We start from the raw sequence: 113,471 nt of genomic DNA, 5'->3' as shown, positions 1-113,471 counted from the left end.
GAGTGGCTATAAAGTACTTAGAAGAGACGAGCTGGCTTCAGGGCGGATGGGACAGGGACAGGGCTGTGACCAGGGGCAACCCAAGGGCCGCAGGTGTGAAGGCAGCTGGCTTGCTGGGCAGCCTCTCAGATGTTCCCCGCTGCCTTGGTGATGCTGTTTGGGGCGGGGCTGAGCTGGATGCCACTGCGGCGTCTGTCTCTCCCCAAGCACCTGCGTAGGTCTCAGGGGATAATGGTTTAAAGTGTGACCCTCCCTATGGGTACTCAAATGCCCCAAGGGATGAATCTCTGACAGGGGGATTCCAGGAGGTGTGAGAAAGGTGGAAAGAAAGCTACTGCCTCTTCTGCCTGCCTCTCAAATCCATCCATGTGAGCTGCCACCAGCCTAGTCCAGGGCCAAGGGCACTCAGGCTGTCCCACTTGTTCCAACTCTGAGCCACTTGTCCCCTTTGAGGCTCAGTCTCTTCGTCTGTAAATTGGGGTGAAAGGTGTGGGCGAGGGGAAGCTGTCTTACCTTGAAGCTTCCTTCTAGCTGAACCAGTCTGTTCTGTGGTCTCTGGAAGGATTGGAATGGGGTCCCCACTCACTCGGCTAAGATGACCCAGAAAATCTGCCATTGCAATTTTCCTCCTCGATCCCCACCTAAATTTTAAATGCCTGGGGGAGTTACTAATTAGATAAACCTCATGTGACATGATTGGTAGCCCACTCTGCAGCAGGCAACCCATGCCTCATTCATTCTGATAAACTCATTGAGCTCCTGCTGTGTGCACGGCATTGTTCAAAGTAGACATTTGGATTGGAGGGAGTTGGTATTGCTTGGGTCAGGGCTTGGTGTTCGTCAACCCCAGTGTTTGAGAGGGTGCCCCTGGCAAAGGGTCCAGTGACTCTTGTAAAAGTAGGTGCAGGAGAGCGCCAGATGCAGCAGTCAGAGCAACCAGCCAGGAGCTAAGTCAGCAAATGAAGTCTGTTGCTTGTGATTTATGCAAATATGAAACTAACAATGAAACCCATTACCGCTAGGATCCCAACTCAGATGCTGACGCTGATGTGAGAAGGAGAGGGGGGCAGACAATAGCAACAGTATAGAAGACGATGCCAGCAAAGTGCAGTGAGCACTTAGTAGGTGCAGGCACTGTTCTAAGATCCCCACGTAAGTTATCTCTTTCAATTTTCACGCCACTTATGGTTATTGTCTCATTTTATGTATGAGGAAGCAGAGGCACAATAAGGTCCAATAACTTGTAACTCAAGGTCATGTGTCTTATAATAAGAGTCAGAGTCAGGACTTGAACCCAGGCTGCTGACCTCAGTACCTGTGTTTTTAACCCATACGGTGGAGACAGTTGAGAGTGGTGGGGTCTGTGTCGTACTGAAATTGCTCAGGGCAGCCACCGCTGATGGCTGCCATGTTGGGAGGTCGATCAGATCTTCGAAACATTTAAGGGAAGCTGGAAATTCAGCTTTTTATGTGTAGTGTCCTGATTTTTAAATATCGATAACTAACTTAAAGAAAAATTTGAAACACAAACAGGCTAAGCAAAATGTGTCTGCGTAGGAGGAAGAAAGGAAAGCCATCCTCTGGGATTTATTGCAAAAGGTCGCTTCCCCCTGACCTCGACTGGGCTGGGCACTTCATCCTCCCGCCCCTGTGCTCTGAGCCGCTCTGTGCGCCTTTGCCGGCCCTGATCCTCAAAGTCCCATCCATCACGCATCCCAGCACCTGCCACAGGATGTTCATTGAGTGAACGTGTAGACTGTGAAGGGGTGAGGGGAGGGAGGCAAGAAGAAAGGAAGGGAGGGAGGGGCAGTTACATAGAGGTTCCAAGAACTTGGACTTGCATAGAAATCAGAAACCAATGTGGATAGCTAAAGGGACAGAGCCCACAGGCATTAGGACCTCACACAGCCCCACCAGCACGAACAGCTGCCCTGATGACACAGAGTATCAGGAGAAGAGAGGCACCACCCAAGGCCAGAGCCAGTGCTGGGGCTGCCTCTGAAGGGCAGCAGGAAAGGGGCTCCTTGGAGAGCAAGGTCCGGACCCTCAAACTCAACTGCTTGTAGGGAGGAGCTCCGGCTGCAACAACATTTGAGGCAAAAAAAAAAAAAAAAAAAAATATATATATATATACACACACAGAAAAATATATACATAGAAATATATAGAGAATTATATATACATATATTTTATATATATATATATATATATATATATATAATTGGAATTCTGTGTGCCTTGGAACTTTTTGTTAATTCTCCACCTAAGGACATGCAGGTTCAGTAATGATACAGCCCTTCGACTTTATTTTTTATTTATTTTTTATTTTTTATTTTTTTTAATTTTTTTCTGCGGTACGCGGGCCCTCTGGTTGCGGAGCACAGGCTCCGGACGCGCAGGCCCAGCGGCCATGGCTCACGGGCCCAGCCGCTCCGCGGCACGCGGGATCCTCCCGGACCGGGGCACGAACCCGTGTCCCCTGCATCGGCAGGCGGGCTCTCAACCACTGCGCCACCAGGGAAGCCCCTTCGACTTTATTTTTAAACGCTTAGTTTTGGACAGAATGCAGGAAGGAGCACAGGACTGGGGACCTGGTGATTTGGGTTCCAGCCCCACCCCTGCCGCAGCCTTGCCACATGACCTTGGGTAATTCCCCACAACCTCCTGCCTGGAACCCCTCCCGCGGGGAACCCACGGCAGAGGAGGCCCGGCTGAATGACACATGAAGAGTTTCCATTCTCGGTCCCCAGCGGCCTGGCTTGAGGCAGCGCCTCTCAAACCTCAAACCCCTGATCAGAAGCCACCTCCCTGACTGCCCGCTGGGAAAGCAGCGAGAGGGCAGGCCAGGGGCCTGTGAGTTCTCCCCCAGCAGACAGAGCCCAGAGGCCAGGGCCCAGGAGGGCTGGGCGGGCCAGGAGGGGAGGGGTGGCAAGGAGGGAGGGACACACACCCAGAGGGGATGACATCAGAGGGTTCTGAAGGCGGGGGGTCCTGGCTGTGTGACCAAGAGCAAATGACAATTGCTTTCTGAGCCCCTTTCTCACCCGTAAAATGGGACCAATTTTCTTATTAGGGGACGAGGCCAGCCCTGTGTCTGGTTAGCAGTAGCATAAAGTCACAGAGTCTTAGCCTCTGTAAGGGTCCCGGAGGCCCTTAGGACCTTGAATCCTTCTGCAGGTGAGGGAACTCAGGCCACCGAGGCGGTGACTCCTGAGAGGTCTCCCATTTGAATCGATGGTAGCCCATCCTGGTGGATTTTCCTTCCTTGAAGCACTAAGGACCTGCCTCTGAAGGGCAGCTAAGTCTACCGAGGACCCTGTCCTCCGTCTGCTGCTGTGATGACAGAGTGTTTCCTGTGTGTCCCACTGTCTGTGTCCCCCGGGCTGGGCTGCATCCCTCAAGGGCAGACACTGAGCCTTGCTTGGTTCCATGGCCTTGGGGTCCACACAGGCCGGCACCGTGTAGGTGCTTGACACCTGTTTAAAGAAGGAGGAAGCGAGTGGACAGAAGTGACAGAGTGTCCCTGGAGGGACCTGCCAGGGCGGCCTCTGAAGGCTTGGTGAAGACAATGGGCAAGGTGGGTGCAGCTCATGGGGTTTCCTTTCCTCCCAGCCACACGAAGTCTCCAGAGGTCGCACCTGTGTCTGTGTAGGAGAAGGGTGAGGAGGGCAGGAGCTCAGGTGTAGAGAGAGAATAGGCTTCGGAAGTGACTTGAGGACTCAGGGTGACTCGGACCTTTGGAACAGCAGCCCACAGCATCGTCACTAAGCAGCTGGCTCCCACCCTCTCATCCTGTCTGTAACAGGCTGAGCTGTGTCCCCCAAAAGATATGTGGGAATCCCAAGCCCCAGTAGCTCTGGATGTGACCGTATTCGGATATAAGCATCTTTGTGACTAGATGAGGTCACTAGCGTGTGCCCTGATCCAATATGACCGGTGTCCTTGCAGGAGGAGAAGAGACACTGAGAAAGACACACAGGGAGAAACCCATGCAGTAAAGGAGGCAGAGGTTGAAGTTACGTGGCCACAACCCAAAGCAACAGCAAGGAGGCCAGCAGCCACCACAGCTGGAAGAGGCAGGAAGGGTCCTCCCTTAGAGCCTTGGGAGAGAGCGTGTTCCTGCCAGCACCTTGATGGACTTGTAGCCTCCAGCACCGTGAGAGAATGAATTTCTGTTGTTTTCAGCCACCCCGTTGATGGTACCGTGTTAGGACAGTCTTAGGTAACAACTACTCCGCCTTGGGGCCTAGAAGAGCTTCGTTTTCCCAGACACTGTCTAGACGGCGTCTGGCAGGGGCACCCCGAGTCCTCCCCTCACCCCTCACCGCAGCCCCAGGGCTGTGAGCCCTGTGCTTCCTCAGAGGGTTTCAGAGGAGTCTCAGCTGGCTGAGAACCTTCTCCAGGGCTGGACCAGAAGGCGAGCTCTCCCGCTGTCCCCCAGCCTGATCCCCCTGGAACAGTACCCTCACCCCTGTGCTGGATTGAACAGTGTCCCCAGAACCCATGTCCACCGGGAACCTGTGAACATGACCTTGTTTGGACACACGGTCTTTGCAGATGTAAGCCAGTGAAGATGAGGTCATCCTGGATTAGAGGGGGCCCTAAATCCTCTATGACTGGAGTCCATATCTGAAGAGGGAAATTTGGACCCAGAGACACAGACACACAGGAAAGCGGCCACATGACAATAAAGGCAGAGATTGGAAGGATGCTTCTCCAAGCCAAGAAACGCCAAGGATTGCTGGCAACAACCAGAAGCTAGGAAGAGGCAAGGGAGGATTCTTTCTTCCTTCAGAGAGAGAATGGACAGACATTTGATTTTGGCCTCCCCTCCTGAATTGTGAGAGAAGAGATTCCTTTTGTTTTAGACCACCCAGTTTACGGTAATTTGTTATGGCAGCCTAGGAAACCGATACACTTCCCATCAAAAAGACCAGCTCCACCCGCCCTGGGCGGTGCATCCTGGGGCAAGCCAACCTCTCCTCTCAGAACTTTGGTCTCTTCTTCTGCTGAGTGGAGACACATAGTCCCACTCCCAAGCCTGAACCTGAGGCATCACTGTGAAGGGCCCAACTGGGGGCCCAGAGCTCAAAATACTGTGTTATCAGCGGAGTAGACAGGAACTGTTGTTTGTTCACTCAACAAATGTTTGTTTGTCCTGTGTGCTAGGCAGTGTTCTAGGCTGGGATCCAGCAGGGGACCAGACAGACAAACTCTTTGTCTTCACGGGCCTCACAGTCTAGGGGTGGAGAGAGCAGGGGGAGATAATTTCAGGGACACGCTGTGACACGAGCTGCATCTGGGCTGTTGGAGTTCTCTCTGCGGGGCTTTCCTGAGTTCAGACAAGGTCAGCTTCCCCAGCCTCCTCCACCATGACTGAGCTCAAGACAGTGCTAAAAATTCAGATGTTTGTCTCTTCAGCCTCTTTGGTGGCCAGCTGTGAGCACTTGGTGTGTTCACACAGCACAGAGGTGCCGTGGTATTTGCCCAGCACCTTGTGTTAGTTTGCCTGGGATGTGTAACAAAACACCCAAACCAGGCAGGTTTTTTAGCCTCGTGGCATGCGGGATCTTAGTTCCCCAACCAGGTATCGAACCCATGCCCCCGGCAATGGAAGCACGGAATCCTAACCACTGGACCGCCAGGAAGTTCCCAAAACTGAGCAGCTTAAACACTGGCAATGTAAAGTCTCACGGTTCTGGAGATGAGAAGTCCAAGTTCAGGGCAGTTCGCAGGGTTGGTTCTTTCTGGGGGCTGTGAGGAAGAACCCATTCCACGGCTCTTCCCTACTTTCTGCTAGTTTGCTAGCGATCTTTGGCTCGCCTTGGCCGGTAGAAACATCATCCTGATCTCTGCCCTCATGTTCACGTGGAATTCTCTGTGTGTGTGTGTCTGTCTCCAAATTTCCCCTTTTCATAAGGGCATGAATCATATTGCATTAGGGACCCACCCTTCTCCAGTGTGACCTCATCTTAACTAATTACATCTGTGACAACCCTATTTGTAAATAAGGTCATATCCAGAGGTACTGGGGCTTCCATATATGAATTGTGGGGGGGGGGAGGTCAACACATCACAAGCATCTTCTCTGGACTACCAGGAAGGCAGGCAACGCACATCCCTCTGGGAGGCACCCATCCTGCTGGGAGGCACCCAGGGCTGAGGTCAGGGTTGTGACTTGCCACCCCCTGGCCTCCCTCTTGGAGTGTCAACTCATCTTCAGAATGTCTTATGAAGGGGATGCTAATGTCCAACTGTCTTCTTTTCCAACCGAGGACTTTTACATAACGTCCAGCTCTGTTGAGCAGATGTCAGACGTGTCTCATTCATGTCCCCGCCCCCAGTACCCAGCACAGCCTGACGCTTTGTAAGTGCTTAATGCATTTGCGTGATTAATAAACCAGGAGTCGTGGGTTCAGATTTCACCAGGGCCTCCTCAGTTTCTGCAAATTGGGGCTAAAAATGGTATCGACAAAAGGATGGTTGTGAGAAGTAAACGATATAATGCAAGAAGTGCTGGGCACAACGCCTGGCCCATAGTGAGCCCTCGTCACAGCATCAGCCAGGACCTGGAGGGTGAGGGAGGGTGTAGCTGCCTGCCCCTGCCCCTGACTCTACCCTAAACCTGGATTGAAAGAAAGGCAGCTAATGTTTTTTAAGGGCCTCCTGCATGCCAGGCACAGCGTCTGCCATTCACATCCCAGCTTTATCATCCCGGTTCCACAGGTGACAAGACGGCAGCTTGGGGAGGTGATGTGTCTTGCCAGGTCACAGCAGGTGGAAGAACTGAGATTCGGGCCAGGTCCTCTGCTCTCCAGCCCCCAGCTGGACCTTTGTCGCCCTGCACATGCTTAAGCCTGTCTCTCCCTGTCCTGCTGGGTCAGCCTGCTGTGCCCCGTGGCCTCCAAGCCTCACCGGCCAGGCCTCCAGGTGGTTCCTCTGTCCCTGCAGACCAAGAGGACCCAGTGTTAGTGTGAAATGCAGATTCCCAGGGAGCAGAAAGGCCTTCATCCCGTTTGTGACCGTGTCCCGCTGCCTCAGGGACAAGAGTCTCCAGGCCATATGGTTGCCCCATTGACAGAGGGCAGCCTGTCTCAGTGGCAGTCTCCACCTACGGCTCTCTGAGCAACTGGGGAGTTGGCACCCTTGCCCCTGCTTTCAAATGCCTCCCTTAACCCTTTGCTGTCCCCCCCATGCCAGCCCTCCCCCCCAGGCTGTGGCCAATCGATGGCTTGGCGGCAGATAAGTACAGAGGACGTGATTGCACAAGATCTTCTGCTTTTCAAAGACTGTCCAGCTACCAGCCTGCCTGGTCCGGGGGCCTGGGCCGCTTTGGAAGGGGACAGAGGCAAGGCTTGTGGGTGTCTCTACCTGCCCCCCAATGCTCCTTGCTCCCATTCTAAGCACCCGTCCCTTGGAACGTTTGCAGGGGGGCGGGGCCAGGGCCTGAGAGGTGGGGAGACTGGAGGGAGTAGGGAAAATTGTCCAGGGCGGGGGCAAGGCTGGGGTCCGTGATCTCAGGTCAGGGTTAGGCCCTGGGCACGGCTGAGGGGTAGGGGAAGAGAGGGAAGGTGTTCCCCCCCCAGAATCTCTAAGGTGTTCCCCACCCAGCCCCTCAGTGTGCCCCCTGCCTGAGCCTGAGCCCAGCCATTCCCCCTGCCTGGAGGTGGCCATCAGTCTGTACACACCCAGAAAACCCTGGTTCTCAACACGTGCTTTGGAGCACGGTCACGTCTAAACCCGCCATCTCTGCTGCAACTCCGTTCAATACCACACGTGTGATCCCAGCGTTCTGTTTTGGTCAAATGTGATATTTTTAAAAACTTTATTGAAGTATCCAATGTTCTTGTAGTCACATTAAAAAGCGTAAAAATAAGCCGATGAAATGAATTTCAATAATATATTTTATTAACCCTATACAGCTAACGCGTTATCATTTCAACATGTGATCAACATAAAAAATGCTCCTTGAGCTTATATTACATTCTTTGCACTCAGTCTTCGAAACTTGGTATATATCTTGCCCGTGTGGCACGTCTCAGTTCAGACTGGCCGCATCCCAGGGGCTCAAGAGCTGCATGTGGCCAGAGGCCACCAAAATGGACAGCACAGCTCTCCAGAATCAGGTAGAAATTCAACTAATTTCCAGCTAAACAGAAAATAGCACCAACGCCACCCCAACTCCATTTTTCTCCCCTCCCGTCCCCAGAGCACAGGGGCCCAGCCTCCTTGTCTCTCTCGGAGCCACTGGCTCCTCTGCTGTCACCTGTCCAGGTAAGGAGACCCGCGTGAGCCCCTGCCCACCCTGCACGGGCCCCCGCACAGCCCCCAGTCCTTGGTCACCCCACCTCATGCTCTAGGGGACCAGGAGCTGTAACCAGGCAGGAATGTCACCAGGCAACAGGCCTCGGGGGAGAGCTCAGATCTCCTGCACCTGCCTGCCAGCCTCCAGGGTGCCCACGGGGCGGGGCGAGGCGGGGCGGGGTACTGCTTGCCTCCTGCCTCCGGCCTGTTTACGTGCTCAGTCACAGTGCTGTCCCCAGCCCAACAGGAGGCCCGTGGAGCCTGGGGCCACAGGCCACAGGGGACAAGGGCCAGACACCCCGGCCATGGCTGTGGGCCATTGATCCAGCCCAGGCTGGCTGGGTAGGGGGTGGGGAGACCTTGGTCTGGACAAACAGAGGCTCTGAGGTCTGCGTGCGGCAGGCCCGGCACCCACCTGCCACTCCCAAAGGTAAGCGGGGACCTCCAGGCCAGGGGACCAGGATCTATGAATGACCCGGTGACAGCGTCTACCCGGAGAGCCAGGCCTGGCTCCCTGGGGCTTAAGCCAACTGCCCTGCTCCGAGGCCTCGTCTGCTGGGCCTCACGGGCCAGAGAGTGACCCAGCGAGCAGAAGGCGAGGGGTCCACAGAGCTGGGGTCGGAGGCCAGGTGTATGGACAGGCGCGGGGCAGTGGAGGGGCTGCAGGTTCCGGGGGCTGGGACGCCTGGGGCTCAGCTGGAGCTGGTGGACTCTGGGGCAGGGACGGGGCAGGGGAGAGGCCTGGTCTGCCAATCTGAGCACCCCACCCTGATTCTGGGCTGGACAAGCTGCCCCCTTCGTACGCAGGTACCCCACCTGGGCTTTCCGGTATGGGAGACAGGCCCAGAGCCCCCCGACACTGCACTATACAGGGGGCAGGCTCAGAGTTGAATGTGGCCGTGTGTGTGTGTGCGTGTGTGTGTGTGTGCGCGTGTGTGTGTGTGAGCAAGCGTGCATCTAGCAGTTTGTATGTCACAGATAGCTGCGCGTGTACTTCAGCGTGTTTTCATCTGTGTACATCTGTGTGTGAGTTTATGAGTTTGTGTATGGAAGGGACTTTCACCCACTCCCCCCACGCCTGGGGACTCAGCGTCAGAGCAGCTCATGGCCCGAATGGCCTCCCCGGTAGGTCCTAGATAAGAATCCCAGCTCTACCTCTCTCTGCTCTGCTCTACCCTGGCCGAGTGACCTCGAGTCCGTCCTTTTCTCTCTCTGTACCTCAGTTTCCCCAGCCATTAAGTAGAGACAGCAAGGCTGCTGGAGGTTGAAATGGAATTCAGCTGCGGCGACAGCCAGCACAGGCTGGCACGCGGGAGGAGGAACGGCTCTGCCCCAGTGAGCTCAGCCTCCTGTGGGCAGACCGAGGACCCGCCAATGGTCAGAAGGGCAGGAGGGGCTGAGGAGCAGGTGCCAGGCTGGGGTCCAGGTTCTTGGATCAGGCGAGAAACCTCAGGCCTCTGTGGAAATTGGGGGTACACCCAGTCCCTCCCTCCAGGCACTCACCTTCAGGGGGACACGGGGGACAGAAAGAATACCCCCAAGATGAGCTGTGCATTGATGGGGGTGGCCCAGGATGCTTCAGAGGAGCAGCCACCCCTCCAGAGGCACTCTGGGAGGGCTGCCAGGAGGAGGTGAGAGCTGAGCTGAGGTGTGAAGGGGCCAGGTCAGGAGGTGGGCAGCCCAGGTAGAAGGAAGAAAGCAGGTGGTAAGCAAGAACTTTCAGGGTTCAAGAAACAATCGTGTGATGCTCTTCACCCAGCGCAGGCTAAGAACCCTAGATCTGTTAAAGGTTTCTACCATCTTTATTTTTAGAATCAATCACCGAGAAGTCCAATGTCGCTGGGGTGCAGCAAGGGAAGAGCGGGAAAGGGGAGAAGGAGGCAGAAGAAGTTGGCCAGGCCACACGTGCACCCAGCACCCTGGCCCAGCAGGAAGGAACCGCTCTCTGCTCTCAGTGCAGGGCACACAGGGCAAACAGAGTAAAGCCCCTGCTCTGGTGCAGATTCCAGCCTGGGAGGACACAGACCAAGGACACAGAAGCATATCCTGCTGTGTTAGTCTTGAAAAGAGCGATAAAGAAAAATGTAGCAGAGAGAGGGCAGTGGTCAGGGCAGGTCTCACTGAAGAGGTAACATTTGAGCAAAGACTTGAAGGAGGTAAAGGAGCAGGTCATGAGGCAAGACTGAAGGAAAAGCATTTCTGGCAGAGGGAACAGCAAGTGCCAAGGCCCTGAGGCGACCTGTACTCCATCTGTTGAAGGTCAGGAGCTGGGTGTGGCTACAGTAGAAGGAGGGAGAGGACAGAAAGGCGCACAAGCGCCATATCACGGAGTCTCTGGTGGGCTGTGACGAGGGCTTTGGGCTCTGTTCTAGGTGGGGCTTGTGAGCAGGGCACGTGGTGAAGACCCCTCTGGTGGTCATGTGGGAATTGGCTAGTGAGGGTGGCCGGACCACTGGCTAGTGTAGGAGTCGCGGCGACCTGGATGATGGTGGGAGCCACTGAGGTGTCAAGAAGAGGTTGGGTTCTGGGGTTAGTTGGAAGGTAGAGGCACAGGCTCTTCTGGTGACTAGATCCTCAAAACAATGGGGGAACCATTATATAATAAGAATAAAAGACAGGCGCTTGGGGTCATCTTCACAGCTGTCAGTTGTCACAACTGTCCACTTCCTGCTGGGCTGTCAGCCCCAAGAGGATGGGAACGAGGTCTCTTATATTCACCAGTGTGACCCCCGTGCCCAGCACAGAGCCTGGCCCCAAGCAGGTGCTCAATAAATATGGAGGGGTCTGGGACCCCAGAGACCAGCACCGTCTTCCATGCCCTTGCCCCTAAGGCAGTAAGATGTAGGAGAGAGCACTGCACTGGGAGTCTGGAGCCCTGGGGGCTCTACTCACCCATTCTTTCTTTTTTATATTTTCTAATTGTATTTTTTTCAATTTTAATTCAGTTTTTAAAGGTTGCTTTCTACTCATCCACCCTTTCCCGGAGGATTTGTTCAGGTGGCAGACCCTGTGCTGGGTTCTATGGGGATCCAGAGGTGAATAAGACACAGGCCCGCCTTTTTTGTGGGGGAGAGAAACGAAGCCAAAAGCCAGTCAGATTGTTGATCTGACCAAGGGCTGCCTAGGGGAGGAGGTGGCTTACTCTCCAGGGCCCAGAGCCCATCGCTGGGCAGGTGGCCTTGGAGCTGGCCTTTAAGGGTCCCACCATCCTTTAGGCAGAGTGTGTGTCTGTACAAAGGAGCATCTTGTGGACCTGCAGGGTGATGTGCGTGACGGAAGGTAGGGCTGCAGGGACGAGGGCAGCAGCCTGGCCATGGAGGGTCTTGGGTGCCACGGTGAGGGGTTTGGAGGTGGCTGGGAACCTTGAGGGGATTCTGAGCAGGTGAATGGCTGGAGGTGGGCAGGGAGAGCTCTCTCCTGACAATGTGGAGGAGGGACTGGAGGAGGAGCTGTGAGGCAGGAAAGCAGTTGGGAGGCTGCCCCAGGAGTCCAGGTGGGAGGCAATGGGAACCCCTGGTGTATGGCCCCCCCCACCAATTTGGGCTGTGTCTAATCTTGGGTTTTCTCAAAATGGGGTCTTCTGTGATACTCAAAGTTCTCCCAGATGGATGTGAGAGCCATTTATGAGGGAGGCAAAATCCATGGAGTGAAAGCCTGGCTTGGGGAATGGGGAGAGGAAGGGTGAGGCGTACTGAGCATCCTACCTGGGACTGCTCCCCTAAGTGCCTCCTCTAATGGACCTATGACCTTCTCTGAGCCTCAGTTTCCCCTCGTACCCTGTGAGGCAGTAGAGCAGAGTGGTCAAGGTGTTACCCTGGAGACAAACCGCTTGTGTTTGCAGCCTGGCTCTGCCGCTAACCAACTGTGGGATCTCGGCCAAGTTGCTCAATCTCTCTGTGCCTCAACTTTCTCATCTGTAAAATGGGGATAATGAGAGAACCTATTCCCCCCCCCCACAGGTCTGTGGAAGGCTTACATGAGACAGTGCGTATAAAGAACGGGAAACAATTCAAATAAATGTCAGCTGTGATCGCCTCTGTGCTCCCTGAGTCCCCAGTATTTCCTTGGTGATCCAGACTTGGAGTAAAATGGGGATGTGCCTCTCTGGCAGAGGGAGTGGACCTGGGGCTGAGAGAGGGCAGAAGCTGGCCCGTCACTGGGCTCTCCCGGCTCTAGCCACCCACTCAGCTCACGGGGGACAGCCAGTTTCACCAGGGGTGCCCTGGACACTCCGGGTAGTGGGCGGGGATGGAGGGGCTGCCCCACCCAATGCAGGACCTTTCCCATCCGTGGCCCTGGCCCCGTGAAAGCCAGCAGGGCCTGATACAGATGTCCAGATGTCCTCTGGTTGGGGTGGAGGGGAGTCCTATACCCAGGTGAGAATCACCTGCGGTCACCTCCTTTCCTTGCATCCATGGGGGCCACTCAGGAGATCCCTGTGGCTGGAGCCAGAGATCCTTGACTGAGAACCTTTGAGCATCACAAAAGATCCCTGTTTTCAGAATCCCTCTGTGTGAAAATCCAAGACCCAAAGCAAAGGACACCCCGCCCACCCACCCACGCACACCTGGGGACGTATTTTAAAGCCGCAGTGGCCTTTTGGGATGTGGTAAGAGGAGGCTAATTTCCTACTTGCTCTGCTGGTGGGTGGGCAAGTGAAGGACCTTCTCTGGACTGTGGGAAAACCTGCCAGAGAAGGCAGATAGCACTCAGAAGTTTGCCTGGGGGTCTAGAGACACAGCCACAGGTCTGGGGCACTGACCAGGGTGGCATTCAGGTATTATTTCATCATGGTTTGTTAATTAGCAGCTCATTTACAGGAAGTAGCCCAGAGTAGTGGAAAGAGCAGGGAGTCAGACACCTGGGCTCGACCCCCACTTCCCTGCTGTGTGATCTTTGGCGAGTGGCTTAGCCTCTCTGGGCTTCAGTTTTTCCATCTGCAAAATGGGCTGGTTGTCAATGCCAGACATTCAAATCACATTGGGAAAATGAGGCTAGGAAACCCCTGGACTGAGTTATTGCTGAAACATTCTGGGTCTTAGTTTCCTCATCTGTCCTATGGGTGCAGAACCTTGAAAGCCTTTTGGAGGTTAAGCAAGATAATATATGTAAAGTGTCTACACAGACTGGGCTGAGGAAGAGCATGGGGACCATGGTCCCCCCCATCCTGGTGACCAGAGGATTAAATGGGGTGATATCCGTAAAATGTCTTGCACAAACACTAAATGAATATTAGTTTTTGTCTCCTTCTCCTTCCTCTGCCCCTAAGAGACTTTGGGGCAGTGGGGAGAAAAGAGGGGCGGCGCTCCTTGGAAGGCAGTCCCTGGCTCGGCACAGAGCCAGCTCAGGGCTTCTGGGGGAGGGTGAAGTGAATGGATTGAATCGATGTTGTGGAAGCTTTGCTATTGAGAAACAGGAGGAAGGAAAAAACATCCCCCGAATGGGAGGGAAGCTGAGGGCAAGAGGAGCTGGTTTACAGAAACTTGTACTCCATGTATGCACCCCAGTTCCATCTGCGGGTACCTTGGGGGGTGGGGCTCAGGCAGTGAAACCTCCATCTCTCCTCTGACCGCAGATGCAAAGGTAGGGATTCTGGAGCCAGACCAGGTCCAGCTGGTCGCCTGGGCGAGTTGCTCTGAGACGTGCTTCGCTCCTCTGTGAGCTGGCTCAGTGCTCACTTTCAATTACTGCTAGCTGGCGTTATTCTCCTCCTCCCCCAAAAGGCAGGGATGCCGTCTTACTTCTGTGCAAGGTTGGTGTTCAGTAAAGATTCCCTTGCAAATGCCAGGCTTTTTCCAACCCTGGTCTGTTTCCTTGCCAGGATGCCCATGGCCAAGGCCCCCCAAGCAGCTGGCGGGCAGGGCGATGGAGGTGATGGAGAAGAGGCAGAGCCGGAGGGGATGTTTAAGGCCCCCGAGGACTCCAAGAGAAAAGTCCGCGACTACCTCCGCCTGGCTCCCCTGTGGCTGGCCCTGGTTGTGTTGGCATCAGTGGGGGTCCTGCTCTGGTATCTCCTAGGTAACTGCGGGGCCCTTGGGAGAGGTACCTGGGGAGGACTTGGCGTGGTCGAGGGGGCACAGCAGGGCAGATCAGGATTCCAGGCTCAGCAATGCCTAGAAACCACTGTGCGACCTTGGACATGCGCTTCTCTCTGATTCTCCGTTCCTGTCCCATGAGATGGGAGTGCAAGTTCCGTGCTGGGGCCTAGTGCCCGCAGTTCCCAGCAGCTGCGGAAGGAGGGCTCTCCCAGTGCCCAGTTCTCGTAAAGTGACAAGCTGAAGGGGTGTAAACATTGCCTCACCTTGCCTGCAGCCCTCCTGGGTTGCCCCTGGGGCTTGGAGCCACCTGGCTCAGCTGGAGGAGGCCCAGTGGTGCTGGTGGTGCCTGGCACCAATGAGTGCGTCTGCTCACTGGAGCCCGATCTGGGAGCTCTTCTAGGATGGGGACCATAGCTCTATCATCTTGGGGTCTCCAGGGCCCAGCATGAGTGGGAATGAAGGGGAGGGGGGCACAGAACTCAGGTGTCCAGGGGGGTGTCCATGCACGTAGATGGCTTTATACCCCAGCATGGGCACATGTGGAATTCAACCCAGAGGGAATGTGGGTGCGGGTGGGGGGAGGGAAAGAATGCCCAGAGCAGGTAGCTCAGGCATCTCCCATGTCCTGAATTTTGGCCCCTCCCTCTCTGGTATCACAGCCCTCTCAGTCAGTCCCCTGGAACCCCGGGAGCAACTGGCCCATGCTCTGGGTCCATTCGTCCATCCTTCTATTCATTCATTCAGTACTGAGGACCTCCTATATGCCAGCTCTGTGCCAGGCTGTAGAGATAGTTCTGTTCTCACCATAAAGCTTGGCATGTGCTAGGACAGAGAAAGCAGAGGGGGCCCCGGTGGAACCCTAGCAGGGACAGCCCACCTTGCCCAAGTGATCAGAGACCTCCCATTAAGCACTCTGCAAAAGTTAGATCATTTTCTTACTGACCGCATCTCCTGGTGGAACTTCAGGTCCACTGAAAGGAATGGGGACCCATTTTGGAGCAGCCACTGGGGAGATCAGCCTCGGCCCAGCTCTAAAGGGGGTCGAGGTGGGGGCGTATTCTGGAACCCCCGGGTTGAAGCTGTTAGGAAGCCTGGGTCTGATGAGGACCCACCTGCCGTGATGCCGGATGGATTGTGATTCTGTTCAGAGCCGAGCAACGCAGGCCGGGAGTGGAAGCTGTGTGCATTTCACCACCGGCAGGAAGCCGGCGCCCCAGATAACACGGGGCTGCTGAGGCCTCCTTAGGCTGTGGGATAATTAGTCTTAAGGGGAAACCATCGAGAGTCAGGCTGGAGGGCCAGGAGCTCACCTGCCAATTGTCTTTCTTCTCAGAGTCTGATTTCTCCTGACTACACTCCTAGAGTGAATCACCCCGCTGGGGGTGGGTGCTCTGTGGGGCTGAGGACCCAGGGGGTGCGTGCCCCAAAGCCTCCACTGAGGGAAGCCAACCCCTTCCCCAGAGGGATGAGGACAGAGGAGGCACTTTCGGAGATATGTGAACGATTCCTCCCGTGCTGGGCCAGGCTGTGCTCTGGGTACCGGGCACTGGACGAGGAGATGAGTCAGAGACACGCCGTGTCTGGTCTGGAAGGGGAGCTGGACGAGAGGCCTATTGCACTGGAACAGGATTTGCATTTGTCCCATTGGCAGCACGTGACCGGGCGCCTCCGTGCCTCCTCCTTGACACGTTATCCTTACTTGGCTTCCAGGGCGCCCACACTTTCTTTTCCCTCAGCTCATGGTGACTTCTCCTCCTCCTCCTCTCTGCTCCCCCCCAACCCCGACATTCCCTTATGCCCTGAAGATTCCCAAATTTTCATTTCCAGTCTGGGCCTCTCCCTTGAGCGCTACTGTATCACCGGGGCCTGCCCCTCCTCCAGGATGTCTAAGTGCATCTCAGACCCCACTGACAGTTAACTCTCTTGTGAATTGTCAGTCTACCTTTTGAGTATATTTTAAAGGGGCTTTCATATATATATATATATTTTTTGCGGTACGCGGGCCTCTCACTGTTGTGGCCTCTCCCGTTGCGGAGCACAGGCTCTGGACGCACAGGCTCAGCAGCCATGGCTCACGGGCCCAGCCGCTCCACGGCATGTGGGATCTTCCCGGACCGGGGCACGAACCCGTGTCCCCTGCATCGGCAGGCGGACTCCCAACCACTGCGCCACCAGGGAAGCCCCGGGGCTTTCATTTTTAATTGATGTTTACCAGTTGTTAATATAAAATGATATTGAACTATTGATTTTCCATGTTTCAGAGGCAATGTGTGTTTATATATGAGATTTTTGGAAGTTCGAGATGTTGAGAAAATGGTATATAACTTTAGGGTATCATCAATAGCGACCTAAGAGGGCTTCCCTGGTGGCGCAGTGGTTGAGAGTCCGCCCGCCGATGAAGGGGACGCAAGTTCGTGCCCCGGTCCAGGAAGATCCCACGTGCTGGGAGCGGCTGGGCCCATGAGCCATGGCTGCTAGGCCTGCACGTCTGGAGCCTGTGCTCCGCAACGGGAGAGGCCACAGCAGTGAGAGGCCCGCGTACCGCAAAAAATAAATAAATAAATAAAAATAGTGACCTAAGAAAATCCTTTAAAATTGAAAAAGAAATGGAGAGAACATCCCAGATGGTGGCCATTCCATCCTTCCCGTTGCTCCCCTAACTGCTCTCTTTCTTTTACTCCCCAGCCCCAATTTGCCACCAGCAAACCTGGTCCTCTCTAACCCCAAAACATACCCTGACTCCAATCACTTCTCTCCCTCTTCACTGCGCAGCCTGGTCCAGTCTCCCCTGGACCACTTTCACTTGACGGCTGCAGGAGCCTCCTGTAGTTCTCTCTGCTTCTGCCTTTGCCTCCTTAGAGCCTGTTCTCAACACAAAGGCAGAGGGATATTTTTACAAAGCAAATCAAATCATCTAACTTCTCTGCTTAGAGCCTCCCAGGGCTCCTGTCTCACTCAGAGCAAAAATCAAAGTCCTTCCAGGGTTGCAAGGCCCTACATGACCTCCCCCTCCCCCATGTCATCTCCTCCTGCTCTCCCCTAGCTCACTCCTTGCTGTTCCTCAAACATCCAGACAAGCTCCTGCCTCAGGGCCTTTGCACTTGCCGGTCTGCTGCCTGAAATGCTCGTCCCATAGATTAACATCCACATGGCTGATACCATCTCCCTCTTCTCTGGCCTCCAAGTTGCAGCCCACACCAGCCCTTGATTTCCACACCACTTACACCTCTAACGTGTTATGTCCTATGTTTGTTGTTTATTGTCTGTCTTTCTTGTTAGACTACAAGCTCTGAAGGACAGGTTTGTTTTTTCTTGATTATTTTGTTCATTGTTATACTGGTATATTCCCAAGTGCTCTAGGCCAGTCCCTAAACATAGCAGGTTCTCAATAAATATTTATTGAATGAATGAATAAATGACTGAATAGGGGTATAAACCCTGGGCTGTGGATCTATTGTCTTCACATCAGCCAAAACAATCTTTGCAAAACGGAAATCTGATGACGTCATCCCTGATTTTAAACCTTTCGTGGTTTCCCTTGCTCATTAGGGAAAGACCAAAATCTTGCCCTGCTGATGTCTCAATCTCTTATTATACCTCCGCCTATCTGACTGCTCCAGCCAAACAGGCTTTTGGCCCTGGTCCTTGCCATGATCCCTCTGTCGCAGGGCCTTTGCACGTGCTATTCCTGCTGCCCTGAAGGTACTTCCCTCTTTCCCCTCTTCCCAGTTTACTCTCCACTCCTCCCATCTCAGATGGAGGGTCACCCTGGCCCAGGTTTTCTTTGCCATGTCCCCCCCTCAATAGCAACTTGTGCTTCTTCAAGACGCTGCTGGCATATGAATCCCACAGGTTGTATGGTTACTGGGGGAACATCTGTCTTACCCACTACTGTCAGCTCCACACAGGGAGACCCGTCTGTCTTGGTTTATTAGTGTACCCCACATAGTAGGTGCAACCTGGACAACCCGCTGGACAACACAGAGGTGCTAAACCAAGGACTTGACCTACTGGGCCCATGTGGGTTTCTTGGCATCTATGTCCTGGACTGATCACCGTGTCAGCTTCTGCCTGGGAGCCTCTGGGACACCATTCACCAGTTGGCCTCTCTCCTCCCTGGCGTAGTGGGACCAGTCTGTCACTACACAAACTCTGAATGACAATGACAAAGATGATGATGGTGGTGGTGGTGCCTTGGAGACCTAAGATGCTGGAGGCTGAGCTGGGGGTTCAGGGTGGCAGAAGAAGGTGTGGGGGACACAGGAGCCGTCCCCATCTGTTCCCTTGGTTAACTTTGCTGGTTTCTTCCTGGGTAGGGCACAAGGCAGAGATGACGGTCAGCCAGGTGTACTCAGGCAGCCTCCGCGTGCTCAATCGCCACTTCTCCCAGGACCTTGCCCGCCGGGAGTCCAGTGCCTTCCGCAGTGAAACCACCAAAGCTCAGATGATGGTAGGAAGGATTGCGGGGATGGGAGGGAAGGATGGTGGGGACAGGAAGAGAGAGGGGAGGGGCCTGATCACGTCAAGCCAGTGGGTTAGTCCATCCAACACACTTACTGGGATCAGAGCCCTGTTCCAGGCACAATGGAAACGAGGTGGTGTAGGGTGGTGGGAAAGGTAGCGGGCTCTGGGGTCAAATGCACTTGGACTAAATCCTGATTGTGCCACTTAGTAGAAGCATGACCTTAGGAAATTAGGGCAGTGCAGGGATGCTGCCCGGACCCACCCACACACCCTCTGTTGCCGGGCAATGGCTTACTTCACTGGGGATGGTCTCCCATGGCCAGCACCTGCCACTCTTAGGTCGCAGGACAGCACCCTGAAGGGCGGGCCGGAAGTGCTGAGGAGTTATTCCCAGCAGCGACCCTCAGACGTGAGAGATGGAGAAGGTGGATAAATACCCCGGCTCCCTTGACCCTTGGTGGGAGCAGTTCTGAAGATGCCCCCGCAGTCTCTCAGAGGTCCCTGTTGGATGGCACCTCAGTTGCCACAGCTCTGGCCGGCACCTTCACAGCCGTGAACGGCTGCCTCCCTGCCCATCTGTCTTCCCCACCGGTGTTCCTTGGAATCACCTCCAAATAAACCGCCTGCCTCAGGACCCGCTTCTGGGAGACCCACCCAAGGCTCTCTTTCCTTTCGTGTAAAGTGGAGTGATAATAACAGTGCCTGTCTGTAGGGTTGTCGTGGGGTTGAAATGAGAGAGGAGAGCGTGGACGTTACCTCTACGCCGTTCAGAGTGCTTTAAGAACCCACAGTCCTGCCTTTCCACCCTGCCAGTGGCACTGCCACTGAACACGTGCAAAGACCAGCCAGCTCAGCTCCGTGGCTGGTGGCTGGGGCTGAGGAGGGGACTCGGGAGCCTAGTGGGGCTTCTCAGAGTCGAGGAGTGACTTTTGATGAGGGGGAGAGGCCACTGGTGGTCTGACTGAGGTCAGAGCTGGTAGACGTGGAGGTGTCAGGGGCAGTGCCCAGGTGTAGGGGGAGGGGTAAAAAGATGGAATGAGGTTTGCTTCCTGGCATGGCCACTGCCCACCGTGTGACCATGGGCAAGCCTCTCTACCCCATAGGCTCCTCTGTCAAGCAGGGCTGTTGGGAGGGGCAAAGGGCATCTCAGGGCAGGAGGGGATTTCTACAGAGGGTCACCAGGGGGCTCTGCTTTTTTCCCCTCCTTTTAGCTCAAGGAGCTCATTGCCAGCACCTGCCTGGGTACTTACTACAACTCTAGCTCCGTCTACTCCTTTGGGTGAGTCGCCTGGGCCCCACGACCGGCCCCTGCTAGAACTTTAGACTCAAAGAATGAAAGACACTGTAGGCTTCTGAGGCAATGGCTTCATGTTTTAAAATGGGGAAACTGAGGCACGGAGAGGAAACTTGGCTTCCTGCATGTGACCTCCCTTCACCCAGCTTGGCTTTCTCATCTGGAGAATAGGCACAATGGTGTGGTAGGGATTACCCTAGACAGTGGCCGTGGCGCCCTTAGCAACGGCCTGATGGGTATCAGGTGAGGACATGGAGGAGTGGTAGGCAGCTGTCCCATTCACTTATGACAGGGTCCGTGGCACACAACCTAACCTCTCGTGCCTCAGTTTTCTCATCTGTGAAATGGGGCTGTTGAGAGCCCCTCCCTCAGAGGTTGTTAGGAGACTTCCAAGTGATAGTGGAGAGCAGACCCTGACAAGTAGTAAGCGCTCAATGCGCATGAGCCGCAGTTGGTGTCCTCCCCCAGCTCCCATCAGGAGCAGGGTGCTGGGCGGGGCCCAAAGTCCAGGCTCCGCCCCCAGCCCCTCTCGCTGCTGCCACATCAGGGAGGGACCGCTCACCTGCTTCTTCTGGTTCATCCTCCAAATCCCCGAGCACCGCCGGCCGATGCTGAACCCCGAGGTGGTGCGGGCCCTGCTGGTGGAGGAGCTGCTGTCCACGGCCAACAGCTCGGCCCCTGTTCCCTACAGGGCCGAGTATGAGGTGGACCCCGAGGGCCTGGTGATCCTGGGTCAGTACTGGGGACAGGGAACGTGGGACGGTCTGGCAAGGCCTGGGAAGGCTGCTGCCAGGGCTGGGATGCTCTCGGGGATGGGCCCCCCACTGAGTGGCCAGGAGCCAGGACTGAGGGGCGGGGGCATGGGGGAGGATGGGCAGTCAGGGTCAATGTCAGACAGGCTGGCTCTGATAGTCTCTTCTATTTTTACTTTGTATTTCATTTTATTTATTTATTTTTGATCTGTTTATTTGTTCGTTTCCTTTTAACAGAAGCCAGTGTGAAAGACATAGTTGCACTGAATTCCACGCTGGGTACGCGACTTTGGTTTTTCCTCCCCACTTTCCTTTTGAGTTGGTGTTTTCCTTGGTTTGGTTGAGTGTCAGGGGTCCACATGGCTTCTATGGGTGCAGGAGGCATGGTCTGGGGTTACCCAGGGGGCACCACGGTGGCCTCAGTGATGGGTCCTGAGCGAGACTGGGGGCTTGTGGGGGGAGGGGAGGAGGTGTTGTGCACATGTGAACACGTGTGTGTGTGTGCGTGTGTCTCTTGTACAAAAGTGTGTGTGTGTTGTGTGTGTGGGGGGTGAGCGAGTAGCAGATTTATTTGCACATCAATGTGACCCTACTTTTCTATCATGGAATTCCATTTGCCCACAATCTACCATTTCCACTGATGGTAGAAAATAATCTTGCCAATTCGAGGTATATCAATCACTTTGGCTTTAAAACTTGGTCTTTGGGAGATATTTCTGTCACATTCAAGGATACTCCCTCCAACTTTTCCTTCCCTTTCTCAGCCAGCCAGGCTAATCTGTCCTCTCCTCCCACCCCACCCCATGCCCTATTGCTAGAGTCACCTTGCTTTTCTCCAAGGGGCTCCAGTCTTCCCACTGAACCCTGGGAAGCAAAGCACCAGCAGGGCCACCATGCTGCACAACGCCAGGGAGCACTGCCCACATTATGGTCTGTGTGACTGGAGACTCCTGCACTTGTGCAGTGCATCACCTAGGCTACTGTACCCTGTGGCTCTGAGCATGAGTTCCAAAATTCCCAGATTCTTCCTAGACTACCTAGGGAGGCAGAGTTGAAATCCTGGTTATACCTTTTCTGACCTTCCTCTCCTGCCATGTGGCTGGTCACATGCTTATTTCCTTGGTGAATGGAGGTGGTGGAGTCAAAGGACAATTTTCAAATACTGAAAATCATGATTCTCATACAAAGATATGAGCATATGTCAAAGATTTATTTAACTCACCGATGAAGGGACCAGTAGGATGTTCCCTCCTTGTGTCCAAAGGAGAGCACGAGAAACAGATCTTGTGCTTATCTGTCATCTGTCTATCATCTAACACTGCATTGGTGCACATGTTGCTCTGACCCTTGGTCTGGAATGGGCCTTTCCATTGCCCTTGGTTGTGCCGGGTGTCCACGTGTCCCCAAGTTTCTGGCAGCTGCTTTATCATGATCCTTATTTAGTTCAGTGCATGTCCAGAGCCCCTGCCCTCCTGGAGTGCAATGCCTAATGGGGCGAGGGTGACAATTCAAGTCCTTTAAACGGGCTTTTGGGGCAGTTTATCCATGCCAGGCCCCATGCCTGCTCTGAAGACACCAGCTGACCGTGTCCTCACCCCTGCCCTCGGAGGAGCTCTGAGCCCCATGAGGGAGACACACACATAAACAGAATCTCACATCACCTAGTGCCAGGGCTAGAATAGAGGTCCTGGAGGCAGCGCAGAAAGGGAATCGTTCTGCCCTGGGGACAGAGGTGGACCCTGGGGGCTGTGAGCCAAAGCAGAGGAAGGGATGTGCTTCTAGAGGGAGGAAGGAGTTGCTCCTGACCGGGGGGTCCTGGAAGGCTTCATGGAGGAGGGGGCAACAGACTCAGGATTGGGGGGTAGGTAGGAATCTGTCAGGTCCAGCGGGGAAGGGGCCAGGTGAGGAGAACACAGAAGGCCGTTTCATTTACTTTCGCCCAGGCTCCCCAAAGATGTTTCTGATTATCAACAGAGACCAGCACATCCCTCTCTACTTAATTTGCTTCACAAAAAAAGTAATTATTAAAATGGCAAAAGCAAAGCATCACCTTGGAGCAAGATTTAAAGAATATAAACGCCTAGGAACAGCCAGGTACCTTTCCCCAGGGGTCCTGACCCTTCCCCTTGCAGATGTCAGAGCTCTCTCCCTGGGGAGGTCGGCTCCCCAGCTGGAGTCAGGATGGCCAGGGAAGAGGGCGTTGAGCAGGAGGCAGCAGTATCAGAGCAAAGCCTGTTCACTCACCTCCATTCCCTTCCTGGTCCTCAGAACCACACAGAGAAGGAGGTGGGGCAGGGGTTAGTACTTTGTCCATTTGACGGAACTCAGGGTGGCTGAGTGACTGGCCCAGAGTCACGCAGCCGATAAGAGGTGGTGCCGGGACGACCACCCAGCGTCTGGACTCCCCGCATACCAGGCTGCCTCCCACATCCGGGGCTTACTCCCGAATCCTTACTGCTTCCTGGCAGAGCACCCATCCTCCCTGCTTCACAGGCTCATCATGATGACGTTTAAACGACATACTTATGGCAGCATACTAGCTTGAGCTCACTTCCTCTACCCGGGCTGCCTCCCAGCCCCACTGGAACACACTCCCTTCTCTCCACCTGAAATGAAGCCCTCAGCCCGCTCCCTTTATTGCTTGGCCATTCCACTGGTCTCCCGGCCTCCTCAGCTTTGCTCCCAGTAGCCAGAGGAGTCTGTGATCCAAGCCCGACCGTGTCCCAGCCCTGCCTAACCTTCCATGGCTCCCACGGCCGCAGGAGGAAAAGGCTTCTCTCCTGGGCGTGATCTGGGTCCTGCCTCCCTCCTCCCACTTGCCCTCCTGACTCAAAGTCCCCTGTCCGCGCTGGCCTGCGGCCCTTTCCTTACTCTGTGACCTCCCAGGACTTCCCTGGGAGCCCTCACTTCTGAGCTATTCCGCCCAGTGCCTGCATCTTTCCCTGCTGCTCTCCTTGCTCCCGGAAAGTGACGGGACCTTTCTCTGGCACTCGCCTGGCATGGCGAGCTCAGTGAGTGCTAAGGGAACGAATGAATGAACCAATGAATGAGTGCATGGTTGAGGAGGCTGGGGATGGAGCAGTAGGGAAACAGAAAGCTGGGATATAGCATATCTGGGCTGACCCCCATCCAGCTACTCTCCCTGCCCCACCCCTGCTTGGGTGAGGACCTGACAGGGCTGGGCCCACCGCGGGTCTCTCCTCCCAGCTAACAGGGGTCAGGGGGCCTGTCCCTCTCCCCACTCCAGGCTGCTACCGCTACAGCTACGTGGGCCAGGGCCAGGTCCTCCGGCTGAAGGGTCCCGACCCCCTGGCCTCCAGCTGCCTGTGGCACCTGCAGGGCCCCGAGGATCTCATGCTCAAACTCCGGCTGGAGTGGATGCTGGCTGACTGCCGGGACCGGCTGGCCATGTATGATGTGGCTGGGCCCCTCGAGAGGAGGCTTATCACCTCGTGAGTCCCTGGGAGGGCAGTGGGGGGAAGGTTGGGAAGGGGGTGACGGTGTGGGGTCAAAGCCACATCCAGTGTTCTGAGACAAGGGGCTGTGTGACCCCAGGCCCTGGTATTTGGTATCCGGGAGACAGTGAGGCCAGCCCAGAGGGAGATGGTGAGAGGAGACTGGAAAAGGCTATGTGCTGTGAGCAATCCCCTTCCCCTCCCCCAGCCTCAGTTTCCCCATTTGTAACAAAACAGGTGTACTAGATGACCCCTAAGGTCAGCTCTGGGAGGCGACGTGATCTTGTTAGAATGCTCCAGAGTCTGGCAGCCCCAGACTTCCAACCATACTCTACTGCTTTCTAGCAGTGTGCTGTAAGCCAAGTTACTTTGCCTCTCTGCGCCTCAGTTTCCTCACCTGTAAAATGTGTGCACAGCCATGCCTACCTTGCAGGGTTATTGTGAGGATTTAAATCAGACCTGCTGGGCCAGGCTCCTCACACATAGTAATGCTGTCCATTATTACTGTACATTAAATGTATCCGTTAAACATCCAGTAGCTATCCATTACTACTATCATTATATATAGTCGAGTTGGGGCTGAGTAACGAAGGGCATGGAATGCCAGGAGCTATCTGAACTTTAATACTTGCTAAGTGAGGAACTAACAGAAAGTTCTTGAGCAGAGGAGAAGGGCTTTAGGATATGACATGGAATGCAGGAGGCGGGCAGGTGGTGGGCTGTGGGGAGACCATGAAGGGGCTGGAAATGGCCTTGGCCTCCAGGAGCCTGATCACCCCCCCACTGGGTGGGAGAGGGGAGTAGGTCTGTAGGAGGTCAGGGGACACCCTGGGGCACCCGGCTGCTGCATCCTCTGTCTTTCTCAGGCACCCAGCTTCCAGCTTTCGGGATGGGGGTGGGACCTGCATGTTCAAGATCAAGGGCAGTCCTGAAGGGCGAGCTGGGTGAAGGTTCTCCCCGGCCCCCTCCCCCGGGGCCTCTCTCACTCTCCAGGGTCTGAGGCTGGCTCTCATCTGCAGCCCTCCCCCCGCCCCCCCACAGCCCTGCCACGTGCTGACCGCAATCTGGCGTGTGCGTGGGCTGGGTTCCTGGAGGGCTCTGGGGAGCCCAGAGAAGCCAGACGCAGCTCATTTCCAGGACTGATGAGGGTGGGAACGCTTCAGCGCTTCCCCTGGGGCTTCTCCAAGCGCCCCCCGCAGCCTGCTGTTGCAGAGGGGACCTGACTGCCGGCTCAGCTCTGTCCCTACTCACAGTGGCACCAAGTGGCTCACTCCGTCTCAGACCCTTGGAGAAGGTGTAAAATGATGGGTCAGACAAGACTGGGGAGGTCCTCAGACTTGCACCCCAGACCATGAAGGGGGGACTTTGGTGGTAATGGGGAGACGCGGGGGCGGGGTTGGAGGGCGGGGGGAGCTGGTGGGACCTCCACCAACTTTCACCTCGTTTTAGTTACAACAAGGGCTCAGCTGCTAAGTAAATAAAAGAAATCCCCAATATTAAAAGAAACCGTTAAAGGCGACCTCAGGTCCCTCTTAATCCGAATATCTTACCTCCCACCTCCTGGAGGAGAGGAGCAGTGGAGGCGGGGAGGGCCTGGTACCGCCGGGTGGACCCCTCCGCCCGGCCCCCGCAGTGAGATCAAGCCAGCGGAGTGGGGACCAGTGCCTGGGCAGGCGGAGGCCAGGGGAAATGCCCCTTCCCAGGACCCTGGGGCACCAGGACCCTCCTGGGGAAATTCCTGGGATTGCTCAGTCTTCCCTCCACAGTGGCCAGCGTTGCCAGGGCTGCTGTGGGTGGTGTTTTTGAGGCTGTGCTTGGATTTCTCGCACTTCCCTGGGTGCCTGCAGCCCCCCCACGTGGCCGCCCACTCCCATCAGTCAAGGCCAGAGCTCCAGGGCTGGCGCCGGCCAGGCAGTACCCCGCAGCTGGATGCTGGCGTGCCCCCTCCGGGGGAAGCAGGGTTATTAGCTTTCTGGGAATTGGTCTACCGATTAGCAAGGGCTCCAGAGAATTCTGTCGGAGGCAAGGGGAAGTTTGGCAGATGTTGGCAAAGAGTGAGGGAGAGGGAAGCCGGGAGCACTCCACCTGAGATGGGCCGACCATGCGCATGGACACAGCAGGGGCGCCAGACGCCGTCACAGGCAATGCCTAGCGTGGGTCTGTCTCTGCTGTGGACCCAGGGTGGGGCCTTGGCACGTTCGTGAGCCTGGGTTTCCCCACCTGGAAACCAAGCGGTTGACCTTGACAATCTCTGAAAAGCCTTTTCAGGGCTGACATTCCTCTAAGAGTCTAGAATTCTAAGATACTGCTATTTCCTCTGTGCCTCCCCCATGGCAGGTTCTGGGTAGAATCCTGGGGTGCCCAAGGGATCACCAGACCGCACACCTGTCTTCTCTCTGTTCCAGCCCAGAACAGGGCCAGGGGTCAGGTGTGGCCAGCCAGCGGGTATAGTGCCAGTCTGGTCTGCCTGCTGGGCACTCAGGGGTCACAGGGATTCTGAGGGGGTGGAGGGGCGCTATGGGCCTGGAATGAGCCATCACAGTCGAATTGTAAGCTCCAGAAGTCTGGGTAACCTTTTGGCTTCTCTCCCCTGAGGAGCTGGCCTGACCCTTACAGGGCCTCCAGTCAGCCCCCTGGGCCAGTGACGGTCAGACACCTGCCTGAGGACACACAGCAGACTAGCCGAAGACCCAGATGTATAGGCTGCCAATCCCTCCTCCTCTGCTCCTCCCGGAAACCCGCTGCCCTCCCTGATGCCCGTCTCAGACCCTGCCTCCCCCGTCGCCACCTTTCTCTGTCCCACCAGGGTCTATGGCTGCAGTCGCCAGGAGCCCGTGGTGGAGGTCCTGGCATCGGGCGCCATCATGGCGGTGGTCTGGAAGAAGGGCCTGCACAGCTACTATGACCCCTTCGTGCTCTCCGTGCAGCCCGTGGCCTTCCAAGGTGAGGGGTCAGGGGTCCCTAGGGGATGGGAGGGGCACAGTGGCAGAAGGCAGGGGTGCTCCTCGGGCTTGCCTTCACCTTCTTTGCTCTGGTTGGGGATGGGATGGGGGAGGGAAGGTTCTGGAAGTGCCTCTGCTCTCCAACCTCACCCCCACCCCTGGACCCCCTTTATCTCTCTCTATTCTCGCTCCATTTCCCCCACCTTCTCCCTCACCCCCTCCCCTGCCCCTCTCTCCCTCCCTCCCTCATCTCCCCCTCATTCTCTCTCCTGCCCTCTTTCTGACTCTTTCTTTCCTGAGGTTACTGTCTGTCTGCCCTCCTCTCTCTGTCCTCCCCTGCCCCCTCTTCCCTCTGCACCCACCCTGGCTGAGCCTGGAGCGTGGGGTCCACCAGACAACCCTCTCACACCAAAGGCCAACCACACAGTCGTCCCTGGAGATGGCTCAGGGGAGGGCGATTCACAGCATTCCTTGGGAAAGGGTCCCCCAGGCTGCCCCACTGAGACTCCCCCACTCTCCTCCTGCTTCAGATTCCCCCTCCTCCACCCCCTTTCTCAGGAAGAGCACGTCCCACCCTTCACACCCGATGGCTGGCTGTCCTGGGCTGTCCTGGGCTCAGTGGAAGGGAGGGTTGTAAACAGGAACTACACAAAGAGCCTCTCCCCGCCTCTGCCGTCAGTCTGCCTCTTCCCACCGGCTTTCCCCTCCATCCCCTGGTGTCCACCCCACTGGTCTCCTGCTGGTGGCCCAGGTCCACAGGTGACCCCTGGGAGTCCCTGGAGCTAAAGAGGTGCCATTGCTGCCCATTCTCATGGACGTCTCTGACATAGCTCTACGGGGAGGGAATGGGGGCTTTAGGGCCCCTGACTTCCATGGAAGGTGTTGTGCTAGCTGGGAACACACCTGCTGCCCATGCCTCACCCTCTCACTGTGTGACGTCAGCCAAGTGGCTCCTCTTCCCCAAACCTCATGTTTGAAAAGGGGAACGATTCTCCCTCCCCAACCCCCGTAACTGTGAGGCTGGCGCAGCAGTGAGCACATTCAGTAAACCGTGAAGGGTTGCACAGCTGATGTCAGCAGCGAACATTTATTGAGCACTTACTACATACCACGTCTGTTTAATCCACTCCACTGCCCTATGAGGTATGTACTGTTATTGTCCCTGTTTCACAGATGAGGAAACTGAGGCCCAAGGTCACACATTCACACTCAGTCATCAGGCTGTACTGTTTAGTGGCAGTAGGGGGCATGGGTTTCAGCTGCCCCCCACCTGCTGGCAGGTGCAGCGGGGTGGGTCCAAGGCACCCTGTGTAACTTCTGTTCTCCGGGCCAAGCCTGTGAGGTGAATCTGACCCTGGAAGGCCGGCTGGAGCTGCAGGGCGTCCTCAGCACGCCATACTTCCCCAGCTACTACTCACCCAGCACCCACTGCTCCTGGCACCTCACGGTGAGCCCACCTACCCTCTGCCCAGAGCACCCTATAGACCTCCGGGGATCCCAGCTGGGAGGGGAGCACTGTCCTGCCTCTGCTGAAGCACCCACAGGCTGAGCTCTGGGTACAAATCCTTCCAGGGCGGGTGGGATGGCTCTGTTGCCATGGCGACGCCTGTTTGCTGAGTGACTGACAGACCTCAGCCCCAGCTGGCACTCTGTGTTGGCAGGCCCCTTCCCCGCTTTGTTGCCCTGGGAGGTGGGACCCCCGCCTGGCCGCAGCCCACGGGCCGCCTGGTGACTGGCTCCTCTGTCCCAGGTGCCCTCCCTGGACTACGGCTTGGCCCTCTGGTTTGACGCTTACACTCTGCGGAGGCAGAAATACGACACGCCGTGCACCCAAGGCCAGTGGACCATCCAGAACCGGAGGTACCCGCCCGGAACCCCCTTCCCGTCCCTGCAGGTAACCCCCTCGGGAGCCCAGGTCTGGGACCTCAGAGGGGCATCATGCCTGTTGCCTCACCCTTGATCCAGTCCCTGTCCCGGCCCCCAGCCCAGGCCTCAGCCTCCCCTCCTGCCACCCAGAAGTCTCAGACACACATTTGTCATCAGCCACCTTGGATGTTGGTCCTAGTTAGAGTGAAATGGTTTCATTTCCTTGGGTGCTGTCACCCCAAATCCTTAAGTGAGGTGATGCAGAGCCACAGGACCCAGCAGTGCTAGGGTGCCTTTCCCTAAACCCACACAAGTGCAAATGGAGACACCTCTTGCCTTATCCCGCTCCCTGCTGTTGGCCACATTCAAGCGGCTTCCCGGCTGTGAAGCTGCAGAGCCAGCGCCCATGCTGCTCTTGCTAACCCGACCGCTTCCCAGGGCCACCCTGAGTCACCCGTGCCCCCTGTGGGGCGCCAGCCCTTGCTCTCTGTCCTGCCCTTGGACCCCCGGTGTCAAAGTTCCTGAGGAAGAATTGAGTCCCTTGGGGAGGTGGGCAGGACACAGCGTGGCCAGGCCACCCTCTGGTCGGCGTGCTGCAGTTTGATCAGTCGGATGAAGGCTGGGAAATGCCCACTGCGGCTGGCACCCTGTGGGCCACTGTTGGTCCTGAGAGCTGCAAGGGAAGCAGGGAATGGAGGCAGTGCAGACGCGCTTTCCCTGGTCTGGGGAGTGAAGGAGAGAACTAGGGCATTCAAGGGAGGGGATATTTACAATGGGAGGGGCTCTGTGTCTAAATGCTGTGCCGGAGCGTCCCTTAGAGGCAGGGAGGATGGGTCAGGCACAGGGGATAACGAGGCAGGAGGGGAGTGGGGGGCATGGAGGGAAAGCAGAAGGACACCCTCCCATGGCTCCATTTTTGCAGGGGAGACAGAGGCTTGGGGAGAGAGAAGGGATCTCAAAGTAGCCTTGCAGATCTGGGGAGACCCCTCCCCACCTGCGGTCCAGAGATACTGAAGAGAAGATTCTACATCTAGTAGCAGATTGGGCCTCTGCTTGCCTTCCAACCCTGAGCTCCTAGGGGTCTAACGGAGGCTGGGATTCTAGTATGCAAGGTTCTTGATTTCTTGGTTTCACAGATTTTGAGTACCCAAGATTCCAGTACACTAAAATTGGAAAGTTCTAGGACTTTGGAATTCTTGGATTCTGGGGTTGGTGTCCACATTCACCAATGCTTGTATTTTTTTTTTTATATGTACATTTATTTATTTATTTTTTATTTTTGGCTGCGTTGCGTCTTTGTTGCTGCACGCGGGCTTTTCTGTAGTTGCAGCGAGCGGGGGCTACTCTTCGTTGCAGTGCACAGGCGTCTCATTGGGTGGCTTCTCTTGTTGCGGAGCATGGACTCTAGGTGCGTGGGCTTCAGTAGTTGTGGCACTCGGGCTCAGTAGTTGTGGCACACGGGCTTAGTTGCTCCGTGGCATGTGGAATCTTCCCGGAGCAGGGCTTGAACCCGTGTCCCCTGCATTGGCAGGCGGATTCTTAACCACTGCGCCACCAGGGAAGTCCAACGCTTGTATTTTGCTTATCGGTTGATCCTTTTGAAAAGCATCAGCCAGACAAAAGGGGACAGGGATTGGTGATGCTCGTTGACTCGTCATCATCCTTTCCAGGGATTTTGCAATTTATCAGGGACCATGATTAAAAGGAAAAGGAAGACATGCCGAGGGTGTGAGTTCAGGCCTGTGCTGTTTGGGGATGATGTCAGGTGGTGTGACTCCGGTCCAGTGTTTTTTGGAGAGCAGAAGTGTTTTTTGGAGAGCAGAAGGCATCTTGTCCCACGGGTCCCAGCATGTGGGTGGCATTTCTGGGCTTGGCGCCCTTGATCCTCTGTGGTGCTCCCTCAGGGCCCCTCCCCACCTGCCTGGGGGCTTCCCAGACTGAGGATGGCTGGGCTCACCCCCCAGTGTCAGGAGCCCAGAGTGACCCTGAGAGTGGTCCTTGATTCACAGTTCTCCACATGATGATAACGTTTTTTCCCGCCACCCTCTCAACCCCAGAGCTGAATCTGATATCTCGGCGAGGGGCTAGGAAGGGGCGAGAAGGGCCTGGGTCTGATGCTCCCACACTTAGCCCCCAGCGCCATGGCTCTTCCATTAGCCGGGAGACAGGCCCTGGCACCAGGCGCCCCATTCCACCTGCTTGGTGCTCAGCACAGGGCATCAGTTCATGGCCCGACAGCCTGTGATGTCAGAGGCATCATCATTCCATTTCCCAGAGAAGGGAATCGAGGCTCAGTGGGATTAAGTAGTACCCAGATGGGTCCACAGTCAGGGCCTCTCTCCCATGCCCACCACTAGCCATGAACAGCAGGACACACGGTGGTCCACAACGTGCTCCCCCTGCAGGGCCTTCTTCCTGCCTCCCTGACGTAGCCAGGAGGGTCAGGCAAAGGTGTGGGCGCTGGGTGCTGGGACTTCATGAGCTACCCTTGGGTTTCAAGTGTGGACCACAGATGGGGAGAGTCTTCATCAGAAGGAATGATAGTGCAATGGTGAAATTTCAGGCACTGTGACAGAGTCTATCGGGGTTGGAGCGGTCTCACCCTCCCCACTGTCTCAAAGCACCGTTGAGCTATAGAAAGTGGGCTGGGCTGACCATCGAGCCCTACCCTCACCCATTGTACAGGTGGGAAAACTGAGGTCTAGGGAGGACTAAAGACTTGGCTTCTTGTCCTTGTCTTTTTGCACTTTTGAAGTGGTGGCGAGGGACCAGGGTGCAGCTGGGTTGTGGGTGGGGTGGGAGGGTGAGGCTTGACAAGACCTGGCACTCCCACCCCCTCCTCTCTCTTCCCAAGCCTCCCCCACCTGCTGGGGGGTTGAAGATGTGCTTGGGGTAGTCTGGTTACCTGGTTTCTGCATGTAACTCTGGGTACACCCCCTTCCTCATCTGTAAAACAAGGGGGTTAAGCCTGCCCAGGGTCCAGGGCCCCAACTTTTTATTATTTACCCATCAGAAAGATGTCTTCCAATAAGTTGTGTTTATTAGCTCCTAATGAAACGTCATTCCAAGTTGGGCTGGAGAGGTGGAAAGAGCTTAGCTGTTGAAATGAGACACAGCAGTGTTCAAACCCTGGCTCCTCTCCTTCCATTCAGCAAGGACTCACCCCTCCCAGCCTCAGGTAACTCATCTGAAAAGTGGGCATGCAGCAGGTCCCCATCCAGGGAGGAGTAAGTGAGATCGTGGGTGGAGGACGCTGGCTCCTGCAGGCCGGGATGGGCAGGAGCTCCAGAAGGCACTGGCCATGAATTCGTAACTGGCTCTGGGCTCTGCACCAGGCAGGCCCAGAGCTCAGGTGCCGTTTCCGTCACCCTCAGCAACTGGTGAGGAAGCAGGCCCCGCGCTGCCTCCTTCATAGACCAATGAGGGACTGAGGCACAGACATTCACACAAAGTCACCCAGCTCGTAACTAGAGAAACCAGAGTTGAGCTAGGCAGCGTGATCCAGAGCGTGTGTGGCGGCGTGCGGGCCTGTGTGCGCACATCCATGCACGTACGCGTGCTCATCTGTGCGCTCACACTCAAGCAGAATCTTCCTGCAGAGCCTCCGAGCAGCTGTGCCAGCCGTTCCCTCCCTTGGCCGAGCCATCCCGACTAACGCACTGGCATCCTGCTGAGGGGACGGACAGCTTCTGGGGCTCTCCTCTCGTCAGCTCCGAGAGCAGCCTGGGAAGTCCCATCCCTGACTTCTCAGACCTTTGTTAAGGGTCCGGGGTCCCGCGGTGGAGACTCGTGACCCCCTGCCCCCAGGCTCCTGCCCGTGTCTGAGGGTGGAAGGGAAGGCAGAGGTGTACCTCCAGACTGTAAGCACCGGACAGACCATTTCCTCTAGTTCTGATCTTTTTTGATAACCAGCAGCCTATGTAGTTGCTGGGAAATTCTCTGAATAAGCATTTGTTGGAAAATCTGCTTGTGTGGGTGGCAAAGACACAAGAGGTCTGGGGAAGGGTGTAGATTTCGAGGCACAGGATTTGTAGGGAGGGGGAGGCACAGTCCTGGGGCCCAGCATGGCCACTGACGAGGAGCGACAGAGGGTGGGTGTGGGGAGAGGGTGTCTCACCCCTCAGGTGCCAGCACAGTGATGAGGAGAGGCTGGGGCGGGTTCCCCCACGGGCGGGGCATCCTTGGGCACTGTCACCTCACTCCCCTGAGCCCTTTCTGCCTTCCCCCTACCTCCCTGTTTTCTACCCAGTTTCTCCCCAGCAGAGGCCTCAGGCCCTTTGAGTGGCCTGGGGGCGGGGCAGGGAGCTGACCTCGTGAAATCCGGCTACCATTTCCACTTCACCGATGGGGACAGGCAGAGCCCCTGGCTCCTCAGGCCTGCTGGAGCCCCTCAGGCCCGGCCTGGCTATGGGGCGGCCCTTCTGCTCCTTTGATCCCCTGGGCGGCCACAGAGGCTCCTCGGGCACTGCCGGGTGCTGGCGATGAGGAAGAAGGAGCTCCAGCTGCTGCCCTTGGTGAGCTCACAGCCCGACGATAGCAGCTGGTTTTCAAAGAAATCATTTCTCACGCATGCCATAAAACACCCTACAAGGGAGCTATCACCCCATCTTACAGACATGAAAATGGGAGCTTGCTGAGGTTGAGCCGGATGCCCAAGGTCACACAGCTGGTTCACGTGGCAGAGCCCAGCCTCAGCCTCAGCTCTGCAGCTTCAGGTCCACCACTCTGGCCACCAAGTGAGACTGGTGTCCTCCCTTTTTTTAGTGCTTGTCTTTGCTGACTGTCTTTCCCATTTAACCTGTCTTTAGGGAAGGAAATGCATGTATGTGTGTATCCATCCATCTATCCTTCCATCCATCCTTCCATCCTTCCTTCCTTCCATCCATCCATCCATCCATCCGTCCATCCATCCACCAATTCTTTCTTCCTTCCATCCATTTACCCATCCATCAATACACCAACCCACCCTTCCTTCCTTCTGTCCATCCATCCATCCATCTACCATCCAATCTTTCTTGAACTCCTCCCTGTGTAGAGTTGCTGACATGCAAGGTTGACCGGATCCCTGCTTACTGTCTAGGTGAGGCAAGAAGGAAAATTCTCCAAATCCAGAAAAGTGAGAAAGCGCAAGGCAGCCCCGGTGCAAAAATGTGCTTTCAGACCCCCAGCACTTTGTAGCTGAGAAGAGATGTGGACTCCACAGCTTTCAGACTTCTGGTGCTCCTTGGACAGGGTTTGGGGGAGGGGGCAGCATTTGGTGGATGGGGAGGGATTGGAGAGCCAGAGGACGCAAACCCTCACGCAGAAGGCACTTCAGCGAGAACCAGAAATGATGATGTGCAAAGGGGCCAGGCCAGTGCGTGCGTAGTTCCTTGAGGCAGGCTGCGTGGGGGAGAGGGAGGGAGGGAGGAACCTGGTTAGCTGGGCCACACGTGCCCTGCCTAATTTGGGCAGCCTCTGATCACTTCCAGCCAGTGTTTCTAGGGCTTATTTTTCAGAAGCAAGAATCTAAGATGTTCTGTGAAATTAGCTGGCAACTACATTTGAAAAGAAGTTTTTACTACTGCACAGGCTAAACAGATCATCCTCAAGCTGGGTGATTCAGCCTGAGCTGCCAGATTACAGCCTCTTTTCTGGCTCCTGCTAATGAAGAGCCTCGCCCCAGAGATTCTGCCACCTCCTGTCTGCCCCAGGCCTCCAGGCTGAGAACTGAATGCTGCCCAGGCTGAGCAGTTCCTGAGTACCAGGCTGAGCCACAGGCTGATCCTGGAATCCTCTCTTGGATGCCAGTAGAGGAATGTCCTATCGGCTGACGCTGGTGTCTTAGAGCCTCTGGCCAAGGCTTGAGGTGACCGTGCAGCCCTCAAATTCTTATAAACTGAAACATTCCACTGCCCTCCAACCCGGCTCTGGTTCCTTCCCTGTCTCTCCACAGTCTCCCGTGACTGTCTGGGGACAGTGCCCCAGGCCCCTGAACCTTATTCAGGAATGCACCTGATTCCTCATTTCCCCCTGCCTGGTATTTCCCAGCCCCCAGATCCCCTGTCCACGCTCCAGGGCAATTCTCTGGGGATAGTAATCCATGATAGCATTTGTTTATCTACTTTAAAAACAAACCACAACGCCCCCTTGCTTCCTTAGTTTTAAAAGGACAAGGACGAGGCTTGTTCAGGAGCGCCCCCTGGTGGCACCTCATCCCGCTCTGGTCCCCCTGGGCTGCAGAGCAGTGGTTCTCAAAATTTTCCATCTCAGAACCCCTCTATACTCTTTAATTATGGAGCACCCCAGAGAGTTTTATGCCTTGTATAAAAACTATATTTTTAACCTATATTTACAGTATTAGAAATGAAAACCGAGAACATTTTAAAATATTTATCAGTTCATTTAAAATAATAAGAAACCCATTACATTTTAACATAAAGGACATATTTTATGAAAAATTAATTATATTTCCCAAAATAAAAACATTTGGCGAGGAGTAATATCACCGTTTTACATGTTTGCAACTTTCTTTAATAATTGGGTTAGTAGACCATAAATGAATCCCCACACCTGCTTCCACATTCAATGGGTTACACGTCACATAGGCTCTGGAAAATTCCACTCTACCTTGTGTGAGAAGAAAGTGAAAAAGGAAAATGATACCTGAGAATTATTATAAAAATAATTTTTACTCTGGACCCCAAGTGGTCCCCAGACCATACTTTGAGAACTCTTTATTGGTATGGGGGCAAGAATATCACTACAGGCAAACAGTATATGGGGAAACTAAACCTTAGGCCAGGTCTGAGGGGAGTCATGGGGAACGTGAGGGCTCAGCCCCTAGAGCTCATGTGGCAGTGACGGTCAGGGTGCACCTCCCCACAGTGCAGGCTGGGTGGGGCCTCCTGGGTCCTGAGGAGGCTGGCTTCTCGTCCACCTCAGCACTTCCCTTCCTGAGCCTTATCTGGAGAGCGGGATGAGAACAATCCCTCCTCACAGGGTGGAGTTGCTGTGAGGACCTCAAAATCCCCATGCAACGGGGCCTCCAACTATTACTGAACTATTAAATGCTTGCCATGTTCTGGAAGTTCTGAGGAAGCCTCTGGCCTCTGGCTCTGTGGGCTGCTGCATCTGCTGTGGGATGTTCCCATCATGCTTTGGGGCACTCCCACTTGCTCTCTTGACTTCCTCCTACCTTCTCTGCTGGGGGCATTTTCACCTCTGTCTGCAGACCTTTCCACCCGTGATCTGGGTGTTTCCCTCACCTGTAAAGGCATTCCTGTTTGCTCTGTGAGGATACTCCCTTCCCTGTGGGAGGCATTCCTAGGAGTTGATGGGGCCAACCCATCTGTTCTGTTGAGGGTGTCCCGCCTGGGAAGGCAGGGAACCCCAGGCTGCTCTCTGAGGAGGGTCCCGCTGCTTGGGGGGCGTGGCTGCGCCTGCTCCATGAAAGCATGGCCTCTTGCTCTGTAAGGCCAGGTGTGACCAGGCACCGTGTGGGATGAGCGCCGTGCCCCTCACCCTGGAGTCGGGAGGATTCTTACCTGCTCTCTGCGGGGAATTCCACCTGCTCTGTGGGAACGAGAGCATGATCGATGGGGACGGGGGTGTCCGACAGGGATGTGAGTGTGCTCCCACAGCTGGGGGGTGGTCCCACCCGAGTGTGGCCACTCACGGAGAAGGTGCTGCCCATCAGCATGGCACTGCTGATCGTGGGAGCGGGACTGGTGCCTCCCTCATGCCCAGAGGGTCACAGGGAAGCCACCAGGGCTGTGGAGGCTTCTCAGTGGGAGGGAAAGGCCTGAATGGGGAGCGAGGCTGCCTTCTCAGCCCACACCGAGCACAGGAGGAACGTCCCTTCCAGTCTATGGAGTGTAGACCAGTCAAGGACTGTTGCTTCCACTGACACATTGGAGACTTTTGTCAGATGTCAGGTCAACAGACATGATAATTTCCCTTGTTTTACAAGGGAGGAAAGTGAGGCTCAGAGAGGGACTCTGACTTGCTAGACTCTTACAGCTCCTAGGTGACTGGAACTAGAGTCCAGACGTTAACTTTTATCCTGCAGGCAATGGGGAGCCATTGAAGGTTTTTGAGCAGGGGAGTGACATAGCCAGGCTGCTTTCTAGATGACTCTGGGGGTGAGTGGCCACCCAAGGGAGAAATCAAGACAGAGGAGGTGGGGGTGGGCTGGGGTTGTGGCTCCCCCTTCCTTTCCGACTGCCCTGTCCTTGCCCTGTCTGTACACGGGGACCCAGGCTGTCCCTTACCTTGGACCAGACCGTGTGGCCCTGAGTCTGTCTCTGGTCACCCCCAGGCTGTGTGGCCTGCGCACCCTGCAGCCCTACGCCGAGAGGATCCCTGTGGTGGCCACTGCTGGCATCACCATCAACTTCACGTCCCAGATCTCCCTCACCGGGCCCGGCGTGCAGGTGCACTACGGCTTGTACAACCAGTCAGATCGTGAGTGTGGGCAGGCTGGGGATTGGGGCGGGGACCCCCTAAGCCCCCGCGGCTTCTCTCTGCCTCTGAGCTGTCCCTGGAAGCGCCAAGAGGCTGGTCAAAAGGAGTGTGTGTGTGTGTGTGTGTGTGCGCACACATGTGTGCACGAACATATGCAGCTTTGTGTGTGCTCACGTGTGCAAGGCAGTCATACGTGTTCATGAGGTATATACACTCATACCTACCCGAGTGTGTGCTGTGTGCATGTGCCCGGACATGTATGTCCACATGGACCGTGTACACAGGCGTGTGGGTACACAGGTGAGCACACGGGTTCCTCGTGTCTGCACGTGTTTTCATGCTGACGCGTGTCCTAATGGCTCCTTCCCTGTCCAGCCTGCCCTGGAGAGTTCCTCTGCTCTGTGAATGGACTCTGTGTGCCTGCCTGCGACGGGGTCAAAGACTGCCCCAACGGCCTGGATGAGAGAAACTGTGGTGAGCTGCCCGCCCACCCCGTCGCTCCTCTCTCCTCACCTCTGTGCTGGGCTGAGCCCACCCTTTCGAAACCCGCCCCCCACAGGCAGCTCCCATTAGCAGCATCCAGGAAGTAGGGCTCCCTCGCGGTGCTGAGGTGGCACGGTGGAAGCGGAGTGAGGGCCACCCAGTGGGGCAGTGACAGGGACAAGCTGGGACCCAGGTGTCCTGACTCCCAGCTCAGGGCTTCTCCCCACCAGGCCATCACCCCCAGCCTTCTGCCAGGACAGCCGTCCAAGAAGGAACAGAGCAGGCGAGGGAGGGTAGGACCAGAAGGGGGAAGGCTATCAAGAAGAGCCCAGCAGACCCAGGTTGTCCAAGGAGAGGATCCTTTATCTGCCTCCTCTGAGTGGGGTCCTCCACTGCAGGGGTTCAGACTGGAGCTGCCAACTCTTCCTGAGTTTGTGCTCACCACTGCCCAGCCCTGGCAGAAGGGGCTCAGGGTCCTGATGGCCCCCGAGCCAGGGCTCCCTCGGATCAATACCTCTGCCTCTGAATCCTGGCTTCTGGCTCCCAGAGTCACCATCAGTACAGCCTGTTCCAGTCTGATCTCCCCAGACCACCTGCATCCCATCAAAGTTTTACATATGTGGGGAGAGAAGCAGGAGGGAAGGGAGGTGTGCCTGCCTCTGCGCCGATCCTCTGATCCTGCTCGTGAAGGTGCCTCCTATTTGGAACCAGAACATCTGGCGTCAAGTTCTGGCTCAGCCAGGTGACCTTGGAAAAGTCACTTCATTTCTGTTTCCACCGATGAAATGGAGTATCTCACGGGGTTGCTGTGACACTCAGGCGTAAAGTAGCTGAGAAAGAGATTTGTGATCATGACGTGCGGTACAATGCACAGTCACAGGCAGTGCAAAGTCCCAGCCTGGTGCCTCTGGCTTCCTCCCACCTGTCCCCTCCCTGTGTCCTCATACAGTTTGCAGAGCCACATTCCAGTGCCAAGAGGACAGCACATGCATCTCACTGTCCAGGGTCTGTGACCGGCAGCCTGACTGTCTCAATGGGAGTGATGAAGAGCTGTGCCAGGAAGGTAGGGTGGGGTACGACCAGGTATCTAGAGGGAAACCGAAGAATGGGCTCAGCCAGATAGCCCAGCCCTTCTGCATGCTTCTTCCTCAAAGCTTTCTGCCCTCTTGTCCAAATGCTTCCCAACCCATTTATAAGTATGCCTGTATGGCCGTCCGTCCGTCCGTCCATCCATCCATCCATCCATCCATCTTCTGGTCTCCCCAACCATCTTGTCTGTCCATTGATTCATACATCCACTCACTCACTCATCCATCGGCCTGTCCAACCACCTATCTCCCTATCCACTAAGCCAACAATCTACTCACTTACTGGTTTACCCAACTGCCTCTGCGTATGTCCGCTGCTCCATCCTCCATCCATGCATCCATGGATCTCTCTAACTACGGGTTTGTAGTTTATTTATCCATCCAAATAACTGCTTGTCAGTCTTCTTACCAGACCATCAAGTCACCCATTTGTTGGTCTGCCCAGTCTCCTGAGTCTCCAGTGTTTTATCCATTCGTCCATCCATCCATCCATCTGCCCAGCCAACCTTCACTCACAGACTACCCAGTGATATGCGAGGCAGAGTTGAGAAATGGGAATAAAAGACACCAAAGTGGTCCCTGCCCTCTGGGGATTATCTGATAGTAGAAAAAAAAAAAAAATGATGGGTGACTCTCTCTGGCCCAGACCTTCTGGACATCATGTCCAGTATATGACATATGAAGACTGGAGGATGAGGAGATCAGGCTGAGAAAGCTTCCTGGAAGAGGCAGGCTTTGAATTGGGCCTTGAAGAGAGGTAAAATTTAAGTAGCGAAGGAAAGGAGAGCAGGCGAAGACTGTGGAGGAGGAAGCTGTTCATGGTGAAGGCAGTGAGGTGCAGCTGTGTGGCTGGGTGGGGCAGGGCCCGGAGGGCTGCCAGGCTGGGAGGGGAGCTCAGTCTGATGCGAGAGGCAGAGCCGCACTCTTGGGAGCCTCACTGGGCTGAAAGTGGAGGCACGGGTCTGCCTTCAGGTACCATACCTGGAGGGAGGCATAATCTTACGGTCAGGAGCCCCGTCTGAGAGGGGAGACACTGCTTTCTCTTAACAGACCAGCGTGTGGGGTGTGGAGAGGACATGGCCTTTAGGGGACCTTAAAGGAGCCTCAGGGAACCCTTTAGTGGGGTCAAGAGACCCCTCCCCGGTCGCCTCCTGGCCTCTTCCAGGCTCTGTCTTCCCTGGCCTTGTTTTGGAGGCTCCTTTGGGCTCAGGGACCCACCCTCTAAGCCCTGCCCCCACCCCCTCTATTCCAGGGGTGCCTTGCGGGACTTTCACTTTCCAGTGTGAGGACCGCAGTTGTGTGAAGAAGCCCAACCCACAGTGCGACGGGCACCCCGACTGCAAGGACGGCTCGGACGAGCAGTACTGTGGTGAGCCCTGGGGGCTCCGACAGGCTGGGCTGGGCAGCATGCCCCTCCACCTGCTGGGCCGTCCAGCGTGGGAGTGAGGGAGGTACGCCCCCTGCGGAGCTGGAGGGAGAGCTCATCGTCTGTCCATCTGTCTCTTTCTACCCCGCCTCTGCCCCCTGGTGTGGGTCCTGCCCACCTCTCTCCCTCCCTCGCCCCTTCATTCTCTTTCCCTGTCCCCTTCGTGTCGTTCCTCTGCTCGCCCTTCATGCCTCCCCCTTCTCTTTTTCTCTGTGTCTGTTTCTCTGCGGCCGCTCGCCCTCTGTCCATCCCTGCCCCTCCTCCACCCCTAGACTGTGGCCTCCAGGGCCCCTCGGGCCGCATCGTGGGCGGGGTCGAGTCCTCGGAGGGTGAGTGGCCCTGGCAGGCCAGCCTCCAGGTTCGGGGCCGACACATCTGTGGGGGGGCCCTCATCGCTGACCGCTGGGTCATCACAGCTGCCCACTGCTTCCAGGAGGACAGGTGAGGGGGACGGCACGGGGATGTGGGCCGCGAGAGGTGGGGTAGGGAAGGTTGTAACGGGGTACGGTGTGTCTGAAACCTAAGCAGACAGAGGGGAGGGCGGTGGGAAGCCCCTCAGACTGGCTGTTCCGACACTTGGGTTCAGCCCTGGCTCCACCGCGAGCACGCTCTGTGCCCCTGGAGAGGCTGCTTGACCTCTCTGTGCTCTACTTTTGGTATCTTGCTTTCAGCTGGGTCAGTGATTCATTTATTTACTCATTCATCCATTCAACGATATTCGTTGTGCTCCTACTATGTGCCAGGGGCTGTGCTAGACACTGGGGGACAGCAGAAAACAGAACTGCCTGACCTGGTCATAGGCCATAAACCCCCTCCTCCAGGCATGCCTGTCTGTGACCTGGGGCGGGAGAGGTGGGGCAGAGAAGCCCACAAGAAGGGACATCTCACCCTGCCCCACAGACATCTTCCTCATCTCCGTGGTGGGCTGACAGCACCCACTCTCCACCCCTAGCCTGATGTCTGGTGTCCCAGACCCGCCCCCCAGCACGGCCAGTTCTGGACTCTGTCCCCACACCTTCTCCTCTGTCCTGGGTCTACACAGTCCTTGCCAAAGGCCTGGAGCCACCAGGGCACCCCATCCCCTCACACTCAGCGAGGCAGCAAGCCCTCTCAGTGGTCTGGAGAATCTTCAGCCACTGCCTGTCCACGCTGCCGCCACCATTACCCCTGGATCACCCCGGCAGCCCAGAGCCCAGTTCCCTTTTGCATCCTCTGCCCAGGTGCCCGGGTGCCCTTCTGGGTGCGGTCTGACTACCCAGCTTCTTTCACTTCATCCCTGGCTCCCCACTGCCCACAAGGTAGAGAAAGACCTGGATGCTGACCCGGCCTCCAGGGGTCTGCACAGCCCAGTCCCTGCCAATTCCTCCACACTCAACTCCCTCCCCCTCCTCCTGAGGACCAGCAAGTTTCAGGGCGTTCCCAGCTGCCCCATCTATAAAGCGCACAGAAAAAAAGGAGAGAATGATCTGCCAATGCCTGGCACTGTGCTAATTTTTTTACATACACAGTCTTATTGAATTCCCTCAGGAACATATGAGTAGATGATGCTATTCCCATTTTGCAGATGGGGTGACTGAGGCCTAGAGAGGTGCACACACACCTCGGGAGGGATGACGCTGGACCTGGAACCCAGGCAGGAGGGCTCCAGGGCCAACACTGAACACCGTACCACCAGCTGCCTGGCCTTCCAGAGCAGGGCGGGGATGGGTTGGAGGCTGGTGTCCCGGGGGGGAAGCTGGCTACCCTAGGGATCTGGGATGGGATCGGGGAGGCGGCCGCTGAGCGAGTCCCCCTCTCTGCCCTCAGCATGGCGTCCCCGGCGCTGTGGACCGTGTTCCTGGGCAAAGTGTGGCAGAGCGCTCGCTGGCCGGGTGAGGTGTCCTTCAAGGTGAGCCGCCTGCTCCTGCACCCGTACCATGAGGAGGACAGCCACGACTATGACGTGGCCCTGCTGCAGCTCGACCACCCCGTGGTGCGCTCGGCCTCCGTGCACCCCGTCTGCCTGCCCGCGCGCTCCCACTTCTTCGAGCCGGGCCTGCACTGCTGGATCACGGGCTGGGGTGCCCTGCGCGAGGGTGGTGAGCTGGACTGCGGGCAGGGGAGATGGGATGGGTCCCCCTCATGCAGCTTCTGAGCCTGGAGGTGAACTGGCAGGGGGCTCTGGGGCTCCCCTCCAGAGGCCCGCTAGTCCTGGGATTAAATTGGGCTGGATTTCATGGAAAAAAACCTTTAACTATGGCCGTGGGCCTCTCCCCTTCCCTTCCTGCCAGAAGGGCATTTAAGGAGAACCAAGGTCATGGAAGGATATCCTAGGGGATAAGTGTGGAGTGATGGGGCAGGTCAGGGACCCCACAGCCCGTGGGCAAGCTCCAACCCTCTGCTCCTTGGACAGCGGGGGGTGGGGGTGTATGTGTCTGTGTTGGGGGGAGGCTCTTAATTATTAACACTTACCACATGGAGGTTAGATTTTAGGGGAACATGATTTCATTTAATCCATCCAATAACCCTAGCTATTGGTTATCACGGACCCCATCTTAAGGATGGGGAAACGGAAGCTCAGAGACATTTAGCTGTGACTCAAAGTCACACAGCCAGAGAGGGTTGGAGCAGAGACTAGAACCCAGGACTATCTGACCCCAGAGCCCCTGCTGTTTGGATGCTGCCTCTCAGAAACATGAGTTTCTCCCCTTCCCTCCTACACTGACCGGAGCTGGCCATCCCTAGAGGCCAGCTCTCAGTTCTGTACATAACTACAGCCACGCCCTGCACCCTTCGCGGTGGGGGCTTTAAAAATGTGTGCTGTGCTTTACAATCTGGAGGTGGGCAGGACTGAGGGGTAATTTAAAGACGGAGAAACCGAGGCTCAGGTGAAAAGTGACATGTCCAAGAGGGCGACAGTGAATAGTGTAGAACAAGGATTGGTCCGCTTCCTCATTCATTCATTCAGTGACACATTTATGAGCACCTGCTATATGCCAGGCATCGAGTTGGACAAAGGGAATATAAAGACAAACAGGAAACATGCTTTGGGGAGCTGACACGGATGGGGAGGTACGGGGGGCAGTGGCAGCCCAGAGGAAGGGTGGGCTGAGCTCAGGCTTGGAGGATAGGTCAGCAGTGTCCCAGCGAAGGGGAAAGGCATTTCTGATAAGAGCACAGGTGGCAACCCAGGGAGCCCTGAGAACACCCAGCACCAGAGGGGAGCCGGTGGATCTGGGTGTGGATCCGGAGCCAGGAGTCCTCCTCCTGACCTGCTCGAAGCATCAGGGCTTTGAGAAAAAGCACAGATGTCTGGGCCCAGCCCAGCCGAACAGACCGGATCTCCGGGTGGAACTAGGCACAGTGTTGATTGAAGCTCCTCGGGAGAAGTGCTGGCTGGACAGTGGGGAGACGCCGACGAGTTTTAGGGGGGAGTGAAGGGGTGAGATGTGTGTTCTGGAAAAATCTCCCAGGGCTGTCACAGAGCAGAGGGGAGGCAGCCAAGAAGCCTCAAGCAGGAGGGGTGGTGGGGGGAGGACCTAAGGAGGACCCTAGTCCAGATAGGCCCTGGGCAGGGTCGGGGTGGGGTCTGTCACCATAAGCTTCTTGGAGAAGGAGCCAGAACAGAGTGATGGAGACGTGGAGGGCGGGGATGGGAGGGTGGGCAGAGCAGGAGCGAGGAAGGGGGCTCCTGAGATGCAAGAGGAAGAGCCACGGGAAGAGTGGGGGCCCCGGGCACCTCAGATCTTCTCGCCTCTGCCCCCGACCCCGCCGGGCAGGCCCCACCAGCAACGGCCTGCAGAAGGTGGACGTGCAGCTGATCCCGCAGGACTTGTGCAGCGAGGCCTACCGCTACCAGGTGACCCCCCGCATGCTGTGCGCCGGCTACCGCAGGGGCAAGAAGGATGCCTGCCAGGTGACTCCTGCGGGATGGGCCAGATCGGGGAAAGAGGGCGCTGCTCATGTCACCCAGGGCCTGCTGCAGCCTCACGGCAAGGTGGGCTTGGCTGTCCCCACCTTATGGATGAGGAAACTGAGGCTCGGGAGGTTGAGAGACTTGCTCCAGGTTGCAGGCCCCAGATCAGAAGAGACCCCAGGGGGGCAGGGCTGAGGCCCAAGCCCAGCTCTGCTCCTTGCCCTCCGCGAGGCGCTTTGCCCAAGTGAGGCAGCAGAGAGGACTAGAGCCCACAGAAGGCAGGCGGGGCTGGGCAGGGCGTGGGGACACACATCCACGCTTCCGCGAAAGCCAGGCCCTGCTGGAGACCAGGCTGAGCTGGTTTGGGCCGCCTCCATCTATCAGAGGCTTCCAAAGGGGACGTGTCACTCAGAACATCCCCAGCAGTCGGGACCCTTGCCTGGAAGGGGATGTCTCTACCCTGACGTGGCCCTGTCTCTTCCCCTCTTACAGGGTGACTCGGGCGGCCCGCTGGTGTGCAAGGAGCCCAGTGGCCGCTGGTTCCTGGCGGGGCTGGTCAGCTGGGGCCTGGGCTGTGGCCGGCCCAACTACTTTGGCGTCTACACCCGCATCACAGGTGTGATTGGCTGGATCCAGCAGGTGCTGACTTGAGAAGCTGCCCCCGCAGAGCAAGGGCCCCCACCTCTTGGACTCAGAGAGCCCAGGGCGCCCACCAGGCAGGGGAGCAAGTATTCTGCCGGTGGCAGGGCCCCGTGGGGACAGGAGGTGGTGTCTCTCCTCTCCCGCAACCTGTTGCCTGACATCTGCCCCAGTGAGGACACAAGGAGGGAGAAGGGCCATCAGCTGGTGGTCGAGACTTCCCCTGAGGGCCTGGGATGGTCACCAGGCCCGGCTGGGGGGGGGTCACGTCCAGCCTGTCCCCTCCTGATTCTCTCTCCTCCTTCCCCTTCCTCCGCTGCTGACTTTGGTGGGCAAGGGTCGAGCAGCAGTCATGTGGCTGCCGGGCCCCCCGCCTGCCCCCGCCCCAGCGCAGAAGCTGCTGGGCCGGCATCCTCTCCAGACAGCAGATTCCAGCCTTTGAAGCCCTTGGCCTAACTTGAGGGGTGGGGGAGGAAGGTGCCTCCGCAGGAAGGGCCCTCAGAGCCCTAGAGACAGCCAAGTGGGCCAGCCGCCACTGCAGGCCAAAGGGTGGGGAGCCCCAGGTCCAGGGTCCTCCCACGCCTACCTGTTCCTCGGGCCTTCACTGCCCACTCTCACCTGGAGGTGAGCTCAGCTGCCCTGTGGAATAAAGCTGTCTGACCCGAGGTCCTGTTCTGGGGATTGAATGGGGCCCCGGGCACCAATCTCATGCCTTTGACTGAGCAGCCCCTGTTATCTGCTCAGCCTGTTGGCTAAGCGTCCAGGAGACCAAGGGGTGGGGGCGGTCAGTGGGGGCAGCGGTGGCCTCCAGGGCAGCTGCCTAGGTCCTGGGAGCAACCCCAGGAAGGCAATGGTTTGGTGCCCCTCAGGTCAGAGTGAGGGCTGGGACAAGTGATGCGCTCCTTCTGGAAGCTTGGAAGGAAGCTGAGGGGCAGAGAGTCTCATGATCGCACCAGGGAGGGGTCAGGAGTGGAGCCTGGAGCGGAAGCCCCATCTCCTGATTCCCAGGCTACCACTTCCCCTCTGGCACGGCACTGCCTCTGCATTCTGAGTCATTTATTCAGTGAGCAGCTCACAGGCTCCTACCACGTGCCAAGGGCCGCACTGGGGTCACAGAGCTGCACAGAACTTGGCTCCTCACCTCGGGAGGGGTGGGGATGCTGATCCAGGGTGAAGGGGCTTTGGGGTAGCCTGCAACTCGGGAAGGCTGCCTGGAGGAGACTTGGGGTTCAAATGTGGCCAAGGTGGGGAAGAGCATTCCAGGCAGGGGAACAGCATGTGCAAAGGCAACAGTCCCCAAAGTCAGTGGCCTGTTAGGGAACAGTAAGTTGTTTTTAGTTGGAACAGAGGTTGGCAGGGGTGGTGGTGGGGTGGGCGGTAGGGCTAAAAAGGAATGCATGGGGAGGGGCAAACTGAGATTAGATGGCAAAGAGCTTGGAGTAGAGCTATGAATTGACCCTGGGCGCTCTGGGGAGCCGTGGAAGGCTCTAGAGCAGGGAAGTGACTGACACAGTATGGATTCCCAGTTTAGAACCACCACCGGCACCAGTCTGGAGGAAGTGGGAGGCAGGGAGGCCGGTAAGGAGGCCACTGCGGAATTCCAGGGAGAAGAGGATGGGGCCTGGACCGAGCAGGGCAAGGGGGATGGACATAGGGTTGAAGGACCCTTACTGTCCTCCAGGTGCCCCAGTGGATGGGGTGACGTGAGGGAGGAGTCACCCAGGACCACTCCCACCCAGGGCACCTGGGGAGGGAAAAGCTCTGGGAAGGTGTCATGAACTTGGGATGCTTCTGGGAGGGAGATGTCCAGGAGGCAGGCGGAGCTTGAGAGAGGTTTGAAGGAGGGATTTTAGAGCTGCCCTGCAAGGAAGGTGGTCCGGGGAAGACGGAGGAGGTGGGGGAGACACAGACTGCAGACGTGCGGGTCCGGAGTAGGAGGCTGAGGGGAACTGAGGGGTATGGAGTCTTAGCAGCCAGGGCTGTGGCCTGAGTGGGAGTGGTCAGGGAGGCGTACAGGGCCAGGCCCTGGTGGAGGTGAGGAACGGGGGTGTCAAGGGCGGACAAGTCTTTCTTGGAGCCTAGCTGGGAGGAGAAGGAAGCGGGGGAGCCTAGTGTCGAGAGGGTTTTCAAAGGTAGACAGGGAACAGCCATCGCATCCACGTGTGGAGAGCCCTCCACCCGCTGGGTCCTGCCTGTGGAGATGGCGCAGACGCTATGGGGGGACACCTTTGGGGTGGGGGCAGGACTACCCCGGGTGGCCTCTCAGGGATCTCAGAGGGGGAGCAGAACACTGCTGGAGGGTGCTTTGCTAAAGTGCAAATTCATGGCCTCACCCCAGCCTTAATTAGTAGGAATTAGGGGGTAGGGGGTAATCTGTCCTTTTAACAAGGCTCCTGGTGACTCTTTTGCAAGCAAAGCTGGACACAAAAAGCGAGGTCAACTTCAGAGAGCCGAGTGGCCCCAGGGAGAGTGGTGAGGTCCCCCCAGCCTGCTGAGCGGGCTGGGGAGGCTTCGGTCAAGGGGAGCACTGCTTTGCAGAGATGTCCCCCGGCAGCGCTGAACTGCTGGGGGGCGGGGCTGGGGAGCCAGGCAGACACTCAGTAGGACCCGGGAGGTGAAGGAACTGGCCAGGCAGGGTGGGGGTCCCGTCAGACTCTGAGAGAAGATGGAGGGGAGACTGGGGGTTGTATTTCCTAGGACTTGGGGCAGAGGGTGGAGGTGACCAGAAGCTATCACAGCAGGAAGCAGAGGGGACGTCCTGCTAGGTTAGGAGGGAGCTGAGGTGGCAGGGTGAAGCCAGAAAGGAGAGCACCTTACCTGAATGGCGAGGTGAGACTGGGAATTGGGACGTAGGGAGCCAGGCTTGGGAGGACCTGGTATTCTGATTCCCAGAGGCCCAATTCCCTACCTCTCAGCACCCCAGCTAATCTAGGTCTGCCTGGAGGCCAGAAGAGACCTGCGTGACTCCAGGGGGCGGGGCCTTAGAAGTCACCTGGTCCACCCCGTCACTTTACTGTTGAGGAAACTGAGGCCCAGAGAGGGGATGGTACTTTCCAAAGTTCACCCAGCAAGGCAGAGCTGGTACCCTCGGTGTCCGGCCACGGGACAGAGGATGCAACCGTGATGCGCATCCCCCCAGCACACACGGGAGAGTGACAACAGGGCGGGGTCCCTGGGCTTTATGAAAAAGCCCCATTACCTTGGGTTGTCTACACCACCTTAAGTTTAGCCCCTGTCCCCAAACGTGGCCCAGAGAAAGAGAGGGAGACAGCCGGGCTGGCTGCTTCTTCAGGTTTTATTACACGGTGGTGTTGGACACCGCTGGGAAGCAAGTATCCAGCTGGGGAGGCCATAAACGCAGGAGAGGCCCCTTGCTCAGCCCCTGCCACCCCAGACTCTCCCTTGGGCAGAGGGAGGAGTGTCCCCCTTTCCCTTGTCACCAGCTCCTGAGTGGCCCCGCTGCCCCTGCTGAACCAATGCCTCCCTTCCTCCTGGCCAGGGCACTGTGCGACCAGCAGTACAGACAGCAGGGGCACGGGGAGCAGGCAAGGTGAAGGCCGAGTCACCCATCCCCTCCTTCAACAGCGCTAACGCCACGCCCTTCATCGCCCACCAGTCCCTCAATCTCCATCCTGGGTCAGGCAGGTCCGAGTCTGCGCCTTGTGCCCTCCCTGAGGGCTTTCGGGGACCTTTGCTCCTCTCGGTAAAATCACAGCAAACCTGAGGTAGGTAGGGCAGGAAGTGAACCCATGTGACAGACAGGGAGACTAAAGGAGGTGATGTGACTGGGCTGTGGGGGGAGCGCATCTGCCATGCAGCTGGGGGACCTGAGGGAGGGGACGTAGGGGCCTGGAAGACACAGCTGGACAGTGCCACACTTTGACCACCGGCAGGCGGCTCTGCCCAGGGGTCCCAGGGCCCGCATCAGGCCTTGCGAGGTCCCAGTGGGCCCCCACCCGGCCCCCGGAGGCAGGGGTAAATCACAGCCCCGCAGGTGTAGACAGAGGTGACAGCGGGGAGAGCTCTTCCTCCGCCTCAGGCTGGGGGCCCACCCCGCGGTACAAAAATAAAGGATTTCAGAACGGAACCCCAAGTCCCTGGAGGCGATCTGGGGCCTCACATCCGGGTGCCTCTGGCTTGTAACAGCTAGAAAATAAGAGGGGGCAGGGGGACGGGGTGGGGAGTGGCCAGAACACCGGGAGGAGGGTGAGAGGGTGAGGCCGGTGAGGAAGGGGTAGTGCAGGGCCAGGAGCAGGGCGGAGAGGAGATTGGAATGGAGGGAGGGAGGGGTGGGGAGAGAGGGAGAGAGAAAGAGTCAGGTGAGTCACGAGGTCCTTTCTGGGAGGAAGGAGGGGGGCTGAGGCCCAGAAAAAGTGTATTCAGAGCTGAGCAGGAGGGGAAGCGGGGAGAGGACCCAGCTCGCCCATCCAGGGGCCCCATGCCCCACCTTGGGCCGGGGGATGGCTGCCTAGGAGGCCACATTCTGCCAAGGCTCTGGCCAGGGGGTCGAGGCCCAGAGGCTGGTCACCACTGTCTCAGGCAGAAGGTCACAGAGAGCAGCTGTCTGTCCCCATTTTTGAGGCAACTGTGGCCCAGAGAAGGACAGTGACTTGCCCAAGGTCAGACAGCAGGCAGATAAGACTGAGTGGGGGCTTGTGGGCACCTGGCCAGGGCTTTTTCTGCCACAGCCCAATCCTCAGCCAGCTCCGGCTGACTCCTCCTAGGCCAAGGGAATCCAAGTGTGGCCTGTCCTTCCCACCCCTGCAGAAATAGGGAACCCAGTGCCTCGAGGCTGTGATGCAGAAGCTCCCGCGTGTGCAGGGATGAGGTCAGGGCACCTGGCTTCTGCTTCCCTTCCCTCCTTCCCAGTGTGGCTCTGATGCTGCTGGGCAGGTGGGAAAGAATTTCCTCCCCCTTTTGTCTCATCTCAGAGCCTCATCCCCAAGGCCAAGATAGGCTGAGAGACTTGGGGGAGGGGAGAAAATCAGCCGGAAGTTCGGCTCAAGTCCAAAAAAACAAGAGATGAGCACCCTCCTGGCTTCCGCCCCTGCCTCCAGCTCTGCCAAGCTACAAACCAGGCGTGGCAGCTCTGGGGGCGGGCGAGGGGCCCAGGAGAAGCCCTCACCGCAAGCGCAGCCTCAGGTCTGAGGGGGCGCAGACGGGAACCTGCAAGGAGGAAACGTGAGGAGGTGAGGCGCTGCAGCAGGGTGGCCCGGCCTCAGATGTGCCCGGCGGGGTCGGCGGGCACCAAGGAGGTGCAGCTGTGCCCCTCTGCCCCGGGCCCAGAGGCGGGAGGTGCCAGAAGGGGTGCGGGAGGCGGCAGGCGGGATGCTCTGGGATGCGGTGCCGGGGCACCTGGGTGGAGGGCACAGGAGGCTGGGACCACAGCAGCCCCGGGATGGAGGTGTGAGCAGGCAGAGAGAAAACCCGGACAGGGGCAGAGAGGGAAGAGGCAGGGTGCAGATGAGATCCAGGAGGAAGAAGAGGTGGATGGAGATGAGGCAGGACCTCCGGCGGGAAGCGGAGGAGGAGGAGGCGGTGGTGAGAGGGAGGAAAGGTTAGCGGGATCCTGAGATGACTGGGCTGCAAAGAGAAAGTGAGAGAAGGGATGGTTATGCAGGTGAGGCACCAGGCACGTGGCTGAGCTAACCCTGGAGGGCCCGCCCCCCGGCCGTCCCGGGACCCCAGGCTCCACAGCGGGCTCCAGCGGGGAGCCGGCGGGAGGCACGGCCTTTGTTAGCGATCGTTCTCCTCGGGGGTTGGCTGCACCTTTCTGCTGCGTATCTGCCTCCACCTCCACCTGCACCTGTGCCACCTCCACCTCCTGCCGCTGCCGCTCCTCCAGCTGCTCCTCCGCGCGCTGTGGACCAGCCGGCAGACCCAGGGAAGAAAGAGCGCAGAGCTAACGAGGGGGCCGGGGCCCGCTGGTGGCTGTCCCCGCAGGCCCCCATCTCAGCGTGACGGGGACGGGCGAGGGGCACCTCCCGGGGAGGGGAGTGCTACAGCCACAGAAGCCGGGGCATCTTGTCGGATCCCCGGGGAAGCCTGCGAGGGGCCTGGGGGAACCAGCAGAGGGTGGGGTCCTGCTGAGGATGCTCACGGATGCGCCTGGCTGCTGGGACGTGGAGCAAGGCTGGGGGAGGGGTGTCAGAGGAAGGGGGTGGGTGTGTGGCCAGGGCAGCCTTGAGGGCTGCCTGGGAAGGCCTCGTTTTAGGAGGACCGACCCAGAGCAGAAATGAGGCCAGGGGAGGCCCAGGCAGATCTCAGATGTCAGCACCAGGCTCTCGCACCCCAGGTCCTGAGGTCTCTCCCAGAGACGCAGGAGCAGCCAGCTCACCTTGCACCCTTGCAAGGCCGTGCCGGCCGCTGGCCCCCATGGGGCTGGGGTGGGCAGGGGAAGTCACAGCCCAGGGAGGCAGACGGCCAGACGGGAAGCGGAGTTCCTAAGTCTCCAGCACATAGGGACAGGCTCCTAGAAGGAACGGTCTCCCTTCTTCCCAGCCTGCCTAGCTGCCTGCCCCACTGGTCCTACCAAAGGCCCCTCAGGCTTCCGATCAGCTCTGCGTCCAGGGTGGCAGGACCTCCGATTAGCCCCCTCCCCGCCAGCCAGCTGATGCTGCCTCACAGGCCAGGGTGGAAACACAGGGCCGGACCCCAAGGGCTCCAGACCCCTCTGCTGCTGTGTCCTAGGAGGGAGCCTGCGGGAGGGGCAGGATTAACGGATTCGGCTTCCCTGCCCCAGCCCAGGCCCCTGGGAAATAAATTACCCCTTTGGATCCCAGAAGTTGCAAGCTGGTGGTCCACCCCTCTCACTCCTCTGAGAACACAACCAAGGTGCCCAGAGGGGGCGGGACTTGTCCAAGGACACGCAGAGCGCTCACACCACGCCCAGACCCCTAGTCCAGTGCACTCCCCCTTGTGCTACGCTGCCCCGTGGCCACCATGCGACCACCATCCAAGTGGCATCTAAGTCCACCCTCGCCGTGCCCTGGGGATAATCTCATCTCGTTGTCCCCCAAGTCTGGGCCTGGGTAACTGGCGTGAGCAGGCAGGACGGTGGGTGGCATGGGATGGATGGCATCGGCTGTGAGCAGGGGGTCAGGCGTGTGCAGCGGGAGGGAAAAAGAAGCTCGGATGGCTAGGTGGAGGGCGGCGAGGGGAGGGAGGAAAGGCAGGGAGGCCGAGGTCGGGGCAGGGCAGGGGCTGGGGCAGAGGGCTCACCTTGGTTTTGCGGCTGGACTCGGAGCTCAGTCCGTGCGGGGAGCTGTAGAGCTCCTTGGACACCACGCACAGGAACTCTGCCTGGTCCTCGCTGCCATAGTTGTAGGAGGAGCCGATGCTCACCAGCTGGAGGGGCGGAGCATGGGGAGAAAACGACAGGATGGGGTTGAGGGGACGGGGTGGGCGGACACCGGCACTTGTCAACTGTGCCCTGACCTTGCTGTTCCATTCAGGCCCATCCCTGGGTTTCCAGAGGACACCTCTGGTGCAAAGTCAGAGTCCTCTCCCCCTCCACCCCCACCTATGGCTCTGGGCTATTTCCAGGGCCAGCCCCCCGACGTGGCTTGGCTGGACCTGATCCTTAGAGGAGGGGGGTTATCACTGCTGTTCCTCCCCCATATCTAGCAGGCAACGTCCTAAAAGCAGGCAGAGGCCTGTAATGGGCAGGCTGTCTCCCTCTGTCCCAGATGTGGCTGAGGCAGCCCCAGAACCAGGCTGCAGGATGGGGTTGACATGACCTGGTGGAGCTCCATAGAATATTCTGTTCACTGTTGGAAGGAGAGGTAGAACAGGTCGCCCGTTCCTTACGCCAGCGGTCCCTGACATGCCCGCTCAGCCTTTGAGAGCCCATGCAGTTGCCAAAGACTCCCTTAGGCTTTCAAGAGTGGCCCCACCTTTGTTCTGGGGTCCCTAAAATAACCACACCTGCAGGGCCCCTTCTGACTGATAAAGGTCCTGCACGTGATGGGTCTCATTCGGCCCCCAGGAACCCTCATCCTGCAGAGAGGAAAAATCAGCCTCTTCATCAGATGAGGTCTGGAGAGGTGGTGAAGTCCCACAGCCAGGAAGAATCTGAATGTGAATGTGGATTCAAATTCAGGATTTGAATCTGGGACCCCGAGTCCTCTCAGGGGTCCTATGGACTTAAATGGTTCTAATAATTCACAGGGTGCTAGCTAGCTCCAACGTTTAGAGGCCTACTCTGGGCTAGGGACTTTATCCATGGTCTTTCTATGGAGGTCTTTCAACATTCCTGCAAAGGAAGTACTACTGGTCCATGTCACAGATTAGGAAACTGAGGCCCAGAGAGATACGCCTTGCTCAAGTTCACACAGCATGTCAGTGGCGAGGTCTAGATATGAATCCAGGCTTCCGGCTCCTGGACTGGACTAGTTCCTCCATCCTGCCCGGCCATCCTGGGAAGCCTGGCCTTCTTCAACCTCCAGGTGCAAGGGAGCTTGTAAGGATAAAGGGTAACCCAACCCTTCCCCTTCTCTAAGGGCAAATTTGACCTTGGGTTAACTTGTTGGCTCTGATCCTCTGGAAACCTCAGAGAGGTGTGACGTCAGCTGCATTACTAGGGCAACACCGTTTATGATAAAAATCTCTCCTGCTGGTAAACTGCATAGGTACTGGGAGGAAGTACAGGTCACCATAAATACCTCATGGGAAGCTGCTGCCCTGGGCTGCCCTGAATGTGGCAACGCTTGGAACTGGGCATGTCCCTTGCGGGGACCTGGAATCTATGCCTATGGAATTGTTACACAAGGTGTGGCCCCAAGGGGACCTCTGCTCTCCTATGTGGATCTTGTCTCCTCGCACCAGAGCTGTCGCTTGGGGGCCAGAGACTCACACACTATGGTGTAGACCACTACCTGGTTGCTGGGAGGACTCCCATTAAAGATGATTCCCGGGAGCTGCCCTGCGGCCATCGGGGCTTCCCTCCTCTCTCCTTCCTGGTCAGTCTGCTGCCAAGTGTGGCCTTTCTTAATCTTGTTTAGTCTGTCTTAAGACCCCGGGTGGGGGCTGAATTGGGCACCCCAAGGCTGGGGCTGCGGGAAGGGAGGGGCCTGCTTTGCCTGGGGGTGTGGCCCAGCCCACCTGCTCGAAGCGCCAGCCGTCGGACATGGTGGAGACCATCTGCGTGAGCTCCTCCTCCTGGCACTGCAGCACGCGGTACACGTGCTTGGGTGGGACCTGCAGGCAGAGGGGGGACGTGGAGGGCACCTGTGGGAGTGCCAGGCACCCCGGGGGCGGGAAGAGCACCTGTCCTCCCCCCACCATCTACCCCTAAGAAGGACAGAAGTGGGGGAGGGGAGATGGGAGCCATGTTCTGAGTACCTACTATGTGCCAGGCACTCGACGTGCATGTTCTCACTTAATCCCTCCAAAAACCCTAGGAGTTATGGGATGTTCATGGAAGTTCAGAGAGGGTCAGTTACTTGCCCAAGGTCACCCAGCTAGAGAGTAGCAGAGCCAGAATTGGAACACAGGTGATACAAGTGGGAAAGGAGGAGGGGCTTAGGGGACATCCTGGGGCACTAATTGAGGCAGGTCCTCCAGGGGACGCGGGGCACCCTCTCTTCAATCTCCTGGGGCTGGGAGACGGTGCCTCACTACCCATTTCCCACCCTCCACGTCTCCCCCAAGGTGGGCAGAGAATCTCTCCAGCTCCTCCTACAGCCTGGCCACTTAGGCCTAGGGTCCAAGCTCAGAAACTCCAGCTCCAGAAGCTTGTGCCGTGACCTCCAGGGGACCACCTGAGCCCATGAAGTGGACGATGTAATAATCCCACATTGCCTCCCACAGGGCCCCCTGTACCTCCACAGTGACCCCATTTTGCCTGGGAGGAAGGGAAGGGTGGGCAGTTCTCAGCACCTCTACATTCCACAAGAGGAAATCAAGGTCCAGAGAGGGGTGTGATTGGCTCAAGGTCACACAGCAAACAGAGCCGAGGCAGGGAAAGAACCCCAAGTCCGTCTCCCAGTCTGGGGCTTTGCTGAACGGTTTGGGAGCTGGACAACCACTCCTCCCCTTATAGGAGAGCTTGGCCTCCCCAAGGAAAACTGGCTCTGCCTCTCCCAACCTTCCTCCTGACCCCCCTCCCCCGTCCCCGCCACCCCCTGCCCTGGCCAGGGATGCCGCCCCGCTGCCCTGCAGCCCCCCGACCTGTGTGACGGTATAATCCTTCTCCTCCATCCGGTCTTTGATGATCCGGATCAGCGGGCCGATGTTGTAGAACTCCGCTTCCTCCAGGACCCCTGGCACAGACAGAGCAGCACCCCACCCCCGTCACTCCCACCGCCCCCGTGCCCCGTTCTCACCTTGTCCCCTCCACCTCCACCCCCTGCTCCAGTCACACAAAGGTGATGAGCCTCTGAGTTGGGGTCAGGCAAGAGGGAACACTTCCTTCCTTGGGTCCCACACTCACTGTAGTAGGGGTGAGAGGCTGCCATTCAGTGGCACTATATCCCTGCTGTGCTGAGCACGGTGACCCAGGGATGGTTGGCAGCCCTCTAGTCTGGGGCTATCCAGAGGCAGTGGACCCGTTGGGACTGGACCCTATGCCACAGTGAGAAGGGGCTTGGGTGGCTCCCGATTACATGTTCCCATTTATGAAGCATACACTAAGTGCCAGGCACCGTGCCAGGTATGTCACACTCTTCACTGCAGTTAATTCTCAGCACAAGAAGTAGGTACTTTCCTCACCCCCACTGAACAAACGGGGAAACCGAGGACCAGGCAAAGCAGCAGCTGTGCAAGGCCACACACCTGGCGCTCGGCAGAGCTGGGATTCACACTCAAGTTCCTCTGCCTTCTAAATGCATAATCTTTGTGCACGTGCATCTCCCCAATCACTACACTTCACAGTTTGCAAAGCCCCTCCTGTGCTCACCACAAGCCCCAGGGTCGTGGAGGAAGCAGGCATTATTGTCCCCATACAGTTAAGGAGACTGAGAGTCCTAGAGACTGAGCGAGTGCCCTCTCCAGTGAACGGGACAACCCTCGGCCTTAGGACTCCCCTAAGCTCCTGCGGGGCAGAGACACTTCCTGTCCTTTCCATGACTGGACTCTGGGCTCCCCGGGGACAGGGCCCATGTCTGATGTCCCCGGCGCCCACACCCACCTAATACAGAGGACACAGTGAGCGAGTGCTACTGCCAGGATGCCCCCCGTGGAGCCCTGCAGAGGACAGACAACTAACTCTGCATCACGGGTCCGCAGTGCCTGGCACTGTGCTAAGTGACGCACTTGCATTAGCTCCTTTTATCCTCACAGCAGCTCAGCAAGGTGGGTGCTATTGTCACCTCATTCCGCAGATGCAGGCATGGAGGCACAGAGGGATAAGTGACTTTCCAGGTGTCACACAACTAGTCAGTTTCCTCCTGGATCCCCTGGCCTCTTGGATCGGGGCTCTAGCCCTGTGTAAAGGTGCTGGGAGTGTCAGGGCTTGACAGACCCAGAACCTGTAAACAGGTGTTGGCCGTGACGCTGGAGTGTTTACCTCCCCTCCCCATGGGACCTACTCCTGGGCCCAGGCCACGCCCATGGTACCTGCTGCCCCAGGGGCTGCCGGGAAAGCTGTAGGGCTCCGCAGAGCCGATGCCTACAGCGGGCTCTGATTTTGAAGCTGTGGCCTTCTGGGGAGCCACCTGGCTTCTAAATCACTGTGTCCCACAGGGGTCAGGAGGGAAGACCGTGGGCCCGAGTGAGGAGGGAGGGGCTGTGCTAGACACCTCCAGGGTACAAGCCCCGGGACTCATGACATCTGGTTTTCCCAGAACATGTCCCTAATGCAGATCGCCGCCCCTCCTTTATATACACAAGTGGAGACTCAGAAAGGAGAAGTGACATGTCCAAGCTGGCCTAGCTGGGTCAGGTGACCCAGAGCCACACCCTGTGCCCTAAGGAAAAGTGGACTTGGCACCCCTTGCTCCTGGCAGGGGCTCTGCCAACAAGCCTTTCTCCCAGGCAGGCATCCGGTCTTTCTCCCCACTGTCTGTTGGGCCCAGAAGTGGGCATCTACAGGGCCTCAGCCAGCCAGGCCTGGGAGGGACCAAAGCCCTGCTGGAGAGCAGGCTCCGCCCACCCCTGCCTTCACCCACAACTGTGCTGCAGGGGCTGCCGGATCTGGGCGAGGAGTCACCCACTCGACACACCTGCGGACCCACGTGAGCCCTCACCACGCATCTGAGGTACCCCATCACCCAGACAAAGAGAGCCACACCTCTCCCCATGGCCATCTCCACCCACAACTGGCTTCCCAGAAGGCCAGGGGAAAGGGCATCCCTGCCCAGCCTCACTGGCTCCCTCTATCCTCTGCTTCCGTGTTTCTGTCACCTCCCCAGCAGCACCCAGTGGAAGCATGGGCCAGTCACCTTGGCACAGTCCCTAGGCTCAGCCTGGACACAGGCTTTGGGAGTCAGTCCTGTCAGGAATGAGAAGAAGCAGGAAACATGGAAGAAAGCAGATGTCCCCTGAGGACAGACAAAATGGCTTTGCGCCTCCACAGGAGGCCCTGGCAGACTGCAGAGGGCAGGGCTAGGGTATGGGCCCTGGCCTCCCCGGGACCAACTCACCCTCCTCAGCCATGTCCTTGTCCAGCACCAGCTTGCCATGCCGGAGGAAGTTGAGGATGGGCCCGAAGTAGGTGGGGTCACGGTCAATGAGGTAGGCCCCCGTCTCATCCTACAAAGGTGAGGGGCACAGGCAGTGAGAGAAGAGTGAGCCCCGCTCCCCTGCCTGACCTCTCACTTCAGTCCCAGTAAAGGATCAGCGGGAGGGCAGGAGGGGGCGGAGTGTCTGCTCTTCCCCAGAACAGAGTGTCCTGATGGAGTAAAAAGGCTTTGGGGTCAGATACACCTAGGTTCAAATCCTGCCCCGGCCTTTTCCTGACTGTGTGACCTTGGGCCAGTGATTTGGCCTCTCGGAGCCACCCTCTTCTTTCCCATAACTGGAGAGCATTGTGAGCATCCAGTGAGGTCTGAGTGGCACCTGACCCAGCATAGGGCTCAGGGATTGTCCCTCTTAGAGGTTATTCCCTGAAGCCAGCCCTACACTGTCTCCACCAGATCCCCTGGCATTCTGGGGATGTTTACAAGTTTCCAAAAGAGCCACTATCTCATTGGATACCCTCAGCCTGCAGGGAGGCAGAGCAGGCATCAATACAAGTCTACAGAGAGGAAACAGAGACATCACCAGGTGAGGGGACTTGCCCAAGGTCACAGCATCAGAGGGTCAGGAAACAGCAGAGAGGGGGCCTTAGAGGTCATCGCCAGGCCAGCCCTCTGGGGTTACAGACACGAGGCTGAGCAGGATAGGGTTTGACCCAAGGTCATGCAGGAGGTTTGCAGCAGAGCTGAGAGGGGAACCCAGAAATGGTGCCCCAGGCCAGCGCTCCTACCTGATGAAGCCCAGCTGAGAAGGCACCCCGGGATTTCTCCACCCAGCTCCCTGTACCCCAAGGCTACCCATACCCCAAAGGGCGGGGAGGCGGGGAAAAGCAGACTCAGTAACTCCTTCCGTGGTGCAGGAGTCCAGTTTGGGCAGAAGAGAATGCCCTAGGTGTCTGTCTCTTCCCACAGCCCCAAAGGAGGGGGAGAGTCCCCATCCATCAGCCTCCTGGCTTGGGAGCCCAGATCAGCGCTCAAAAACTCCAAATGGGCGCAGCCCGGCGTTGTCCTGTTGCCACGGCAATGGGCACATCCCTCACTCTCCGATCCATTTCCTTCTCCCCTCCTCCGGCCAGTTCTTCCCGCCTCCAGCTCTTCGGAAATAAACCCAGCCGGGTTTCCAGCCCCGCGGGCGGGCCAGGCTGGACAACCAGATTCCGGCGAGCTAAGGATCCCCGACCGCCGCCCACCCCGCGGGCCTCACCCGGTCAGACTGCAGCTCTTCCCCCTGGCACAGGCGGCTGAGGAAGGACTTCTGCTCGCGGCACAGCGTTTGCCGGGTGGTCAGGAACACCGTGCCCCCCACGTTGAGCCTCACCCACTTGCTCCAGCCGCCCGCCCCCGCCGGCGGCGCTGCCTCCCGGGCCTCCATCCTCATCGCTCTTCCCAGCGTCTGCATCCTGCCTGCAAGGCGGCTGGAGGCGGGCATGTACCGCGCGCCGGGCATGCCGGGAGTTGTAGTCCGTGCCGCCCCGCGTGAGTGTGGCCAGGGGTGAGGGTCAGCCGACGCCCTCTATCCCGCCTTCTCCAGCCCCGCCCTACTCTGCCCTTCCTGGGAGGCCTACAAATGGGAGTTTCGTAAAGAAGTTCTTTGGCCAAGTTACTCTGTGTTTGGGAAGGTCAAGTTCGAGGTCACTGGGAAAATAGTGATACCCCAAATCAGCGATCCTCCCATTTGGTCTCCACATTGTTTTCCCTTTGTCCAGTTTGGGTTATCAAACAGATGACAGGAAAAGGAACTTCTCCCTCCCCAAATTCCTATAGCATTTACCTGTATCTGTTTTCTAATATACTTTCATTCGGCCTTTGGGGGTGGGGGTGTGAGGAGAGCTGGGTTCTTTCCCCACATAAATTCTTTCAGGACCCCACAGTCGGGCTTAAAAGTTGGCTCAGCACCTTCTATATTCCAGATGCTTTATGCATCTATTATATTGGGTTGGCCAAACAGTTCGTTCGGGTTTTTCTGTAACGTCTTACGGAAAACCCAAACGAACTGTTTGGCCAAGCCAATATTATTCACTGATGCTCTTAGCAGCACTGTGAGGTCGCTGTTACCGTATCCACTTTACAGATGAGGACGCAGAAGTGAAGTGACCTGCTGGACTCACACAGCTGGTGAGGGGCAGGCTGGCATGAACCCAGGTGGGTTCCAAGTGCATTTCCACCACCAAGGCCCCTTTCTTGCTCCTTGGGAAAGATTTCTTGGGAGGAAGAGTCAGGAGGGTGCTGGATGAATGTTTGGAGAACTGGGTTTTCATCCTGGCTTTTGTAGGGTGAAGTGCTGGGAGAGGTCTCAGTTTACCCATCTGTAACTCAGGAGGGGGAAGAGGGATTGGTTCTGCGGGTGCCCTTCTGAGCCAGATAACTCAGAGGTGGGACTGCTATTGCAGGCCCTGCAGGATGTGGGAAGGGAGCAGCTCCTCATGTGGTTTGGGACCAGGGAGGGACAAGGGCTGAAGGGAAGCTGTCCTCCTTAACCTCCTTTCCTTCTCACTATTTCGGTCCTGGTCCTGGATTAAGGGGGGAGGGTCTGAGGCTCCCCTCAGCGGTTTCAGTGTCACACACTGGGCAGCCTGGCCCTGCATGGCAGTGGCGGGGTTGGGGGGGGCGGGTTCTGTTACCCCTCGGGCTCTGCTTTCTCCGTAAACCTTTCCCCTCGGCAGGGAATGGGTCACAGCTGCTAGACTTCTGCTCCTGGGGACTCGTGTTCTCTTAAACACAAATCCAATTTCCTCCCTGGACCTCGGCTTTCTCTTTTGCAAAGTGGGAATTAGAATAGTTGCTAGTGGAGAACATTGTTGTTAAGATTAAATTATGTCGGTAAAACACCTGGCGTAGCCCATGGCTTTTAGTATGCTGAATAAATGAATGAGTGAATGAATGAAATGGGTTATAGGATATGAACTGGCCTTGGAAGGTCAGCGGGACTCCTGGCACTTGGTGAGTCCTCAAGCACCGTCAGCTGAAACAAAACCAGAGCAGGGAATATTTCTTTTCCACTTAAGGGGTGTAGGCAGGGAATGATGTGCTCAGATATGTAACTTGGATCACTCTGGGGGCTGCAGAGGGGATGGTTCGAAGCCCCAAGAGACCAGCCAGGAGGCCACCTGGGTGAGAAATGGGGAAGCCCCAACCAAGGTGCTGTCAACTGGGCCAGACAGGAGTGGGCGGCTTCAGTGGATACTTGGGAGGCGGAAGTGAAGGTTGAAGGGACTGGGAAGGAGGGAGGAGGAGGAAGGAGGAGGGGCCACACGGACAGCCCTGGCTTCTGGCTTGAACTAACAGTGTTTCCCTGAAGCAGGAGAGGCAGATATGGGGAGTGATCAGCGTTGAGGAGGTCGGTTTGGAGCCTGTATTTGCAGTGCCTGTGGGCCAAGCAAAAACTGTCCTTGCAGGTGTGATACTCAGGAAAGCAGCATGGACTGGAGAGGACAGGTGGGGCTGGCCCCAGCCTAGGGTGGGGAGGAACCTAGGAAGGCCCTCTCGGTGGGTGGCTCCAGTGGATGAAGAGGATGGGGCAAAGTCTGGAGAGCAAGGAACAAGAGCCATACCCCAGAGACCAAGAGGGGGCCGGTTTGAATGAACAAGTTCATATGAGGAGTGAAAGTTGAGAAGGCGGAAGTGTAGCATCATGGAGCCGCAGGAACCCAGGGTTTGCCTGACCCAGCCCGTTGCTGCAGATGTGACAAAGCCGGGGCCGGGAGGCATAGAAAACTTGCACGGCGTTACTCAGCGGATGTGGAGCAGACCCCAGGTTTCTCGGGCCAGCCCTCACCCCCCTGGGGCTGCCTCTCCTGGCGAGGAGCGTGGACCACGCAGCACACTTGGACAGCATGGAGCTTTTAAGCTAGGGAGGCATGTCATCCGTGTGGCACTTGGGGAAGTTTAATCTGGCGTTGGTGCACAGTCGGGTTGGGGCAAGAACCTGGGGCCGGGAGGGAGAAATGGGGGTGACCTGCCCAGAGCCCCCTCCTCCTCCCTGCTCATATCCTGTTTTCTTGTGTTTCCCCCACTGCACAGTGATCATTCTGAGGACAGACACGATCCCTGGGCTGCTGTATCACAGGTGTCACTGGTTCTGGCTTAGGAGGGGCGAATGGAACAAAAACTCCCCAATGCTGGGAGTGTTTTTAGGACAGGGATCGGTCTTCTTCCTTCACACTGGCTTCCGCTGTATTTTATTTCACTGCTTCAGTGCTTCCTATGTGCCAGATGCTATTCTAAGCGCATCACCCCATGTAACAGGTGTGCTCAGGGAGACAGGTGATAGCAGGAGCTACCCTTTACTCATCTAACATGCCAGAGACCGTGTCCCAGGCATTCTGTAACAGCAACAGCAGCTGTCACCGATGGAGGGTTTACTCTGGACCAGGCCAAGCCCATGCATAATTCTCACAACAGCCCCATGCAATTGATCCTATTCCCACCTCCATCTTATGGAAGATGAGATTGAGGCTCCAAGACCATGGGCCTCCCTAAGTGTTGCTGGGAATGGCTACCAAGGGCAGAGCCGGCCTCTGAGCCTGTCTCATTGACTCTAAAGTCCAAGACAACATGGAGTCTCGATGCACCCTTGCACAGGCGTTCTTAACCTCGCCAGGTACAGATGAGGAAACTGCACTCACATGGGTGGTCCAGTGCAGACCCGCTTAGCCCAGTGCCAGGGCTCATCACCATCGTGGGCTGGGGTCCTGAAAGTGTCGGGGAGGCTAGGCCAGCACTTTTGGTCCCAGAGTGGAGGGAAAGGCTTTTGATGATCCAGTCTTACCCACTTCCTTCCTCAGAACCCCCCAGCTATCCCTAGACACCAGCATCCCCTCAGTAAGCATCTGAACTCTTCCCATCTGAAGAAACACCCTCCCTCCCACCAATCATCTTTCAGTGCCATGACTGTCTGTTGAGCACCGACTAGATGACAGACATCGAAACACAGAGATGAAGGCGCCAGAGGCCGTCCCTGCCCTAGACGGGGCTTCGGTTTGGGGGAGGAGAGTCTGAGAGGTTTTGACAAAACATGGAATCCCAGACTGTTCTGCTTGTAATCACAGACTGGTACTCTTCATAGTTTTATGCATGTATTCTCCATTTAGAGGATAAAACCAAACATCCCTTAGAAACTTTCTCTGGAGATTGGTTACCCTGGAGGACAGCCGAACTTCAAATGCCGGCTGGTTGCACTGCCCCCTGCTGTCCCCTTCTGGGAAGAGCAGCTCTCGGGTGTTTTTTTAACATGGCTCTGAAGAGGGCTTGAAAGTGAGACGGGACAGAGAGGTGATTAAGGGGCACAAAGCTCCCAGGTAAGGATGCCAGCCCAGGCTTTGCAGCTTGCTAGCTGGGTGATCTTGGGAAAGTTACTTAACCTCTCTGAACCTCAGCTCCCCATATCTCAATTGGGAATAATAGTACCTGGCTCATGCAGTTGTTGTGAGGATTCAATCAGCTAACACGTGAAGCCACATGACGAGCACTCAGCACACTGTCGGGGCAAAGCCTCAGTGAATCCTGGCTTTCGTGAAGCCAATCCTGCCACTCCGTCTATGGTCGTTTGGGCCAAAGATCAGAGACTGAGCCAAAGGCTGCCCCTTAAGACCCGTTTCCCATCGGCCAGGGATGAACCAACCCAACAAACACTTCCTTGCTGGGGTCGGAGGGAGAGGCAGAGAGAAAGGCCACCCCGAATGACCCAGTTTCCAGAGCAGAGCGGCTGCCATTTCCTCACGCTAAACCCCCAAGACCTAAACGGACATGGGAAACTCTCTACTGCCAGATAGAGCTGAAGGAACAGAAAATGCATGCTGAAGTTCTCACCTGAGCACATCACGGTGTCCTATTTTGAACCTTCTCATCTTCTAATCAGCGTCCCCCACATCTGAGGGTTTTGTTCACATCTGCTGTCAGTTCCACGACTAAGATGTCATTCGTCCCTGCTGGGTTTTTTGGATTCGGTACTCCTCTTCCCCACGTTCAGAATGTCAGAACATTCTGATTAGTCTCAACTTTTCCTTTTTTGTGTGTGGTTTTTCTTTTAAATCAAATCCACTCCTATCCCTGCCTTGGCTGACAGTTCTGCCTCTTATCTTGGAGTGGAGGTTGTTGGTTCTGAGTCGGCACCTTTTCAGGTCACCTGAGCAGAAGAACAAGCATATAGGGAGTGTGTCCTGACCAGCCAGAAGTACTCAAACATGCTTTCAGAGGCCCGTGGTCCAGAGTTTGCATCTCTGCTCCATGGTTCCCTGGCTGTAAGACCTCGCTAATTAGTTATGTAACCTCTTCAACGCTCACTTTACACCATTTGCAATATTTACATCATAACATTATTCATACTTCTTAGTGTTATTACATGCAGTAAATGTTAGCTATTATGACTGAGCACCTACTATGTGCCACACCTGGGCTAGAAGTATTCCAGCCCAGATGGGTATTATTATACCCATTTTACAGACGGGGCTCAGAGATAACTGGTCCACAAACTTGAATATCTATAAGATAACAAGTATGCTACAATGCATTTACCTGGAACTTCCTCTAATTTGTCAACAAATATTCACAGAGCCTGCCCCAAGCGCTCGATTTTAGCGTTTCCAAAATGAAGATGCGGACCCTACTCCCCTTGAAGAGCCCCTACTGTGGGCCTGTAATGTCTGCAGACTCCAGGGGGCGCCATTCGCATCGCGGAAGGGCAGCCAAGGGTCTGGAAGGAGGTGTGCCTTTCTCCAGTTTGCACAAAAGTGCAGCTGAGTTTGAACGTGCCGCTTTCCCAGCCCGGGGCCCGGCTGGATGCCTTCAGCCTGCGCGCTGCTCTCTTCCACCAGCAGGCGGGGCCTCAGTGGGCTCCCGGCCGGTCTTGACCCTGCGGGACTGTGGCCGGCGATTCGGCTTCACCGGCAGGGGGCGCACCAGTCTGCCCGGGTCCTTGGGGGCCCTAGCACTGTTACTATTATTCTGTATTTTGATGCTGAAAGTCTAAGAGTTGGTCAATAGGAACTCGTCTAAGCTGGCTCCTGTATCCTTTTTTAAAAATACTTTCTTAAATAAAGTGCTTCACCTTTTTAAAAAATTGTGGTAAAATACACTTAACATAAAACTGACCATTGAAGTGGTCCAGATTATGCCACTGTGGCAGAAAAATTATTTTGAGCTGAAGGCATTTGAGAGTAGGCTTTTTTCCTGAACTACTTTATCAGCCTTAAAAGCAGAGACTCCCCAAAATCTCAAAAGAACTTGTTGTAAATCCCCTCTCCAGGAGCAACCAGGGAAAATTGACTCTTATCCTTGGAGACTGCAAGTCCAAACCACCCCTAAACAGACATTGTCTCAAAACTAAGGACCCATTTATCTTTCCTAAAAGTAATTTGTTTTCCCTTCCCTTTCCCTTACTAAAATAGTATTTAAGCCCCAAATTCCCTCCTTGAGTCATACTTCTTTGTGAACTCCCAGATGTACGTCTGTGATTAAAATCTGTCTTCTTTCAGGAATTCCCTGGTCCAGAGGTTAGGATTTGGCACTATCACTGCCAAATCACTGGGTTCGATCCCTGGTCTGGGAAGTAAGATCCTGCAAACCACAAAGCAAAAAAAAAAGAAAGCAAAAAAACAACTAAAACTCTCTTCTCTTCTCTCTGTCTTGGCCCCTAAAACACAAACCTGAGAGGGTAGAGGACGAGTTTTTCCTTGGTACCATCTTCACCATTTTGAAGGGTATAGTTCAGTGGCATTAAGTATATCCACATTATAGCCATATCATCACCACCATCCCTTTTCATCTTGAAAAACTTAAATCTGTATCCATTAAACTAGTGGTTCCCAATCTTTTTGGCACCAGGGACTGGTTTCCTGGAAGACAATTTTGCCACTGACAGGGTGGGGTGGGGTTGGTGGGTTGGTTCAGGCGGTGACTTGAGCGACGGGGAGCGACGGGGAGCGACGGGGAGAGGCAGATGAAGCTTCACTGGCCCGTCCACCGCTCACCTCCTGCTGTGCTGCCCAGTTCCTAACTGCGGCCCAGGGGTTGGCAACTCCTGCACTAAACAATAACTTCCCCTCCCCCCTTTTCTGTATCCTTTTGACACCTGCCCTTCACTTTTGCTGTGCCGGAACTTCCTTAGCTTCTGGCACAGCAAAATGATCCAGGCTCACATTGGACTTTCCCCACCCCAGCACCTCCCGTTCCTTTCGATGCTAACAGTATTTAGAGCCAAGGTAAGTACTAGCTAGGCTCTTTGCTTCCAGGCCCTCTCATGGAATAGTTCCAGTTAGGAAACATGTGCGCATGCGTGCACGCGTGCACACATCTATTCGTATCTCTATCTCAGAAATCCTGAGTTCACACTGATACCTCCAATTCCAATCCGGCACCACGGATTTCATTCTAGCCTTCAGCCTTTCCACATTTGTTTTCCTCTCTCCAATACGGAAAATGTCAGTTCCCCGTATCTGCAATATATTTACTTATTTGCTCAGTTGTAATAGTTTCATAACTGGTAACCCATAACGCTGTGAAAAACAAACTTACTAACAAGAGTTCAATATTTATTTTCAGGTTTTTTTTTTCTCCTGTCTTTTGACTGAGAGGATATATATATTCGAAATAGCCAAAATACCACATTCAGGGAATTCCCTGACGGTCCAGTGGTTAGGTTTTGGTGCTTTCACTGCAGTGGCTCGTGTTCAATCCCTGGTCGGGGAACTAAGGTCCCACAAGCTGTGTGGCACGGCCGGAAAAAAAAAAAAAGCCATGTTCAAGAGTTACTTGGATGGGTGGGGGGAGTTACTGGGTTAGCTCTCTTCCCTTATTCAGTGTGGTTATATTATCCATTTGAAGTAGAGGTAGGTTTACTTGTTCTATTGGTATTAACATTTTATTCCACCCATACTTGTTAATCTAATAAATTTTTGAGTGAGCAAGACATAACATAGTTCTTAAGGTCAAAACAATGCAAGAGGGCTTCCCTGGTGGCGCAGTGGTTGAGAGTCCGCCTGCCGATGCAGGGGACACGGGTTCGTGCCCCGGTCCGGGAAGATCCCACATGCCGCAGAGCGGCTGGGCCCATGAGCCATGGCCTCTAAGCCTGCGCGTCCGGAGCCTGTGCTCCACAACGGGAGAGGCCACAACAGTGAGAGGCCCGCGTACAGCAAAAAAAAAAAAAAAAAAAATGCAAGAAATCATATACAGAAAAGTAGAAGGTGTCCCCCCCATCTGTGCCACACTGTTCCCACCCATCCCCATAGGTAGTCAGTCTCATTAAATAAAGTTTCTGGTTTATTCTTCCTGTATTCTTTTTGCAGGAATTACAGATACACGCATATTTTCTTATTGCCCCTTCTTTCTTACACAAAAAGTAGCATCTTTTCCACTGCCGTTTTGCACTTAACAATACAGCCTAGAAATCAGGCCACATCATTTTGTAGAGATCTTCCTCACTCTTCTCACATCTGTACAGCTCTCCATTGTGTGGATGTACCAGAGTTTATTCAACCATTCTCCTACACACGTATATTTAGGTTGTTTCCAATATTTTACAATGACAAATACTGTACTGCTGTAACAAGTAACCCAATTATGCATAAGTGTTTTCCTATTGTTGGAGGTGTATCTTCAGGGAAAATTCCTGGAAGTGGGATGGCTGGTTCACAAGGTAAAGGCATATGCAGTTTCATTTAGTACCTATGTGATTTTTCAAGCCTTTCATGGTTCAGAAATGGGGAAAAGCTGCAAGAGGCAGGAGTGAGAGGGAGTGGAGGCTGACAGGGGAAGAGGGTGAGAACAAAGAGTGGACAGGAACCAGCCTCCCTACGGGGCTGCACCATTGCACTGGCTCCCAGAAGCCTCCCTGGTACCCAGCTCACTAGGAACTTCTGGAAGCCCCTCCCACCTCATTCTGGGCCACAAAATTCTGCAGTTTATCACATGCTTGCACCTAATTATTGTGCATGGTTTTTAGCACTTAGTGATTGCCTCCATCCTTGCATTCTTCTCTGCCAACTGCTACTATGTTCTTTAAAGAGAGGAAGTACATCTTTAAAAAAAAAATTATTTATTTGGCTGTGCCGGGTCTTAGTTACAGCACGCGAGATCCTCTTTGTGGTCTGCGGGATATTTAGTTGCGGCATGAGGGCTCTTAGTTGTGGCATGCAGGATCTAGTCCCCCGACCAGGGATCGAACCTGGTCCCCCTGCATTGGGAGCGTGGAGTCTTAACCACTGGAGTTATTTGGCTGTGCCGTGTCTTAGTTACAGCACGTGAGATCTTCATTGTGGTCTGTGGGATCTTTACTTGCGGCACGAGGGCTCTTAGTTGTGGCATGCAGGATCTAGTCCCCTGACCAGGGATCGAACCTGGTCCCCCTGCATTGAGAGCACGGAGTCTTAACCACTGGACTGCCAGGGAAGTACATCTTTTATAGAGTCCTGGAGAAACATATCAGAGTGCACATGTAGCCTGGCAAGCCAGTTAGGCTCTGGTTCCATTATTCCTCACCTGTGAGCAGAGGTGTGAGCATGTGTGCATGTGTGAGTGCGCTTGTACGGGGCTTCTGAAACCCCCCACCCAGACAGAACCCCCACTCCCGCATCTAGGACCCCCTCCCCAGTTCTGTCTCACAATGATGAAATCATTCCATCCAGAATTCCAATCCCAGCCCTACCCTTCCTGGGACCTCAGGCGAGTCACCTGACCTCTCTAAGCCACCATCTTCCTTACCTGTAAAGTAGGGGATATAATAACACCCATTTCTCGGGGTTGTTGGATTAAGTGGGTACAAAACACTTAGCATCCTCCCTGGACATGGAAAGTGCTAGGTAAAGAGGGATTATTAGGGTCTTTCTTAGCCTGGCTGGGATATTTATGTATATGTCAAACAGGGACTTCCCTGGAGGTCCGGTGGTTAAGACTCTGTGCTTCCACTGCAGGGGGCACAGGGAACTAAGATCCCACATGCCACACGGCGAGGCCAAAATATAAATAAATGAATATGTATACGTCAAACATCTGTGAAGCCCTGACCTGTCACTGTGCTGGGCCAGGAAGAGAACCATGAATAAAATATGTTACTCTCAAGGCATCCAGGCCAGCACAGGGAGGCAGGAGCGACCTGAGTAGGACAGAATCTTAGTAATGAATAATGCATGTATGTAGGGCTTACTGTTCAGGCTCTGTTCTCGGTGCTTGTATGAATCTGATCCTGTAAGGTGGGTACTGGATTATTCCATTACAGATGAGGAAATCAAAGCACACTCACAGCCAGGGAGCTGGAGGTCCAGATGCCTCCAGAGGCTGTGCTTTAAACCCTATCCCCTGCTGCTTCTCTACATGGAGCGAGGGGGAACGGTCCAGGGGATTCAGAAAGGGGCTACTGGCCTGTGCAGAGCTTCTTCTCAGACCCAGAACCACCGGCTCCACCCTCTCCTGTTCCATTTCATCTCTGATACCCCTCGCCACACCTGCCATGGTCTGTCTGTCCGCCTCTCTCCACTAGGACAATTCCCCCTCTCAGAGTCTGTCTTTATCCTCCATGCCCCAGATCCTGGTACAGGGCCTGCCCCTGAGGGTGTGTGCTGGAATTAACAATTGGACAGGTTGCATCTATGTGTCTTGGGCACGGGGCCGGGGGGCAGGGTGGCGGTGACTCGGACCAAGGCAGTGGGAATAGAGGTGGAAAACACGGGCCTGGGTGTTGATTGGCTGTGGGGAAGGGAGGCCAAATCCGGAGAACTGGCTGCCGGGTCTGGACACAGGTGACCCCTGTGTGGTGGCCATGCACACTGAGACAGGGGACATGGATAGAGGACCAGGGTGAGGGGCCCAGCAGGCTGCTGGAAGCCCTGGTTCAACACAGTGGTTTAAGGCCTAGAATAGGGGGCATTATACCGGGGGAGTGGACCCACCTAGAAGCAGGTGGAGACTCTGCAGAACACAGATAGTAACTGGGAAGGACAGTTGGCAAGGATGATTTGGAGTTGCAAGGATTCGAGGACTGGAAAGTCACAGCAATGGGGGCCATTTAGCTTAGGGGCAAACTGCGGCCACAATAAAGTGATGAAACAGAGCTACAGAGAGTTTGGGTAACCTCAGTACACTGTGTCCCACCCTCTGTTAAATTGGGGGTGCTTAAAATTATAAAGCTTCAGTTAACCTGAAAATTTCATCTTCTCCCGAATGACTCATTCTCCATGTGTTAAGGATAATAAGCTCCATGCTGCTTATATAATGACTAGCTGGGGTTATTTCCAGTAGGGATGACCTACAATAGAAAACGCCTTAGAGCTTTCCCTTATCTGACATCACACCCACCCTGGGTGTGACAGGGCAGTTTGCTCCCATTTTCCAGATGAGATGACTGAGGCCCCGACCAGAAGGGGGCCTCGAGCAGTGCCAGGACCAAATAAGCGCATCGCTCTGTTGTTCAGCCCACGGTGTGGGGTGGGGGCTTCTTCGGGCCATGATCCCTGGAGGCAACGAGCCAGGGAGTGGACACAATCCAGTGCAGCTGGTGAGACAAGGCTGGCAATCTTCCAACTGTTCCTGACACAGAGCGGGTGCTCAGCAAATATTTGCCAAGTAGACAAAAATTTCATCATCCCCGTTGTCCGATGTTGCAAGTTCCTGCCTGGAACACATGGGGCGGGTGGGACAGGTGCTGGCAGAGGCCTGGACTCTGCAGGGAGTGGTTAATTAATTATTCTGGGAGTTCAGACATGCAGGAGGCAGGGCAGGGCTCAGGGTGGCCCTGGGTCTTTCCTAGCCAACTCCTGCAAAGTTAAACCAAGCACAGCTCCGAGAAACCTAGAAAGGCACGTCTCCATCTCCCTTCTCCCGCTTCTGAACCTGTCCAGATCCATGGAGAACCTTCCCAGGAGGAAAAAGCCCCAGCTCAGATCAGCCAGGGTTCCTCGCTAGCGGGGTAGGGATGGTGGGTCTGGGGAGCGGGGTGGGAGCCTAACCAAATCTCCGTGCTTAAATCTCATGACTCAGCTCAAGGTGTCTCCTTGTGGAGGCTGGGAGACACTTGGCCACCTTCCATGAGCTTGCCATGTGTGTTTCCAAACCCTGAGTTCCACTCCCTTCTCCCTTTGATCCTGAAATTGGGAAAACCAACTCAGGTTTTCCTAACCCACTGGAGAGGCTCCTACTCTGAGAATTCTAACTCCAGTTAGGCTCCTCTCTCAAAATAGCTGTGTGCCCTTAGGCAAGTCACTCAACATCTCTGAGTCTGTTGTAAAATAGATCATTTCACTATTTCTCTCTAAAAATATACCACGGGCCAGTTTCTCCTTCCTGGCTGGGAGGCTTTTCCAGGGCAGGGACACAATTCTCATACTCACGTTTCCCGCCCTGCCCTCCGACCGCCCCCCGCCCCCACAATGCTGGAGGTACAGGAGGCACTGAATATGCTGAATAAGTAAAAGTCCTTTAAAAAATAACAAGAACACTTGATATTGACTCTTTGCCTGCCACCAAGATAAACAGTTTCTATGGATTCTCTCACTGAACCCCCATACTGCTCAAGGAAGGTACGATTACTCCCATTTTAAAGATGAAGAAACTGAGGCTCAAAGAGGCTCAGCCATGTGTCCAAAGTCTGGCAGCCTTGCATGGGGCAACAGAGCCAGAAGCCAGATCAGAGCCTCACACGTGTTTGCTGACTAACCAAGCTCCCTGAAGAGGCAGACATTTCCAGCAGAGAAAATGAGGTCTGTCTGAAACCAGTGCGAAAGGAAGGAAGTTTCTAAACTGTTAAATTCAGCCCCCAGGGGAAGGGGTTTATGATGGGCAGACAGGGGTCCCCTCCATGTGGGGATCCCTGTCTGCATTGGTCCTGACTGCTGTGGTCAAGTGTGGCCACTGCTCCTACAGCATTGGTGCTTATCTGGGGGGTGATTTTTGCCTCTCGGGGGATATCTGGTCATATCTGGAGACATTTTTGGTTCTCACAACTGGTTGGTGCTGCTGGCATCTAGTGGGTAGAGGCCAGAAACGCTGCTAAACATCCTCCAATGCACAGGACAGTACCTACAACAACAAAGAATGATCCAGTCCAAATGTCAGTCATCCTGAGTTTGAGAAACCCTGAGCTGGAAAGATGGGACTCAGCACGGGGCTCTTGGCCAAGTCCTTGTCTGAAGTCCCTTCTTCTGAAGTACGTATTGTTCCCATTTTATAGATAAGAAAGCTGAGGCTCAGAGAGGTGGGGCCAGCTTTAGACCTCTTATTCAGAAAACCAGGATTCTGTCCTGTTGGTCCCCCACAGATCCTGTGGTCTTGGGAGACACAACTCAGCCTCAGAGGAAATGTGTTGGGGACTGTAGGTGAGAAAGAGTAAATTCTGAGAAATCTGGGTCTGGTTCCAGCTCTGTTGTGAACCCATCACGTGACCTTGGGTAAGTCACTGCCCCCTCTGGTTTTTTTTCCTTCTAGGGTTCCCCCCAGTGCTGGCTGACACCTGGCCCTTTGCTACCAAGAGGGGTCCCGGGAGCTGGAAGATGGGGAGGGGTAACCCAGAACCCAGGTTCTGACAGGGGGAGCCTGGGGCCTTCTCAGACACCCATGTCTACCTCTGCACAAAGACAAACGCAGAGGGGGAACAGAGCCCCTACTGGGGAAGCCTTGGGGGAAGGGTTCTCCTTGAGCAGAAAGGATCAAACCCCCAGACTGCCCACCCCCGTGGAGCTCCCAGAGCTTAGCCTCCAAGTGTGACTCTCAGAGTCGAGAGCTTGATTCTCCTCCGATTTGGCTAAACTCTGCCCTTCTCCAGAACATCCTGGCTGGGCTGACACAGTACTCCACAGCGTGGGATAGCTTCCCATTGAGTTCTGGAACCATCTCTGTCTTGAAATGAGATGTATGGCTTACCTGCAGGGGGTGTTTGGGTGTGATTCCAGACAGAGCACAGCAGATGCACCTTAAATAGCCCAGAAGCCAGAAGGGAGACCCCAGCCATAGAAGTAGAAGACAGTTCACTGGGAGACATTCAGTCACAGGACTGGAAGGGCTCTGGGACCTCAGCACCGCTCAGAAGGCAGGGACAGCGTCCTCAAGACCCTCCAGCTCCACGAAGCTCCCTCGCTGGGCATGTTGGAGCCACTGGCCAAAGAGCCGAGGAAAGCTGAGGCAGCCTCAGTTAGAAGGATTTAGCACTTGACTGTTTTATTTCCTCAATAGAGGGGAGGTGGGGCTCCAGCTCAGCACCACGTGGGCAGCTCCCCTCCCCCTGTTCCCGCCACCACCTTCTCTGCTGCCTCCACTGAGAGCCCACGAGGCAGCGGAATTGCTGGCCTCTGGGATGTCACCCTATGCGCCACCTGGGTTGGAGGAAGAAACCCTATACTGGTCAAAGCAGAGTCAGAACCACCAGGCTGGGCACTGCTGGTGGCTGGGTGTCACCCGAGCTTCCTGTGTCCCGCCAAGCCTCAGTGGGTCTTCCCCCGGCCCTCGGAGATGACATCCTCGGGCTGGGCGCGCATGTACCACTCCACCCAGGAGCCGTCATAGAGGGGCACATCGGGCTTGCCGCAGAGGTAGGCCCCCAGGGCCACGTGACAGGCTGTGACACCGGAACCGCACGTGGCCACCAGGGGCTGGGACAGGTCCACCTTCTTGTCCTGGAAGAGGCGGCGGATCTCCTCGGGGCTCTTCTCCAAGCCCTCCTTGGTCATGAATTCCGTGAAGGGGATGTTGATAGTGCCAGGGATGTGGCCGGGTTCGATGCCTGCAGCGGGAGCGCGAGATGCAGGGAACAAATACAAGGGCAGTATGAATGGCCCCTGCAGTACTGAGAGCCTTCCATGCAGCCACGGCGCTAAACCCTCTGTAAGCATCGTCTCATACAGTCCTCACAGCCAGGAAGCCCGGGCACTGTTTACAGGAATCCCCGTTCTACAGGCGGAGATGCTGAAGTTCGCAACTGTCCAAAGTCACGCATCTAGCAGACTGCTGCCTGGAATTTGAACCCAGGCCTCAGCTCTGAACCCAGGGTGGCTACTGTCAGAGGAGGGCTGTCCCCATACCTCGAACCCCACCAAGCAAGGGAACCTCCCTGCCGGACCGATGTGGCAAATTAGAGGCGCGCTTGGCCAGGTCTGAGGCTGTGGAGTGGGGACGATGGGGACGGTGATATTCTCCACTGATTTAGATGGAGCCTGTACACAAATCAGCTCAGCCACCCTGACAACAGGCCTGCTGGGTGTTTACTGTTAGCTCCCGTTTTACGAATGAGCAAGCCTGCTTGAGGTAAGCATTAAGCACCCCTGTAAAGAGCCACAGCCAGGGAAGCACATGTTAATTTTATCACTTCCCGTTTCTTGAGTGCATCCTGTGTGTGCAAACACGGAACTAAGTGCTTTACACACTTGCTCTCATTTGACCCTCACTTCATCCTTTAAGCTCTGTGTTCTGCCCTGACTGACATGCAGAAGCTGCAGTTCCAAGATTAGGTGACCTGCCAGACGTCACACAGCCGGTGCGACCTGCGGCAGGGTTCTGAAGCCAGGTCTGGCTCTGGTTCGCTGCCCTATGCTGCTCCACCACCCCCCCAGCCCCACCCCCACCCAGGGGGCTGAGCTGAAGTGCCCCACAGGTTCAAGGCGGCATCCCCATTAGGCTGAACCGTCTTAAACTGCCACCGATGTAGGTTCAAAAATGGTTGGCTGGCATAGCACAGGGAGATCAGCTCGGTGCTTTGTGACCGCCTGGAGGGGTGGGATAGGGAGGGTGGGAGGGAGGGAGATGCAAGAGGGAAGAGATATGGGGATATATGTATACATATAGCTGATTCACTTTGTTATAAAGCAGAAACTAACACACCATTGTAAAGCAATTATGCTCCAATAAAGATGTTAAAAAATAAAAAATGGTTGGCTATCAGCAGTTTCCTGCAGTTTGACCTTATGTCAACAGCTCTGCAGGGTTCCGTGTAGCAGGGACCTTGTGAATTCACCAGATCTCTCTGGGGTATCGACTCCGTCCAGCTACTGGGTTAGTCTTTAGGATGCGCTGGGAGCATGGTGGCCCTCAGGTCACCCCAAACAGTGCTAGGACAGGGTGAACCCAAGCTACTCTAGAAACAAAACAGAAGCTCCATCCAATCCTGATGCAGGGGAATGGGGGATGCCCTTCAGGGAGAGCTTCCCAGAGGAAATGGCAAGATCCTTGCACCCGCCTCGAAGCGGACACGAGACAAATGGCTGGGGGATTACTGGCTGTTCACTGCAGGTAAAGGTACTGGAGTTCAATGCCTGGCTGCTTCCTGAGATCTGGGGCAAGGCAGCCATTCTAAGGTTCCATTTCCCCTTCGGTATGATAACAGTACCCATCTAAAAAGCTCACACCAAAGGGGTCACTGACCCACCTGCGTTGTGGGGACCCCTCCCCACCTCTGCTCCTTGCCCGGGGAACCCAGCCCATGGGCAGAAGGCCCTGCCCCAACCCAGGCGGGCAGCCACACTCTATTCATTTCCGCTCCAACCTGGGGCAGCTACCTCTCTCTCTACTTAGCGCCGCTCTATCCTGCCCTCTGCACGACTCTGGTCCCTCTGAGGGCCTTTCACTCTCCACCCCAGACTCCTCTTCCCCGGCTTCATCCTCCTCAGAGATGGTCCTACACCTGATCAAGCCCCCTCTCTTTGGGGCTCTTCCTCAACTGCGCCTGCCCACCCCTCCTATTTGGCAGTGACCCCTACAACCACAGTACTGGGGTGGGCTGTTTGGGTTCTCACACTTATACTGGGCCCCCTGGGTTCCCGACTAGTTTGGGGTGGAGGTGGAACAAGTATTATTGCCCCTACTTTAGAATAACGCCAGTGAGGCGACTAGAAAGCAATTCTCGGCCCCCACCCCACGCGGTGGCCTTTAAAGGCAAGGGCGAGGCGAGGGCAGTGCTCAAGGTGCGCCTGACCCCGCACCCCAGGGACCTCCCGGGCCCCTCGCACATCGGGGTTACCTTCTCGGGGCTCGGGCTCGGTGCCCCGGAAGCGGCCAGCGGCGCGGGCGTCCACCACCTGGAAGCGCCGGGATTCGAGGTTCTCCTTGATGTCCTCGTACGTCTTGACGTAGGCGGGGTCCAGCACCGCGTGGAACTCTGAGGGCTCTGGGCGGCTCTTGCCCGCACTCAGCGGGAGGCCCTGAAGCAACCAGTTGCGGAGGCCGCCGTCGAGAACCGACACGGTGCGGTGGCCGAAGGCGCGGAACATCCACCAGACACGCGGCGCCGAGTAGAGGCCCTGATCGCTGGCGTCGTAGACCACGACGTGGGTAGAGGCGCTCACGCCCAGGCGGCCCGCGTACTCGGCAAAGTGCGCAGCCCTGGGCAGCATGTGGTCGTAGGGCGACGTGCGGTCGCTGCACTGGTCGATGTCAAAGAAGGCGGAGCCCGGGATGTGGCGCTCCTCGAACTCGCGGTGCGCGTCACGGCCCAGCTTGGGCAGGTACCAGGAGGCGTCGAGTAGCTGCAGGGGCTGCCCGGCCCGCGGGGCCCGGAGCGCTTCGGCCACCCACTGCGCCGACACGAGCGCGCGGAAGAGCTGCTGCGAGGCCATGGCGGCGGCGACACTGGGGCTGCAGGTCTGGCCGACAAGGAGGATGTCAGGAGGGAATCGAGGAAGAGGCCGGCCGGGCCGGGGGTGGGAAACGCCTGTGTCGTTGGGGCTGGGGCGGGGCTGCGGCCAGGGCCGGAAGGGGCGGTGGAGCCCAGGGAGGTCAGAGTCCAGGGAATGCGGAAAACCAGCGGTGGTGAACCCAGAGGCAGACGTCGGTCACCGGGACCTCCCCTCTGTTTTCCTGCCAAGCCTTGGATATATACACAGTGACCGAATGACCGTGACCCCTTGGCGGGGGCCCTCACCGGTGCTTGCTGCGGGGTGGGTAGGGAGAGGGCCCAAGCAGGGGAAGGCCCCACTGGCACTTTAAGGCAAGTAGGGGCAAAGTCCCTCCCTAAGACGTAGCTCAGCTTTGCTTGCAATCAGCCAAGGTCCCTGGTGGAATTCACTCATTCATCAATCATTTATATAAACGGCCTCAGAGGACTAGCAGCTGGAATTGACTGAGTCCTCCCCATGTGCCCGTTAATTCTCACACCACTGCAGGACACAGGAGAGGCTCTCAATTATTTGCTGCATGAGTAGCCTCAAGAAGGTAGCTTTTCTCCTCACTGTTTCACAGAGGGGACACTGAAGTTCACAGAAGTGCACTAACTGGACCAAGGTCAACAGCTAAGAAGTAGTGGTGGTGCCAGGCTTCACACCAGGCAGTCCAGCAAGGTCAGATTTTGCCCCTGGAGTTTCCTCTCTGGAAATAGTGACTTAGGGCCTCACTCCCTCCCGGCTCCTCCTCTCCCTTGCGGGCCAGTAGCTCAGAGTACAGCAGTTCACCAGCGCACCATGACAAGTCAACTCACGGCCTTCCAGGGCAGAGGTGCTCCAGGGATGCTCCAAACGTGCAAAGCGCCTAGGCAAGCACCTTCCCCCACCCCCCGCCCCCCCACCCCCGCCACCATCCGCCCTGTCCAGTAGGTGCCTTTGGGCAGGGTAGAGAAAGGTGCCCCTTCAGCCAGGCAGAGGCAGAGCCTCACCAGGGTATGGGGCTGGGTGAGTGGAGTGTGAGCTGCAGGTCAGCTCCACTCACCCTCCAGCTATGCACCCCCTGTGCAGGGCGCAACCTTGCATTCGTACCAGGCAGCCCTGGCGCCAAGGGGAAGGGGGTGGGTAGAGAACGGAGCGTGTTGTGGAGTGCCCCTGCGGGCCATATACTAATGAGCACCACAGCCTTCAGTAGTGACTGTGGGGTTGCCTGTTTCTGAATAAGACCACTGGTGGCTAGAGATATGCCTTGCCCTCGGTCACAGAGCTGGTCAGGGGCAGCCTCAGGATTTGCAGCCGGGTTGCAACTTCTCAGGCTAGACTTATTCCCCAGCCCCAGGTCAATGACGACCAGGGCCTAAGGAGTCCACAGCGGATTACCTGGTGCCCAGCGCCCTCCTGCAGTCTCACTGCAGCCTGGCTTTTTGGAACCATGTTTTCCACGTGGCCAGGCCCTATGCTGGACACTAAGAAACTCTTGACTTTGTCCGGCCCTGGGAGTTAAGGCAGCCACAGGCCTGCTCAAGAGACAACATAATTGCAGGATTTCTGGAATTCAGTGGGAGCACAGGGGGGCCGCTAGCTCAGCCTGGGGTGGGAAGGCTGGGGAAGGTGGGAGGAGGGGAAGTCCAAACTGATTTGCTGCGCTCAAACTGGAAACCACAGTTTGACCTTCAGGGTGAGGCTGCCAAAGAGGCTTTGGCTAAGGAGCGATCCCAGTGCAGTGCCTGTGGATTCCGCCACAGCTAGATAATTTTGGGGGATACAGCGGGCCCCCACTTGAAGACCCCATTGTGAACCACAGCGGCCCCTGCCCCCTCCCCATTCTTGGGGCTCCTTGGTGTTTTCCCCAAGGATCCGTTTAGAGTGGAAAGAACCCTGATTTTGGAGCCAGAGCCCCTCCAAATCAGTGCAAATCCACTCCCCTGCTTAACTAGGAGTGTGAAAGCGGGCATGTGAGGGTCCTTGCGCCATTTCCATTTCTTAGAGTGGAGCTTCCAACCTTCACCTCTTACAGTGAGGTTAAATAATGAACGTTGAGGCGCCACCATAATGCCCTGCACATGGCTGGTTTTAATCATCATTAAAAACAGCTTCGGGCTTCCCTGGTGGCGCAGTGGTTGAGAGTCCGCCTGCCGATGCAGGGGACACGGGTTCGTGCCCCGGTCCGGGAAGATCCCACATGCGTGGAGCGGCTGGGCCCGTGAGCCATGGCCGCTAAGCCTGCACATCCCGAGCCTGTGCTCCGCAATGGGAGAGGCCACAACAGTGAGAGGCCCGCGTACCGCAAAAAAAAATCCCATTACTTCTTCAAAGTTACTTCATAGGTGGCTCATCCTGCCACACAGACACACACACACACACACACACACACACACACACACACACACACACACACGCTGCCCCCTATGCTGGATTGGCAGTTCTCAGAAAGGACCGTGGGAGGTAGAGGAGGCTCCGGAAGAGCAGGCTGTGTGTGTCACTGAAGGGTGTGGACCAGGTCCCCAGGCCCTCTCCGGGAGTCGAGGACCCCAAGACAAACAGGACAGCCCCAGGCCCGTCTCCAGAGTGTACACAACTGTGCTGGGGAAGGGTGAGTCCCAGGCTGCCATCTGGGGTGGGCCCTGGAATAAGAGGGCTCCAGTCAGACTGGGCATTCTGCAAGGCCTTCCCCAGTCTCGCCCTTCCTGGCACCCTCTCTCCCTTGACTGCAAAGCACAAAGCTCAGAGGACTCCCTGGGTAAATGCTTATCAAAGTATGAATTTTTGCAACTTTCGGTGAGAATATAATTGTTTCAGAATAAAAAGAATTTTTTAAAGGGGGATGAGAGGAGCATTCCAGGCATGTATAACAGCATATGTAAAAGCTGAGTAGGGGCAATGGTGTCCCCACCAGCTCCCAAGAACCAGTTGTTAGATTTGCAGGAATTAGGCCAACTAGTTGTTAAACACAGCCACCGTTAAAAATTAAATTATATACATTCACAATGAAATAGGTTAAATTAAGGACAAAGGCAGCGTTTTAAAAGTATGTGGCTTCAGGGATGAGCAAGGTAAACAAAAGTAGCCCCTGCCAGGTGGGTTTCCCATCGGGCTTAAACAGCCTGGCCTCACTGCCACCGCAGGCCGCTAGGCAACTCGCTGGGCCTCTCTTTCTGGTCTTTAAATAAGTTTCTTGCCTACTCCGTAGGGTTGTTGTGGGAAGTGACACCCGTGGGAGTACCCAGTAAAGTGCCTCGCCAAGCAGGCCTTGACAAATGTTAGCTCCATTTCACTCTAGCAAGTTCTTTGCCAGTTTGTCCTCCTGGAGCCTCTGGGTCAGCTGGCCTCCCTGGCTTCTCCGTCAGGCTTTATGAGTCCTCCTCCCTCCTACCCTCTCCGCTAGCACCAGGTGATCCCGCCCCCCCCCCGTCCCCCTCCCCCTGCCACTCACCCCGACCCCACCCTGCGGGCCGCCCCCAGCTGCCGCGGACAGCCAACGTTAGAGTGAAGCCAGGGGCGTGCCTTCCCTCCGAGACTGCGGCCCCTTGCTCAGCTCAGGCCCCGCGGGGGAGCCCTGAGCCGCGCACCCGGACGATCGACCTCCCCCTAAAGAAAGGCAAGTGCAGCGCCGCAGCAGTTACCCCAGTCTCGGGCTCCCGGCTTCCGGGTTCGGCCATGGCCCAGCGCAGAGCGCCCCCTCCCCGCGCTCTCAGCTGTCCCCCGCTCCCGCCACCAACCTGCGGCCGGCCAAAGGGAGGAGACTCCGGCACAGCCCACCCCGAGGCCACTCGGAACCCTCAGATGCTGGCGCCTTCCACTGGCCAGGCCGTGGGAGGGGGGGTGCCGCGCCGCCCAGCCCCGCTCCGCACCGCCCCTGCGCCGCCCGGCGCCCCCGGCGCATCCTCGGGGGCCCGAGAGGCGGCACGAGCCCGGGGGGTGGCCGGGGGCGGGCGCGGCGCGGCGTCGGGGGCGCGGGGCAGGGAGGGCGGCGCGCGATCCACCCCCAGGCGGCGGCGCGATGGTGTGGGCCGGTCGGGGAGTTGCGGGCTCAGGGTTTGAACCTGCCAACTTCTCCAGCCCGCAGGGGTGAGCGCCGGGGCGGCGGCAAGGGCGAGTGAGTGCGGCGGCGTGGGGCGGAGGCAGGCGCCCGGGCCGCTCGGGATTGGGCCGCCGACCGGACCACCTGCCATCCAGGGGAGGGTCCCTGGCGAGAGCGGGGCGGGGTGCCCCGGGAACCCTGGACCCAACTGGGGCAGAGGGCACTGGACCGGGCCGGACTCAGGCATTCAGGAGGCGGGCGAGCCCAGGTTGCTGAGAGGCCGCATGAAGGTTTGCTAGACGAGAGGCGGGGGCGAGGGCGAGGGCGTGTGCGAACCCTTCCCCATGCGCCCACTCCCCTACCCTACCAGGAAAGGGGGCTCTAAGCCCAAGATGCCTTCTTCCCCCATCTTGGACATCTTTTCGCCGCACTCTCTGGCAGGATCCTGAGGGCGAGTATTGTAGCTTCTGGGGCCAGACACCCTCCCCGCCAACTCGTCCATCTGGAGCCCGCTTGCCCCAGCCCCTTCTGCGCGGGAGGGGGTAGCAGAGAGCGGCGGAAGCAGGCTTTCCTTAGGGAATCTGCAAACCTAACCCCACTGCCTGATTGCTGTAAACACGACACCCGTGGGGGAGTGCAGTGGGCAAAAAGCTCCTCCTCCCAGGCCCCACCCCACTGAACCCACAGTCCTCATTGCCGGTCTCTTTCCTGGTTCCCACCCGCGCCAGGTGATACGGAGAGCTGAAACCATGGTTCAGCAGGTGCTGTACCGGGCGCTGGTCTCCACCAAGTGGCTGGCGGAGTCCGTCCGGGCTGGCAGGCTGGGCCCTGGCCTTCGAGTGCTGGACGCCTCCTGGTACTCGCCGGGCACCCGCGAGGCCCGCAAGGAATACCTAGAGCGCCATGTGCCCGGCGCCTCCTTCTTTGACATAGAGGAGTGCCGGGACAGAGCGTCGCCCTACGAGATGATGCTGCCCAGCAAGGCGGGCTTCGCCGACTACGTGGGCAGCCTGGGCATCAGCAACGACACGCACGTGGTGGTATACGATGGCGACACCTCGGGCAGCTTCTACGCGCCGCGGGTCTGGTGGATGTTCCGCGTGTTTGGCCACCGCACCGTGTCCGTGCTCAATGGTGGCTTCCGGAACTGGCTGAAGGAGGGCCACCCGGTGACATCTGAGCCCTCACGCCCAGAGCCAGCTGTCTTCAAAGCCACACTGGACCGCTCCCTGCTCAAGACCTACGAGCAGGTGCTGGAGAACCTCGAATCGAAGAGGTTCCAGCTGGTGGATTCACGGGCCCAAGGGCGGTACCTGGGCACGCAGCCGGAGCCAGATGCAGTAGGTAGGTGTCCCCGTGGTGGGGATGGTCCCAGGGGAGCAATGCCCAATGGAGAGATGGGAAGTAGGATGTCTGAGACCCTCTCCAGGTTTTGCCCTCAGTACCCCCATGCGGGCCTCAGTCTTTCCATCTGTAAAATGAGAGGGTAGAGCCCAACCTAAAGGCTTTGCAAGCTCTGATGCATGAGGACGTACACATGTGTTCCCATAGCCACATGCTAAGGCGCGACCTAGCATCTGTATGGAGTGGCGTCAGCAGAGGTGACTGACGACATATCCACCCACATCCATGCCCAGGCGTTAGCTCCACCACATGCCCAAAAGTGTCCGTGAGCCACACATGCGTCGCTGAACAGAAGCTTCCTCAGGACCTCTCTAGTTCTTCAGAAATTCTTAGAGACATGAACAATGCTCTTCCCCAGCACCCCGTCCCTCCCTCCAGCTCTCCTGGACCCCCTGACCTTCCTTAAGTTACTTGCTCAGTTAAGTGGCAGAGTTAGGATTTGAACCCAGTGCTGCCTAGTTTCAAACCAGTGCTCTAAACCAGGATGCACCATCATTCTGCCCACTCCCCACCTCCCAGGGCCAGCAGGGAGCCCTTCCGCTAGGCATCTTTAGGGAGATGGCTCATGAGTTCTCTCCTTTGGACAAAGGGTGTGTGTGTGTGGGGGGAGGGTTACGCTGCTGGAGGTGGGGGGAGTCTCAGGAGAGGAAATGCTGAGTTCTAGCTAGAAACTCCTAACAGAGAGGACCACAGAAGTCTTGCCATCACCCCTTCTGGGCGCCCTCCAGCCCCTGCCTGGACACCTCTGGTGGCCAGGACCTCACTGCTCTCAGGGTCTCTCGGGGCCCAGGCTGGCTGAGCCCTCAGGAAGGCTGGAGGGGGCTGCGGCTCTGTCCTCAGTCAGGCGCCTCTGTGGAATCCAACTGCTGTGCAACGTTTGGACTAACTTGTTGAAAAATCCCTTCCTTTCTGCGCATCTGAGGAGAGAGCGCTGTGAAAGCTGCTTCCAACACTCTTAGAGCTGGAGGGCCTGAAAGGTCACCTCTTCAGTCAGAAGAGAGGCTGTGGTGCACAGAGGAAGGAGTAGGTCAAGCCCACTTGGGTAGTTAGTGGAAAGCGCGGGGCTCTGCCCTCCCCATCGTGGCTTTCTCCAAGCCCCGTGTTCTTCCTGCCCAGCTTGCTCTCTGAAGTTCTGGAGTTGAAGATTCAAGTTTGTTTAGCACCTTCCAGAGACTCCTGGCACGGAGCTCCTGCAGCCTCCTCCTGGCCTTGGTTCAAGGCACCTTCACTCCTTGGGACTTAAGCTGCCGCTGGAGGGAGGAGAGGTGGAATTGTTTCTCTAGCTGCTCCCCATCTTGCTCTGAAACAGACAGAATAAGTAAAGGGAGAGTTTAGAGACGCCAGATCCCATCTCCTTACTCCCAGTTTAGAGATGAGGAAACTGAGGCTCAGAGAGGGGAAAAGCCTGCGGCTGCAGGTAAGACCTCCTGAAAGCCCTGAATTCTAAAGTCCCTCCCCTTCTCCGTGGCCCGCTTCCCCCCTCCTCCAGTTCCCATCTGGAGACCAAGGAGCATGGACCCCAGTTTAAGCCCTGCTCCTCCTTTGTGCTGGGACCTCAATCAGTTAATTGCTTGGCCTCTTTGGGTTCCCTTATAAAATGAAAAGAGTAATGCCAGCCCTACCCACCTGGCTGTGTATTTATTAAATGCAGCAGTGGCTGGAAAGGTATTTTGAGAAGGATGAGGACCTGTGCAAAGGCCGGGCTGCTTGGAAAGCCTCCCGTACAAGACATTTGGGGAATATTAGGGCACGTGGGGCTCTGCTGAGTTCACAGTCCCCCCTTGTGGTGGGATCACAGAGGCACCCCGTGGGCTCAACTGTCCAGATGTAACATCCAGGGAAGTGTGGGTGTCCCTGGAAGGAAAGACCCCCAAGAGGAGCTGGAAACAGGGCCTTAGAAACCCGACAGCCACTTCCTGCCGCTTTCAGGCGAGTAATTTCCCCTCTGGCCTCAGTTTTGTGCCCCCAGTGCCTTCAGTCCTGTTTGTAAGGGGCAAAAGGTGAGAGTCAGACAGACCTGAGTTTACATCCTGGTGTGGTCTCGGGCGGTTCCCTCCACCTCTGAATCCTCCTCCTAATGAAAGGGACACCACTTACCTTGTAGGAGCCTTGGGGAAAGGGAGGGAACAGAGGTGGGAGTTGATCCAGCTCAGTGTCTTTGTAAACCTTATTCTCTTTTCCTCCCCACCGCCCACCCCAGGTGGGGGGTCCGTGAGGGTGAAGAGGGAGGGTATTGACCCCCTAATGCGTACTATTATTTGCAGGACACTTTATATATATTCTCCCCCGGGTACCTACAGCAGCCCGACAGGGGAGGCAGGCGGGGGTTCAAAGTGGTCCCACTTTGCAGGTGGGGAAAGGGAGCAGAAACTTCTCTATCCAGACACAGAGGCCAAGACTTGACCCCAGTCGCAGGATCAAAGTGGTGTTATTTCCCAAGGCCACTGCTGTGTAAGCAAACACGGGGATGGGGCTGGAGGGTGGCGGGGAAAGGTCATAGCTTCCAGGTGTTGCTTCGTATTGCATCATGGGGTTGTATGGCTCCTGCCTGTGTCTCCTCCCAGGGATGGGGACTGGGGTGGGGGTCAGGGGGAGTGCTGAGCAACCTCCCAGCCGCCAGGGTTGGGGGCTGCCCACTGGGGCTGCCTGCACTGGGTTCCTTAGTGTCTTTAGGACGAAAGCAAGAAAGAGCTACACAGGTTTTCCTGGCCTTGAAAACCCATACCTATCAGTGACCCGAGGGATGCTAATTCACCAACTAGACTAGCATCTCCTTGCCCAAAGCTGGAACATCAAGTCCCAGACCTCTGAGCAGGCATCAGGAGAGGTCATCTCAGCCATTCCCCTGCTTCAGCCACTCTTTCCAGGAAGGCTCAGGCTTTGGGGTTGGGCACACCTGACTGCACATCACACCTGTGCGGTGTGTCATGGGGCAAGTTACCTCACCTCTCTGGGCCTGGGCCCCCCATTCGTGCCAGGAGGCTCATCTCTCTCCCCAGCTCAGTGAGGATTGAGGAAGATAAAGTTCTTGAGATAGCCCATTGTCTGGTGCCAGAGGTTTTGAGCTTGGTGGCATGCCTGCTGGGGCCAGGGAGAGCCACCAGCCTGCAGCTGAAGCTGGACTTGGAACAGCAGCAGGAGCCCTTGTCCCTGGGTGCTAAGCGCCTTTCCTCTCGTTGGCTGTTCTCCGAGGTTCTCTGGCCAAGTTCATCTCAGCCCTCCCCCCATGAAGGCGGCCAGTTCCTGCTCATTTAAATTCCTCAGACAGGTCCTGAGCCTTCCCTGGCAGAAAGGGAAGGCTCCCACCTCCCGATGCTGGCCCAGTGTGGGGGCTGGAGTCTGTAGAACGCCCTGCCCCCAACTTCTTTACTCAGAGTGGTGCCTTTTATTAATTAGAAGAAAACAATAAAGCTGTTTCATCAGGGATGGGTGGAAAGAAACAAAACAGCGTTCAGGACTCAACAAACACTTGTGCTCTTCAATGCACTTAAATCCAGCCCACGGCCTGGGCACTGAAACTTTTTCTTTTTGTGGTGGGATTTCAGTTCCCCGACCAAGGGTTGACCTGGGCCCCAGCAGTGAAAGCATGGAATCCTAATCACTAGGCCACCAGGGAACTCCTTGAAATATTTTAAAGTTGGGTTTCTTGGAAAAGAACACCTTTGAAGCCAACAGACCAATTGCCCTTCATTGGTAGGGTCAGTACACATCTGATCTTAGATCAAAGTTTCCAGGCAAAAAGTGAAATCACAACAGGAAGAAATCACTATAATTTTATAAGTCAGGGGACTTCCCTGGTGGCGCAGTGGTTAAGAATCTGCCTGCCAATGCAGGGGACATGGGTTCGAGCCCTGGTCCAGGAAGATCCCACATGCTGCAGAGCAACTAAGCCCGTGCGCCACAACTACTGAGCCTGCGCTCTAGAGCCCGCGAGCCACAACTACTGAGCCTGCGTGCCACAAATGCTGAAGCCCGCACGCCTAGAGCCCATACTCTGCAGCAAAGGGAAGCCACTGCAATGAGAAGCCTGCGCACCGCAACGAAGAGTAGCCCCGCTTGCCGCAACTAGAGAAAGCCCGTGCGCAGCAACAAAGACCCAATGCAGGCAAAAAAAAAGGGAAAAGTTAAAAAAAAAAGGGAAATCCTTTAAAAAAAAATTTTATAAGTCAGGACATCTAGTCAATCAAAGGAGCGCTTGATTCGTGCCAGCAAATTTTGAATCCTCTTTGTCTTCGGGGTGAGGAGAATGGGACTTTGCTGGCATGATTGCTCACCTCCTGGGTGCCCACAGTCATTGGGGGTTTTCATCTGCAGAAGCTGACTTCCCAACAAGCCTGTGAGGAAGGTGGAGTTATCTCCCCATTTCAAAGGTGGGGAACTGAGGCTCAGATGTGCAGGACATGCCTGGCTGCACACTGGTGCCCTGATTACCCCCAGTCAGGTCCTTTCCCTCCCACTGCTGCCCAGTCTGGTCCTGCCCTGCCCCACAGTCTGGGTTAAGTGGGGAATTTTGGAGGAAGGGGAGCCCAAAGAGACACCCCAACCTTCCTCGGGCCCCCCTCCCAGTGCCCAGTGTGCCAGGGTGTAGGGCGCTTGGGGACAAGGAGTGACCTAGGCCTTGGGTCTGCACGTGGCACAAGCTCTGGCCATGGCCCAGCCCCATTTGCCCCACATGCTGGCTATTCTGAAGGCAGATTTGGCAGGGGGCCTTCCTGGGTGCAGAGAGGCTTCTGGAATGGACCCTGGAGCTATCCTAGCCCCCATTCTGCTTCCGTCAAAGCCTCTCAGGGCTGCTAGGAAGGTCCTGGAGGGACCACACTGCCCCCATTCTCACCTGTACCCCATCATAGGTGGGGAAGTGGTGGAGAAGCAGCAGCATCCGAGGGCGGCTCGGCCAGCTGTAGTAAGTCAGTGCTTTACCCTATACAACAGCCCTTACACACGCACTCATTCCCACTTTACCCACGGGGATACTGAGGCTCAGAGAGGTTATGTGACTTGCTTGAGGTCACCTTGCCAGTAAGTGGCAGAGCTGGGATTTGAACTTACGTCTAAAACCAAGTCACAGGCTCTTTCCACACTGTGTGCTTGACAGGAAAACCACGGGCCTCGGTGTAATCCTGGATCTGCCTTTGCCTCTCTGTGTGGCCTCAGGCTAGCCTTTTCACTTTGCCAAGCCTCGGCGTACTCGTCTGTAAAATGGCGTGACATTATATTTAGTGAATTATGTGGTTATGTGTTTAACCTCTATCTTCCTTGCTAGACTAACCTCCCTGAGAGCCTGGGCTGTGTCTCCCCTTCACCACCGTGTTCTCAGCAATAGCCCATAGCATTTGCAGTCATCATCCCACTTGCTGTTCTCCACAACCCTATGAGATAGGTACGTACCACTGAGCCCATTTTACAGATGAGAAAACTGAGGTTCAGAGAAGTGAAGCAATTTGCCCAAGGTAAAGGTTAGTAGATGGTAGAGCCAGGACTCCTCCCTGTCCTCTCAAGCAGGTAGGACATTCCTGCTTCAAGGCAGATTTTGGTGTGGGGGGGTGGTGTCATGAGCAGTGGATGTAGGTAGGGCTGGAATAAATTGAGCTCTGAGAAGGGCAAAGATGTTATTTTTATTTGCAAAGCTCCCGCTCCTTATAGCCACGGTTGATTGTGACCTCCAGGCCCCACTTACCCCCATCCACTGTGTCGCTCATAACCCTGTCCTTCCTTTTGTCCTCTACCCCTGCCCAGGACTGGACTCGGGCCACATCCAAGGCTCAATCAACATGCCCTTCATGGACTTCCTGATGGAGGATGGCTTCGAGAAGAGCCCGGAGGAGCTCCGTGCCATGTTCGAGGCCAAGAAGGTGGACCTCGCAAAGCCCATCATCGCCACATGCCGAAAGGGTGTCACTGCCTGCCACATCGCCCTGGCCGCCTACCTCTGCGGCAAGCCCGATGTGGCCATCTATGACGGCTCCTGGTTCGAGTGGTTCCACCGGGCCCCCCCGGAGACCCGGGTGTCCCAGGGGAAAGGCGGGAAGGCGTGAGCAGTGGCCTCTCCTACCCTCGCCCACAACTCCTGCCAGTGGAGTGACCCCAGCATGGCCCGCAGCTGGTCCATGCCTCATCGGCTAAGGAGATGAACAAGTTTTTAGAGTTAATGGGTAGAGCGCTTCTTTTCCCAACAACACTGGAATAAAACTGGCCTTTTCCGAGTAGCTGTGTGAGCCCGTTTCTCCCTTGGTTCCGTCCTTACCCCATGTTTCCTTCTTCAGATTCCTTAGAATCCACCGAGGAAGAGAACCCCCACACCCACCCACACGCTGGGGACACTGCTTTATTACTTAGTTTTGGCAAAGGAAGCCGCCTGTTGCCGCCTGTCAGATGGATCACGCTGGGACCTTTCCTGGAAGGGGTACCAGGAAGCCAGAGAGAGTGAAACCTAGGTTAGCCGGTGCACCATCCCTTCCTGCTGTGGGTCCAGCCCTCTAGGAGGAGGGGGTGGGAGGGGAGACAGCTGGTCTTCACCTGAAATGAGTGTTCAAAGAGGTGTCCCACAGGCCCTGGGGCCTTTCAGAAGAGGTGATGCTCAGAAGCAACTCAGTGTTCATTGCAGCACTATTTACAGTAGCCAAGACACGGAAGCAGCCTAAATGTCCATAACAGAGGAATGGCTAAAGAAGATGTGGCACATGTATACAACGGAGTATTACTCAGCCATAAAAAAGCATGAAACAATGCCATTTGCAGCAACGTGGATGACCTGGAGTTTATCATACTAAGTGAAGTAAGTCAGACAGAGACAAATATCATATATCACTTATATGTGGAATCTAAAATACGATACAAATGAACTTATTTACAAAATAGATACAGACTCACAGTCTTCGAAAACAAATTTATGGTTACCAGAGGGGGAAGGTGGCGGGGGGATAATTTAAGAGGTTGTGATTAACACATTCACACTACTATATATAAAATAGATAATCAACAAGGACCCACTGTGTAGCGCAGGGAACTCTGCTCAATATTCTGTAATAACCTATATGGGAAAAGAATCTGAAAAAGAATGGATGTATGTATATGCGTAACTGAATCACTTTGCTGTACACCTGAAACTAACACATTGGAAATCAACTATACCCCAAAATAAAATAAAAATTCAATTAAAAAAAAAGACACAACATTGTAAATCAACTTATGCCAATAAAATTAAAAAAAAAAAAAAAGAAGTAGGCCAAAGGAAGGTGGCCTCCACCTTGGGTGCCCTTCCTGGATCAGAATAAGACCCTTTGGGGAGCGATGGGGGGAGGGGCTGGAGAAGCAGCATCAACCCCTGGGAGAAGGTCTTTGCGCTCTGGCAGTGGGAATCAGGAAGCTACAGGAGAAGCAAGTAACCTGGTAGACTGGGACCTATGTGACTGCATTTGGAGTTTCCTGGAAACAGGCTGTCTAAACCCTCCTTTGGGGCTTCAAGATGATTCCAGGCCCCACCTAATGGGGATTCTCTGATCTCAGCTGTCCAGTCTTCCTGGGTTAAGTTTGGACAAGAGGAGTAGGGCCAGGGACCAAGGTTGTCAGTGATGGACCCCAGCCTCTAACCCAGCGTTGGGGCAATCAGGTGCTCTGTTACTGCTGCGGGTGTTGGGTTAGTGGCAGGGGACTGAGGGCCCATGGGGTCTGCCGTGGAAGAGGGCTAGGGCAGTCTGGAGCCCTCTTGCCTCCATGCCATCCTTCTCCTACCAGCTTTAGGTCCGTTATTGGAGTCTTTGGGGGCCAAAGAGCCAATCTCAGGGGATGAAGACTCTCCCCCCATCCCTTCCTCCTTCTCCAGTCCCAGAGCTCATTCCATCAACATGTTTACTGAGCACCTACTGTGAGGTGGGCACTGGTCCAGGTGCTGGTGACATGGCAGTGAACACAATCTCCCTCCTCATGTGTGCTTCACATCCCACCTGGGGGAAAGAACAAATGTACATATATATATATATATATATATATATATATATATACATATATGGTATGAGATGGTGACACAAGTGCTGTGGGAAAAAAGAGTAATAAAGGGAATGGGGAGTGTGGGGTGGGTTACGATTTTTTTTTTTTAAAGGGTGGTCTGGGAAGGTGAGCAGAGTCCCAAAGGAGGTTGGAAAAGTAAGCCACATAGATATCTAGGGAAAGAAAGTTGAAGCAAAGCGAATGGCCAGTGCAAAGACCCTGAGGCAGGACTGGGCTTGGTGTGTTCAAGAAACAGAGGAGGCCAGCATGGCTGGGGCCAAGGGAGTGATCAGGAAAGGCGGAGGAGATGAGGTCAGAGAAGGGGGTGGACATCTATGGTAGGGCCTTGCAAATCAATGGAAGGACGACAGGTTTTCCTCTGGTTGAGGTGGGAAGCTACTGGAAGGTTTTGATTAGAGGGGTGACATGATCCAAATAAGTTCTAACAAGATCACTTGGCTGCTGAGGTGGGAAAGAGACTTGGTGGATAGACTCTAGGGTTGTCCTCATAATCTCTGCCTCCTGACGTCTACCCCCTGTGCAATCCCCTCCCTTGAGTGTGGGTGGAAACCGCAACTTGCTTTTAACCAACAAAATATAGCAATGGTGTGGGATGCTGTCTTATCTTGGGCTGCTATAACAGGACTGGCTGGCTTAAACCACAGAGGTTTATTTCTCACAGTTCTGGAGGCTAGAAGTCCAAAATCAAGGTGCCAGTGGATTTGGTTCCTGGTGAAAACTCTCTTCCTGGCTTCTCATTGATTGTGTCCTCACATGTTGGAGAGAGAGAGGGGAAGAGGGGGAGAGCAGTGCTCTGGTCCCTCTTTCACTTCTTCTAAGGACAGCAATTCCATCGTGGGGACCCCTCATGACCTCATCCAAACCTAATTACTTCCCAAAGACCCTACGTCCAAATACCATCACATTGGGAGTTAGGGCTGCAGCATATGAATTTAGGGGGGACACAAACGTTTAGTCTATAAGAGTTGACACTTCTGTGATTACAGTACGTGAGATTATAATGCCCATCTTGTGCTGGGCATTTTCCTTTGCTGGCTTGGATGAAGTGAGTGACGTGTTGGAGGCCCACATAGCAAGGAACCGAGGATGGCCTCTGGCTGAGCCCCTCAGTCCAACAAACCATGAGTAACTGTGTCCTGCCAACAACCTCATGGTCTTGGAAGCAGATCCTTCCCCAGTCGAGCCTCAGAGGAGAGCACAGCCCCAGCCAACACCTTGACTGCAGCCTTCTGAGGCTCCAAAGCAGAGAATCCGGTTAAGCCATGCCCAGACCCTGACTCACAGAAACTGTGATAAAGTATGTTAGGCTGCTGAGCCCGTGGTAATGCTGTTATGGAGCAGTAGATAATCAATGCAGGGCACAGGAGCAAAAGAAGGAGACCAGGGAGGAGGCAAATCCGGTAACCCAGGCAAGGGGTGGTGCTGGCTTCTACCAGGGGCCAGGGGGGATGTGGAGGTGGGTAAAGGGGTCTGAGTTTGGTGTATTTTGCAGGACTTGCTGTTGAATCATTTATGGGGTTGGCTGAGAATTACAGGTGACACCTCACCCTGTGCCAGGGAATGTGCTGGGCATTTCACAGAAATGGCTAATCACTCCCTCTACTTAATGCTTTGTAATCCCAAGAACATCCTTCACACTTGATGGCATCTGAGCCCTCTCTGCCTGGCACGGAACCCGGCCTGTGGTGAATACTCAGGGGACATTTTTAGGGGATGAGAGAGTAAACAACACCTGAAGCCCCCTGTTGCCCTCTTAGTACTGGCTCTCCCTGGCCTCTGTTCCCCAGGGTGGGCCTATCATTCCGCTGAGGTAACAGAGCCCTGTGTACAGTGATTGCCATGGCAACTCCAGTGCACGTGGGGGGCTGCCCTCCAGCAACCATCCACTGGTCTCCAGCAGCAGTTGCGCTGCGCAGATCTGCACTCCTGGGCTTCCGCACACACCAGGGTGGTTCACGGTTTTCTGACATTATGAGAGAGAGTGGAGAGGTGAGGCAGGGACCTTGAGGTGGGCCAGGGGTCTGCCAGGACATGGGGCTTCATCTTCCTTCTCTCTATTCAGAGTTGCTTGTGAGTGGAATGCTCAGACCGTAACAGGATCTACTCTCCCTCCCTCCTTGACCCGACGTCTCTTGGGATTTTCTCTCCAAATCAGAAACTGACGTGAGTCTACACTTCTGTTCAAGCCAGTCCAGGCCACCCTGGACTGAGGGTGCTATTGGGGCAGATGGGCAGCTCCTGTGGACACATCAGGTGGGTGGCTGGGGATGGGGAATGGGAACAGGAGCAGAAAGAGAACTTGAAGGAGATAGAAGTGGGGCTTGGTTTCAGCACCACCTGGGTGAGGTCCTATTTCTCTTCTGAGCCTCATTTTCTCCAACTGTGAAAGAGGGTGAATTAATACTTTCTCCAAACACCTCACTGAGTCCTTGTGAAGAGAGACTAATCTACTAGATGTGAGAATACTTAATACATGAGCTGTATTTGTCATCTCCTGCTGTATAACAAGTCACCCCAAACTTAGTGACTTAAGAAAACATTCATTATCTCTTAGTTTCTGTGGGTCAGGAATACAGATCTAGCTTCGATGGGCCATCTGTCTCAGGGTCTCTCACAGCCTGTGATCAAAATATTGGCCAGGGCTTCGGTCTCATCTCAAAGCTCAACTAGAGAAGGACCCTTTCCATGGCCAGGATTAATTCCTCAGATTGTTGAACTGAGGGTCTCAGCTCCTCTCGAGTTGGTGGCAAGAGGCCCTCAATTCCTTGCCACGTGGGCTTCTCCAGAAGGCGGCTCACAACAAAGAAACTGCTTCCATCAGTGCAAGAAGAGCCGAGAAGAGCCAGAGAGAGTGTGAACAAGACAGAAGTCACAATCTTATAACCTCATCTTGGAAGTGGCATCCCATCATTTTCACCATATTCTACTCGTTAGAAGCAAGTCAGTAGGTTCAGCCCATACTCAAAGTGATGGAATTACACAAGTGTGTAAATACTGAGGAATTAAGGGTCACTGGGAGCCATGTTACTGCCCACCTCAGTCCACCCTCTAGCCTCTGGTGATAAATATCCCTTCCACGTGTAAAATACATTCCTCCCCTCCCAAGAGCTCCAAAAGTCTCATCCGATTACAGCATCAGCTTCAATTTTAGAATCTGGCCCTAGAAATCGGGTCCAGGTGTGGATGAGGCTCCTTGCGTGTCATTCTTCTCTATCAGTAGATCTGTGAAACTAAGCTATCTGCCTGAACGCACCCAACGTACAATGGTGTGGCAGATATAGGATAAGAGCTATAGATATTCCTGTTCAAAAATGAGGAAAATTCAGACATGAGGTATTCACTGGTCCATAGCAATTCTGAAATCCAGTCAGGCAAATGTTGGACTTTCCTTGATTTGGTTTCAAGGTTTGGAGATAATTGTCCATGGCTCTCTGCTCTGCCATATGTATGGACTCTTGCTTTTACTTGATACAATATCTTTTTTTATTCTTTCTTTTTTTTTTTTTTTAAGGGAGCACATGTTTGCAGCTGAGTAGTTTTCTCAGACTGTTTTCTGCCAGTAGAATTTGGGAGTTCACTGATCTCTTTTCCTTTTGTACTCTCTCTGTCCCTTTCACTCCATGCTGTCAGTATTTTCACCAATATACTTTTCTCAAAAGCTGTGAAACTTATGGGGATTCTCTCCATTAGCCAAAAGTCACATTCTTTTCCACTGGGGCTTCTGTTGACGGAGAGCATCCTTAAACTTCTGAGAGGCCCTATTCCATTAAGAGGATTTGTGAGGCACATCCTTATCTCTTTAAAGGGCCTTTTGTGGGACTGAATAATACTCTGATCTTTCATCTTTCTAAGGATATAACAATCAGTCACAGCCTTGGCTACATTTTACCAACAGTCCTCTGAAGCTATTTCTTAATTTTAGCATCTTTTGACATCTGGAGAGGATGAGAATTTCCAGAATGACTAAGTCCTGCCTCATTTTTATTTAACAGTCCTTCTTTCAAATTTCTCTCTCTCTTCTCACATTTCACTACAAGCATCAAGAAGAAACCAGGAGGCACCTTCAATACTTTGCTTGGAAATCTTCACTGGATCACCCAGTTCATTAGTCACTTATCCTGCTTTCCACATAACTGCTGATGACGGAGTCACCATGTTTCTGCCACTACATAACAGGGACCAGTCCTCCTCCAGGATCTAAGAACATCTTCCTCACTTCCTTTTGTGCCTGCACTGGCAGCATCCTCTAAGACCAGACTTCTACTAATAGTCTGTTTAAGGCAATTTGGGATTTTTCTATCATGTTGCTCAAAATCCTTCCAGGCTCCACTGACTGCTTGGTTCCAAAGCCACTCCCACATTTTTAGGTGTTTGTTACGGCAGCATCCCGCTCTTGGCACCAAAATACGTATTATCTATTGCTGCATTTAAAAAATCACCACGAAGCTTAGTGGCTTAAAATGGTGGCTTAAAGGCCACCATTTAAGTGGCTTAAATGCTTAAAAAAATACAAATTTATTATCTCACACAGTTTCTATGGATCAGAATCCTGGGTGTGGCTTGACTAGGTCCTCTGGCTCAGGGTCTACCATAGGCTACAATTGATGTGTCAGGTGGGCTGTATTCTCATATCAAGGTTCAACTGGGGAGGAACCATTCAGGTGGTAGGATTCATTCAGTTCTTTTTTTAAATTTTTTATTTATTTATTTATTTATTGGCTGCATTGGATCTTCGTTGCTGTGTGCAGGCTTTCTCTAGTTGCAGAGAGCAGGGGTTACTCTTTGTTACAGTGTGCAGGCTTCTCATTGCGGTGGCTTCTCTTGTTGCGGAGCACGGGCTCTAGGTGCCTGGGCTTCAGTAGTTGTGGCTCGCGGGCTGTAGAGTTCAGGCTCAGTCATTGTGGCGCAGGGGCTTAGTTGCTCCATGGGATGTGGGATCTTCCCGGACCAGGGCTCGAACCCGTGTCCCCTGCATTGGCAGGCAGATTCTTAACCGCTGCGTCACCAGGGAAGTCCCTCATTCAGTTCTTTGAGGACTATTGGAATAAGGGTCTCTGTTCCTTACTAGCTTTGGCCAAAGGCCACCCTCAGTTCTTTCCACATGAGTCTCTTTGTAGGGCAGCTCAAAACATGGTACTGCTTCCATCAGAGCGAACAAGGCAAGGAGACCAGAGGAAGAGTGTGAACAAGACAGAAGTCACTAACCTAATCCTGGATGTGACATCCTCTCACTTTTGTCATATTCTTTTGATCAGAAGCAAGTCACTAGGTCCGGCCCACACTCAATTGTTAGGCGGGGAACATAGTGTATGAATACCAGGAGGATAAGGATCGTGAAAAGTCATATCAGAAGCGGCACAATCACCAAACAAGTCAGAATTAATAGGGTGTTTTGCCTGGTGATTTTTCAAAATTCATCTGATTCTTAACCTGCTCTGAGTTTACCAGCAGACCAACTTGCTGGGTGACCTCAGACAAGTCACTCCTTCTCCCTGGGACCTCAGTTTCTTTACCTGTAAAATGAAGGGACTGGGGCTTCCCTGGTGGCGCAGTGGTTAAGAATCCTCCTGCCAATGCAGGGGACACGGGTTCGAGCCCTGGTCCAGGAAGATCACACATGCTGCGGAGCAAATAAGCCCATGCGCCACAACTACTGAGACCCCGCGCCACAACTACTGAGACCCCCCACCACAACTACTGAAGCCCGTGTGCCTAGAGCCCTTGCTCTGCGACAAGAGAAGCCACTGCAATGAGAAGCCCACACACTGCAACGAAGAGTAGCCCCCGCTCGCTGCAACTAGAGAAAGCCCTTGCGCAGCAACAAAGACCCAACGCAGCCAAAAATAAAATAGATAAATAAATTTATAAAAATAAATAAATAAAACGAAGGGACTGGATTAGCTAATCTCAAAGATCCCTTCCAGCTCTGACTTGCTGCTTCTATGCTTTCCTTATCCAATTATACAATAAATTGTCTTATCCTAGTTGAATTACAAAATTCACAGAAGCCTTTAAAAAAACACATGCAATGAAATAAGAGAATATGAATAAGAAAAAGATGACCTGGGAAGAAGGGACCCAAACTTGAGAGCTCCAGAGGCTTCTGAAGATGCTGACACTCTAATTTGACCCAAAGGCCTGTTCTTTGGAGGAAAGGCTGAGATCATCCCAGAGTCCGTTCCTGCTCTTGGCTCTCCTCCACCTTGGCCAAGCTGGTTCCTTTCCTTGAATGACCAGCTGGTAAAAGAACGGACAAAATCCTATTTGCAGAGAGGCAAACAGTCACCAGGATGGTGGGCTTGGGGCAATGCCCCTCCCAGCAAGGGGTCTGCTGGGGGCTCCTAGGGAAGTGTTGGGTGGTACAGATGGGGAAGAAAATATTATAGAAGAAAAAGATTGCAAAGGAAGAAGGGGAGTCCCAGGCCCCCAGTCTGTTTGAGAAGGGCCTTTGAGGCACATGTGATGGGGGTGACCAGGGCTTTCCACAGACAGCACAGCCTGCAAGGGTCGAGGAAGCAGGCCCAGTGCCAGGGGTGGTGGATGGATGGGGTGGGGGCTCCTGGGTGCCTGAGAGCCCTGGAAGCAGCACGGAGGGACCTCTGGTCAGGGGCTGGGCAGACGGTCACAGGCCGTCCTGTTCAGCCCTCTCTGTCATCTGAGATGACCGTGTGTATTTCTTTGTCTGCAGAACTAAGCTTGGAATTACCTGTCACAGAGCAAGAGCTGATGGAGCTGGACCACCAAGCAGGTAGGACGGGGGACCAGGGACATGCTGAATGCACATGCAGGACTTCCGGAGGGACCCCCTGGGGGCAGCAGCGACTAGCCCCCTCCCTCTCTCCCTCAGTCTTGCTTTGGCCTCCAGACCCACTATGTGGCCCTAACTTCCTCAGGGCTTCTGTTCGAAGACAGAAGGAAAAGGGAGGGCACGGAGTATTGCTGAGCCTCTCCCATCTGCCAGGCCTGGGGATTATGACCCCACCGCAGTGTCCCCTCTTGTAACCGAACACAAGTTCATGTGCCCGAGGCACAGTGAGGCCATACAAACCAAAACATCGGAGTTTGGAGCAGAGAAAGTTTTATTGCAGGGCCAGGCAAGGAGAATGGGTGGCTCATGTTCAAAACCCCCAAATTCATTGATGGTTTTCAGGGAGTTTTTATAGGCAAAATTTAGGGTGAGGGCTGCAGGGTGTGTGGCTTCCTTCTGATTGGTTGGTGGTGAGGTAGCAGGGCGGTGCTCCAGGAGTCTTGTGCTTGGCCTGAAGTTACCATCCTCCACCTGCGTGGGCACCTTAGTTCCTGAAGAAGAACTGGAAGATATTGTTATGTACATCCCTTGAGGAGGAACCAGGACCCTGCTTTAATCACTGCACTATTGCTCTTTTCTTCTTTTTGGCCGCACCACGTGGCTTGTGAGATCTTATTTCCTGGACCAGGGATTGAACCCGTGCAAGGGTGCGGAGTCCTAACCACTGGACCACCAGGGAATTCCCTGCACTACTGTTTCTTGATGGTTCCTCCTTTGTTTCCGCATTCCTTCCTCTCCCTGAGTAGCAGCTGTTTGAATCTGCCCTTAGGAACACAGGGAAGGTCTAGGGAGGCTGAAGCCTTTAACTTGCAAATAAGAAATGGGGAACCCGGAAAGGCTTTTGTGCCCAGGAGGGCCCTACAGGGTCCTGCTTGGCTTCACTCTCAAGGCTCAGGGGCAAAGCAGCAACCCTTTGTGCACCAGAAAGGCAGGATATGGGAGAACACAGCAGGGGCCTGGTCTCTCTGAGTGGAAGGTCCATGTAGGTCCTGAGTGAGCCAAAAGCAGGGAGTGGTGTGGCCCAAGGAGGGGAGAAAAGCGTGTCCCAGGCCTGGGGAATAGTGCGGGCAAAGGTCTGGAATTTAGAGTGGGCTGGTGACTTGATGAAGCTGAATGAAATTCAATATGGCTTGAAGGCTGGAGAAGGGAGGTGGGCAAGGAGGCTGGGCTGGGGTCCTGGGACCAATCCCAAGGGCAGGGCCTCTGCCCTGAGGATGAGGGGAAGAGTTTCCATGTAGGAATGACTGGGTCAGGTCAGCTCTGAGAAAGGTCCCCACAGGTGAGGGGCTGGTGGCTGGGGCTGGCGGGTGGGATGTGGAGAGAGGCGCATCCAGGGACGCTGGGGCAAGGCTCCTGCTGGAAGCTCTCTCCAAAGACCTGAATGACCTGGGGCCTAGTTAAACACTCACAGCCCAGCCTCTCCCAAGAAGATTCTGATGCAGCAGCTCTACGAGGGGCCCAGGAATCTGTATTTCTAAAGAGTGCCTGAAGGGGATTCTGATAAATGACGCAGCTTGGAGAACTCTGATGATTGGTCGCTTGATCCTCACAACAGCAAGTAAAGTAGGATGAACTCTGCCCATTGTACAGGGGGAGGGAGTGGAGGAAGCGTGGGATTGCACTGAGATTCTTGGAGTGCCAGCTACAGACATTCATTCATTCATTCCACAAACATTTAAGCCCAAGAGGACGGGGGTTGACCCAGTTAGCTCACTGTTGGGGCCCCAGTGCCTAGCACAGCACTGACACACAGTAGGTGCTCGCCTGATGGCTGAATTGGTGAAGGTATTGGCTCTCTGAGCCAGGGGACACGAGACACGGTCCCGGCCATTAGAGCGCTCATAAGCCCAAAGGGCAGGTGGAGGGTGAGCAGACAATTTACATACACTGTGTTTAGAGGAGGGCAGGAGCACAGCCTGGGAGAAATGGGAGCACGGATCCTGGAGTCCTGAGCCCTGAGACCTATGGGCTCAGGAGCCCAGCCTTGCGCTGGGCTTCAGTCTCCCCACGAGCACAGCGAGGGGCCGTGGTTGATCAGGCTGGAGCTGAGTGCTCTTAATGCTCTCTGCCTCCATTCTTTTGAGAAGGGTCACTGTCCCCATCCTGGAAGCCTTAGTTGTCCCCAGAAGCGCCCCTTTGCTCGGCTATCTGCTTGTTGGGGCAGAACCCAGGACGGGAGGGAGGGTAGGCAGTCTGGTCTCTGGGGAACAGGTTTTTCCTGTTTGTGTCGATGACAAAAGGTCAAGAAGAGGATCCTCCGACTTCAGCTCCGTGGGGTGAGGATGGTGGGGAGGAGAAGGGCGAGGAGGAAGCGGGCAGGCCTGGACCTCAGCTTTCTCTGTCTCTACTGCCCTGGGGAAGGGTCTGCAGCCCCCACGGGTGGGCAAGGGGGGCTTGAAATAAAAACCTCTGTGGCCGGCAAAACCTGCCATTTCCAGCAGCTTTCTCTGAAAAAGAAACCTGGACATCCACCGGCAGGGCAGCCGCTAAAGCCTGCACGGTTTGAAAGGAAAGTTAGGTGTGTGTTTGTGGCCAAGAAGAGATCCCCAAGGCACAGTGTTAAATTTTTAAACAGCAAGTTACAAAGCAATACATGGAATCTGATCGCATTTATAAACCAAAGTGAAGCCAAACTATGCATCTTTCAAAAGCGCTAGGACAGACCTAGAACGTCTGGGAGGGAAGCTCTTCAATGAAGCTTACAGCTATAACCTGGGATTGAGGATTGTGGGCATAGCTAGAAGTGGGGAGAGGGTGGGGACTGACTCGTTTTCTATATTTTGCCCAGTAAGAAAGAGTTTACATATTACTTGGGTATTATAATGTGTAAAACATTATTCAAAACGTGTATTTTAAGTCTCCATCCAGTGGGTTGTAAGATGCACTGTTACTTACCTGTCACTAAGAAAGAAAACATCGCTGGTTAGACCAGGGCCCATTGATTGTCAGACACAGCCTGATGTCAGCAATGCTAACATGAGAGGGAAGGACATTTTAGAACTGATGGGGTGCAGGGTGACCCTGGGTCTGACACCCCGCGCAGCCATCTATTCACTCACTCGCTCACTGATGGGTGTCACCAACATCTCTGGTACACAGGGCTCTGGGGGGTGCTGAGGGAGGCTCAGGACTGACTCACCTGTGGACCTGCCTCAGTGACTCCCCTCCCGCGTGGAGGAGAGAAATGAGAGGGTTTGTAGCTCACAAGGATGGAGAAGGGGAAAATCCAGACAGACCTGTAGAGCGTGCTGGGGACAGAGTTGTGGCGCTGAGAGGAGGTGATGGCCCTGGCAGCTTGGGGTGGGTGTCAGGGAGGACTTCCTGGTGGGGCTGCATTGGAAGGAAGCAGTAGGATTTTTTTTTTTTTTTTTTTTTTTTTTTGCGGTACGCGGGCCTCTCACTGCTGTGGCCTCTCCCGTTGCGGAGCACAGGCTCCGGGCGCGCAGGCTCAGCGGCCATGGCTCATAGGACCAGCCGCTCCGCGGCATGTGGGATCTTCCCGGACCGGGGCACGAACCCGTGTCCCCTGCATCGGCAGGCGGACTCTCAACCACTGCGCCACCAGGGAAGCCCAAGCAGTAGGATTTTGACTTAGGGAAAATGAGGGGCTGGCCTTCCAGGCAGCGAACTAGCCTGAGCAGACGCTGGGAGGTTGGACATCACAGGGTGTGGTGGGGAAGAAGTGGTGGTCTGTTTGGCTGGAGCCAGGGATGGGGGCAGCGAATGAGGAGAAGACCTGTAAGCTGGGAACGGGAGATACTCGGAACTGGGAGTCAGGGCAGGAGTGGGGTGGGGGGAGGGGAGGGGAGCTGTTGAGGTGGGAGAGCCCGGAAGCAGCTGCGACGACACCGCTCCATTAGCTGGAGAACAGAGGAGGGAAGTGGGGCTGGGGAGCAGCTCTAAATGGGGAGCAAAGGCTGCTCTAGTACTTTTCCAGCCGTGTGACTTGATCAAGCTGAGGGATGCCCTCTGCCAGCTTCCACAGCTGCTGGTTTTCCTGACTGGATTGCTGGAGGGGTTCAAGGTGGGGAAGGGAACTACTCAAATGGAGCCAGGTTCACTAAAGCACAGAGAGGTCACAGCCCTTGCTGAAGGTCACACAGCTAGCCTCAAGGCTGGTCAGGCTTGGGCTGCAGTCCCTATTGTCAGAAACAATGAGGGCTGCCCTGTCCAGCGGGAGGCTTTGCAGGCTGAACTACCCTCTCCCTTGGTCTCTCTCCTGATTTCTCACCCATGCTTCTGGCTCCCATGACTTCTTTCCATCCCTGTCTTTTTTCCTGCTCTGGATCTCTGCGGCTCCGTGTCTGTCTTTTCCCCCCACCCCCACCCCCATCACCGTCTTCCTTCCTGCCCTCCACTCTCTACATCTGTCTGTCTCCTCTCCTTCCTTCCCTCTCTCTTCCCTTTTTAGGTACAACCACTTTGACCAGGGCCCATCTGAACAACAGCAAGGAAGGCCAGCAGGACACGGACCCCTGGAGAACTGCCCGTAGCCCACTGGATACCTCCAAGTGCAAGTACCAGCTCCCAGTCTCCCCACAGCCATCCATGTACCAAGGACACAGCCCCCGAGGCAGCTCCCTCGGGCAGGCCTCCCTGGAGGAGATCCGGCCTCCACCCCTGAAGGCTGTCAGCCAGGACTCTCCCCAGAGGGACTCACAGCCGGGGTCCCTGAAGAAGGAGAGCTACAGACCCTCCTTGAGGGAGAGGAGGGCCTCCTTCCGAGAGGGGGCTCAGCCGTGCCAGGGGCTGGAGGAAGACCCCAACTTGGGGGCACAGGGCCAGAGTAGCAGCAGTATTCCCAACAACATTCGTCACAAGTTTGGGAGCAACGTGGTGGACCAGCTGATCTCCGAAGAGCAGGTCTCAGAATGGGCACAGGAGGCTAAGGGCGGCAGGAGGGTCATGCATGGAGACTGACAATGAGGACCCCTAAGGAAGCTGCTCTTGAGTACAGAGTCCCTGTAATAATATCATCAGAAAGTAGTGTTTACTGAGCACTTGCTCTGTGCCAGATCCTGTGCACTGTTTAGTCTTCGCATCTAACCGTTCAATCTTCCCAGTGAGGGAGGTGCTATAATTATCCTCATTTTATGGATTAGAAGCCCAAGGCTTAACAGGCTTAAGTAAATTAACCAAACTTAAACAGGATCCAAACTGGCTAGCAGATTCTGGAGCCTTGGCCCATAATGACTTTGCAGTTAGAAGTCTTGTGTTTGAAATAGATGCTTTTAGCTCAAGTCTCCTAAAGGGGACAGGATTGATTGGAAATCAGAAGACTTGGGTTTGAATCCTGGCTCTGCCCCAGAATACTGAAAGACTTTGGATAAGTTACTTCTCCTCTCTGAGCTCTAGTCTCTACATCTGTAAAGTGAGGCAGTTAGACTAGATCAGGCTGGCAAATACACAGCATGCATTCCATGACTCTCCTAGCCCTCATTCATGGCAGACATCACTAATCGATTCTGGCACTTTTTCCTACTTGGTACATCATTCTAGGAACTCAATGCGGATCCACTGAAAGTTGAGATGAAACTTATCTGCCATTTCTGGTCAAATGGTCACCTGCTCTGGCATTTTGAGTCGTATTTTCAAAGCCACCGTCTCAACCCTCATGGCGACTATTGAGCAGCAGGCCAGGCAGGAGTCATTGCTTCCGTTTTTAACAGATGGTAAATCTGAGGCTCAGAGAGGTGATACGATCTGCCCAGGGTCACACAGAGCAAGCAGGAGAGCCAGGGTCACAAAGGCTATGGGCGGAGCCCCTTTTCATTTTGTCATCTTAAGGTGGGGGTACCGCCCCACACCCCACAACCTGCTAGTCTGGGAGGTCACAATCCTAAATTCCCTGTCCCACTTGGAGGATCTTGTCCCAACTTGAGGTTGGCTGTATGGTCACGATCTCTCACTGCACCTCCTGGCTTTGGGAAGGTGCCATTTCTCTCTTTGGCCATCGTGGTCCTGGGCTTAAATCAAGAGATCTGTTTTGTTTTTTTTTAATCCAGCTGTGACCCAGATCACAAGTGTCATCAGGCCAGCAAATATCAGAACTGGAAGCTACTTCAAAGGCCACCCAGTTCTGCCCCCACCCTCATTTTATGAGGAGGGGAACTGAGGCCCAGAGGGGAGCAAAGACTTGCCCAAATCAGCAGCTGGTATATAGCAGAGTTGGGACCCAAACCCAGGTTTAATGACTCTTAGGCCTGAGCTCAACCACTCCGGGCCTTAGCTTCCCCATTGGTACAAGGAAGGAGCTGCCTCTGGTGAAATATAAGGAGACACCTAGAGTTGACTTGTGTGATGCTTCCTTTGTAGCAGGCAAGCCAGGGCTTCGTTCACCAGCTATGTGATGGGCAAGTCCCTGCCCTGAGGCACAGTTTTCCTTATTTATAAAGTGTAGGAATAATATCATCTTATAAAGATGTCCCCTGGTGATGTTCTATAGTAGGTACCCAATGTAGGGAGAAGCTTTCATGATCATTCTCATCCTTGATGCCCGAGGCCCATGTGGGAGGTGGGGTGGTGTGGGAGTGTGGAGGGACTTCAGCTATGCCAGCTCCCAGGCCTGGGAGTAGGTTGAAGGCTGCAGGCTAAGGGTGGGGTGAGGGTGGTGGAGGCAGGGTCAGAGGCAGGAGAAGTTAGAGGGGAGATAGGAGACTTGACGCTGCTTCTCTACCCCCTGTCTCTCCTCCCTCCCTCCCTCCCTCCCTACTCAGGCTCAAAGGGCCATTGGTGAAGCCTTGGAGGGCCAGAAAAGGGCAAGCTCACGGCCCAGCAGGATCCAGAGTCCCACTGAAATCACCTCCGTCTTTTCAGGCTACTATGATCTGGGCTACAACATGCGGTCAAACTTGTTTCAAGGTCAGGCTGAAGGGCAAGGGTGGGGGCTGTGAACACCCATAGTCCCCAAGGCACTGGGCAAGGGAGGACTTGGACCCCCAAAGGAATCTAAGACCCCAGGATACATCTCCAGGGACACTCATTTCACGGCCACCACGGGCCTCCTCTGTGCCAGGCTCTATGCCGAGTGCTGGGAATGCCCAGTCCCCTGGCGAGTCTGTCCTCACTGTACAGATGGTCCCTCCCAGTCGGCAGTCAGCCCTTACTCTCCCTGTACCTCTGGTGTCTTAATCTGCCAAGAGGAGGCCGGGGCACCCCTGGTCTGGCCACCTTTGGTTACAGGGACAGTACCAGGCTTCCTGTGTTCAAAGGTCAGCTCAGCCGATGGGTGTGGCCTCGGGCAGGATCCTTAACCTCTGAGCCTCAGCCAATCTTCTTGGTACAATGGGGCTAATAACATGGCAGGATTCTATGGAGGAGCTTGGCCTGCAGCCCCCAGTGAGTCCTCTTTTTTTTTCATTTTTTGGCTGAGCCTTGAGGCTTGGAATCAAACCTGTGGCCCCGGCAATGGGATTCCACTGGGTCGCCAGGGAATCCCCACAGTGAGTGATTACTAGCTGACAGGCCAGCACTTTTCTTTCTCGGATCCCACTGGCGGCACCTCTGGGCCAAAGTGTGGGTCGGAGGCCCGGACATCTGCAATGTGTCCTCTGGGTCCCCCTCGGTCCTGTTTGTCAGGGGAGTGCTCCTAGCTCCCTATCACAGGCAGATGGGAAACAATTTGCCCGGAGTAGTAGGAGGTGGATGTGAAACTCAAATCCAGGTTTTTCTTCTGCCTCCTAAGTCCCAGAGTCTATTTCCGGCACTGGGTCACCTCCGGAGCTAGGACCCCGTTCCCAAGCGTTTAACCGATTGCTCGGATGCCGGTCCTTGGTCAGCAAGCGGTGGCTTCTCTCCAGCCCCACGTTCTAGTTTGACCTCATTGCAAAAGGTCAAGTCTTTCTGGCCCCCTTCTTTCCTCCATCCTTACTCCATGTCTTCTCCAGTGTCCCCAGGGCCTGGTAAACCTCCTACCTGGCTCAGATCCCCATCACCCGAGGAACCAGACAGCCACTGGAAGCCTTTCTGGGTTTTTCTTTGAGCTTGAAGAAGGGGTGGTGCTTGGGGAGAGGAGAGAGAATACAGCTCAGATTGTCCTGTTCTGGGCCTCAGGAATCGGCCTTCCACTTGTCCTTAACAATGATCACTCAGTAGTTCTTACGTAGGCCTTTATATGGTGATGTTTACATACATTTAAAAGAATGATATAAAAAGCGTCTGTGTACCCCTCACCCAGCCTGAGAAACACAACTGTGTCAAGGGGGCAAACCCTTGGAACCAGTGCAAACCAGCTTGCTCCAGCTTCTAAGAGTCGATTGTTAAATTTTACTGAACTGTTGGCCTCATGAGCGATCTTAAAATTAGCCGTGGTCGTGCAATTGACCTTTGAACAACGGGGGAGTCAGGGGTGCCAACTATCCCCGCCTATACCACCCCACAGTCAAAAATCCAAGTACTGCTATCTCTGACCCAAAAACAAAAGAACTGATAAATGACTCACCCAAGGCCAGGAAGCTGAGATAGTTTGGATAGAATCAGGACTCAAACCCTAGTTCTTTTGATCCCATGTATTGGGACTTCCTACCAAACACAAACTTTCCCCATGCCTAGTTAATTTTTAAAGATCTATAAAAGGAACATACAGGTACTATATTTATCGAAAAAAAAGACACACATAGGTGGACCCGAGCAGTTCAAACCCATGTTGTTCAAGGGTTAACTGCATTGACGCTCCACAAATTGGCAAGTGCTACAAATTAGGGCGTTGCTCTCTGCAGCCAACTGTCAGTGTGCCTCACCCATGTGTCCCCCTCCGTTTCCACCCGCCCAGATCTTGGCATTTGCTGCTCCAGGTTGGGGAGGTACAGCAGTGGCTAGACAAGGGAGAAGAAATCAGAGAGGAAATGGGCTAGGTGGGGAAGGCCACGGGAAGGTCTTAAGCAGAGAAGGGCATTGTTTGACTTAGGTTAAAGGATCACTACTGTTGCTATGCTGAGAAGAAAAGTAAGGGAGCTGGGCAGAAACAGGGAAGCCAGTGAGGAGGTGACTGCAAAAATCCAGGTGGGGTTAATGATGGAGGCTTGGTCTCGAGAGCAGGGCTGGTGCATTGCACGACTCTAGTGGATACTATTGTGCAGTATGGCGGCACAGGGAGATAATGGTGAAGGTGACCTGATGCGGGAGGAGTCTGGCTATGTGTGTAAGGCAGAGCAAACAGAATGTGCTAATCAATGGATTTGGGGTGTGTGAGAGAGGAATCAAGGTTGATGTCAAGGTTTTTCTTTTGTTTTTCATAAATTAAATTATTTATTTTTTTGGCTGCGTTGGGTCTTCGTTGCTGCGCACAGGCTTTCTCTAGTTGCGGCGAGCGGGGGCTACTCTTCGTTGTGGTGCGTGGGCTTCTCGTTGTGGAGCATAAGCTCTAGGCACGCGGGCTTCAGTAGTTGCCGCACGTGGGCTCAGTAGTTGTGGCTCGTGGGCTCTAGAGCACAGGCTCAGTAGTTTTGGTGCACAGGCTTAGTTGCTCCGTGGCATGTGGGATCTTCCCGGACCAGGGCTCGAACCCGTGTCCCCTGCATTGGTGGGCGAATTCTTAACCACTGTGCCACCAGGGAAGCCCAGATGTCAAGGTTTTTGACCTGAACAACTGAAAAGATGGAATTGTTATTTACTGAGATAGAGAAGGTTCCAGGAGGAGTGGGTTGAAGAAATCCTATGCCATGCTGAGTCATAAAGATAATCTTTTACATCGTCTTCTAAAATATTTAGTTTTGCTTTTCACATTTAAGTCTTTAATCCATCTGGAGTTGATTTCTCTTTTCAGTGTGAAGCAGAGATTCATTGTTAATTCCTCCTTTATGTGGATTAGCAATTGTCTCAGTACCTTCTATTGAATAATCTCATCTTTCCCCCCACCCCAGTGACCTGCAGTGGTACCGCTGGTATCCATCAAGTTTCCCTGTGTGCATGGATCAGTTTCCAGGCTCTCTATTCTGCCCACTGGTTTAATATTACACTTTTAATTACCAAGGTATTATAAGTAGTCTGATATCTGGTTGGGCTGTCCCCACTCCATCACCAGCAGCAGGAGCAGCTAATGTCTTAGCTATTCTAGGTTCTTTGCTCTTCCATATAAATTCTAGAATCAGCTTGTCAATTTCCATGAAAAACCCTGTTGGTATTTTGATTGGAAGAACATTGAACCTGCAGCTCAATTTAGGGACAGTTGTCAGCTTTATGATAATGAATTTTCCAATCCATGAGTATGGTCTACAACTCCGTTAATTTCAATCTTCCTTCAATAGCCGTCAATAACATTTTGTCATTTTTTCAATAAAGATTACGCAGCTTTTTGTTAGACCTGTTTTGAAGAATCTCTTATTTATCTATTTTTTTCCTGCTTATTGCAAATAGTATCTTTTTTTTAACATCTTTATTGGGGTATAATTGCTTTACAATGCTGTGTTAGTTTCTGCTTTATAACAAAGTGAATCAGTTATACATATACATATGTTCCCATATCTCTTCCCTCTTGCGTCTCCCTCCCTCCCACCCTCCCTATCCCACCCCTCCAGGTGGTCACAAAGCACCGAGCTGATCTCCCTGTGCTATGCGGCTGCTTCCCACTAGCTATCGATTTTATGTTTGGTAGTGGATATATGTCCATGCCACTCTCTCACTTTGTCGCAGCTTACCCTTCCCCCTAGTAACTTTTTAAAAATCACATTTTCTAACTTTGCTGCTTGTATACATGGAGGCAATTTTAAGTTTTGTTCTTTAATCTTATATCCAGAAGCCTGACTCAGCTCACCTATTACTTCCGATAATTTGTTTGTAGATTCTTTGGAACTATTTTTAAATAATAATAATGGCTACATTTATGGGTCGCATGTAACATTCACCAAGCCCTGCTCTAAGTACTTCATGTACATTTTAATTCTCACAAGAATCTTATACAGTGAATGCTATAGTGCTATAATTCCCCCCCCCCTTTTTTTTAAAGAAAGAAAAAATGAGGCATGGAAAGGTTAAGTAACTTGCTTAAGGGCACACAGCTAGGGATAGTCAGGGTTGGGATTGGGATTTGAACTCTGGCAGTCTGGGGCCAGGGTTCACATTATTACCAGGAGGCATTTTTAAAAAAAATAATTTTATTTACTTTGGTGTGTGTTGGGTCTTTGTTGCTGAGCACAGGCTTTCTCTAGTTGCGGCGAGCAGGGACTACTCTTCGTTGCGGTGCACGGGCTTCTCATTGCAGTGGCTTCTCTTGTTGCAGAGCACGGGCTGTAGGCGGGTGGCTTCAGTAGTTGTGGCTTGTGGGCTCTAGAGCCCAAGCTCAGTAGTTGTGGCGCACAGGCTTAGTTACTCCGTGGCATGTGGAATCTTTCCGGACCAGGGATCGAACCCGTGTCCCCTGCATTGGCAGGCGGATTCTTAACCACTGCCCCACCAGGGAAGCCCACCAGGAGGCTTTTCCCCACCTTTTTTTTTTTTTTTCTCTGCGGTACGCGGGCCTCTCACTGTTGTGGCCTCTCCCGTTGCGGAGCACAGGCTCCGGACGTGCAGGCTCAGCGGCCATGGCTCACGGGCCCAGCCGCTCCGCGGCATGTGGGATCTTCCCGGACCGGGGCACGAACCCGTGTCCCCTGCATCGGCAGGTGGACTCTCAACTACTGCGCCACCAGGGAAGCCCTGCTTTTATTTCTTATAGTACTTTTGCTTTACAGTCTATTTTGTCCAATATTAGTATAGTATGACCAGATTGCTTTGATTTGTATTTTTGTGGTATTAATCTTTTTCTGTATTTCCATGTTTATCCTCTTTGTGTCCTTTTGCTTTAAATATGCTTTAACTAATATATATCTGGAAAATATTTTCTGTGGCCTGAGCATCTGTTTTTTAATCAGTTGGCCTACTCCATTTATATTTATTTTAATTACCGATATATTCGGATTTATTTTTATGATCTTATTTTGTATCTTCCATTTGTCCTAATTTTTCTATGCTGCTTTCTTTCTCCTTCCCTTGTTTTGGATTTGAGTGAGCTTCCCTTTTTCCCCAATCCAATTTTTGTCCTTCCTTTTCCTATTCTCTCAGTGGTTATCTTTGACTTATTTTTTTATGGCCACGCCGTGTGGCTTGCAGGATCTTAGTTCCCCGACCATGGAAGCGTGGAGTCCTAACCCCTGGACTGCCAGGAAATTCCCTATCTTTGACATTTTTACATGCATAGTTAGCAAATTCTAAAGTTAATCGAGGTATTTCAGCTTTTCTGAACAATATAAGGATGCTGGACAGCTTCACATTTATTCTCTCCATCCCCCATATCAGCTAACATGTTATTATTTTACAGGGTTTTTTTTACTATACATAAGCAAAGTAGTTTAAACTGTGGATTCTGGAGCCACAGGTCCGGGATTGCGTCCTCCATCTTTCACTTACCAGCTGTGTCACTTTAGACAAGTGATTTAGCCTTTCTGTGCTTCAGTGACTTGAACAGCAAGATGGGGGTAATAATCACCCCCATCTTCTTAGGGTTGATTCAGTGAGTAAGTTCTGTAAAGTTTTGAATGAAAACTGTGCTTAGCATATGTTAAATCTTCACTTATCTATCACAGTCATTATTTTGCCCATATATTCAACATTGCTACTGTTATCATAATTGATGTGTATTTAGATCTATTCAAGGTTTCCACTTTCTTTGCCTACTACTCCTTCTTTTATCTCAGATTTTCCTTCTGGGATTATTTTTTTCTTTCTGAAGTATGTTGTTTAGAAGATATTTGGGGTGAGATTCTGTTGTTGGTCGATTTTAAGCTCAGAAAAGCTTTATTTCATCCTGTTCTTGGAAGACAGTTGTTGTAAACAGCTCTAGATTGTTGATTTCTTTTTGTAAAGCACTTTGATGATGTTAATTAATTTCCTTCTGGCTTTGATGGTTAATCAAACTCGTTATCTTTTGTAACTAATCTGTCTTTTCGCTATGGCTACTTCTAAGATTTCTTTGTCTCTGGTGTTCTAAATTTTACTTGGTTGTACCTAGGTAAGGAATTATTTTCACCTACACTCACTGGGGAATTGTTATTCTTGAATCTAAGGATTCATATATTTCATCAATTCTGGAAAAATTCCAGCCACTAGCTTTCCACATATTGCCCCTCCCCGTTTTCTCCACTCTCTCCTTCAGAACTACAATTAGACATATGTTAGGCCTTCTCATTTAATCTTCATTGAACAGCTTTTTCATATTTTCCATATCATTATTTCCCCATTCTGTGCTGCATTCTAGTTAATTTCTTTAGATATATCTACCAGTTCACCATTTTTTCTCAGCTGTATATAATCAGCTCTTTTACCTGTTTGTTGAATTTGTTTTTAAACATTATGATGTCAATTTTCAAACTTAGAATAGTTTAATAAATACATGGTGCACTTATCATACAGCTTCAACAATTATCAATACAAGACTAACCTTGTTTCATCTTTTTTCCCACCCACTCACCCATTCATTCCCACCCCAGTTTATTTATATATTATTTATTTATTTATTTGTATTTTATTTTATTTATTTATTTTTGTCTGCATTGGGTCTTCTTTGCTGCGCGCGGGTTTTCTCTAGTTGCGGCGAGCAGGGGCTACTCTTGGTTACAATGCACAGGCTTCTCATTGCGGTGGCTTCTCTCGTTGCGGAGCACGGGCTCTAGGCACATGGGCTTCAGTAGTTGTGGCACATGGGCTTAGTTGCTCCGCAGCATGTGGGATCTTCCCGGACCAGGGCTCAAACCTGTGTCCCCTGCATTGGCAGGTGGATTCTTAACCACTGCACCACCAGGGAAGCCCCACCCCAGTTTATTTTGAAGCAAATCCCAGGCCTCTTACCATCCATTGCCTTTCAACTATTATGTTTAGTTTCTGAAATTCCATTTGCTTCTTTTACTAATCTGTCTGTTCTTTCTGGGTAGTTTCTTATTCTTTTCTCATACTTTTATTTATATATTTATTTAAAATTAATTTTTATTGGAGTATAGTTGCTTTACGATGTTGTGTTAATTTTTTTTAATTGGAGTATAGTTGCTTTACAATGTTGTGTTAGTTTATTTTATTTGTTTTATTGAAGTATAGTTGCTTACAATGTTGTGTTAATTTTTTTTTAATTAGAGTATAGTTGCTTTACAATGTTGTGTTAGTTTCTTATTCTTTGCTTATACTTTTACTCTCTTTTTCACAACTTCACACATTAAATGATACTTATTTTATATTCTGTAACGGATCATTCAAATCCTTATCTTTTGGAATTTGGTCCTCTGTTTGATGATTTTTCTGACTTTTGATCATGGTAACTTCTTTTCTTGCCTGTGTGTGTTTTAACTTTACACACAGACATAAACATTTTCTGAAAATACAGGTATCAGTTGCCACGTGCCAGCTGCTCCAATGAACGTAATCTTCCCAGTCTTGCGAGAACATTTTATTCCTTTGAATAGATTAAGAGACCAAAGCTCTGAGACGTTAAAATCTTGTCTGAGGCCACACTGTTCATAAATGATGGAGCTGGTATTTGAGCCTAGGCTGGCCTCCCTCTGCCTAACTCTCCCCACACCCCTCCCTTCCACAATCCACCATCCACAGGGGAAACTGACATAGGAACCCTGGAGTACCTGAACTCTGTTGACTTGGGGCTTCTGGGGATTTCTTCATGGGGTTCCACAGGGGCCCCACAGGAGATGAAGAGCCTCATGAAGGCCTCCTACACCCCTGAGGTGATTGAGAAATCAGTGAGGGACTTAGAGCACTGGCATGGCAGGAAGACGGATGATCTGGGTAGGTGGGGCGCTGGGGGCGTGGGAGGTGGGCACTCCCCGGGCGGGTGTGTTGGCCCCAAGGTCCAGAGAGAGACCACAGCAGCAGCTAGAACTCTGGGGTGGGTTCAGAAGACATATGGGTTACCACTGGGGCCTGGACACTCCAGGGGTCCTCTGGGTGATTTGTGCTGGTTCCTTCCCTGCTCTCTGCAGGACGGTGGCACCGGAAAAATGCGGTGAACGTGAACTTGCAGAAAGCACTGGATGAGAAAGAAAAGAGCAAAAGCAAGAACTTGAAGTTCTAGATACAACCCAGAAGAGGCGCCCTCCACTCAGAGAAAGTGCTAATAAAGAGAGACACACATCTGGACCTTCGCCGTTGCTTGGCGCCGCTCTTCAGGTCGGGGGAGGGGGCAATGTGCAGTGCTGGAGAGACCTACTGAGGAAGGACAGACGCTCTAAGGACCCAAACTACCCCCCAGCCCTTCCTCCTGGGGACACACACACACACACACACACACACACAACTTTCCCCCATAATTCCAGGAAAGGATGTGAGAGCTGAGTAGAACTTTGCTCAAGCCCAGGGTGCCTTGCCCTGTGTGGAGGGCTCCTATAGTGGACACTGCTGGATCTTAACCCTGCATGACCTCCCTAGCAGAACCCCAATTATTTCCAGGCATCCATTCCTTCCCCAAGACCCAATGGACTTCAGAAGAACTAGCCACGCCCCCTCCAATCCAGGAGTAGTTTTGATTGGTCTCAGGGAATTCTAACCCTTCCCCCTACACACAAAGTGATTGGTTCAGAAAGGAACATATGACGCAGCTTGGACCAGTAAGATGCAAGGAAAGGTGTGCGCGTATGAAGCGTTCTGGGAAACTCTTTTCTCTACTAGGGAAGCTTGGGAGCCTTCCCTGCTCCTGTTGTAGTGAGTGAAGAACCATGCAGTGCAGACTGCTCCTGGCAGACACCCTGTGACTGGAGGAACTGCAGACACTGCAGCACAATCTAGGTCCCCCATGACCTCACTGAACTGCTCCACCCTCCTGGCCAGAAGCGCCCACCACCCCCCACTCTGGACTTCTTATAATGTGCACCTGGGCATCTTCCTACTGTTTAAGACAAACTCACCTTGAGCCGATAAGGGCCCTTGGTAACAACAGGGGAGGGACCTGGGAATTGGGGCCCCAAGGAAGAATCCCCCAGAGAAGGGGTTCCAGGTTAGACAGTCATGCCTACCATCTGATCCTGAAGCTTATTACCTGGTGGGTCTCCAAGCCACAGCACACTCCACCCCCAGATCACTGACTCGCACTCTCAGAACATGCTCTGCTTGTGGGTTATTTACCATTTGCTGTGTTCCAAACCAGCCGAAAACCTAGTAGCTTAAAATGACCATAATCATTTACCTACTTATGACTGTGCAGTTTGAGCAGGGCTCAGTGGGTATGGCTCAGTTCTGCTCCACGTGGCATCTGCTGTGAAGATGGCTGCTTTTCTCACATGCCTGGTGCCTCAGCTTGGGGCTGGTTGGACATCACTTTCTGTTCGTCGGGTGTCTTCTCTCCTCTGTGGCTAGCTTGGACTTCTTCCTGGCATGCTGACTGCGTTCTGAGAAGGAGCTTCTCAAGGAGACAAGACTCAATGTGTAAGACCTTATCATGTCTTAACACTGGCTTGTTAAGTTCCCTGTGGTCAAAGAGACATATGGTCAAACCAGGCTCATGGTGGGAGGTGGCTGCAAAGAGTATTCCTATTAGCAGGAGTGGCTCACTGGGGACTCACCACACTAACAGTCTACCACAGTGACCATCGTTCTCTGCAAAAATCAAAAGCACATCTCCGCCAGAAAAAAGCGGGACTGCCCCTCCTCCCACAAAAGTGAATGACTTCTTTAAGGTAGGATTGGAGCAGGATGCAGTACAGGGAGATGAATTTGGCTTGATTTAATATTTATGGAGTACCTGACTGTGTAAAGCATTGAGTTCAGCTTCACTTCTTTTTTCAAAAAAATTATTTATATTTATTTATTTTTGGCTGCGTTGGGTTTTCGTAGCTGCGCGCGGGCTTTCTCTAGTTGCTGCCAGCGGGGGAGCTACTCTTTGCTGCGGTGCGTGGGCTTCTCATTGCGGTGGCTTCTCTTCTTGCGGAGCACG

At 54.6% G+C, this 113,471-nt stretch overlaps 5 protein-coding genes across 9 annotated transcripts; 3 read left to right on the top strand and 2 right to left on the bottom strand.

Annotated features, from left to right (window-relative positions):
• The first annotated feature begins 13,939 nt into the window (after window positions 1–13,939).
• TMPRSS6 (transmembrane serine protease 6) lies at window positions 13,940–45,809 on the top strand. Its single transcript, XM_089921287.1, has 17 exons — window positions 13,940–14,322; window positions 18,659–18,792; window positions 20,018–20,085; window positions 20,648–20,832; window positions 21,090–21,131; window positions 24,100–24,304; window positions 27,114–27,250; window positions 28,584–28,696; window positions 29,000–29,109; window positions 37,415–37,560; window positions 37,936–38,034; window positions 38,993–39,106; window positions 40,384–40,500; window positions 40,830–40,998; window positions 42,364–42,635; window positions 44,316–44,533; window positions 44,945–45,809. The coding sequence occupies exons 1-17, from the start codon at window positions 14,034–14,036 to the stop codon at window positions 45,101–45,103; spliced, it is 2,577 nt and encodes an 858-aa protein (XP_089777413.1). The 5' UTR covers window positions 13,940–14,033; the 3' UTR covers window positions 45,104–45,809.
• A 4,293-nt stretch (window positions 45,810–50,102) lies between these two features.
• Window positions 50,103–59,269, bottom strand: KCTD17 (potassium channel tetramerization domain containing 17). 3 transcript variants are annotated; one of them, XM_022596707.3, is made up of 7 exons: window positions 58,970–59,201; window positions 57,673–57,781; window positions 55,262–55,353; window positions 54,194–54,289; window positions 52,313–52,438; window positions 50,861–50,951; window positions 50,201–50,674 (listed from the first exon to the last, which is right to left on the bottom strand). In XM_022596707.3, the coding sequence occupies exons 1-7, from the start codon at window positions 59,192–59,194 to the stop codon at window positions 50,310–50,312; spliced, it is 1,104 nt and encodes a 367-aa protein (XP_022452415.3). In that variant the 5' UTR covers window positions 59,195–59,201; the 3' UTR covers window positions 50,201–50,309. The 3 variants fall into 3 exon arrangements, with proteins under 3 accessions (XP_089777412.1, XP_022452415.3, XP_030616641.2); XM_089921286.1 differs by lacking the exon at window positions 50,861–50,951 and having other exon boundaries at window positions 50,103–50,674; window positions 58,970–59,204; XM_030760781.2 differs by having other exon boundaries at window positions 50,201–50,951; window positions 58,970–59,269.
• A 13,620-nt stretch (window positions 59,270–72,889) lies between these two features.
• Window positions 72,890–80,197, bottom strand: MPST (mercaptopyruvate sulfurtransferase). 2 transcript variants are annotated; one of them, XM_022596615.3, is made up of 3 exons: window positions 80,051–80,197; window positions 75,698–76,319; window positions 72,890–73,468 (listed from the first exon to the last, which is right to left on the bottom strand). In XM_022596615.3, exons 2-3 carry the CDS (start codon window positions 76,290–76,292, stop codon window positions 73,170–73,172), a joined length of 894 nt encoding a protein of 297 aa, XP_022452323.1. In that variant the 5' UTR covers window positions 76,293–76,319; window positions 80,051–80,197; the 3' UTR covers window positions 72,890–73,169. The 2 variants fall into 2 exon arrangements, with proteins under 2 accessions (XP_022452323.1, XP_022452322.1); XM_022596614.2 differs by lacking the exon at window positions 80,051–80,197 and adding an exon at window positions 79,955–80,045.
• Window positions 79,294–87,962, top strand: TST (thiosulfate sulfurtransferase). 2 transcript variants are annotated; one of them, XM_022596616.3, is made up of 3 exons: window positions 79,294–79,929; window positions 81,081–81,696; window positions 87,493–87,962. In XM_022596616.3, the coding sequence occupies exons 2-3, from the start codon at window positions 81,102–81,104 to the stop codon at window positions 87,789–87,791; spliced, it is 894 nt and encodes a 297-aa protein (XP_022452324.1). In that variant the 5' UTR covers window positions 79,294–79,929; window positions 81,081–81,101; the 3' UTR covers window positions 87,792–87,962. The 2 variants fall into 2 exon arrangements, with proteins under 2 accessions (XP_022452324.1, XP_022452325.2); XM_022596617.3 differs by lacking the exon at window positions 79,294–79,929 and adding an exon at window positions 80,461–80,642.
• An 8,179-nt stretch (window positions 87,963–96,141) lies between these two features.
• Window positions 96,142–112,025, top strand: CIMIP4 (ciliary microtubule inner protein 4). The gene is made up of 5 exons (XM_022596447.2): window positions 96,142–96,511; window positions 100,983–101,434; window positions 103,288–103,432; window positions 111,221–111,331; window positions 111,526–112,025. Exons 1-5 carry the CDS (start codon window positions 96,226–96,228, stop codon window positions 111,615–111,617), a joined length of 1,086 nt encoding a protein of 361 aa, XP_022452155.2. The 5' UTR covers window positions 96,142–96,225; the 3' UTR covers window positions 111,618–112,025.
• Window positions 112,026–113,471: the final 1,446 nt, after the last annotated feature.

This window comes from Delphinapterus leucas, chromosome 11 (genome assembly GCF_059928025.1).
Source record: "Delphinapterus leucas isolate spDelLeu-1000000601 "Yukka" chromosome 11, BTC_Dleu_Yukka2, whole genome shotgun sequence".
Classification (NCBI taxonomy): Eukaryota; Metazoa; Chordata; class Mammalia; order Artiodactyla; family Monodontidae; genus Delphinapterus; species Delphinapterus leucas.
This window is presented reverse-complemented; position numbering and strand designations above follow the sequence as displayed.

Coding starts and splice junctions, on each gene's coding strand:
- TMPRSS6 (XM_089921287.1), top strand. CDS start 14,034: ATGCCGTCTTACTTCTGTGCAAGGTTGGTGTTCAGTAAAGATTCCCTT. Junction 24,305..27,113: donor GAGAGGAGGCTTATCACCTC/GTGAGTCCCTGG, acceptor CTGTCCCACCAG/GGTCTATGGCTGCAGTCGCC. Junction 42,636..44,315: donor GGGTGCCCTGCGCGAGGGTG/GTGAGCTGGACT, acceptor CCCGCCGGGCAG/GCCCCACCAGCAACGGCCTG.
- KCTD17 (XM_030760781.2), bottom strand. CDS start 59,212: ATGCCCGGCGCGCGGTACATGCCCGCCTCCAGCCGCCTTGCAGGCAGG. Junction 57,782..58,969: donor AAGAGCTGCAGTCTGACCGG/GTGAGGCCCGCG, acceptor TCACCTTTGTAG/GATGAGACGGGGGCCTACCT. Junction 50,952..52,312: donor AGTCCAGCCGCAAAACCAAG/GTGAGCCCTCTG, acceptor GCTGGTCCACAG/CGCGCGGAGGAGCAGCTGGA.
- MPST (XM_022596614.2), bottom strand. CDS start 79,990: ATGGCCGAACCCGGAAGCCGGGAGCCCGAGACTGGG. Junction 76,320..79,954: donor GCCGGGAGCCCGAGACTGGG/GTAACTGCTGCG, acceptor CTTGTCGGCCAG/ACCTGCAGCCCCAGTGTCGC. Junction 73,469..75,697: donor CGAGCCCGAGCCCCGAGAAG/GTAACCCCGATG, acceptor CTCCCGCTGCAG/GCATCGAACCCGGCCACATC.
- TST (XM_022596617.3), top strand. Junction 81,697..87,492: donor GCCGGAGCCAGATGCAGTAG/GTAGGTGTCCCC, acceptor ACCCCTGCCCAG/GACTGGACTCGGGCCACATC.
- CIMIP4 (XM_022596447.2), top strand. CDS start 96,226: ATGGGGGTGACCAGGGCTTTCCACAGACAGCACAGCCTGCAAGGGTCG. Junction 96,512..100,982: donor GGAGCTGGACCACCAAGCAG/GTAGGACGGGGG, acceptor TTCCCTTTTTAG/GTACAACCACTTTGACCAGG. Junction 103,433..111,220: donor GCGGTCAAACTTGTTTCAAG/GTCAGGCTGAAG, acceptor GGGGTTCCACAG/GGGCCCCACAGGAGATGAAG.